Source organism: Homo sapiens, chromosome 9 (assembly GCF_000001405.40).
Source record: "Homo sapiens chromosome 9, GRCh38.p14 Primary Assembly".
NCBI classification, from domain to species: domain Eukaryota; kingdom Metazoa; phylum Chordata; class Mammalia; order Primates; family Hominidae; genus Homo; species Homo sapiens.
In genome coordinates this window covers 63013000-63157178 of record NC_000009.12, presented here as the reverse complement: position 1 = coordinate 63157178, position 144179 = coordinate 63013000, and the positions used below count along the sequence as shown (strand labels likewise).

General features: G+C 41.3%; 1 protein-coding gene, 2 long non-coding RNA genes and 3 pseudogenes across 10 annotated transcripts in view, besides 3 other annotated features; 3 read left to right on the top strand and 3 right to left on the bottom strand.

Moving 5' to 3' along the window:
- Nucleotides 1-31268, bottom strand: part of LOC105379814 (uncharacterized) — a 35297-nt gene extending 4029 nt beyond the window's left edge. The window contains exons 1-4 of one of the 6 annotated variants that reach the window (XR_007061524.1): nt 30943-31268; nt 29795-29845; nt 26288-26370; nt 5781-5988 (exon numbers count right to left, since the gene is read on the bottom strand). This is a non-coding gene — a long non-coding RNA (uncharacterized LOC105379814). Of the gene's footprint in view, nt 1-5780; nt 5989-9805; nt 9917-23605; nt 23726-26287; nt 26371-28072; nt 28773-29095; nt 29125-29794; nt 29846-30942 lie in introns of those variants that run through there. The other 5 variants (XR_001746478.3, XR_001746481.3, XR_001746483.2 and 2 more) reach the window with 5 other exon arrangements.
- Nucleotides 13723-23582, bottom strand: AQP7P4 (aquaporin 7 pseudogene 4; annotated as a pseudogene).
- On the top strand, nt 30079-44776 carry LOC286297 (methylenetetrahydrofolate dehydrogenase (NADP+ dependent) 1 like pseudogene; annotated as a pseudogene). The gene is made up of 4 exons (NR_046175.1): nt 30079-30718; nt 32887-32994; nt 35336-35488; nt 43087-44776. The product of NR_046175.1 is annotated as a methylenetetrahydrofolate dehydrogenase (NADP+ dependent) 1 like pseudogene (transcript).
- Nucleotides 71232-72056: an enhancer, noted in NCBI's record as "OCT4-NANOG hESC enhancer chr9:66990095-66990919 (GRCh37/hg19 assembly coordinates)". NCBI's record gives its function as "activates a minimal SCP1, AML or CMV promoter by ChIP-STARR-seq in primed H9 embryonic stem cells {active_cell/tissue: H9 hESC(primed)}" and the evidence as "EXISTENCE:reporter gene assay evidence [ECO:0000049][PMID:30033119]".
- Nucleotides 90595-91459: an enhancer, noted in NCBI's record as "OCT4-NANOG-H3K27ac-H3K4me1 hESC enhancer chr9:66970692-66971556 (GRCh37/hg19 assembly coordinates)". NCBI's record gives its function as "activates a minimal SCP1, AML or CMV promoter by ChIP-STARR-seq in primed H9 embryonic stem cells {active_cell/tissue: H9 hESC(primed)}" and the evidence as "EXISTENCE:reporter gene assay evidence [ECO:0000049][PMID:30033119]".
- Nucleotides 97962-101538, bottom strand: BMS1P9 (BMS1 pseudogene 9; annotated as a pseudogene).
- LOC107987003 (uncharacterized) lies at nt 103969-109185 on the top strand. Of its 2 annotated transcripts, none has more exons than XR_001746486.3 (3): nt 103969-104443; nt 106176-106346; nt 107210-109185. It is a non-coding gene; the product is annotated as an uncharacterized LOC107987003 (long non-coding RNA). The 2 variants fall into 2 exon arrangements; XR_007061525.1 differs by lacking the exon at nt 103969-104443 and adding an exon at nt 104895-105037.
- A 1909-nt stretch (nt 109186-111094) lies between these two features.
- Nucleotides 111095-112766, top strand: LOC107987004 (coiled-coil domain-containing protein 86-like). Its single transcript, XM_024447725.2, has one exon. It carries the CDS (start codon nt 112118-112120, stop codon nt 112610-112612), a length of 495 nt encoding a protein of 164 aa, XP_024303493.1. The 5' UTR covers nt 111095-112117; the 3' UTR covers nt 112613-112766.
- Nucleotides 111405-111904: an enhancer, noted in NCBI's record as "OCT4-H3K4me1 hESC enhancer chr9:66950247-66950746 (GRCh37/hg19 assembly coordinates)". NCBI's record gives its function as "activates a minimal SCP1, AML or CMV promoter by ChIP-STARR-seq in primed H9 embryonic stem cells {active_cell/tissue: H9 hESC(primed)}" and the evidence as "EXISTENCE:reporter gene assay evidence [ECO:0000049][PMID:30033119]".
- Nucleotides 112767-144179: the final 31413 nt, after the last annotated feature.

Below are 144179 nucleotides of genomic sequence, written 5' to 3'. Positions count from 1 at the left end.
TCCCTTTGAAAACTGGCACAAGACAGGGATGCCCTCTCTCACCACTCCTATTCAACATAGTTTTGGAAGTTCTGGCCAGGGCAATTAGGCAGGAGAAGGAAATAAAGGGTATTCAATTAGGAAAAGAGGAAGTCAAATTGTCTCTGTTTGCAGATGACATGATTGTATATCTAGAAAACCCCATTGTCTCAGCCCAAAATCTCCTTAAGCTGATAAGCAACTTCAGCAAAGTCTCAGGATACAAAATCAATGTACAAAAATCACAAGCATTCTTATACACCAACAACAAACAAACAGAGAGCCAAATCATGAGTGAACTCCCATTCACAATTGCTTCAAAGAGAATAAAATATCTAGGAATCTAACTTACAAGGGATGTGAAGGACCTCTTCAAGGAGAACTACAAACCACTGCTCAAAGAAATAAAAGAGGATACAAACAAATGGAAGAACATTCCATGCTCATGGGTAGGAAGAATCAATATCGTGAAAATGGCCATACTGCCCAAGGTAATTTACACATTCAATGCCATCCCCATCAAGCTACCAATGACTTTCTTCACAGAATTGGAAAAAACTACTTTAAAGTTCATATGGAACCAAAAAAGAGCCCGCATTGCCAAGTCAATCCTAAGCCAAAAGAACAAAGCTGGAGGCATCACACTACCTGACTTCAAACTATACTAGAAGGCTACAGTAACCAAAACAGCATGGTACTGGTACCAAAACAGATATATAGATCAATGGAACAGAACAGAGCCCTCAGAAATAATGCCACATATCTACAACTATCTGATCTTTGACAAACCTGAGAAAAACAAGCAATGGGGAAAGGATTCCCTATTTAATAAATGGTGCTGGGAAAACTGGCTAGCCATATGTAGAAAGCTGAAACTGGATCCCTTCCTTACACCTTATACACAAATCAATTCAAGATGGATTAAAGAGTTAAACGTTAGACCTAAAACCATAAAAACCCTAGAAGAAAACCTAGGCATTACCATTCAGGACATAGGCATGGGCAAGGACTTCATGTCAACAGTCTTAAAGAAAAGAATTTCCAGCTCAGAATTTCATGTCTGGCCAAACTAAGCTTCATGAGCAAAGAAGAAATAAAATCCTTCTCAGACAAGCAAATACTGAGGGAATTCATCACAACCAAGACTGCCTTGCAAGAGCTCCTAAAGGAAGCACTGAATATGGAAGGGAAAAACCATTACCGGCCACTACAAAAACACAGTAAAGTACACAGACCAATAATATTATGAAGCAACAACATTAACAAGTCTGCAAAATAACCAGATAGCATCATAATCACAGGACCAAATTCACACATAAGAATATTAACCTTAAATGTAAATGGACTGAATGTCCCAATTAAAAGACAAAGACTGGCAAACTGGATCGTCAAGACCCACCAGTGTGCTGTATTCAGGTGAACCATCTCATATGCAAAGACACACATAGGCTCAAAATAAAGAGATGGAGGAAAATTTACCAAGCAAACAGAAAGCAGGAAAAGGAGGGGTTGCAATTCTAGTGTTTGAGAAAACAGGCTTTAAATCAACAAAGATAAAAAAAGACAAAGAAGGGAATTACATAATGGTTAAGTATTCAGTTCATCAAGAAGAGGTAACTATCCTAAATACACATGCACCCAATTTTAGAAGACCCAGATTCATAAAACAAGTTCCTAGAGATCTACAAAGACATTTAGACTCTCACATAATAATAGTGGGAGACTTTAACACCCCACTGTCAATATTAGACAAATTATCAAGACAGAAAGTTAACAAGGATATTCAGGACTCAAACAGCTGTAGATCAAGTGGACCTGATAAGTATCTACAGAACTCTCCATTCAAAAACAACAGAATATACATTCATCTTGGAGCTACATGGCACTTACTCTAAAATCGATCACATAATTGGAAGTAAAACACTCCTCTGCAAATGCAAAATAACTAAAATCTTGATAGTCTCTCAGACCACAGTACAATCAAATTAGAACTCAAAATTAAGAAACTCACTCAAAACCACACAACTACATAGAAATGTAACATCCTGCTTCTGAATGACTACTGGGTAAAAAATGAAATTAAGGCAGAAGTCAAGAAGTTATTTAAAACTAATGAGAACAAAGAGACAATGTCCCAGAATCTCTGGGATACAGCTAAAACAGCATTGAGGGAAATGTATAGCACTAAATATCCACATGAGAAATATCTCAAGTCAACTTCCTAACATCACAGTTTAAAGAACTAGAGAACCAAGAACAAACAAACCCCAACGCTAGCAGAAGGCAAGAAATAAGTAAGATCAGAGCAAAACTAAAGGAGATTGAGACAGGAAAAACCCTTCAAAAAATCAACAAATCCAGGAACTGTTTTTTTGAAAAAAATTAACAAAATAGACTTTTAGCTACACTAATAAGAAAAGAGAGAAGATCAAATAGACACAATAAAAAATGATAAAGGGGATATGAACACTGAGTTTACAGAAATACAAACAACCATCAGAGAATACTATAAACACCTCTATGCAAATAAATTAGAAAATCTAGAAGAAATGGATAAATTCCTGGACACATAAACTCCCAAGATTGAACCAGGAAGAAGTTGAATCCCTGAATAGACCAATAACAAGTTCTGAAATTAAGGCAGTAATATATAGCCTACCAACCAATGAAAGACCAGGACCAAATGGAATTATGGTGGAATTCTACCAGATGTACAAAGAGGAGCCAGTGCTATTTCCTCTGAAACTATTCCAAATGATTGAAGAGGAGAGACTCCTCCCTAATTCATGTTATGAGGCCAGCATCATCCTGATACCAAAGCCTGGGAGAGATACAACAAAACAAGACAACTTCAGGCCAATATCCCTGATGAACATCGATGCAAAAATCCTCAATAAAATACTGGCAAGCCAAATCCAGCAGCACATCCAAAAGCTTACCCACCACAATCAAGTTGGCTTCATCCCCGGGATACAAGGCTGTTTCAACATATGCAAATCAATAAATGTAATCCATTACATAAACAGAACTAAAGATAAAAACCTCATAATTATCTCAATAGATGCAGAAAAGGCCTTTCAACAACACTTCATGTTAAAATTCAACATCCCTTCATTTTAAAAACTCTCAATAAACTAGGTATTGAAGGACCATACCTCAAAATATTAAGAGCCATTTATGACAAACTAACAACCCATATCATACTGAATGGGAAAAAGCTGCGAGCATTTTCATTGAAAAGAGGCACATGACAAGGATGCTCTTTCTTACCACTCCTATTCAACATATTATTGGAAGTTCTGGCTAGAACAATTAAGCAAGAGAAAGAAACAAATGGTTTTCAAATAGGAAGAGAGGAAGCCAAATTGTCTCTGCAGATGACATGATCCTTTATCTAGAAAACCCCATTGTCTCAACCCCATTGTCAGCAAAATCTCAGGATAAAAAATCAATGTGTGAAAATCACAAGGATTCCTACACACTAACAACAGACAAGCAGAGAGCCAAATCATGAAAGAACTCCAATTCCACAATTGTTACAGAGAATAAAATACCTAGGAATACAGCTAAGAAGGGAAGTGATAGAAAGAATCAATATGATTAAAATGGCCATACTACCCAAAGTAATTTATAGATTCAATGCTATTCCCCTTATACTAACATTGACATTTTTCACAGAATTAGAATAATCTGTTTTAAAATTCATATGGACAAAAAAGAGCCTGTAGAGCCAAGATAATATTAAGCAAAAATAGCAAAGCTGGGGGGATCATGCTACCTTACTTCAAACTACACTACAAGGCTACCAAACCAGCATGTAAACAAAACAGCATAGTGGTGGTGCAAAAACAGACTCATAGACCAATAGAACAGAATTGAGAACTCAGAAATAAGACCACACAGCTACAACCATCTGATCTTCAACAAACCTGACAAACACAAGTAATGGGGAAAGGATTTTCTATTTAATTAATGGTGCTGGAAGAACTATGGAAGAACTTTAGCCATATGCAGAAAATTGAAACTGGACCCCCTTCCTTACACGTTATACAAAAATTAGCTCAAGATAGGTTAAAGACTTAAGTGTAAAATCCAAAACTATAAAAACCCTAGAAGAAAATCTAGGCAATACCATTCAGGACATAGGCATAGGCAAAGATTTCATGACAAAAATGCCAAAAACAATAGCAACAAAAGCAGAAATTAACAAATGGGGTCTAATTAAACTAAAGAGCTTCTGCTCAGCAAAAGAAACTATCATCACAGTGAACAGACAACCTACAGAATGGGAGAAAAATTTGCTATTTATCCATCCGACAAAGGTCTAATATCCAGAATTTACAGGGAACTTAAACAAATTTACAAGAAAAAAACAGACAATCCTATTAAACAGTGGGCAAAGGACACGAACAGGCACTTCTCAAAAGAAGACATTTATGTGGCCAACAAACATGCAAAAAAAAAGTTCAACATCACTAATCATTAGAGAAATGCAAATCAAAACCACAATGAGATACCATCTCACACTAGTCAGAATGGTGATTATTAAAAAGTCAAGAAACAACTGATACTGTTGAGGCTGCAGAGAAATAGGAATGCTTTTACACTGTTGGTAGGAATGTAAATTAGTTCAACCATTGTGGAAGACTGTGGCAATTCCTCGAAGTCCTAGAACCAGAAATACCATTTGACCCAGCAATCCCATTACTAGGTATGTACCCAAAGGAATATAAATCATTTTATTATAAAGATACATGCATGTGTGTGTTCATTGCAGCACTATTCACAATAGCTAATACATGAAATCAACCCAAATGCCCATCAATGATAGACTGGGCAAATAAAATGTGGTACATATACAACATGGAATACTATGCAGCCATAAAAGGAAATGAGATCAAGTCCTTTGCAGGGACATGGATGGAGCTGAAAGCCATTATCCTCAGCAAACTAATGCAGGAACAGAAAACCTTGAAATATGAGCTATAATGAGGGGCACTAGAGGTACTTGGCTTTAAAAAGACATAGGTGCAGTGACATGATGTTAGTTACATAGCCTTTGAAGTCATGTTGTGTGAAAGAGCAGTTGGATATTGACGTTGGCTACCAAAACCAATGGGTAGGCATTTAGATTTTGGTTCACTAGAAAACCTGAACTATCTATCGATTAAGCTCTCAAAAACTAAATAGACTGCTGCCTCCTAAATAAAATATGTCTCCCACTGTGGAAATGTCATTGATTTTCAATTTGTATAGCTTTTATTATTATTATTATTGTAAGGCCAGGAATGACAACTTCTGAGCCCTTCACATGTTGGTGATAAATCCAAAAGTCCTGTAATGTATTTGTTTTCTCATTTTTTAAAACCAAATATTTGAAGCTATTTTATTAAGGGTTTCCTTTTCCTCAAAAAGTAAATGCATTAAATATAATCTAGATAGTCTACACTCATGAGAAAGATATTTCATTGTATATAACCAGAGCTATAGGCCTACAAACATTTGGACTTTATCAGAGGTAAATAATAAGAGATAATACTATTCGTTAAAATTAAAGTATAAATTTAGATCATTATTTTTAATTGGTTATTTTTTAAAGCTGACATAACTTTAATTTACAATGTAAACTCAGGAGTGAAAGAGCATTAAGTAACTCATGATCTGTAAAGAAAATTTCAAAATTTAAGGTAAGTAATGAGATTTCCCCATATTTCTGTGTTTAATTCATCAATGTTTTTAAAATACTTAAACCAGCTAAGAAGTGTGTTCAGGTTTCTATTTATTTTAAAAGTGACTTACGTATTTTTCTCACAAGGGAGGATGATTGTAGAGGAGATTAGAGCCTGCATCGTGGTTCCAAGTTAGCATCACCGTTCCTGGTCCTTCCATCTTTCTGCTTAGTCATATTTAACTTGTGTTTATTTCTTCATGATCAGAATATGTGTCTTTCTCAACTATCATATGTATGTTCTAGGTAGAAAGGAGAAAAACAAGAATTTATGTTGTTCTGTCAAATTATAGAAAGTTTATTTGATAATAAATCAACTGTTAAAAAGTACCCCTTAAAAGTATAGTAAGTATACAATATTAAAAGAAAGCATGGGACTTTGCACAATTGTGAAATCTATTGAGAATTTTGTAAGTTTTTAAATTTTGATCTGTGCTGTCATTTATTAATTCAGTCAAAATTTGCTTCAAAAACACATAGTTGTCAGAATATGTAAGTTCCTTAGAAGAGTGCAATCTATAAGTAAAATAATTCTGAATATTCATCTGAAATAGTTTGAAAAGGTTTTGAAAATCTACTGTCTCTCTTATTTCTTGTAATCAACATATTTCTCAATAGGAAAATTCACCATTTGCCATCAAAATGTATTGTCTGAAACTTCCACTGGAACCTTCATATGGCAAAATATTTAGGCATTCTGAGGAGATGCAAAGTTTGTTAAGCAGAATAAATGTGTTTTAATATTTAATAATTATAAATGATATTTGGAAAATTATAAAGATGTTCTTAGTTCAATTAATAGAGTAAGATTTATATATCTATTAAGAGTGCTGGGCCAGACAGGGTGGCTCACGCCTATAACCCCAGCACTTTGGAAGCCCGAGGCGGGAGGATCACCTGAGGTCAGGAGTTTGAGACCAGCCTGGCCAACATGGTGAAACCCCATCTCTACTAAAAATACAAAAATTAGCAGAGCATGGTGGTGCTTGCCTGTAATCCCAGCTACTGAGGAGGCTAAGGCAGGAGAATTGCTTAAACTCGGACATTTCAATGAGCTGAGATCTAGCCACTGCATTCCAGCCTGGGCAACACAGTGAAACTCCGTCTCAAAACAAAACAAAAAAAAACAAAAGTGCAGACAACACATTATAATCAATATTAAAAGTTTTTATGTTGAAAGATGGATAAGAATTAAAACTTTGATTTTTCAACTGAGATATTTAGTTGAGATATTTGAAATTACTGGAAAGCAAAAGGAAATTTTAATGTACTGCGGAGTAGCCTAGGGTAGTATGTGTATGTATTTCTACTAAATGCAAAAGAAAGTACCAGATAAAAATGCAATAGGCTTCTACTTCTAGTTCAGGATGGGAAAAGATGGGGAAGACCAAAAAAGATCTGCATAATGCACAAATCCATGTGATTTCTGAAGGGAGTGGACACGATCAGTCTTGATAAACTGATAACTAGTTAGTGGATCTGCAGGTTTCATCTGTGGTATTTTCTTTTAGATGATTTGTGTAGTGACTAAAAAACAGTCAATACATTTAAATAAACTGCACATTGTGCACATGTACTCTAAAACTTAAAGTATAATAAAAAAATAATACAATAAATAAATAAACTTATTTTCTGGTTTAGTAATTGAGGTTGGCCAATGTCTATTATTAATTGTTAACTATTTCCTAATCAATAATCTGTCTTATATTAAACTGTACATACACATTACAAGAAATTTGAGTTACACTCACACATAACTGAATAACATATTTAATGCTTATATAGGCATGCATATAATGTTAAAATCTAGATATAAAAATAAGAAAATGAAACCATAATTTTTAAGTAATGGAACTTGTTCCAAAAAATCAAATGTGGTTATGCATTGGTATGACAATTCTGAATCCTGCCCTCAGGCAGCATCTGAACACTGTTTTATTAGCTATCAATAAATTGTCTGCACTGCAGGCCGATGATGGTTTAAGGACAGCAGTGTTAATAATAATGTTCAAAGTGTCAGTCTGGAGGGGAGGCAATAATTGACTGTATGAGACTATTAAGCTATAAAAACAATGTTTTATTTTGAGCATCAAAATATGATAGACAGAGCTTCAAATGCTCTTGGTGAAGTCATTATTAACACATACAAAACTGATTTTCATTCAACATTTACTGTAGAGAAAATTATATTCCATCAGGCTTTAAAATTGAGAAGAAAACAGAAAGAGTAAGTCTTAAATGCCTTTCTTCCTCACCTTCCTCCTTCACCTAGTTTGCCTGCGGACCTACACTGTTACATTCCCACATACCTCCTGTGTGTATTTCTTTGCAGATCATTTACCTTACATTTCTACATTTCCCCTTAATTTTTTCCTCATCAATAGATGAGAAAAAAAATTTGTTAAATCATGGTAGATGAATATGGACCAGATCATCCCATGAACTACGTTCAATCATTGGTTTTACCTTTCAAAAAATTCTGAATGAAATATGTAATAATTTAATATTCTAAAACTTTATTTTTTCAGGAATATTTACATATATTCACCCTTCCTTCTAAAACAGTGGCCAGAGCAGTTAGAAAACAAAAGCATGAGAAACAGTAACTCTTACAGTTGTATTATGCCTGTATGCCTCCCCAGTTCTGCAAAGATTATGAGGATTTTTTTAGGTCTGTACATAGTTTTAAAATATCCTAAAACAATCCACATAAATAAACTCATTACCATAATAATCTGCAAGATAGACATTGTCATCCTCAAGTAATATCAAATAAATCTTATTTGCCTGCAAGATCTGAATCTGAAAATCCCAAAGCTCAAGTTTACCTAGCTAATAGGTAGTAAGACTGGGGCCTCAATCTGGTTTATCTAATTCTGAAAAGTGTTTTGCTATAAAAGCACTATAGGAAATAAAACATTAGACTTTATACCTTTAGATAATAAGAATATTTATGTCATTGAACCTGAAAAGATACTGTTTAACTTTCATGTTCTACTTGTCATTTTTCTTTTCTGCTTTTATATGTAATTTAGGTAATAGATACCCAGGAATCAACTTAAATTCCCATCAGTGGTAGACTGGAAAAAGAAAGTACGGTACATATACACCATGAATTACTATGCAGCCATAAAAAAGAATGAGATCTGTCCTTTGCGGCAACATGGATGGAGCTTGGAGGCCATTATCCTTAGCAAAGTAACACAGGATCAGAAAACCCAATACTCCCTATTTTCACTTATCACTGGGAGCTAAATAATGAGAACACATTGACAGAAAGAGCAGCACAATAGACACTAGGGTGTGCTTGAGGGAGGAGGATGAGAGATGGGTGAGGTTCAGGGAAAAAAAAATTGTTGGGTACTATGCTTACTACTCAGGTGACAAAATAATCTGTACATCAAACCCCTGAGTCACGAATTTACCTAAAGAACAAACCTCCACACGTTCCCATGAACCTAAAATAAAAGTTAAAATATTTAAAATAATAATAATAATTTAAAAATGTGAAATGTTGTGATAATTACTAAAATGTCAAATAGAGACACAAGGTGAGCACGTTGTTGGAAAAATAGAATGAATAGACTTGCTTGATGCAAGATTGCCACAAACCTTCAATTTGTGAAAAATGTGTTATTTGTGAAGAGCTATAAAGTGAAGCACACGCAAAAAAAGTGAGTTTGATTAATGCAATTCATTGTTGCTGAAAGATACCTTGAAATATGAGCTATAATGAGGGGCACTAGAGGTACTTGGCTTTAAAAAGACATAGGTGCAGTGGCATGATGTTAGTTACATAGCCTTTGAAGCCATGTTGTGTGAAAGAGCAGTTGGATATTGACGTTGGCTACGAAAACCAATGGGTAGGCATTTAGATTTTGGTTCAGTAGAAAATCTGAACTATCTATCGATTAAGCTCTCAAAAACTAAATAGACTGCTGCCTCCTAAATAAAATATGTCTCCCACCATGGAAATGTCAAGCTAGGGTCACAATTCAAGTAATGTATATATGGATCTAATGACTTCCAAGATGCTTCTCCAACTTAAAGTTTTAGACAAGTACCTTTTAAAACAGTATACCATTTGAATTACCTGCAACCATTTTAATATTTCTGAGAGGGTTTTTTTTGTGTGTGCTCCTTCTGTCATCACATGGAGAGTTATTTTGCCTTTTAGGGTAAAATATAAAAACAAATGCACGTCACAATATGATGTGGCAAACGTTACCCAGAAGCCTTAGTGATGTTGTTGCGATGGTATTAGCATGCACAGAGTATGCAACTCGCAGCTCTGCTGTGTGCACTTGTTCTTTTGCTTTCTCTCATGTGTTCTGCTCCATATATTTTAAGAGAGTTTAATGTGGGTGTTCCAATTCAATCCCATTAGAGTACTATGTATATTATTGTTACTAAACCTTGCCTTCATAATCATTCCTATGTATGTGGTCTATTGAAAAGCAATCATTTATATCTTTAGGAGGATGAATGGGAAGTCACAGATCTAGAACAATAATCAACTTGAACTCATGCTGCTAGCACAGGTATGGATTTTTAATATAATCTCAGGCAGGGAAGTGCTTGTAGGCATGTTTTCTCAGTCAGGAGCTGAGAGCATATGCACGATGGCAGACACAAGGTAACTACCCTTTGGCTGGTTGAAAGATGAAGTCGTTATAAAGCTGGATTTTAAACCAAATGCAGTGCTGGCTGCTGTCTGGACTTACCTAAAACATACACTATATTTTAAAAAGAAGGCTGAGAGTCACAGAAGTAAAACAAATAAATTCCAAAGTTGGTGTTTTATATTATCATTTATCTGCAATAAGTGATAATTGATATTCCAAAAATATACTTTGCTTTGAATTCAAATTGTTTATTTTGAACAATTAGTGAGTTCATCTCTGCACATGCCTAAAGAAGATAAATCAATAAATAAAAGAATAAAAATTAAAACTCTATATAATAAACACTTGATTTCTTAGTCCTGATTTCTCTTTTATTATGAAGACCAGAAGCAGAATGTTATTCTATTTTACCTAAAAATATATATATGATCTTTAGAAACTCCTTGTCAGCAATCATCTATCTGTGTGTGGGTGTATATATATATATATATATATATATATATATATATATATATATACACATATATATATATCTCATACAAACAATATGTATCACATTTATATGTTATCAAGCACAATCATATAATAAACCCACAAATGTCCAACTCCAAAACTAGAAAATTATTAATAGCTTGTACTACTCCTGTGTTCTTCCCCATCTGCCTGTAGGAATTATTTCTTTTTCTAAAATAGTTTTCTTACATACATATATATATCAAATAATGTGTTTTTGCTTATTTTTCAGCTACAAGATTGTGTCACACTGTATATAGTCTACCGTATTACTTTTTTTTTTTTTTTTTGAGAGGCAGTCTCACTCTGTCACCCAGGCTGGAGTGCAGTGGCACAATCTCCATTCACTGCAACCTCCGCCTCCCGGGTTCAAGGGATTCTCTCCTGCCTCAGCCTTTTGAGCAGCTGGGATTACAGGTGCCCAACTACACCAGGCTTTTTTTTTTTTTGAGACCGAGTCTCGCTCTGTCGCCAGGCTGGAATGCAGTGATGTGATCTTGGCTCACTGCAACCTCCGCCTCCCAGGTTTAAGCAGTTCTCCCACCTCAACCTCCCGAGTAGCTGGGACTACAGGTGTGTGCCATAACACCCGGCTAATTTTTGTATTTTTAGTAGAGACAGGGTTTCACCATGTTGGCCAGGATGGTCTTGATCTCTTGACCTCGTGATCCACCCACCTTGGCCTCCCAAAGTGCTGGGATTACAGGTGTGAACCACCACACCCAGCTACTGTATTACTTTTTATGCTTCCAGAATTTTTCTGTGTTGTTGCAGGTGTCTGTTGTGCCTTAATTTTTGCTATTGTAGAGGATTCTATTATGTGCAATTGCGCAGCAGTGTATGTATCTGTTCCCCTGTGGATGGACATTTGGGTTGTGTCCAGTGTCTCTTGACCACCTACCTTGTGCCATGCCCCCGACCCTCCTGCCATTACTCCACAATCTAGCTACATCCACAAAGCCATGACTTCACAAAACCCTGTCTTCCACTTCTGAGCTCCAGACCATATAAAAGGCGTAATGGTGTTTATTGAGCACTTACTCTGAGCTAGAAACGATTCTCAACATTTTACATGTGGTAGCGCATTTAATATTCACAGCAACACAAATGGGAAGTAATATTCTTATCACCGTTTTACAAATGAGAAGACCAAGGCCCAGAAGAGTTGAATATCTTGCTCAAGATCACACACCTTTTGCCACCCCCCATTCCAAGTCCCATAGGCAACTCAGACTCAGCACATCCATGATGTAACTTATCATCTTCCTCTCCAAACCATTTCCTCATTTGTGCCCTACTCTCAGTGGGGACATCTCCAATCCCCGGGCCCAAGCTGGAAACCGGAAGCCATTTCTGACTCCTCCCTCACCCACTCCATCCAAATGGAGCCCAAGTCCTGTACATTGTACTTCTCGGGTATTGATCAATCCCGGCCCTTGTCTCCACGCCCACGGTGCTGACCCATTGTTAGGTGCCCGGCTGCTGCTCCTGGGTCATCACTTCCCAGCACTCTCTTCGCAGGCCCATCTCCACCATTTCCAGCATCCTACACACTGCGGCTCAGGTGTGCTTTCTAAACCTCACCTCACCATGTCCCCACCTCCAGAATGAAGCCCAGCCTCCTCTGCCCATCCCCTCAAACTGTAAAGTGCAGATCCCAGCCCCAAAAAGGACACCCCCCACCACAATACCCTGCTCTGTCTCCTCCTCTGGGAAACCTCCTGGCCTTGGCCCAGAGGCTGGATGTGAGCTCCCCCACCCCAAGCCCCACAGCCTCCAAGCCTCCCACTCTGCACTCACCTTCTTCCTTATAATTACCTGTCACCCATTAAACTGCAACCCTCAAAGGCAGAGCCCAGTGCATCCACTGCGCATCCCCAGTGTCCAGGCAGGGCCTGCACACAGTAGGTGCACAATAATTGTTGAAAGGCAAAATACATGAGCAATGACAGGAACCATGGGTGATACTGCCTTCTGAGCCCCAGGCAACAGAGTGATTCCTGCCTGGCCCCAGGGTCAGTGGATCCTGGCCCCTCACCCCACCCAACCTCTGCAGCTGCTTCCCTGGAGCCCTTGGAGCCCTAAGAGGCCTCTTCCTGTGTCTTCATGTGTTCGAAGGATTTCCCTCTTTGCATCTTCCTTTCCTATTCCTTCATGTGGGAGCACTCTGGCACCAGGAAGAAGAAAGAGGAGCCCAACCCCTTACCAGCCTTCAATCTATAACAAGCATTCTCAAGGGAATTAAAACTGATTCTTAAAAGGGGAGGTGAAAAAAAATCTTACTCTTTTTTACGTATAAAGCACAGAACATATACAGAACATAAACAGATGTATAGTATATCTGTGGTATTAAAATTTCATGTGATTAAGAAAAAAAATCTGGAAGAATACTAGGGAAGGCACTAATGAAAAAAAGGCTAAAAAATTCTGATCTACCTTCTTGGGCCATGCCTTGTCTGGTCCAAGAACCGGCCAGAACTCGGGGAAGGGAACAACCAGGGGAGAGTCTAGAGTCCAGTCTCAGGATCCCCTCAAAGTATTTCCAAAGCCAGCCCCCCACCAGTCAGCTACAGTCCTTTCACCAAAACTGCCCTTCCTTCCCCCTTGCCTGAAAATCCCTCATTCTGTTTCTGTCATTCTTTCATCTTACCTTGTTCCTACTGAGGGCGCAGGTCAGCTCTTCCCCATTCTCCCCCTGGGGCACCCCAGTTCCCAGGGCATGAAAGACTTGAGGTGCCTCACCTCTACACCTTGGGCTAAGACATAGCCCTAGAGCTCCTGGAAGAACCCAGGAGGGAAGCCCAACCACAGGAGGCCCCCAGGAAGTGGGGGTACTGCTGTGGGACAAGCTTCTCTTTATTGGGGAAGGGATGGGATCACAACTAATCTCTGCTTAGAAGTGCTCTAGGGCCATGGATTCATGTAAGGGTGGGGCAGGGTGGACTGAAGATCTGTTGGCAGGGCTCACGGAGATGAGGGTAAGGGGAGAGATCATGGGTTCATGAGATCCCATCTTGGGCAATACGGTTATCCCGTGGTCTTCATATGCCACAGAGTCCTCCAATTTCAGGGGCTCCCGTGGGATGGTGGAGCCAATGAAGACCAGGTAGATGATGCCACCTAGAGAGGCACCCAGAAGTGGTGCCACCACTGGCACCCACCACAAGTTCTCCCCATCGCTGCAGGCAAGAGGCAGAGGCCGGCTGAGGGGGCTGATGCCCAGGACAGCACCCTCATCCACCTCGGGCCAAGACTGGTTGAGCAGAGGAGTCATCCTCAGGCTAACCCAGGAAACACCCCCAACCCGGGGCCCTGGTCAGCCTCAGCCCGATTCAGGGACAGGGTTGACACTCAGTGCAGGTGCAGGATCTGTATCTGTACTGGCCTGGGGAAATGTTGGGACTCACTCCTGCTCCCCAGGCCACCTGGGGGCTCTGCAGGACCCTCCTGTGCTGCCCCTCACATCACCCCCCACACCTCAACACACAGGGGCCCCACAGAAAATCTCAAAGGAATGGGCCTGGGCAGGGGCAGTACCTGAAGACCAGTTTGCCCCAACCAGCAATGAAGGTGAAGATGCGGGGGGGCAGGTCCCGGGACGGATTGATGGCATATCCTGTGTTCATGCCATGGTACACCCTGATGATGACCACGAGGATGCCTATCACCAGTGCGTGTGTTCCTGGCAGTGCTGGGTTGTTCTCCTGGTCCACGATGGCGAAGAGACACAGCTGGAGCATCCCGGTCAGCCACTCCTGAGGAGCAGATGCTGTGGAAGCTCACCTGGGCCCCTCCCCAAGCCACAGGACCTCGGCAGTGCCCCAGACCCAAGCCCACCAGCAGAGACACATCTTGGTACAGTCTCCATCCAGAGTTCTTGTCCTGTCTATCCGGAGGGACTCCCTGCTGGCTCCGTCCTGAGGGGTGGAGGGCAGGGGGAGGGGTACTCATCCTGGACCACTGACCTCATTCAGGAAGCCCCGCCACAATGTCATGTGATCAGGAAGGTAGGTGGCAAAAATGCCAGCTGTAGCAACGGGACCGGTCACCATCAGCTCTCCACCCGAAAAGTGGAGAATGGCCGCTGTGGAGACACAGACTATCATGCGAACCTGTCCCCAACTAAGCCCCACCAGGGTCCCGGAAATTAGGTTATAGGTTAGAGGGTGGGAGACCTCCAAGGCTTTTTTCTCCCAGCTATTTTTTACAAATCAGGACACTGAGGTCCAATCTGCCCATATTTCATAGGAGGCAGCTGAGGCCAGAGGCGGACACCCGGGCAGGACGCTCACTGTAGAAGAGACTGTAGATGGTGGCAGCTGCCAGGAAGGAGCCCAGGAACTGCCCCAGCACATATACTGGAAACTTCCTCCAGGGCACACGGCCCAGTGCACAGTTAGTGAGGCTCACAGCTGCGTTCATGTGGGCTCCTGCGGGCAGCAGGCAAGTGTGTCAGGGAGTGAGAGCAGAACAAACAACAGTGACAAACAGTATGAGAACAACGATGGCTAGTGTGTATGACAGCATGCTCCGTGACAGAGTTCTCTCCTTGAGCCCTCACAACCACCCCGTGAGGCAGGGGCCACCGTCTTCCTTTCACTCTTAAGGAAACTGAGGAACACAGAGGCGATGGCTTGCCTAAGATCACCCAGCCAGTGAAAATGGTAGGTCGGGGGGGCCAGGAAGAATCTGGGGCAGACACGTCATAGGCACGGGCTTCAGAGGAGACTTCCTCCCACCCGGTGGCCAGGCTGAGGCACTGGCTGTGCTGGCAAAGGAGCTGGCTGAGGCGGGCAGGAAAGAGCCTGTTGGGGACACCTGGTCTTGCCCGGTCCGGCAGGGCCTGGGCTCACTCACCAGAGGTGCGGCCTGCCATGTGCACTCCCATGGTGACTCCGAAGCCAAAACCCAAGTTGACACCAAGGTAGCTCCCAAATGTTTTATTTAGAAGCATATGGGCCACGGAACCAAGGCCGAATACCTACAAGGGAGGGCCTCTAAGGGGGCTGCCTTCCCAGAAGCCCCAACCTCAGAGGAGGGCTCAGAGCTCAGTTCTAGCTCCTCACCCCCATGCCCTGGGCCTCCCTGGCGTTGCCTCGAAGACCCTCTGCCATGCCCTCTTCCTCCAGAGCCTTCCCTCCTCACTGCCTCCTCTCCTTGCCCCTGCTGAGGCCTCTCAGACCTGAGCCACTGAGAGCCGGGTGGAGCAGCAGAGTTAGAAGCTCTTACTACAAACATCCAAGCACCTCAGCCCCAGGCCCACCTGAAGTTTTGGGGTGAGGCAGGGCTGCAAGGAGGGGATGGCTGGCATGCATTGCACCCCCTCAGAGTCCCTCACACTTCAGGCTGACCTGAAGGAAGTTTCTTCAAGGGACCTCCAAATCCATCCATGCCTGACTCTGCCAGGAACCCCTCCCTACACACACACACTCCACCGCAATTCCCACAATGCTGGAACAGTGGGGCCCTAACTGTCTTGCCCTCAGCTTCATTTCCACTGACCTCAGGCGGCATTCCCAAGCTGCTGCTTCTTGCCCATCCCTCACGGCTCCTCAGATAATGCTGCCTTCACAGGGGAAGGGGCCTACCTTCAGGCCCATTACCCTCAGTCTAGAGCCACTGTTCCCTTCAGCCCTGGCTCCTGTGCTATCCTCTCCCTCTGCAGAGGCCTCCGTCTCCCCCATACCTTCCATCCTCCCATTGATCGGTTCCCACACACTGGAGTCTCATCCTTCCCAGCAAACTGTCCCACCCCTGCCCAGTGTCCTTCTCCAGCTGTGGGTTCCTGGTTGCCCCCTCCCTGTTTCAGTCAGGCTGCAGGAGAGAACACACTGGCCAGCTGCTTCACCCCTTCCCTCGCACCCCCTCCTCAATCTGGCTTCCATTTCCACATGTCACAGACACCAAAGCTCTCTCCAAGGGCTCCAGCAACCTCCTGATTTTCCAAAGGTCTTTTCAGGCATGGTTTTACCACGTAGACAGTCTCAGCTATGCCTGATGCGCTGAAATTCCCGTCATCTCCGTGGGGGAGCCAGATGCCTATTTGCAAATCCCCACTGCAACTCTCCTGGTGTTCCACGGACGTCTCAGGCTCTGTTGAAGGTTCGCCATCTCACAGCACACCTGCTCCTCACTCTATGTTCCCCATCCCCGTTGGCCGAGCCAGAAACTCAGATGTTGCAAATGATAGTTAAGCACTATTATTCTCCCCCACTTGACAGATGGGTAATCTGAAGCTTAGAGAACTTGAATGGCTTGTCCAAGGTCACACAGCCTGTACATGGTGAGCCAGGATTAAATCCAGGCAGTTACCTGTGCCAGATGGCCTCAAACCAAACAACTGCGCTGCTCCATGCATGCCTTGCTTTCTTGTGCCTCTGTTTTATTTGTTTGTTTGTTTGATGCTTGAGATAGGGTTTTGCTCTATCACCCAGGCTGGAGTGCAGTGCCATGATCAGGGCTCATTGCAGCCTCCATCTCCTGGGCTCAAGTGATACTCCCACCTCAGCCTCTCAAGTAGTTGGGACTATGGGCATGTGCCTCGACACGCAGCCAATTTTTTTTTTTTTTTTTTTTGAGACAGTCTTGCTCTGTCGCCCAAGCCGGAGTGCAATGGCGCAATCTCGGCTCACTGCAACCTCCAACTCCCGGGTTCAAGTGATTCTCCTGCCTTAGCCTCCCGAGTAGTTGAGATTATAGGTGCATGCCACCATGCCCAACTATTTTTTTGTATTTTTAGTAGAGACAGGGTTTCACGATGTTGGCCAGACTGGTCTCAAACACCTGACCTCAGATGATCAGCCTGCCTTGGCCTCCCAAAGTGCTGGGATTACAGGCATGAGCCATTGAGCCCTATCCCAGCTAAGTTTTTCAATTTATTTTGTGTAGAGATGAGGTTTCACTATGTTGACCGGGCTGGTCTCGAGCTCCTGGCCTTAAGCAATCCTCTCACCTCAGCCTCCCAGAGTGCTGGGATTACAGGTGTGAGCCACCATGCCTGGCCAGAATATCCTAATAATTTTACATTGATTGCATCTTGAAATAGGATTTTGGCTATATGGGTTAATTATTAAAATTAATTTCACCTGTTGCTTTTTACCTTTTTAATGTGGATACTAGAAAAAATTAAATTATACAGATGGCTTGTATTGTATTTCCCCTGGAGAACTCTGTTCTAGAGTTGATAAAGGAGAAAACCTGAAGAATTGTAGACATAAGGGCCAAAGTCAAAGCCGACAGAGGAGAAGGCCCCAGGAGAGGGTACAAGGTAAGAAGGCAGACCAGGCTGGGTGCGGTGGCTCATGCCTGTAATCCCAGCACTTTGGAAGGCCGAGGTGGATGGATCACTTTAGGTCAGGAGTTCAAGACCAGCATGACAAAACCCCGTCTCTACTAATAATACAAAAATTAGCCAGGCGTGGTGGTGCTTGCCTGTAATCCCGGCTACTCAGGAGGCTGAGACAGGAGAATTGCTTGAACCCAGGAGGTGGAGCTTGCAGTGATCTGAGATCACACCACTGCACTCCAGACTGGGCGACAGAGCAAGACTCCATCTCAAAAAAAGAAAAAAAAAAGAGTTGAAAGGCACCAGTGTAGACTCCTCTTCGAGAATTCGCCTGAGGAGCGGGGAAGAGAGAACATGATCCCGTGAAGGGGCTGACAGGGTGAAGGGAGGGATGTTTCATTTTGTGTTGTTTTCAGTGGAGAAACTTCAGTATGTTTATAGGCTGAGAGAGGGATGGGCTGAAGATAAAGGACAGAGAAAAAGGACAGAGTAAAGTACCTGAATAGGCTGGACAGCTGGATTGGTGCAGAAGTGGAGGTGTCCTCCAGGAAAGAGAGGACCCCACCCCAGCCAAGGGGTGATATGTGGATAGACGGGTGGTTAATGGGTCTGGTGGTAAGAGGGACAAGAGGGTGAGCTGAACATAGGAAGTGTTGATTATTTTACCTATCAAGCAGCAGATCAAGCCATTTGCTGATTTAAAAAAAAAAAAGAGTACAGAGCAGCTTTGGGGAAGTCTGAGAAAATGTGAAATAGCCCAGATATGGTGGGGGAGAGGCAGCTGAGCAGGGCCCACTGGGTCCCTCAGAAGCCCCAGGACAGGAGCAGGGGAGCCCAGAGCTAGGCTGGCTTCAGATCCAGGATAAGATACAACAGGAGAGGACAGGAACAGATGGGGGTGCAGGGGGGAGTGAGGTCAGGACAGGTTGACAGGCTGGCAGGGTCAAGAGGTAGAGGGACTGGAGGAGGCATGGAGGGTCTGAAAACAGAGGGGCCCCCATGGCCTTTCCCGCATTCCAATACCATGTGCTAAAAATACTGGATGAGCATAGGCCAGGTGTGGTGGCTCACGCCTGTAATCCCAGCACTTTGGGAGACCGAGGCAGGCCGATCATGAGGTCAGGAGTTTGAGACCTGCTTAGCCAACATGGTGAAACCCCGTCTCTACTAAAGATACAAAAAATTAGCCAGGTGTGGTGGCACATGCCTGTAATCCCAGCTACTCGGCAGGCTGAGGCAGGAGAATCACTTGAACCCGGGAGGCAGAGCAGTGAGCTGAGATCACACCACTGCACTCCAGCCTGGGCAACAGGGTGAGACTCTGTCTCAAAAAAATAAAATAAATAAAATAAAATACTGGGTGAGTGAATGAACCCCACATGATTCCTTGTGTCAGGGTTGCCAACTGGCAACTCATGCACCTAATTCATCCAGCGCACAGATTTTGTTTAGATAACTTGGTTTTGAAGAACAGAAGTTTCCGTCTCTCTTGAAAAATGAGCAGCTCAAGCAACACTGGCCTGCATTCCACCCTCCATGGCAACAGTCAGCTGGAGTGGCAGCAGCTCTACAGCCTTGCACAGATTGGCACTCTGCAGCCAGCCAAAGTCCCCACCGCCCTGAGTTGCCGCTCTCTTGGCCCCCGTAGCATGTGATCTACAACCCTTGCCCCGTGTCTCATGTGTATGGCTGGTTTTCCAGGGCCCGGATGGCTCCAGCCCCTCCTCTCCCTGATCAGTGAATGTGGCCCAGCCCATCCAACTCTCCCCCACAGCCAGGAGGCCAGCTCCAAGGGCAACACACCTGGAAGCTGCAACACGGATCAGTCCACTTCCCTTGTCCTGGCTGCAATAAATGGGGCCAAGGTCACACTAGCTTTTTTGGCAAAACTTCACCCTGGTGACTCACTGAGATTCCTATATATATATTTACAAAAAAAAAAAAAAAGCCCTCACTTCTTGGCACAGCCTGGCAACTAAAAATAACAACACCACAATATCCGATATAGGCTTACGCCTCACAAAGTTCTTTTACAAGTGCTACTGTCTTCAATCCTCACAACAAATCTGCACAGCAAGAATTTTTCTCCCACTCTATAAATGGGGAAACTGAGGCCGAGAGAGGCATCTTGAACTACCTGAAAGTGAGGACTTTACCCTGGCTGGGGGAGCATTAACAAGCCAGTCTTTAAAAGCTGGCAATATTTAAGCTAAGGTACAGAGCATAGAGGTTAAGGGTCAAGACTGTGATATTGAGCTGGGCACGGTGACTCATGCCTGTAATCCCAGCACTTTGGGAGGCCGAGGTGGGAGGATCACTTGAAGTCAGGAGTTCAAGACCAGCCTTGACAACATGGTGAAACCTTGTCTTTCCTAAAAATACAAAAATTGGCTGGGCATGGTGGCATGCACCTGTAATTCCAGCTACTCCAGAGGCTGAGATGCAAGAATCGCTTGAACCCAGGAGGTAGAGGTTGCAGTGAGCCGAGATTGCACCACTGTGACAAAGCAAGACTGTATCTCAAAAAAACAAAAACAAAAACAAAAAAGACTGTGATATTAGACTGCACTGGATTTAATCTTGACTTAAAGTGTGACCTTGGGCAAAAGGCTTAGTCTCAAGGAGCCTCAGTTTTCCCATCTGTGAAACTGGGATAATAATAGTACCTACTTCACAGGGCTATTGCGAGGATTTGGGAAGATGCTGCACGTAAGGGGCTTAGCATCACAGAGCCCAGGATGCATTAGGTGCTCAATGAAAATCTCAACAAAAGGAAGAGGAACACAGATGTGGGCAGGTATCAAGCATGTGGGCGGTGCCTATTTCCCTAACAGCTCTCAGAGGATGCACCCTCCTGCCTCCGAGGCTCCAAGGGTTAACAGCCCTCATGGGGCTGGAATGTCTTGTGGTAAGTGAATTACTTTGCCCTGGATTAAGGAGGGACAGGATCCAACTGCTGTCCTCACAGCTCAGGAGCCAAAGCAGGTGGGGAGGTAAGAGAGGAGTAGGGGAGGGCCAGAGACAGAGAGGAGACAGCAGCTAGAGCACCCGTCCTAATAACAAGGGACCAATACATGGGTACCACACTGGGTGCTGAGACTTGGCCTTCTTCACACAAGTCCTCCTGTTAACCAATAAGGAAGCTAAAGTTGTGGGCCGGGAGAGGTGACTCACGCCAGCAATCCCAGCACTTTGGGAGGCCGAGGCAGGAAGGTCACCTGAATTCGGGAGTTCGAGACCAGTCTGGCCAACATGGTGAAACCCCATCTCTACTAAAAATAGAAAAATTAGCTGAGCACAGTGGCACATGCCTGTAGTCCCAGCTACTCAAGAGGCTGAGGAAAGAGAGTCACTTGAGTATGGGAGGTGGGGGCTGCAGTGAGCTGAGATCGTACCACTGCACTCCATCCTAGGAGACAGAGTGAGACCCTGTCTCAAAAACAAGAAAGCTAAATTTGTGAACAGTTAAGATACTTGTGGATAGTCGCACAGCTAGAAGATAACAGAGCTAGGATTCAAACACAGCTCCAAAGCCCACGAAGGCCTAATTCTACACGATATAAGTGAGAAGTCAGGCTTTAAGCCAGGGAGAGACCTGCCCAAGGCAACTGGTCACTCAGTGGCAGGGTCAGGCTAAGAAACCTGGTGTTCCAATTCCCTCTCTCCCTTGAGCTCCATGGGCTCCACCACACACACGAACAGCCTCTCTCACCCCACCTTCCTCTAGCATGCACCTGGCTGCCTTTGCCTCCCTTCCCAGAGGCTGCCCCTTCTTTCTCTAGACCCTGGACCCTGCATAAGATGCAATAAACATGGCTACAGTCATGTTAAGGGCAGAGGCTCACTGGGGTAAGTGGCAGGGCTGAAGCAGGTGGAGAGGGAGCAACCTCACATCCCACCTGCAGTCTGGATTCTGTCCCAATCACACACTAAAGAAGAGCCCTTGTCAAGGTTACCAGCAACCTCCACATTGGCAAACCCTAAGGCCCCTTGCCAGTGCTCACTTTGCGTGGCCCATCTGCCGCTGCCCATGCCGCTGACGGCTTCTTCCTGGTGGAACCACTGCCCCCCTCTGTCATGCAGTCGGCTCTGGTTCTCCTCCCACCTCTCTGACCATTCCTTCTCAGGCTCCTTTGCGTGCCCCTCTTCATTCCTCAGGGCTCTGTCCTCAAACCATCCTTTTCTCTTTCTGTACACTCCTTCTAGACAGTGTTGACAACCACCACCTGTGTTGTGATGAACTTCAACTTTTTCCTTCCAGACCAAGCCTCTCCTGAGCTCCAGCCCCTCGCCTGTGTTTAACTATCTCCTGGATTTCCCTACAGGCATCTTGCCTCTCACCCTGTGCTGGGCCCCGTGCTCCAGAACAGCTCATCGGCGCTTTGCCCACATGTTCTGCTGGCAGAGTCTCCCCGATTCCATCTTCCACAGCCCTCTCAAACATGTGCTTTCTTCTCCAACCCCAGATCAGTCATCACCCTCTCTCTGTCCCAGATCAAAAACAGCCTCTTAACTGGTTCCTTCTTGCCAGCCTTGCCTGTCCTGCTTATGCTCCACACTGCACCCAAAATTACCTTTAAAATCCAAATCTGATCATGTCACTCCCCTGCTTGCCAGCCTTCAACATCGCCCATTGCCCTCTGGATTCATTATCAGAGCCTGATCATCAAGTTTCTCTTCAATCTCTCTCTCTTTTTTCTTTTCTTTTTTTTTTTTTTTTTTGAGACAGAGTTTTGCTCCTGTCACCCAGGCTGAGTGCAATGGTGTGATCTCAGCTCACTGCAACCTCCACCTCCTGGGCTCAAGCGATTCTCCTGCCTCAGCCTCCTGAATAACTGAGATTACAGGTGTCCGCCACCATGCCCAGCTAATTTTTGTATTTTTAGTAGAGACGGGGTTTCACCATGTTGGCCAGGCTGGTTTCGAACTCCTGACCTCAGGTGATCCACTTGCCTAAGCCTCCCAAAGTGCTGGAATTACAGGCATGAGCCACTGCACCTGGGCCTCTTCAATCTCTTTACTCTGGGTTTCCCTTCTCCCCATTTCCAGCCTTGCCCCGGATACCCCAGTGCATGGTTTCATTTGACCCCCACATATTATGAGCCCTTTCTGTCCAAAAAGACTTGATGAGAAAGCCCCCCCGCCTTACTTTCCTCGCTGCTTCCCCAGGCTCCCAGCTCAGAGGCAAGGAATGGACAATGTGACCCATGGGGTCAGAATGGGGAGGGGGTCATGGAAGGCCCTGGCAGAGCCCACCCACTTCGTGCTGCCCGCCCACTCACCATCATGACATATGTGCTCATGAACTTGGCCAGGAACTCTCGCGCCATCTTCCTCTCATCTTCCTCGCATCATATTTCCTGGATCTTTGCTATCACGGACCAGGAGACCATTTTGGAGCCACGGGTGGACCTGATACAGTGGCCCGAGCTCATGGACAGAAAGGAGACTCAAGTCTGCCTGCTGCCCATCGGCTCTTCAACTCACAGCTGAGTTAATAGGTAACCCAGCAGACTTGCCACACACACCTCCTCTTGCCCGGGGCAGCTGGGACAGCTGGAATTGGAGACACTTGCGAGCCATGGGGACATGGAGAGGAACTGGGGTAGATGGCCAAGCCATGCCCCTTGTAGTTGGGACTGGACCAGTAAAAATGGCACACCAATGAGGCCACTTTGCAGACGGGCAGGTGGGGAGCTGAAAGTGCAATCCACGGTGCCAACAAGCCTCTGGGAAAAAGTAGGGTGGGAGAGAGCAGGCTGGAAAGTAGAGCTCAGTAGTCTATGTCTGTCCATCTGTCTGTCTGCCTATCTGCTAGAGCCAGAACTTTGGGGTCACAGGCCAGGGCCTGGCAACAGTGAGGCACTCTACAAACAGCATGAAGTGTGACAAAGTCTGCTGCCGAGCTCTGTAAACAGCACTGAGCACTGAAACATGCGCCAGGTTCTGTCAAAAATGAAGGGGTCAGCAAAATGCACCAGGCTGTGCAACCAGGTCATTGCAAACAGAGGTTTGTGAGAGAGTGAGTGAATGAATGAATGAATGACCAAGAGAGCGGGAGGGAGAAAAGGAAGGACTGGATCTACTTCCTGGTGTATCTTCAGTGCCCAGCACCATGCCAGGCACATAGTAGATGTGCAATAAGTATTTGTTGAATGGGTGAAAACTGGGGAATCTGTCTTACTCCCAACTAGATCCTCAGAGCTTGCCAAAGGGCCTGGCACTTGATTTATATTTAGTTAATTGCACGGTTAGATGGAAAGGTAGATGAAACAGGTGAGTAACAGGTTCCAAATCTGCGTATAGGGAGAGGTATAGGACTGGAGTTTGGGGAAGGTGGCGGGGTGGGACTGGAGGATAAAGAGGAAGAAGAGGGGCTGGACCCGGTAGCTCACGCCTATAATCCCAGCACTTTGGGAGGCCAAGGTGGGCAGATCACCTGAGGTCGGGAGTTCGAGACCAGCCTGACCAACATAGAGAAACCCTATCTCTACTAAAAAATACAAAATTAGCCAGGCATGGTGGCGCATGCCTGTAATCCCAGCTACTTCGGAGGCTGAGGCAGGAGAATCACTTGAACATGGGAGATGGAGGTTGTGGTGAGCCGAGATCTTGCCACTGCACTCCAGCCTGGGCAACAAGTGTGAGACTCCATCTCAAAAAAAAAAAAAAAAAAAAAAAAAAGAGGAAGAAGAGGGATACAGATACCTCTAAGTGTGGCCTTAGTCACTCTGCTATCTCACTGTCTGCATGCCCGGAAGCTGACACCAGCCCCTCAACTCCTCTGGCCAGCCCATCCTTGCACATCATGTACTGCCTTAGCTGCAGGCCTTTGCACATGCCAGTCCTACACCGAGAATGGTCCCCTGCCTCCCCAGAGGCTCCTTTACCCGCCAGCCTTCTTTTCTTGACCTAAATTTCCCTTTCTCTGGGAGAGCCTCCTACCCTCTCCTCTAGGCCATTCACTTCTTCCACATGCCCCACGGTGCCCACTCTTTCAGCTGGGGCAATGCTCATCACACTGCATAGTAATTGCTCAGTTAGGCCAGGCACAGTGTCTCACGCCTGTAATCCCAGCACTTGCTGAGGCGAGCTGATCGCTTGAGCCCAGGAGTTCAAGACCAGCCTGGGCAGTATGACAAAACCTCATCTCTACAAAAAAAAAAAAATACAAAAATTAGTCAGGTGTTGTGGTGTACGCCTGTGGTCCCAGCTAATGGGGAGGCTGATGTGAGAGGATTGCCTGAGCCCAGAAGGCAGAGGTTGCAGTGAGCTGAGATAACACCACTGCACTCCAGCGTGGGTGACAGAGCGACACCCTGTCTCAAAAAAGAAAAAAAAAAAAAGCTTAATTAATTAACGGTTTTTCTTCCTAAGGGCTGGGATCATACCAGTTTGCTTCACTGCAGTGCCTGAACATAGTAGGCATAGTAGATTCAATAAATCTTTGGTTCCTTGGCTGGTTGTTGCCTGCTCTGTGCTGATGAGAAAGGAGCCAGGCTTCCAGGATTCCCTTGGTGTTCTTGGCTCCCTGCTCTGTCTAACTCTCCCCTGCCTCTATGGTACCTTCCCAGGACTGTCTTTGGGCTGCTGCTTGCATTGGTAGGGTCTCTTCTTCAGGGCTGAGGAGGCTGGTCATGGGATAATGAGACCCCTATACGATGCTGCATGGGAGCTGGAGTTGGATGGGGGCCAGTGGAATATCCGCGCAACTCTGCATCCCCCTCCATCTACTCATCCCTGGTTTTGTTTCTCTGGAGTAAGGAATAGAGCAAGGACTGGGATGGGTGAGCTATGAACAGAGGGTCTCAGCTGAAAAGTGGAAGATGTTTTATTCCATGCCTGGACGTCTCTCATTCCCTCTGCTTACTTTTTGCTGCTGTGAGGTCAGGGGAATTTAGGAGCCCTGAGGAATGCTGCTGCTCTCCCTAGCAGGGCGAGGTGACCCTCCACTGGCTCCCATCCAACCCCACCTCCCATGCTGGAGGTAACCACAGAAGAGGAGAGAGAAGTGGACAGAGCGGAAAGACAAGAACACCAAGAGAATCCTGGAAGCCTGGCTCCTTCCTCATCACCACACAGCAGGCAAGACACAGTAAGCAACAGATAACCACCAACCAGCCAATGAACTCAAGATTTCTTGAATCTACTGTGCCTAGAATGTTCAGTCACTGCAGTAAAGGACACTGGTACAATCCAGCCTGTGGGAAGAAAAGCAATCAATTGAGCAATTACTATGCAGTGTGATGAGCATTGCCCCAGCTGAAAGAGTGGGCACTGTGGGGCATGTGGAGGAAGTGAATGGCCTAGAGGAGGGGGTAGAAGGCTCCCAGAGAAAGGGAAATTCAGGTCAAGAAAAGAAGGCTGGAGGGTAAAGGAGCCTCCAGGGAGGCAGGGATCACTCTGGGCGTAGGACTGGCATGTGCAAAGGCCTGCAGCTAAGGCAGTATCCAATGTGCAGGAATGGGCTGGCCACGGAGGAGTGGAGGTGGCATGAGATGGGCAGAGAGGGGCCAGGGCCAGGTGGCAGAAGGCCTCATGGCCCACATTAGGGAGTCTGAACTCTACCAGAGGGCCATGGGCCAAGTGGAGGGTTTCAGCAGGAGAGCTGCCTCCCCTGTGGAGGCCAGGATGGAGGAAGTGGAGTGGAGGCAGGGTGAGCATCAGCTTCTCCACAGATGGGTGGAGAAGTGGTGGCAGCCTGAGCCACAAGGATGGCAGTGCCAATGGCCACAAGAGCACAGTCAAGCTGACAGGCTTGGTGTTCAGTTAGAGAGGGAAGGGAGCGGGGCAGCTCAGCGATGCCCTCAGGTCCTGGCTAGGGCAGCAGAATGACTAGCGTGGGGCACAGCAGAGAAGCTGTGGAAGAATGGACAAGGAGGCCCTTTCTGGACATGTTGAGTGTGAGGAGCCCGCTAGACACTTGGGTGGGATGGCCAGTGAGGAGGCAGCTGGTCATGTGGTCTCACTTACAGACACATTTGGAGGACAGCAAATCACAGATGGTCATCTGAGCCATGGGCATAGATGAGAGAGCTCAAGGAGAGGGTACAGACTAAGAGGGGCCCAAGAAAGCCAGCCTACAAAGCAAGAAACTGACAGCCAACCAGATCCCCTAAGTAATCTGTTAACCAAGGAACTAAATAGCTAACAACTCACTAACGCCTGTTTCTTTTCTTTTTCTTTTTCTTTTTTTTTTTGAGACAGGGTCTCACTCTGTCACCCAGGCTGAAGTGCAGTGGCACAGTCACAGCTCACTGAAGCCTAGACTTCCCAGGGTTCAAGTGATCCTCCCACCTCAGCCTCCCAAGTAGTTGGGACTACAGGAGCATGCCACCATGACCGGCTATTTTTTCCTATTTTTTGTAGAGATGGGGTTTTGCCATGTTACCAAAGCTGGTCCCAAACTCCTGGACTCAAGCAATCCTCCAGCCTCAGCCTCCCAAGGTGCAGGGATTTCAGGCATGAGCCAACATGCCCGGTGGCTTATTAACCCTTTGACTAACCTATCAAAAACCAACTAACTGATTCTCCTGTTAACCAGCTATTAACTCATTGAATTATCTAATCAACCAGTCAACCATAAACTATCCAACTAACCACGAGCCAACAATTCAACCTGCTAACCAACATTTCTTCATTCAACAAACATTTGTTGGCCAGGCATGGTGACTCATGCCTGTAATCCCAACACTTCAGGAGGCCGAGGCAGGTGGATCACTTGAGGTCAGGAGTTCAAGACCAGCCTGGCCAACATGGCAGAACCCCATTTCCACTAAAAATAAAAAAAAAATTAGCTGGGCGTGGTGGCAGGCACCTGTAATCCCAGCTGGGGTGGGGGCTGAGATGTGAGAATCGCTTGAGCCCAAGAAGCAGAAGTTGCAGTGAGCCGAGATCATGCCACTGCACTCCAGCATGGGCAACAGAACAAGACTCCATCTCAAAAAAAGAAAAAATTTTTGTTGAGCACCTACTTATGAGTCAAGCACCAGGGATACAAAGTCAAAACCCACTCTCCACTCTTGGGTCACTCTGTTTAATAGAAGAGATGGGTAATGGCAACACCACCAGAGAGAAGCAGCCTGGGACTGGGGGAACTCAGGGGAGGCATGGGAGGTGAGGCCTGAAGGGAGTTTTGAAGAATGGGCGGGTGGTGGCCTGACATGGCCATGGGGGAGTAGGGTGGTGGTAGAAAGAATGGTGGAAGCTGTGCACATTCTAGATATTTTAGGAGATTGGTGACTGGATGTGAGGCATGGGGAAGAGGGAAGTATCAAGGACATGACCTTGACTTCTGGCTTGAGCAACTGAAGAGAAGGGGACCCCTGACTGAGCCAAGAGCACAGGAGGAGTGGACTTGTGGGGGGCGGAGGAGGCTGTTTCCATCTAGGAGCTGAGTTGCCTGTGAGACACCAGTGGGTCTCTAGAAACAGGATCTAAAGCCCTGGAAAGAGACGTAGGCTAGAGGCAATGATGTCAACAGAGGGGCACTATTCATTCTCTCCGTGCAAGTGTACAACAGGCAAATATCCCTGCTTGCGTGGAGCTGACAGCAATGAAATGTAATAAGTAAGTACATTTGTATAAGCGAAGGTACCAGCTCCTATGGGAAAAAACAGAGCAAGGAGAGGGGAATTGGGAGTGCAGGGGCTGGAGATGGGGTGTGATTTCAAATAGGGCAGTCAGAGTAATCCTTGTTGAGAAGGTGGCCTTGGAGCAAAGCCATGAAGGAGATGAGAGTGGGCTGTATGTTAACTGCAGAAAGCCTCTCAGATGGAGGGAATAGTCACCAGAGGACTCTCAGCATGTTTGAAGAAAGCAAAGAAAGTCAGTGTGAGGCCAGGTGCAGTGGCTCACACCTGTAATCCCAACCTTTTGGGAGGCCGAGGCGGGTGGATCACCTGAGGTCAGGAGTTCAAGAACAGCCTGGCGAACATGGCGAAACCCCATTTCTACTAAAAATACAAAAAAAAAAAAAAAAAAAAAAAAACAAAAAAAAAACAACTAATTAGCTGGGCATGGTAGTGTGTGCCTGTAATCCTGTAATCCCAGCTACTCAGGAGGCTGAGGCAAGAGAATCGCTTGAACCCGGGAGAAGGAGGTTGCAGTGAACCAAGATCTTGCCATTGCACTCCAGCCTGGGCAACAGAACTGGATTCCATCTCAAAAAAAAAAAAAAAAAAAAAAGAAAAAGAAAACCAGAAAAGAAACTCAGTGTGGCTGGAGGAGGGAGAGCAGGGGGCTGGAGTGGGGAGGCCAGAAAGCTAACAAGGACTACATAGGCAGGGCCTTGGCCATTGCAAGGACTGGCTCTTTTTCACCCCAAAGACAGCTGAGCCTGAGAGGGTGAGAGGTGCTGAGTGCAGTTGAGTTGAAGGCCACCTGCATGCCTTGACCCTCATCCAAGTATTTCTGAGCCTCCCCTCACCCCAGGACCCAGCCCAGGCAACAGGTGGAAGATGCTTTTCTTCTGGGACCTCAGAGGCGAGTGGGTGGGTGGGGAGGAGGAGGTCGAGGGGGGACAGCTGCCCCAAGGGAGAGGCTGAGGATGGAGCAGGGAGGGCACTGAAGTGGGCTGGGTGGAGGACAGGGGGCTGGAGGGTGAGAAGAGGGTGGGGTACTTACCGCCTGTGCCCAGATGCTTGAACCATGTTTTGTCCTTCAGATTTGTAGATGCTGAAGAGCCAAAGAGAGGTCACTAGGGCTGGAGGACACAGAACTTGGCCCCACACTTCCATCAGACCTTTGTCCCCAGGGGAGAAGCCCTGGGGCAGCTCCTGCTAGTGCCACTCCCTTAACCCAGCCAAGGAACAGGGAGGGAGGAGCGGTGCTCAGCCAATGAGGCGACGCCCTGGAGCCCCACCCCACCCATGCTGGCCCCAGGACCCCAACCCCAGGCCAGACCCTCCAGTGCTCCTGCTGACCTTCCCTGTCTGCAGCCCAGCTTTGGACTGTGGAGATGCCCTCAGCCTCTACTCAGTGGCTCCAGCCTCATATTTGCGTGCTATACCTTTAACCTCAAGTTCTCTTGCTGCTAACTTAAGCTGTGACTGTCCAGGACCTGCACACACACATATATGCACGCATGCACACACACACACACACACACACACGCAGAAGGTGAACACACAGGATGAGGCCCTGAAAACTCATTTCACCCGTGTACCTCACCCAAAAATTCCCCTTTGTACTCCTATCTTTATCTCTAACAGACAGCATGAAGGTAGCCCGAAGTCCCCTCACCCTGTCTGTCCTCCTGATTCTCTAGCCCAGTTCCCTCTAGCTCCAGCACAGACTCTTATCTCCAGCCCTGACTGCTGAAACCCTCCAGCCCCAGCTCCAGCCCCTCAGGAGGGGACTGCGTGGGAGGAATGACTCCAGCAAGCCGGCAGCTGACCCGTGTCTGGCCTGCATGCCTCCCCCTGTGGTCCACTGCCGGTGGTCTTCAGCTCTCTCCTCGTCCCACCCCCATGGTCTGCTGACAGCCCAGCCCAGTGCATCCCTGCCATCTCTGCTCTACCGCTGGTCCTCCCAACAACCAACTTACAGGTAAGGAAACTGAGGCCCAGAGAGAAGGTGTATGTGCCTGTGTCACACAGCAACACAGGACTGCACCATAACAAGAAAGCCGGGACTTCCACTCCCAGCCGGGGCTCCTTCCCCAAACAATCCCTCAGTCACCTCCTCGCTGTATGGTACCCAGGGAATGACCCTTCCAGATCTGGGCACTGAGGAGGCTGCCCCATCCCCACCCTGCCTGGAGCCCCACTCACTCTGCTGAAATGTCTTCTGATTCTCAGCCTCTGCCTTGGGGGCTTCTCAGTTAAAGCGCATCTTGATCTTGTTCCTCTGTGACTGTCTCTGGCTCAGCTTCCACCCCCAGCTGGGGCTCAGCTATCCCTGTGTCCCCAGTCCAGAGCCTGCCTCTCAGCCCTCCCAAGGCGGCCTTGAGCGCTGCTCCTGCTCCTCCAGGGGAGAGGTCAGTAAGGCAGGGATTTGGCTGGTGCCACTTGAACCAAGTCCAGATGCACTGCCCAAAATAACATCCCTCGTCTGGCCAGCAGTGCAGTGGAGACTGAGTTCTGAAGCAGGCCTTTGTGAGGTCAGAGGTGGAGTTCTGGGTGGGCACTCTGGGCCTCACAGTCCCAGAGGAAAGGCCTGTCCTCCAAGCCAATGTGCAGCCTGACTCTGGGGCCAGCGCCTGAGGAAGCCCTCCCTGAGCCCCAGCCCTGGGGAAGGCTGAAGAGGCCTCTGAGCTCCCAGCGCTGGGGAGCGCTGTGCAGAATAGGACTGGAGGTGGAAGTGTTGGAGATTAACAGCCAGATGGAGGGGACGGGGGGAGGCCCTGGGTCAGTCCTCAGGGAACCCCCATTCTGAAGGGGGAGAGGGAAACTCAGGCCCAGTCCTCAGGGGCCCCCAGTCTGAGAGGAAGGAGGACACACGAGCCATATTTGCAGAGAAACACCAGCCTGCGAGAGGAGGTAGAAGCCCAGGCCTGGCCCTCCGAGGGCCCCTAGTCTGAGGAGCAGTCCACCTGCCCTCGGGAAAACACCTCCCTTAGGAAAGGCCAGCAAGGCCCCCGTAAAGGAGCCACAGCTGGATCGGGGCATGGGGCTCGGGGCCCAGCGGTGTGGGAGCTCCGGGACCGAGGTGCAGTCAGGAGAGACCCTGGGGGCCAGTGGCAGTCCAAGAGGACTTTTGGAGCCAAGGCCTGACTGGGTCTCAAACAATGGGGCAGGCAGTTTGGGGTTTCAGCAGGTGGCCCAGTGCTGAGACACAAGGGAGTTGTTTCTGGTCTGCAGACACTGAGGACACTTGCTATGTGGCGTGGTGGATGGTGGGTAAGTCCTGGGAATTTCTGGCACCAGGTTCCCTGGGTGGGAAGGGGCATAGGATTCAGTTGTCCAAAGCTCAGGTGTGGGAATGGAACTGTCCTGTAGAGGGTGCCAAAGACCAGGTCTGGAAACTGCATAGCCCCAGTCCCCACCCCCACACACACCATCCCACCCCTTCCAGCTTTTTCTGCAGATCTTTCTGCAGGGGTGAGGCAGGGAGAGGAAGGGGTCGGCCGCAGTTCTGGGGCTTCCTAGTCAGAAGCCCTCTGTAAGGCACTAACTTCCCTCTTCCCTCTGCAGATTTTTTTTTTTTTTTTTTTTTTGAGACGGAGTCCTACTCCACCCAGGCTGGAGTGCAGTGGCACAATCTTGTCTCACCACAGTCTCTGCCTCCCAGTTCAAGTGATTCTCCTGCCTCAGCCTCCCAAGTAGCTCGGATTACAGGCATGCACCACCAAGCCCAGCTAGTTTTTTTGGATTTTTAGTAAAGACGGGGTGTCACCATATTGATCAGGCTGGTTTCGAACTCCTGACCTCAGGTAATCCACCCGCCTCGGCCTCCCAAAGTACTGGGATTATAGGTGTGAGCCACTGTGCCCGGCCTCCCTCTGCAGATTCTACATGGGCTCTAGGCAGCCTCTAAATTGCCTGAACACCTAAGGCTTATTTGCTAGTTGACATCCGATCTATTCTGACACTGAAAATTTCAGTGCTTTAGGGTGCTAAAAGGAAAAAAGAGGGTTTGCAAGGAATCCTGCAGTTGCTGAGGGGGTACCCTGATAAGGGAATTTTAAGCAATTACAGTAAGTGTCACTAAACTTTTAAAAAAATCTTTAACCAGATTAAACTTACACAATTTTGTTATAATTTGTGTTTCTGCAGCTTCCAATTGTGGACAAGATAAGGACCATTGCCCAGGCTGTCTATGGAGCCAAAGATATCGAACTCTGTCCTGAGGCACAAGTCAAAATAGATCGTTACACTCAGCAGGTAAAAGTTGTACTTTTAGGGGAAAAGAAAAAATTCACCTTAGGCTCTCAGAATACTCAGCTTGACTTGAGGATTTGTACATGTCTCACCAGCTAACCTTTGCTTAATCTATTTTCTGGTTAACAAAGATGAAAGCAATATCCTCGGGTAGAGTGTAAACTATATTTAGAACTTTATGGTGAGGCATGTATCCTCTGATCCATGCATCATTTACTTCTGTGACTATAAATGTGTCTGATATGGGTGGTATCCCTGTTTGTAGGTGATGTGTGATCTTTCATCCCTCCCACTCAGCCCAGAACGTTGAAACTATCCTTTGGAGTAGAGCTGCGGAGTCAGATTTGCATGAATTGCAATGCTTCCTCTTCCTTACAGGCCTCTTACTACCTTAAAAATGCTAGCAAGGTGCCAGGGTAGGCAGATAGGAGTGCAGCCTATAAAGATGGGAATGTTTGCTGTTCTTATGCAAGCGGTTCATTGGCTTTTTACTGAGCTGGTCCACTGAGGTTGAAGGCTCCATCATCTTCTACCTCTAGCCACTGAGAAAGGCAAGTAGGCAAACAGCTGGGAAGGTGGCTACGATCTGACAGCATGTGTCATCACCTAGTCCAGTGACAGTCATGATGAATCAACTCCATTATAGGAGGCTCAGCCACCTTTTACCAAAAGGATCATGTGCCTCCAGTGTCCCTCCTACTTTGGTGTAATCAGATAGATAGAAGTCAGAACATTTTAAGAGCCTGTTGGCTAAAGAGCTTCATGATTGGTAGTGTTGACCTTATCTTTAAAAACAATCTCCAACTCCTTATTCTTTTTTGTAAACCCATTTGAAATTTTGTTAAATGTTACCATTGCCAGCCAGGGTATTTGTTCTCCTAGGTTTGGTAAAATAGGAACTCAGAAAGTTCTAAATTCTTAGAATTTTCCCTGATGTTCTTGGCTTACCCTTTACAAAAAGGATTCCCAAGCACTGCTCTGTGCCTAGGCATTGTGGTGAAGTTTTCATTCATGTGCAATGAACCAAGTAAAATAAGGTCATTCTCATGAGGTTGCTTTGTTTTTTATTCCCCGAGTTTTTAATAATGATATTTAAGACTATCATTTATTGTAATATTAAGTCTTTTCTCCTTTCAGTGTTAAAATGTTATTTCTTTTATGAAGTAATCTGGTGACAGTATATAGCATACTGGTTGGTTTCTGTTTCTTTTTAATATGCCTACTAACAAAATTTTTACATTAGCAAACCTATAGAAATTACTTTAATATTTAACCATGTCTGAAATTCAAAATTCTGGCACCATTCTGAAAGGCAGTTGTGATTCTCACTCAGCAAAATTCTTATCAGTATAGAAGAGTGGAGATTTCAAAAAGAAAATGGCCCCAAGCCCAAGTCCTCCCTAAGTTGATAAGACTCTAAGATCTTCCAAATAGTTTTAGGCTAAGTCTTATGAAAATTTGACTAAAGATTTCATTCCCTTTATCTCTATCAAGGAAATACTCCTTAAAAGTCGTGTCAACCAGGCACGGTGCTCACACCTGTAATCCCAGCACTTTGTGGGGGCAAGGCAGAGGATCAGTTGAAGCCAGGAGTTGAGACCACTCTGAGCAACATAGCAAAACCTCCATCTCTATTTTTATTTTTTTTAAAGTTAGTGCCAAGTATGTGGTTGCAATGAATTAGCAAAGCCTCTGAAGGAACACTGTGTGCCATTTAATCAGAAACAGGCTTATAGGACACTGTGCTTTTTGTGAGACACCACATGTGACTTCCTGCTCTTTCACCTTTGGAACTCTGGGTCAGACATAGACTTTTGTCCTTAAAAACAAGAAGCTTAAATAGTGACCTCATCTTAGCTCTTGTAATGTAGTTGCAGATCAAATAACCATGATTCATAAACCAACACAAAGGAACCCTTTGCTTCTTGACTGACTCCAGAATGAGTGAACAACATGACTAAGAGCCTAGTCGCAGAGCCTTTCTCCAGACTACCTTGCTGGGTCCCGGATATTAATAGTCTTGGAAAGCGGTTTCTACAGCTGCTGCTTTGCCTGCAAATAGCAATGCTTTTCCCAAACATGCACATAACACTGCCTTCTCTTAACGAGAACCTCCAAAATAAACAATAGTCACCCCTGACCTACTAAACAGTCATCACATGGAGATGAGTTTTTATCCTCACCTTCTTGCTTCTTCAGTGAACAAGTAGTAACAAGCAGCTCCTGCGTGTGCCTCGATCTGAGCTGGCATACCATTGCTGCCGAGACTGTATAAAGTGCAAATTGAAAAACACAGGAGACTCACGTCTATATCAGTGAACACATTTTCTTTCCTTTCTTACAGGGTTTTGGAAATTTGCCCATCTGCATGGCAAAGACCGATCTTTCTCTGTCTCACCAACCTGACAAAAAAGGTGTGCCAAGGGACTTCATCTTACCTATCAGTGATGTCCGGGCCAGCATAGGTGCTGGGTTCATTTACCCTTTGGTCGGAACGGTGAGTGAGTCACATTTTCCAAAATCCCTCCCCATTCTGCATTGTCGCAGTGCCTCAAATCGTTATGCTCCACCCGCTCTTTAAAAATCATGGATTAGGGAGAATTGGGAGTAATTAATAGTACAGTATTCGCTATTTTTCTAAACACTCTGTCTCACCTACCTTTGCCATTGTGCTTTGGGTTTTTCTTTTTTTAGATCATGTGTTCAGGATCCTTAGAGTCATAATACTAATTTCCTTCCTAAGGCAAGTAAGAACATAACTTGGGAGAATTCAGTCTATTTAAATGGTAGAATGGCTTAGGACAGTGGTTGTCAACCTTTATCACACATAGCACCCAAAATGATGTAATCAGTAGGGTTGAATGCTCACACCAGACAGGATCTGCCCAGTCACCCTAAGGGCTGGGGAAAGCAGTCCTCACCCTCTCACTTCCCCAGCACATCAGGTGGGAAGTTCTGGCTTAGGAAATTACTGAATCATATGAATTCTCATTTTTGATGTTGTTGTGATGGGATTATGTTGCTATTGGTTGATTATTCTGTTATTTTGTGTTATCTATGGAGGTAAACGAGATGAGCAGAGATATAAAAGCTTATCAAAGTGCTTAAAATCCATGAAGATTGGCTTCATTTGGTATAGCTACACAGTGATAGCCTTCCGTTGGTACCATCAGTGGCCTAAATTTGATTTCTTGTCTTTGGGAGTGCTCCTGAATTTGGTTTAGAATAAAAAAGAATTCTTAAAACCTGGCAGATCCCATGGCAAGAAAAGAAAAAAAATTCTAACCCATCATTATCATCATCATTAGTGCAAAGTGATCTGAGCTTAAACAGCATACATTATAATAATTTTTTATAATAAACCATGTGGCTCTATTGTGCAAACAAGCAATAGACAGACAAAAAGTGCAGATTCTTGCCTTGATATTTACAAGCTTCATCTAATATTGGACACAATGTTTTTTCAATCAGCATCATTTGAATTCTTCCTGCATGTGAGGCACAGAGATTTTAAGATGAGCAGGTGTGAGATGCATGGATTTGAATAGCATAGAGGTATCTGGAGAGCATTGTGTTGGTATTCTGAATGCCCTCAGATCCCAGGGGGATAACAGCTCATTATGCCTGGGGTAGAACTTACCTGGGCTGTGGAAGAAGAGGGGATTCTTCAAAAAGGGCTCAACCTCTGAACTGGCAAAACAGTGAGTTTTGACTCAAAGGCACCAGAGTACTAATACATGACATCCTCTCCTGGGGTGATCCAATGTGGCTGGAGTTGGATGAGGTGGGGAGGCTGGGGATGGGAATGGGAATGGGATTGGGATAGCAGGACGGGGTCACATGGCCAAGGATCTTGAAGACCATCTCACGGAACTTGAATCTGATCTCTACACACTGAGGAGCCACGGTAGGGTGGGTTTTTTGTTTGTTTCTTGGTTTTTTATTTTTTTGATTTTTTGTTTTTAAAGAAGGAGGAGAAGAATGTGGTCTGATGTGTATTTTAGAAAAATAGCTCTGGCAGCAATGTGGAGAATGTTTAGTGAAAAGAGAACCAGGCCCAGAGAGGTGGGTTAATTCAGCTGGGGCCAGAGGAAATCAAGGTCCGCACTTTGGCCACAGAAGTAGATACAGAGAGTGGGGGTGAATTGCAGACATACTCTAAAAGTATCCTCCTACAGTAGGGGCCGGGTGAAGGGACTGTTCTAGCTTGGTGACTGGCTGGTGATGCCATCACCGTGTCATGGAAAGGACACGGGAGGAGGCAGATTGGCCAAGCCAGAAATGAGCCTGGCTTGAAGAGAGAGAGCTCAGAGGGTTAATAGGATCTAAGGAACAGTCTGTGTCTCCACTGGAAATACAGATACAGCTCTCCAAAGAAAGGGGCAGGAAGGTCGCCCTGGTGGGTTTAAGGATATGGGTGAAGGCACTCATTAAACAAGAGACACAGGGATAGCTGGAAATCAGTGAGAAGAGAGTAAAGGAAGACACCCCTGAAACACCCACTTTAATGCAGCCGACTCCTGGCAGGGGTGCCTTCCAGAAGGCAGGAAGGAAGGAGCAGGGGCATGGCAGAGAACGTCCAGAAAAATCCCACAGACACCGCTCACAGCAATGTTGACACAGAGAGAAGGGTCCAGATGAAATGGGTTCTGAATGACATTTTCAGGTCTACAGTTCAGATCAGCAGTTGCCAGGAGTTGGGGGAGGGAAGTGTTTGACTGCAGAGGGGCAGGAGGGAACTTTTTGGGATAATGGAAATATCCTATGTTTTGACATGGTAGTGATTCCATGGCTATATACATTCTTCCAGACTCATAGACCTATACACGTGTGTTGCCCAGGCTGGACTCAAACTCCTGATCTCAAGCAATCCTCCCACCTCAGCTTCCCAAGTTGCTGTGACTATAGGTTCGTGCCACTGTGCTGGGCCTGTGTATCATTTAGTTATACCTCAGTTAACAAAAATGGGTACTGAAGAGCTTGCTGTATATTCCTTAGAATGGCCTCAGTCAGCCGGGTGCAGTGGCTCATGCCTGTAATCCCAGCACTTTGGGAGGCCAAGGTGGGGGGATCACAAGGTCAGGAGTTTGAGACCTGCCTGGCCAAAAGGGTGAAACCCCATCTCTACTAAAAATACAAAAATTTGCTGGGCATGGTGGCGGACACCTATAATCCCAGCTACTTGGGAGGCTGAGGCAGGAGAATTGCTTGAACCTGGGAGGCAGAGGTTGCAGTAAGCCAAGACTGCACCATTGTGCTTCAGCCCGGGTGACAGAGCAAGACTCCATCTCTAAATACATACATACATACATACATAGAATGGCCTCAGTGATGGCCACTTTACTCCTGAGCTTTAGTTGGCAAAGGCCTTGGCTTAGGGATAAGAGGGTGGCTGGACAGTGCAGGCCCAGAGAGACTGGACCATCAGGGGAAGTGAGGGGTGATGGAGGTGCCCAAACAGAGCATGAAATGGTAGAGTAGATGAGAAGGTTAGCCTCTATCACGATCTGTCCTGTCCTACCCTCTGCGGACTCTAAACCCCGCAGCAGTTCACCCAACAAATTCATTCACTCGGCCAATGCTGCATAAGACACTCAGCTCGGGGCTACAGGAAGCCCCAACCTAAAGAAACTTTCTCTGCTTCAGGTAGTTTACAGCTGGTAGACGCAGATAGAAGTGAATTAGCAAAGAAAATAGTTTGATATAAAAATTGTGCATTTAACTGCAACCTTAATTCACTTCTGAGCATTTAATAGCCATTAAACAAAAACCAGGGCCCACACAGTGGTTCACACTTACAATCCAAGCACTTTTGGAAGCCAAGGTAGAAGGATTGCTTCAGGCCAGGAGTTCAAGACCAGCCTGGGCAACATAGCCAGACTGTATCTCTACTTAAACCAAAATTAGCCAGGAGTCATGGTACACACCTGGAGTCCCAGCTACTCAGGAGGCTGAAATGGGAGGATTACTTGAGCCCAGGAGTTTGAGGCTACACTGACCTATGATCATATCATTGCACTCCAGCCTGGGAGATAGAGTGAGACCTCTGTCTCTAAAAAAATGGAATAAAATAATAAAAAACACAATATAATTTAAAATCTTTGGAGTCACTAAACAAATATACAATGTGAATCTCCTCCCACTCCAGCTAACACTACCATATCCAACACCAGGTAAAGACCAAAGCCGTTCTGGGAAATCAGAATCTGTTGCCATGGCTCATGCCTGGACACCAGGCTGTCCGCTCCTGATGTCACTCTTTGACTTATGACTTGTTAGAAAATGAATGCGTGGAATGGCCCTGGAGGAGCCGCTGCAGCTCTCTGGGTTTCCTGAAGTGAGCCCTCTGTGTCATTATCTGGTCTTCTCAGCCCTCAGCCGAGTTCCTCCTGTGGCCACATGTGGGGTCGCAGTGAGCATCAGTGCACAGTGATAAAATCTGGAACAACAGGGTGTTGGGTGTGAGGGAAGGGAGTGGTGCCTGACTACAGAAGTTCCTGGAGGTCAGGAAACTCTCACTGGAGGCAGTGGCCCTAGAGGGCTGCTTTCTATGACAGAGCAGGAAGCTGCATGTGTACTGGGACACATGCAGCAGAGGGGCCAGGATCTCCTAATAAGGACTGGTATTTACTTTTACTTGAACCCATTCTGGGCCTTACCACAGTGTGCTGAAATGCCTTGAACATTCATCACCCATGTGGGAGAAAGGATAGTAATTTCCTGCTGAGATGACTGAGGGGACAGGGAATGGGGACACCAGGGGGACTGGCTCCTGCAGGTTGGAAAATTCTAGCAAAACGAATCACTCTTCTGCTTAGTCACCCAATGTGCGCTTATTAGAGTGCTGCTGAAAAACATATTCGTCTATCCATTCCAGAAAGATAGTCCAAACTGAGACCTCAAGATCAGAAAGGCTCCCAATCTCCTGCAGGGTTCATTCACTTACTCAGTGAATTATTAAATGCCTACAGCACGCAGGGCCATCAGCCCAACGGCTATGAGAAAGAGATTCAGTCCTTTCCTCACAGGCCTTATGATAGACTCCAGTAAATAAAACAATACAGGCACAGAATGTGGCAGGCTTTATAAGAAAGCCTCTCTTTTTGTGTCCTCAAGGGAAGCAGAGAATCTCCCCTCTGGCTCTAGTTGGAGAATCCCAACCCAAGCAAGTCCATCTTTGAACAATAAACATCTCCAGTACTGCTGGCTTTGGAAGACCCCATGGTGAGATGCTGGAGCTTTTTTCCACTCCTGATTTCACTTTCTAAATATTTACTTTTACTTTCCATGTTCACTTGTAGGCCAGATTTTTTTTTCCTACCATTGAATTATTTCATCATGTTCTATTTAATTATTGTTTTAATTGGCATTGGTGACCACAAATAATAATAAATACTATTAACTGATGTAACAGCTTCACTAGTCTATTTAACTTCCCCATGCTGTTGTAACTGAAGCACCCAGCACAAGCATTCCCAGCTCGTGGACGTCTAAGACCTTTGAGGTCATTCTTACATGCATTGCTAGTGTTTTCCATATTCCTTGATGGTAACCAATTTTTCCTTCCTAAAATAACTTTCTTCATTCCTAGTAAGCTTCATATGTATTTTGTGTATTCTTCCCTCTTTTTTATGACATTATACATATTATTGAAAGCTAGAAAATAATACAAGATGCTTGACTGACATAATACCACTTAGTACATCTTTTTGTAAGAAATAGATTTTCTAATACAAATCTTTGATATAGGAAGAAATGAGCAAGTGTTTTTTAAGGTTTTCCAACCCTATATTCTACTACAAATTACCCTGTTATCGTATGCTTCCAAAATTCTTTCAAGGATTACAGTTTATAGTGTTCAATAAACCTAATAGTTTATAAAACTTCTCAAAAAATAATCTCATGCCAAAAATAATTTAGTAGTAGGTGGTCTTTGTCTTGTGGTCACATTGTTTTGATATTGTCTTTAAGTTTCTGTAATTTACAAGGGCTGTTTAATCAGTTGGCATAAATTTCATGACAAAAATGCTAATATGTAAGCAAAGAATATGAAATGATATTTTTGAGAAGTAAATTACATTCCATATAGAAAAAGACTAGAAAGACTACACCAAAACCTTAAATTAGACAGTGATATTATGAGTAGCTTTTTTTCTTCTCTTTTTTGTATAGATCAAATTACTACGTTGGGTGTATATCACTTTTATAACATGAAAATACAGTAAATAGGGCGATGATAAACTGCAAGTGCTTGGGGAGAAGGCTTAACTCAGGCCAGTTGCAAGAGAGTGAGAACACACACGCAGCCTGTGGGAGCGGGCTCCGTGCCATCACCTGGCCGGTCCTGGCTGTGTTGCTGTGTTTTCGCACCTCAAAAGTTGGGACAGCAAGGAAAGGCCATAAGAGCTAGAATGTTTCTATAAGAAGTGTATTCAGTATGATTTGTCTAGCTCTGACTAATGTGTGCAAACCCCAGATTCCACTAAGCAAATGCAAGATTGTTTTTCCCTGTTAATTTTTTCCTGGGCCCTTCTTGCTTACTGTGTTGGGCATTGGAGAGGGGGTGATTGACTTCTTTCTTCTCACAGTGTTTTCTCTCGCTCTCTTTTTTTTTTTTTTTTTTTGAGACAGAGTATTGCTCTGTCACCCAGGCTGGAGTGCAGTAGCATGATCTCGGCTCACTGCAACCTCCACCTTCCAGGTTCAAGTGATACTCCTACCTCAGCCTCCCAAGTAGCGTGGACTACAAGTGCATGCCACCACATCTGGCTCAATTTTTATATTTTTCATAGAGACTGGGGTCTCACCATATTGGCCGGGCTGTTCTCAAACTCCTGACCTCAAGTAAGCCACCACGCCCAGCCATCTCTCACAGTGTTTTTTAAAACAACAATGCATTTTCACAACAGTTGGCCTGGAGAGGTGTCCAACCAAGTTGGAATTCATAGCAGATATCCATTTGAAGTTAATTTTTGGTGTATTTGACTGTTTTCCATTGACTTCACATTGAGGCAGTGAGAGAGACTTGAAGAACTTAGAATATGAACCCTTTTCTCACTGGCAAACATGGGACATAGAGGCATGTCTTGACAGCAATTTATGGCAACACTCTGGGCTGGAATCTAGGGGTTAGGCAGCCTGGCCGGTTTTGTAAATTAGGCCACCCTCAGAGTCAGTTTGAGGGTTTAGTGGGAAGCCTGAATAAAAAGAGAAGTTAAACTTTTAAGAAAAGGGTCAAGCTTTAAAACTGGAATTGGCTTTTCAAATTTAATGAGTAAAAAGAAACCCCAAAACTGGAATTGTAATTGTGGAGAAGTACAAATTATAATATTTGGAATATCATCTACAAGGAATGAAACTATCCAGAAGCATTTAGATGGTAGTCATTGATTGTAGGGCATCTCTGGGGGCAGGGTGGCTCCTGGCACTGTAGAGAAAGACCATCGGTGCTTCCGTCTCCCAGTTGGAGGAAAGGGATACACTGTGGAGGTCCCAGCAGCTTAGGGCCTGCCCCCATGTGGTTATGTCTGCATGGTTTCCTTCCCTCTGTCTTCCTGTAACTCTTTCACCCTGGCCCCTGTGCCCTTTCTGGGCAGAGGGTGACAGGAGGCACTGCATGGGTGCATTCTTTTTTTTTTTTTTTTTTTTTTTGAGACAGAGTCTTACTCTGTTGCCTGGGCTGGAGTGCAGTGGTGTGATCTCGGCTCACTGCAACCTCCATCTCCCAGGTTCAAGCGATTCTCCTGCCTCAGCTTCCCGAGTAGCTGGGATTACAGGTGGCCACCACTACGCCCAGCTAATTTTTTCCAATTTTAGTAGAGACGGGGTTTCACCACATTGTTCAGGCTGGTCTCAAACTCCTGACCTCGTGATTCACCCGCCTCAACCTCCCAACGTGCTGGGATTACAGGTGTGAGCCACCGCCCCCGGCCAAGTACATGCTTTTTTTCCTCTTGTTGGGATTGGCCTGGGCTATACCTATCTCATGGTGGAAGCCTGCCTAGGGACCAGGCCCTAGAAGACCAGCAGTTTATTTAACTGGGTTGGCCTTTGTCCCCACTCCCTGTGACCCGGCCCTGCCATATCTTTACCCAGGTGCACCACTGACATCATGGCTCGGCTGGACTCTGGAAAGCAGGAAATTGCTGGAGCATGTTTGGGCATCAATGATGTCATCCGCTACGAATGCCGGGTGGGGTTACTGGACTGAGGGCCATGAAAAAAGAAAGCTGCGGCCCTGCCCCGTGGACTCACTGCCATTCTGTTCTTTCTCACGTTTCAGTTCAGCTCACTTTGTTTTCCGTCCCCCTCCCTCTACTGTAAAAGTATGTACTCAGTGTTTCATTTCCTGCTGGATCTGATTCAGGTCAGTGATGAAGTTCTTTGCGAGCTCAGTGGGGAGGCGTTTCCTCCCTTTCATACCGGCCCTGCTTAGGGATGCATGGTTGGTTATATACTTGCTTCACTCGGTTAGGCATGGAGGAGAATTCATTCAGACCTCATAGGTTTAAATCAAATGCATGACCCTTCACATTTTCCAGAGATTTAGACAGTTACAGTGAGACAATTAAACATTCACCCCCCAAGCTGCACTTGGAGATGTGTAAGCAGTAATGTAGTCATGCGCTCCCCATGATATGAGAGTGTGCAGAATGCCACTCCCCACAGCAGGTCCACCAGGACCTCCTCAGGGAGCATCTTGCCTACAAAATCACCCATCCCTTTTCCCCCACTTTCTTCACTTTCCCTACGTTTCCACTCCCACACCCACAAATAAACAAAGAAACTTTGAGCTTATTTTACAAAAGTCTTTGAAATGGCCCTCCTCTCTCCGATGCTCCTGGGCCCTGGTTTGGCCCCATCTGTGCAGTCTCTCTGATGAGTGTGAAATAAGCCAGGTTTGGCTCATGCTCTCCCTGTGAGCTTGCTCTCCCCGTGAGCCTGCCCTCTCCATCTGGCCTCACTTTGTTTGTGTCCCTGGGTCCTTTGTCTCTGATCCTGGGATCCTGGTGGTTTCCTCCTCCCCGCCCAGCTTGGGTCCTTTTCCCCAGGGTTCTTCCCTATCTCTACATCAGAATTTCCTGCTTTCTCCCAAATATGCATTTCCCTGGCCCAGGCATCCATTGCTTCCTCTCATCGTGAGGTCCCTGCAGCAGACTGCCAATGGTGTTGTGGCCATGCCTTCCTCCACAACCCAGGGAAAGCTACATGTGTGTCTGTCCCATAGGGAAGGAGTCATCCCTGTCTCTTCAGTGTGGCATGTTCAGGAGGAAGGAAAGTAACCAGCGTCATTCTCAATTTACGGAAACTGTTTATCATATTGACAAGAAGAAGAAAGCTTTGCGACTCATGAGAATGATGTTTTCTTCTCTGGTACATAAGGTTATGTAGGTCCAATCCATTGTGTAGAAGATCTTTTCTCCCTTAATGGGATGTACACTTATTTTTAGCACAAGTATAAAACTACTTTAAATGAAGTCAGCCTCAGCCAGGGAAATATGCTGAGTAATAATGTTGCCAGGTACTATACCACTGAGTTGAGTTTGCAATTCACTGCTATTAATCCCTGCATGTTAGTTCTGAATTTTTACTCTTTGCATACGTAGAAAAAATGGTGTTTCTCTTCAGAGTCAAGGAGGGAAAAAAGAAAAGTTAAAAGACACTTATAACACTTTTGTGTCCACCCCTAAAATCAGCATATTGATCTACTATTTTTCTAGGTATTGATGGAATATTGACTCATATACTTTCATACAACTGCTAATATATATATATATATAGACTCATTTTTCTTCTTCCACTTTCATCTACAGCCTATTTGTTTTTCTCCCCCCATTTTTCGTTTGGATTCATAGCATAAATTGACAACAAAGATACATCTCAATTTAGAGCTTCCAAAAGGCACCCATAAAAGTATCTGGTGCTCATGGAATTTCTCTTTCTTCTGTGTCTCTTAGTTACACTTTTCTCTTATTACACTTTTCTATCCAGCCGCGGCTAAGAGGCATATAATCAGAAGCAGCTAAGCAATGTATGCAAGGGAAATAAAATGAACACAAACCAAGATAACCGGTTTTGTAAATTAGATAGCAAGGCCACCCTCAGAGTCAGTTTGAGGGTTTCGTGGGAAGCCTAAGAAATATAACTGATATAACTGATATATTATCAGTTATAAAAAAAGTTATAAGAAAAGGGTCAAGCTTTAAAACTGGAATTGGCTTTTCAAATTTAATGAGCAAAAAGAAACCCCAAAACTGGAATTGTAATTGTGGAGAAATAGAACTGATAATATCTGGAACTTGCAGCAGTTTACAGGCTTAACTATGTATGTGTTCCTTAAATTATCCACCCGCAGATATCAGATTACAATAAGTCCTCACTTAATGTCATTGATAGGTTCTTGGAAACTACCACTTTAAGCAAAAGGACATAATGCATACGAAACCAGTTTTCCCATAGTCTAATTGATAGGAAAAAGAGTTGAGTTATGAAGCCACACAGTACCTCGTTTGGCTTAAAGTCACTGTTTCCAAGAACATATCCACAATGTTAAGTAAGGACTTACTGTAAATGAAAATATTTGCAGTAAATCGCTTTTGAGAGAATTGGTTATCACACTCTTCTCTGGGTATCACTGAAAATTCAGAATGTTTAGTTACATCAGGCTATACTCACTGGTATGAAATCAGGGAGCAAGTATAAAGTAGGTGTAGGGAAATAATTTATGTTGGATTAAATGATCCAATGAAGGAATTTTATTAAGCCCCTAGAAATCCCAGAATGAAAATGTATAACTGCATGACTAACCCCTGTAAGAATTTGCTGGGGTTTCTGCATTATGTACGCTTCCCAGGCCATTTGTAATGAAGCTACCGTGATCTGTTAAGGAAGAGACCTACACCTGGGAACATAAACAGCCAATTCCATCCTGGACATCAGTCTCCTGTTTGACTCATTCCAACCCCAAGAATATGTTGTAGAGTGTAGGACCCATGAAAGTTACCTACAGTGCTTCCCTGTACCTTCCATCATCCAGTTCCCAAACATACCTGTGTTTCTTCTCTGAATGCATAGTTACTTGGGATCCCATGTTGTATTAGTCTGTTCTCACACTGCTGTAAAGAACTACTTGAGAGTGGATAGTTTATAAAGAAACAAGGTTTAATTGACTCAGTTTTGCAGGCTATACAAGAGGCATGGCTGGGGAGGCCTCAGGAAACTTACAATCATGGGGAAGGCAAAGGGGAAGCAAGTACATATTCACATGGCGGCAGGAGAGAGAGTGAAGGGGCAGTGCCACACACTTTTAAACAACCAGATCTCAGAACTCACTAGCACGAGAACAACAAGGGGGAAATTCACCCCCATGATCCAGTCACCTCCCACCAGGCCCCTCCTCCAACACTGAAGCTCATAATTCATCATGAGATTTGGCTGGGGACACAGCGCCAAACCATATCATATGCCTTTCCCAGGACTGGTGTTGGAGGAACAGTGCCTTTGTCACACCTACCAGAATATACTCACCCACTTCCAGACACTCCATTTCTCTTTCAAGCACACCTCCTCACTTGTGCTGCCAGCTAAGGTTTACTGCAGTTACTTCCTTTGTGTGTCCTCTTACCTTACCAAGTCGCCTCACCCACCACCTACTGTTAATTAAATTACCACCTCCCCCACTTCCCCACCTCCAGAGTAGAGACTGTCTCTTCAGTTCTCTTGGCCTTCCCACAATGGGAAGTCTGGTGTGGAACATACCCTAGGAGCCAACTAAATGTGGTAGTGGCCTGCCAACCCTGCAGAGGGCTAGCAAATCTTCAGGGAGTCTGCTGCCGGTGGAAACTCACCAGTACTAGAATCCCAGGCTCCAAAGAAGTCTAGAAAAGTACGTCTTTTAAGGAGCTAATAAGAGGTTCAAGTTTCCACAAATCCTATCTGCTCTTGGCCTAGTTCTTTTGGGATCAGTGTGCTAGTCTCTCTTGTCAAACTAGTTACTGACCAGCAAGACTAAAAAACCAGGCCCAAACACATTCTATTCATGTGCTTAGATATAGACCTATGGATCAAATATCCCACTGTAAAGCAAAAAAGCAAACTGTTTTTCCCTTGTACTCTCACACTCAACAATAGCACACTTCTGTGGCTGGCTGTGTGGGGGCTTTTCCTTACACACCAAACATTTCTCACAGAGACCAACTGGGTGTCCTCTTATTCAATTCAATCCTGACACTGTCTACCTGCAGATAGTGTCCAATCCCACAGATTGACGGCTCGATCCCATGAGACCAGCCCCACTTCAGGCACTAATTCCAAGTCCAGGCGACGCATACTTCTGACTGCCTGGCTAAAAACTACATCCACGGCCGGTCATGGTGGTTCACGCCTGTAATCCCAGCACTTTGGGAGACCAAGGCGGGTGGATCACTTGAGATCAGGGGTTTGAGACCAGCCTGGCCAACATGGTGAAACCCCGTCTCTATTAAAAATACAAAAATTAAACTGGGCACGGTGGCTCACACCAGTAATCCCAGCACTTTGGGAGGCCGGGGCAGGCGGATCACGAGGTCAGATCAAGACCATCCTGGCTAACACGGTGAAACCCCATCTCTACTAAAAATACAAATAAAAATTAGCCAGGCATGGTGGCGGACGCCTGTAGTCCCAGCTACTTGGAAGGCTGAGGCAGGAGAACGGCCTGAACCCATGAGGTGGAGCTTGCAGTGAGCAGAGATCATGTCACTGCACTCCAGCCTGGGTGAGAGAGCGATGCTCCATCTCAAAAAAATAAATAAATGAAATAAAATACAAAAATTAGCTGGGTGTGGTGGCGGGCTCCTATAAGCCCAGCTATCAGGGAGGCTAAGGCAGGAGAATCGCTTGAACCCGGGAGGCAGAGGTTGCAGTGAGTTGAGATCCTGCAACTGCACTCCAGCCTGGGAGACAGAATGAGACCCCATCTCAAAAAAAAAAAAAAAAAAAAAAAGGGTTCGCATGAGCCCCCTCCCTGGGTTCAATTAAGTTCCTAGGATGGCTCACAGAACTCAGAGAAACATTTACAGAGCTGTTATGATATATATTGATTTTCATTGATGAACATTGATGCAAAAATCCTCAATAAAATACTGGCAAAACGAATCCAGCAGCACATCAAAAAGCTTATCCACCATGATCAAGTGGGCTTCATCCCTGGGATGCAAGGCTGGTTCAATATATGCAAATCAATAAATGTAATCCAGCATATAAACAGAACCAAAGACAAAAACCACATGATTATCTCAATGGATGCAGAAAAGGCCTTTGACAAAATTCAACAACCCTTCATGCTAAAAACTCTCAATAAGTTAGGTATTGATGGGACATATTTCAAAATAATAAGAGCTATCTATGACAAACCCACAGCCAATATCATACTGAATGGGCAAAAACTGGAAGCATTCCCTTTGAAAACTGGCACAAGACAGGGATGTCCTCTCTTACCACTCTTATTCAACATAGTAATGGAAGTTCTGGCCAGGGCAATCAGGCAGGAGAAGGAAATAAAGGGTATTCAATTAGGAAAAGAGGAAGTCAAATTGTCCCTGTTTGCAGAAGACATTATTGTATATCTAGAAAATCCCATTGTCTCAGCCCAAAATCTCCTTAAGCTGATGAGCAACTTCAGCAAAGTCTCAGGATACAAAATCAATGTACAAAAATCACAAGCATTCTTATACACCAACAACAAACAAACAGAGAGCCAAATCATGAGTGAATTCCCATTCACAATTGCTTCAAAGAGAATAAAATACCTAGGAATCCAACTTACAAGGGATGTGAAGGACCTCTTCAAGCAGAACTGCAAACCACTGCTCAAGGAAATAAAAGAGGATACAAACAAATGGAAGAACATTCCATGCTCATGGGTAGGAAGAATCAATCTCGTGAAAAAGGCCATACTGCCCAAGGTAATTTACACATTCAATGCCATACCCATCAAGCTACCAATGACTTTCTTCACAGAATTGGAAAAAACTACTTTAAAGTTCATATGGAACCAAAAAAGAGCCCACATCACCAAGTCAATCCTAAGCCAAAACAACAACGCTGGAGGCATCACACTACCTGACTTCAAACTATACTACAAGGCTACAGTAACCAAAACAGCATGGTACAGGTACCAAAACAGAGATATAGATCAATGGAACAGAACAGAGCCCTCAGAAATAACGCCACATATCTACAACTATCTGATCTTTGACAAACCTGAGAAAAACAAGCAATGGGGAAAGGATTCCCTATTTAATAAATGGTGCTGGGAAAACTGGCTAGCCATATGTAGAAAGCTGAAACTGGATCCCTTCCTTACACCTTATACAAAAATCAATTCAAGATGGATTAAAGACTTAAAAGTTCAACCTAAAACCATAAAAACCCTAGAAGAAAACCTAGGCATTACCATTCAGGACATAGGCATGGGCAAGGACTTCATGTCTAAAACACCAAAAGCAATGGCAACAAAAGCCAAAATTGACAAATGGGATCTAATTAAACTAAAGAGCTTCTGCACAGCAAAAGAAACTACCATCAGAGTGAACAGGCAACCTACAAAATGGGAGAAAATTTTCACAACCTACTCATCTGACAAAGGACTAATATCTAGAATCTACAATGAACTCAAACAAATTGACAAGAAAAAAACAAACAACCCCATCAAAAAGTGGGCGAAGGACATGAACAGACACTTCTCAAAAGAAGACATTTATGCAGCCAAAAAACACATGAAAAAATGCTCACCATCACTGGCCATCAGATAAATGCAAATCAAAACCACAATGAGATACCATCTCACACCAGTTAGAATGGCAATCATTAAAAAGTCAGGAAACAACAGGTACTGGAGAGGATGTGGAGAAATAGGAACACTTTTACACTGTTGGTGGGACTGTAAACTAGTTCAACCACTGTGGAAGTCAGTGTGGCAATTCCTCAGGGATCTAGAACTAGAAATACCATTTGACCCAGCCATCCCATTACTGGCTATATGCCCAAAGGACTATAAATCATGCCGCTATAAAGACACATGCATACGTATGTTTATTGTGGCATTATTCACAATAGCAAAGACTTGGAACCAACCCAAATGTCCAACAATGATAGACTGGATTCAGAAAATGTGGCACATATACACCATGGAATACTATGCAGCCATAAAAAATGATGAGTTCATGTCCTTTGTAGGGACATGGATGAAATTGGAAATCATCATTCTCAGCAAACTATCGCAAGAACAAAAAACCAAACACCGCATATTCTCACTCATAGGTGGGAATTGAACAATGAGAACACATGGACACAGGAAGGGGAACATCACACTCTGGGGACTGTTGTGGGGTGGGGGGAGGGGGGAGGGATAGCATTGGGAGATATTCCTAATGCTAGATGACGAGTTAGTGGGTGCAGTGCACCAGCATGGCACATGTATACATATGTAACTAACCTGCACATTGTGCACATGTACCCTAAAACTTAAAGTATAATAATAATAATAAAAAAATACATCACCAAAAAAATAAAGAGGGCATTATAAAATGCCTCATGGAAAAAATATTATTTTAACAATTAGTAAAGTAAAATAAAAATTTGTGACTCATAAAGACACACTTCATTTTAATCCTCTATTTTTTTTTTACAAATGGGACTTGAATATTTTAAGATAAAATTTAAAAAATCAAGTAATTTTAATCAGAAATTTCAAAAAAATAAAACCCTGAATCCAATTCAAATTTCACTTACTTGGAAATTGTCACTGATATAAATTTATTTATATAAATGTGATATAACCAATAAAGATATGCAATAGAGTCATTGTTAATTTGGGTAAAATAATTTTAAAAACAATGCAAACTTGTATTACCTCCATATGTATGTATGTACACATGTACACATATATGAATATTTATATATTTGCGTACACACACCATATATGTACCTGTGTATAAATGAATAACAATGGAATATCAGTTGGCCTCTACTACAACATTTGAAGGCCCATTGCACAATGGCCAGAACAGAGACGACATCAGAATGCAACTTAAAATTTCCAAGATGACTTGAATTATATCTGAATTTCTAACAGGGCATAGAGAAATTAAAATCTTGTTTGATTATGCTTCTTTGTTTATTACTGGGAGAGCCTCACATGCAAAGCAGATCAGGATATTCTCTTACCAAATGTGTTAATTAACAGTCAGTTCATAATGTAAGGGTGACTCAAATAGCAGATTCAATATCAAACAGGAAGGGCTTTTGTAGCCCGTTCTATTTTCGGTCAACCACAAACCACCCACTCCTGCTGAAATAAAAACTTAAAAGGCAGGTGGAGGAAAATATGTTCTAGACCAAGGGGTAGGTTCCGGGTCTGCAAAAGACATAGTGTGCCACCCACAAACACACAACTTCAAGGAGCGTGGCTCAATCCTTCAGAAAATTGGTTCTAACTTTCAAATCATTAGGGATCTTCTTTATGAAAGATATAGCAAACAAAAACACAAAATATACCCCTCTAAGATTATTAGGAAGTTAAAAAAAAGTGACTTGTAACTTTTAATAAATAACTAAGGAGGTAAGCTTGTTCATTTCTGAGATTCACAACTTTTATAAAGGTGCTGTATTAATACTTGAATTGTGCTATGTTCAATAGAAGCAGAGACATAAGCCATACTGAGAGAAGAAAAAAATTTTACAACAAGAAAATCTAATGCTGTTTAATTTCTTTAAATATTTATTAATTTCTGAATGCTATGTGATTGCTTTTATATTAATTTTTCAGTAGGGAAAATGAATACAATTGAATACAATTTCTCAGTTGAGAAATTAAATACAATGGATTTTAGTGTGATGACATACTTGATGGGATAATTTTAAAATCATGATTTTAATTAGATATAATACTTTTAGGTAGAATAATAAAAATAAAGGAAAACCGATTTTCTTTAAATTCCGTCAATTATTTCTTTCTCACAATAATTAATATGTAATTTACCAATGATGTAGTAGATTAATATCAAATTCTCTTTCTTTTGGTTTCATCAAAAAATGATGAGCATTTTTCTCTGATTGATGTTCAGTTACTTTCAGATGGCTTGTAATCTTGTACTTTCAACATTAAAGATTTTTTTTCACATATTGATACCAATCATTTTATGATATATCTGATTTTATAATTATGTATTCATTGTTTTCAAATGAGAGTTATGGTTGTATACAGTAAGAATTATAATAGAGGAAGTTATCTGGTGCTCCAGGAATTTAAATAAGAGAAGATATAAAGATCTCAGCCTTTGTATCAATATTTTAATTGGATCCTGAAAAATGAATGGAGATAGACAGAAAACAAGTAAAAAATGGTCTAAGCAGATGGAATAGAAGGAGTAAAAGGAGAGTGATAGAAAAGTGTGTGTGTCTTTGAAGGAACATAACCTGTTCTGGGTGTGGCTACAGCACAGGTTTGTGAAGGAAAATGTTAAATGATTGAGGAGAATGTCTCTCAATATCAGTGATTTTGTATTTTACCCTTCAATGATGGGACATAAGTAAACAATTTTTAAAAGCATAGTGGGTGTGTGTGTATATAAATATATAGTATATATAGTATATAGCATGTCTATACTTATACTATATACATACATATAGTGTATATGTATATATGTATATATAGTATATATATATATACTTATTTTCATTCTAGATAGAAGTTTTTGAGATGCAGTTAGAAGAAAAAGTCAGAAAGAATAGTCAAGATTATTCCAGCAGTACAGGCATGATGTGATGAATAACTAAATTAAAACATTAGCAGCAACACAGAAGAGAAATGGCAGAATAGAAAGGTAATTCAAGGTAGAAACAGCTGAACTTAATAATTCATTTAGAAGGAAGAGTCAAGGTATAAATACTCTAAATTTTCTTGGCGACTGGCTTGATATTATCATCATTAGCTGAGATGGGCAATGCTTTAAAAGAAATAGATTTATTTGCCAAAATATAAAATGTGTTTATGGCTATGTCAAATTTGAGATGCAGGTGGTGAAGACAGAGGGAGAGAATCAGTTGATATTTTAAAATACAGGTTTGAAACCTACAGGAAAATATTGGAGTAAAAAAAAATAAAGAAAATCAAACGTCAAAGGAAATGCTGGAAGTGTGGGAATGGATAAAAGGAGCACAGGAAAAGTGTGCAGAGCATTGTTACCCAAAGTGCTGTGGGAATTTTATACACATATGAATACAACTCGCAAAACACACAAATATTTTTGCTTCCCTGGATCATTTACTGGAGTCTTTTACATACACATTCTGAAGTATAAGGTATGCAGAATTTTCTAAGCGTATCATACAATTCCATTCCAAGAATACATTTCAGGAAAACTGTTGTCAATCAGGGAAACATTGGTGCAGAATAGTAAGAAAAGAAATACCCATTAAGACTAGTAGTTACACAGTGGACATGAAAAAACTAGGCAGCAAGGAGTTATTAAAAAGAAAGCATGGGCTGGGCATTGTGGCTCATGCCTATAATCCCGGCACTTTGGGAGGCCGAGGCGGGCGGATCACCTGAGGTTGGGAGTTTGAGACCAGCCTGACCAACATGAAGAAACCCCATCTCTAGTAAAAATACAAAATTAGCTGGGCATGGTGGCACATGCTTGTAATCGCAGCTACTCGGGAGGCTGAGGCAGGAGAGTCTCTTGAAACTGGGAGGCGGAGGTTGCAGTGAGCTGAGATCACACTGTTGCACTCCAGCCTGGGTGAAAAGAGGGAAACTTCATCTCAAAAAAAAAAAAAAAGAAAAAAGAAAAAAATGAAAGCATGGGGCCAACATTGAGTGGTCTTAAGGAAGTCAAGGTAGAAGGAAATTTAAAGAAGGAAATGAGAAGCAATGCAGAATGTTTAGAAAGTCAATTAGGAAGCTCCCATAAATATTCTCACTATGTATTATAGGGAATTCATTTATAACTTCAAAAATACCACTCAAAAAAGATGGTAATTGTTGAAATGAGATTTCAATGGGTGAAAGAGGCTGGGCACAGTGGCTCATGCCTGTAATCCCAGCACTTTGGGAGGCCGAGGTGGATGGATCACGACGTCAGCAGTTCAAGACCAGCCTGGCCAAGATGTGAAACCCCATCTCTACTAAAAATACAAAAATTAAACGGGCATGGTGTTGGGCACCTGTAATCCTAGCTACTTGGGAGGCTGAGACAGGAGAATCGCTTGAACCCAGGAGGTGGAGGTCGCAGTGAGCCGAGATGATGCCACTGCACTCCAGCCTGGGTGACAGAGCAAGAGAAAGAAAAGAGAAAAGAAAAGAGAAGAGAAGAAAGAAAAGAACGACGGAAGGGATTTTAAAAAGAGATGAGAAGTCAGTATACTGTTTTGGAGGAAGTGTAATTTATGATTTTGGCTATAACTTGCTATGAATGGAAACAGCAACACACCACTGGATTTCAACTTTTGAGTGCTTAAGAAGGTGGAGATGGTGATTAAAATAATAATAATAATAATAATAATAATAATAATAATAATGCTAAGTGTGTAATAGTTGCTAAGTGTGTGGTGTCTGAACCCAGGATATCAGGATGTCTGGAACTGGGATTGAATCCCAGCTCTTCCACTTTCTGGTTATGTGAGTGACTGTAGGCAAATTACTTAATCTTTTCATGCTCCAGTTTCCCATATGTAAAATGAGAATTATAATAGTAAACTACTTCATGGCTTGTGAGGATGAAGTGCATGTAGAGTACTTAGTGAGTTCTCTTTGTGTATTATGTATTAGTTTCAAAATGCAGATTCTAGAGCCCTTAGATTCTCATTCAATAGGTATGAGGCAAGCACGGGCCAGGATTCTGCATTCTTTAAGGAGGTGTAATTTCCTATATCTGCTGTGACAAAGTGGTTCACATTAGGTCGCTTAAAATGAGATAAAGTTATTCTTTTACGGTTCAGAAAGCTAGAAATCTTAAATGAAGGAGTTAGCAGTGCTGCATTTTTCTCTGAATGACCTGGAAAAAAATCCTTTCTTGCTTCTTCTAGCACCGGGTGATCACTGAGCTTCATTGTCATTGCTTGGCTGGAGGATACCTCACTTTATTCTCTACCTCCATCCTCACATTGCCATCTCCTCCCTGCGTCTCTGTTTCCTCTTCCCTTCTTATGAGGATATCAACCATATTGAATTATGGCCCACTCTAATGCATTATGAGCTCATCTAGCATATCATAATTATACAGCATCTGCAAATAATTTGATTTCAAATTAAGTCATACTCACAGACATCAGGGGCTAGAACTCTAATATATATATTTTCTTTTTGAAGACACAATCTAACCCACAAAAGGGGGGGAGCCGCTTAAGATCATAAATAACTCAAGTAACAAGACTGTGTGTTTAAAATAGCATTTAAATTTCTCCAAATGGCAGACAGCTTAATTCAGATCAATACCAATCAGGAGATAAACAAGTGTTTGTCTCCTAATTGGCATTTACCTGAGATTAAAACATTATGGTAAAATACATTATCTTCAGTGATCTTTGGTTTAGGTGAGCATTCACAAGGCACAGAGTTATTATCACTTGAGCCATCTCTCTCTAATAACTCTTTTCTAATCTGCTGGCCAACAATATCAGGTTCTTTCAAATCTCTGATTATCGGACCAAACCATAAGGTCCTCCACGTGAATTGGTAGAAATATTTTTTACAAAGGTAAATGAAATTTTATTTACTTGATGGATTTCTCTTCTCCTTTGTACAAAGGGGTGACCCTTTGACAGCACAGGGAAAGAACATGATAGAAATAGACTTTCAGAAGGAAGGGCCTTCCATAACAAGGAATGCCATCTGTAATCCAGACTTTTTTCTCCTCAGGAATCCAGTCATAGGCAAATCTCTATGAATCACAGATAAATAGAAAGAAGGGTGGGAGTGTGTCAGGAGTAGGATGCTGAAAATGTGAGTAGCCTGTTCATTAATTGGTCCCTTGGAAACTGAGAAGGCAACGTGGCATACATGCAATTTCCATGGAATGATGGAAGACTGGTTGTAGTTACTATGATCCTATAATGCTCAGATCACAACGGGGTCACCCTTATTCATGACTGAGCATTCCTTCTTATTAGTATCCCAATGTGAAATTGTTTCTCAAAAAAGGAGGGGGCGGGTAATTTTTGTACAAAAGGCTTTTACTCCAAAATAAAGTGGCTTGTACTGTATTTCTCCTCTGGAGTCTTGCCGCTGGCTCCATAGGAAAATTCTGCCTCTCATAGATACCTGAGGCATTGGATTCCCTAAACAAAATTGTAGATCCACTTGTACTGCAGGCCTCTGTAGTCCAAAACGTTTCTCTTTCTCTGAGTCCCACTCACAGCTGACATCCTTCTTGACATTTGCATTTTATTTAGAATACACATCCAAATATGTTTTATGTTGCCTCTAACATTCAAAAGAGCCTCTAACAGTCTTCCTTTCCCTATCCCTTCCTTCCATTTGAAAGATGTTTGCTCCACATCACTTTCTACTGCATTCTTAGACTCCCTGAAGGTAGGAAACCTACATTTTTGTCATTTGCTCGATGTGTCTTTCCTGAAGTCTATGGTAGCTGCTATTTTTCTCTAGAGCATATCAACCGGATGCTGTCCATGTATTCCATAAGTTATGTCCATTTGGCTAGTGACATGGCCAGGGTTCCTGAGTACAAAATTGTGACACAGACAAAAATAGTTATACTTCTACAGCTACATAGTGAAGACACTGTGCCTGGAAAAAGTAAGAAATTTCAGGTATTTACCATTTATTTAAGATACAGAAAAATAATTTGCCTAAATGTATAGCAGGAAAAGGAGATAAGTGTATTCACTAAAGCAAGGAGACTACACCTGGATTTTAAATGTGTGCCCTCAGATAGGATTCCAGTACACAGTGGCTGGATTCTGAGTGTTTGTCCCTCACACAGGATTACAGAACACTGCTACGAGGTTCTGAATGGAAAAGGAAATATCTTCACATAAAGACAAGAAAGAAGCATTCTGAGAAACTTCTTTGTGATGTGTGCATTCACCTCACAGAGTTGAACTTTTCTTTTGATTTAGCACTTTTGAAATACTCTTTTTGTAGTGTCTGCAAGTGGATATTTGGAGCGCTTTACATTCTATGGTGGAAAAGTAAATATCTTCACATCAAAACCAGACAGAAGCATTCTGAGAAACTCCTCTGTGATCTATGCATTCATCTCACAGAGTTGAATGTTTCTCTTGATTGAGCAGTTCTGAAACACTGTTTTTGTAGAATCTGCAAGTGGATATTTTGAGTGCTTTGGGGCCTATGGTGGAAAAGGAAATATCTTCACATAAAAACTAGACAGAAACATTCTGAGAAACTTCTTTGTGATGTGTGCATTCAACTCACAGAGTTGAAATATTCTTTTGATTGAGCAGTTTTGAAACACTCTTTTTGTAGTATCTGCAAAGTTGGAGGACTTTGGGACCTCTAGAGGAAAGGGAAATATCTTCTCTTAAAAACTAGACAGAAGCATTCTGAGAAACTTCTTTGTGATGTGTGCATTCATCTCACAGAGCTGAACATTTCTTTTGATTGAGCAGCTTTGAAACACTCTTTTTGTAGAATCTGCAAGTGGACATTGGGAGCGATTTGAGGCCTATGGAGGAAAAGGAAACATCTTCACATAAAAACTACACAAATGCCTTCTGAGAAACTTCTTTGTGATGTGTGCATTCATCTCACAGAATTGAACCTTTCTTTTGATCGAACAGTTTTGAAACACTTCTTTTGAAGGATCTGCATGTGGATATTTGGATCAGTTTGGGGCCTGTGGTGGAAAAGGAAATATCTTCAAATAAAAACTACACAGAAGCGTTCTGAGAAAGTTCTTTGTGATGTGTGCATTCAACTCACATAGTTGAAGATTTCTTTTGATTGAGCAGTTTTGAAACAATCTTTTTGTAGTATTTGCAAGTGGATATTTGGAGTGGTTTGAGACCTATTGTAGAAGAGGAAATATCTTCACATAAATACTAGACAGAAGCATTCTGAGAAACTTCTCTGTGATGTGTGCATTCATCTCACAGAGTTGAAACTTTGTTTTGATTGAGCAGTTTTGAAACACTCTTTTTGTAGAATCTGCAAGTGGATACTTGGAGTGCTTTGAGCTCAATGGTGGAAAAGGAAGTATCTTCAATTAAAAACTAGACAGAAGCATTCTGAGAAACTTCTTTGTGATGTGTGCATTCAACTCACAGAGTTTAAACTTTCTTTTGATTGAGGAGTTCGGAAAATCTCTTTTTGTAGAATCTGCAAGTGGATATTTGGAGCGCTTTGCGGCCTATAGTGGAAACGGAAATATCTTCACATAAAAACTAGACAGAAGCCTTCTGAGAAACTCCTTTGTGATGTGTGCATTCATGTCTCAGAGATGAACCTTTCTTTTGATTGAGCAGTTTTGAAACACTTTTTGTAGAATCTGCAAGTGGATATTTGGAGCGCTTTGTGGCCAATGGTGGTAAAAGGAAACATCTTCACATAAAAACTGGATGGAAGCATTCTGAGAACTTCTTTGTGATTTATGCATTCAGCTCACAGAGTTGAACCTTTCTTTTGATTGAGCCATTTGAAACACTCTTTTTGTACGATCTGCAAGTGGATAATTGGAGTGCTTTAAGGTCTACGGTGGAGAAGGAAATATCTTCACATAAAAACTACACAGAAGCATTCTGAGAAACTTCTTTGTGATTTGTGCATTCAACACACAGAGTTGAACCTTTCTTTTGATTGAGCAGTTTGAAACACTCTTTGTGTAAAATCTGCAAGTGGATATTTGGAACGCCTTAAGGTCTATGGTGGAGAAGGAAATATCTTCACATAAAAACTGGACAGAAGCATTCTGAGAAACTACTTTGTGATGTGTGCATTCATCTCACAGAATTGAAACTTTCTTTTGATTGAGCAGATTTGAAGCACACTTTTTGTGGAATGAGCAAGTGGATATTTGGAGGGCTTCAAGACCTATGGTGGAAACTGAAATATCTTCACCTAAAAACAACACAGAAGCAGTCTGTGTAACTTCTTTCTGATGTGTGCATTCATCTCACAAAGTTGAACATTTCTTTGGATTCAGCAGTTTTGAAAAACACTTTTTGTAGTATCTGCAAGTGGATATTTGGAGCGCTTTGGGGCCTATGGTGGAAAGGGAAATATCTTCACCTAAAAACTACACAGAAGCATTCTGAGAAACTTCTTTGGGATGTGTGCATTCATCTCACAGAGTTGAACCTTTCTTTTCATTGAGCAGTTTTGAAACACTCTTTTTGTAGAATCTGTAAGGGGACATGCGGAGCTCTTTGAGGCCTGAGGTGGAAAAGGATATATCTTCACAAAAAAACTAGGTGGAAGCATTCTGACAAACCTATTTGCGATATGTGCATTCATCTCACAGAGTTGAACCTTACTTTTGATTAAGCAGTTCTGAAAAACCCTTTTGGTACTATCTGCAAATGGACATTTTGTGTGGCTTGAGACCTACAGTGGAAAAGGAAATATGTTCACATAAAAATTAGACAGAAGCATTCTGACAAATTACTTTGTAATGTATGCATTCATCTCACAGAGTTGATCATTTCTTTTGAGTGAATAGTTTGGAAGCTCTCCTTTTGTAGCATCTGCAAGTGGACATTTTGAGCGCTTTGAGGCCTATGGTGGAAAAGGAAATATCTTCCCATAAATATTAGACAGAAGCATTCTGACAAATTCTTTGTGATGTGTGCATTCATCTCAGAGAGTTGAACCTTTCCTTCGATTGTGTAGTTTTCAAACACTCTTTCTGTAACATCTGCAAGTGGACATTTGGAGTGATTTGAGGCCTAAGGTGAAAAATGAAATATCTTCACATAATAACTAGACAGAAGCATTCTGAGAAAGTTGTTTGTGATGTATGCATTAATCTCACAGAGTTGAACATTTCTTTTGATTGAGCAGCTTTGAAACACTCTTTTTGTAGAATCTGCAAGTGGACATTTGGAACACTTTGAGGCCTATGGTGGAAAAGGAAATATCTTCATAGAGAAGCTAGACAGAAATATTCTGAGAAATTTCTTTGTGATGTGGGCATTCATCTCACAGAGTTGAACTTTCTTTTGATTGAGCAGTTTTGAAACACTCTTTTTGTAGAATCTGCAAGTGGATACTTGGAGCGCTTTGCGGCATATGGTGGAAAAGGAAGTATCTTCACTTAAATACTAGACAGAAGAATTCTGACAAACTTCTTTGTGATGTGTGCATTCATCTCAGGGAATTGAACCTTACTTTTGATTGAGAAGTTTTGAAGCCCACTTTTTGTAGAATCTGCAAGTTGATATTTGGAGCACTTTTAGGCCTACGGTGGAAAAGGAAATATCCTCACATAAGAACTAGACAGAAGCATCCTGAGAAACTTCTTTGTGATGTTTTCATTCAACCCACAGAGTTGAATCTTACTTTTGGTTGAGCAGTTTGGAAACACTCTTTTTGTAGAATCTGCAAGCGGACATTTTGTTCGCTTTGAGGCCTATGGTGGAAAAGGAAATATCTTCACTTAAGATCTAGACAGAAGCATTCTGAGAAACTTCTTCGTGATGGGTGCAGTCATCTCACAGAGTTGAACATTTCTTTTGATTGAGCACCTTTGAAACATTATTTTTGTAGGATCTGCATGTGGACCTTTGGAGCGCCTTGAGGCCTATGGTAGAAAAGGAAATATTTTCACATAAAAACTATACAGAAGCATGCTGACAAACTTCTTTGTGTTGTTTGCATTCATCTCACAGAATTGAACGTTTCTTTCCATTGAGCAGTTTTGAAACACTGTTTTTGTACAATCTGCAAGTGGACATTTGGAGCGCTTTGAGGCCTATGGTGGAAAAGGAAATATCTTCACTTAAGAACTAGACAGAACATTCTGAGAAACTTCTTTGTGATGTGTGCATTCATCTCACAGAGTTGAACCTTTCTTTTGATTGAGCAGTTTTGAAACACTCTTTTTGTAGAATCTGCAAGTGGACATTTGGAGCGCTTTGCAGCCAATTATGGAAAAGGAAATATCTTCACATAACAACAAGACAGCAGCATTCTCAGAAACTTCTTTGTGATGTGTGTATTCATCTCACGGAGTTGAAACTTTCTTTTGATTGAGCAGCTTTGAAACACTCTTTTGTAGAATCTGCAAGTGGACATTAGGAGCACTTTGAGGCCTATGGCAGAAAAGGAAATATCTTCACATAAAAACTAGACAGAAGCATTGTCACAAACTTCTTTGGAATGCGTGCTTTCAAGTCACAGAGTTGAACATTTCTTTTCATTAATCTATTTTGAAACACTCTTTTGGTAGAATCTGCAAGTGGACATTTGGAATTCTTTGGGGCCTACGGTGGAAAAGGAAATATCTTCACAGAAAAACTACACAGAATTATTCTGGGAAATTTTTTTGGGATGTGTGCATGCATCTCACAGAGTTGAACTTTCTTTTGATTGAGCAGTTTGAAACACTCTTTTTGTAGAATCTGCAAAGGGACATTTGAGCACTTTGTGGCATATGGTGGTAAAGGAAATATCTTCACATAAAAACTAGACAGAAGCATGCTGACAAACTTCTTTGTGTTGTTTGCATTCATCTCACAGAATTGAACCTTTCTTTCCATTAAGCAGTTTTGAAACACTGTTTTTGTACAATCTGCAAGTGGACATTTGGAGCACTTTGAGGCTTATGGTGTAAAAGGAAATATCTTCACTTAAGAACTAGACAGAACATTCTGAGAAACTTCTTTGTGGTGTGTGCATTCATCTCACATAGTTGAACATTTCTTTTCAATGAGCAGTTTTGAAACACTCTTTTTGTAGAATCTATAAGTGGACACTTGGTGTGCTTTGAGGTCTATGGTGGAAAAGGAAATATCTGCTTATAAAACATGGACAGAAACATTCTGAGAAACTTCTTCATGATGTGTATATTCATCTCAAAGATTTGAACCTTTCTTTTGATTGAACAGTTTGGAAACACTCTTTTTGCAGTATCTGCAAGTGGACATTTGGAGGGCTCTGAGGCCTCTGGTGGAAAAGGAAATATCTTCACTTAAGAAGTGCAAAGAATCATTCTGAGAAAATACTTTGTGATGTGTGCATTCATCTGACAGAGTTGAACCTTACTGTTGATTGAGCAGGTTTGAAACATCCTTTTTGTACTAGGTACAAGTGGACATTTGGAGTGCGTTGATGCCTATGGTGTAAAAGTATATATCTTTACATAAAAACTAGACAGAAGGATTCTTAGAAATGTCTTTGTTATATGTGCATTCATCTCACAGAGTTGAAACTTTCTTTTGATTGACTAGTTTGGAAATCTTTTTGAAGGATCTGCAAGTGGACATTTGGATCACTTTGAGGCCTATGGTGGAAAAGGAAATATCTTCACATAAGAAGTAGACAGAAACATTCTGAGAAACTTCTTTGTGATGTGTGCATTCTTTTCACAGAGTTGAACCTTTCTTTTGATTGAGCAGCTTTGAAATGCTTTTTTTGTAGAATCTGCAAGTGGACATTTGGAGCGCTTTGAGGAGTGTAATGGAAAACAAAATATCTTCATGTAACAACTATGCAGAAGTATTGTGAGAAACTTCTTTGTGATGAGTGCATTCATCTCACAGAGTTGAAACTTTCTTTTGATTTTCTAGTTTGGAAACTCTCTTTTTGTAGAATCTGCAAGTGGACATTTGGAGCGCATTGAGGCCAATGGCAGAGAAGGAAATATCTTCACATAAAAACTAGACAGAAGCATTCTGATAAACTTCTTTGTGATATGTGCATTCACCTCACAGTGTTGAACCTTACTTTTAATTGAGCCGTTTTGAAACTCCCTTTTTGTACTATCTGCAAGTGGACATTTGGAGTGCTTTGAGGCCTATGGTGGAAATGGAGATATCTTCACATAAAAACTAGACAGAAGCAATCTGAGAAACTTCTTTTTGATGTGTGCATACATCTCACAGAGTTAAACATTTCCTGTGATGGAGCACTTTTGAAACTCTCTTTTTGTAGAATCAGCAACTGGACATCTTGAGCTCTTTGAGGCCTATGGTGGAAAAGGAAACATCTTCACATAAAAACTAGACGGAAGAATTCTCAGAAATTTCTTTGTGGTGTGTGAGTTCATCTCACAGAGTAGAACCTTTCTTTTGATTGAGCAGTTTGGAAACACTCTTTTTGTAGAATCTGCAAGTGGACATTTGGAGAACTTTGTGGCCTATAGTGGAAAAGGAAATATCTTCACATAAAAACTAGACAGAAGAATTCTGAGAAACTTCTTTGTGATGTATGCATTCATCTCATAGCGTTGAGCATTTCTTCTGATTGAGCAGCTTTGAAACACTCTTTTTGTAGAATCTGCATGTGGACATTTGGAGCGCTTTGAGGCCTATAGTGGAAAAGGAAATATCTTCATATAAAAACTATACAGAAACATTCTTACAAACTTCTTAGTGATGTGTGCATTCATCTCATAGAGTTGAACCTTTCTGTTCATTGAGCAGTTTTGAAAAACTCTTTTTGTGGAATGTGCAATTGTACATTTGAAGCGATTTGAGGCCTATGGTTGAAAAGGAAATATGTTCACATAAAAACTAGACAGAAGCATTCTGACCAATTACTTTGTGATGTGTGCATTCATCTAACAGAGTTGAACCTTTCTTTTGGTTGAGTAGTTTGGAAATTCTCTTTTTGTAGGATCTGCAAGAGCACATTAGGAGTGCTTTGGGGCCTAAGGTGGAAAAGGTAATATCTTCACTTAAGAAGTAGACAGAAGCATTCTGAGTAACTTCTTTGTGATGTGTGCATTCATCTCACAGAGTTGAACCTTTCTTTTGATTGAGTAGCTTAGAAACTCTCTTTTTGTAGAATCTGCAAGTGGACATTTGGAGCGCATTTGGGCCTATGGTGGAAAAGGAAATATCTTCATTTAAGAAGTAGACGGAAGCATTCTGTGAAACTGCTTTGTGATGTGTGCATTCCTCTCACAGAGCTGAAACTTTATTTTAATTGAGCAGTTTTGAAAAACTCTTTTTCTAGAAATTGCAAGTGGACATTTGGAGTGCTTTGCAGCCGACGGTGGAAAAGGAAATATCTTCACATACAAACTAGACAAAAGCATTCTGACAAGCTTATTTGTGATGGGTGCATTCATCTCAAAGAGTTGAACCTTACTTTCGATTGAGCAGTTTTGAAACACTCTTTTTATAGAATCTGCAAGTGGACATTTGGAGAGCTTTGAGGCCTGTGGTGGAAAAGGAAATATCTTCACACAAAACTAGACAGAAGCATTCTGAGAAACTTATATGTAATATATGCAATCATCTCACAGAATTTCAACTTTCTTTTGATTGAGCAACTTTGAAACACTCTTTTTGTAGTATCTGCAAGTGGACATTTTTGGCGCTTTGAGGCAATGGTGGAAAAGGAAATAGCTTCACATAAAAACTATACAGAAACATTCTGAAAAACTTCACTGAGATGTGTGGATTCATCTCACAGAGTTGAACCTTTCTTTTGATTGAACAGTTTTGAAAGACTCTTTTTGTAGAATGTGAATTTGGACATTTGGTGCGCTTTGCAGCCTATGGTAGAAAAGGAAATATCTTCACATAAAAACTAGACAGAAGCATTCTGACAAACTTCTTTGTGATTTGTGCATTCATCTCACAGAGTTGAACCTTTCTTTTGATTGAGCGGCTTTGAAACACTCTTTTTGTAGAATCTGCATGTGGACATTTGGAGCTCTTTGAGGCCTATGGTGGAAAACGAAATACCTTCACATAAAAACTATACAGAAACATTCTGATAAACTTCTTTGTTATGTGTGCATTCTTCTCACAGATTTCAACCTTTCTTTCCATTGAGCAGTTTTGAAAAACTCTTTTTGTGGAATCTGCAATTGTACATTTGAAGCGCTTTGAAGCCTATGGCTTAAAAGGAAATATGTTCACATAAAAACTAGACAGAATCATTCATAGAAAATCCTTTGTGTTGTGTGCATTCATCTCACCGGGTTGAACATTTCTTTTGATTGAGCAGGTTTAAACACTCTTTTTGTAGAATCTGCAAGTGGACATTAGGAGCCCTTTGAGTCCTGTGGTGGAATAGGAAATATCTTCATTTAAGAACTAGACAGAAGCATTCAGAGAAACTTCTTTGTGATGTGTGCGTTCATCTCACAGAGTTGAAACTTTCTTTTCATTGAGCAGTTTTGAAACAATCTTTTTGTAGAATCTGCAAGTAGACATTTGGAGCGCTTTGCAGCCTATGGTGGAAAAGGAAACATCTATACATGAAAACTAGACAGAAGCATTCTGACAAACTTCTTTGTGATGTGTGCTTTCATATCACAGAGTTGAACATTTCTTTTGCTTGAGCAGTTTGTAAACACTCTTTTTATAGAACCCGCATGTGGACATTTGGAGTGCTTTGAGGCCTACGGTGGAAAAGGAAACATCTTCATATGAAAACTAGACAGAAGCATTCTGACAGACTTTTTTTGATGTGAGAATTCACCTCACAGAGTTGAACCCTACCTTCGATTGAGCAGTTTTGAAACACTCTTTTTGTAGGATTTGCAATTGGACATTTGGAGTGCTTTGAGGACTATGGTGGAAAAGGAAATATCTGCACATAAACACTAGACAGAATTATTCTGAGAATATTATTTGTGATGTGTGCATTCATCTCACAGAGGTGAACCTTTCTTTTGATTGAGCAGTTTTGAAACACTATTTTTGTGGGATCTGTAAGTGGACATTTGGAGCGTTTTGACGCCTATGCTGGAAAAGGAAATATCTTCACATAAAAACTGGACAGAAGCATTCTGAGAAATTTCTTTGTGATGTGAGCATTCATCTCACAGAGTTGAAGCTTTCTTTTGATTGAACAGCTTTGAAACACTCTTTTTGTAGAATCTGCATGTGGAAATTTGGAGCATTTTGAGGCCTATTGTTGAAAAGGTAATATCTTCACATAATAACTAGACCCAAGCATTCTGAGAATCTTCTTTGTGATATGTGCATTTATCTCACAGCGTTGAAATTTTCTTTTGATAGAGTGGTTTGGAAACTCTTTTTGTAGAATCTGCAAGGGGACATTTGGAGAGCTTTGAGTCCTGTGGTGGAAAAGGAAATATCTACACTTAAGAACCTGACAGAAGAATTCTGAGAAACTTCTTTGTGAAATGTGCATTCATCTCACAGAGTTGAACCTTTCTTTTGATTGAGCAGTTTTGAAACACTCTTTCTGCAGGATCTGCAAGTGGACATTTGCAGCCCTTTGGGGCCTATGGTGGAAAAGGAAATATCTTCATATAAAGACTAGACAGAAGAATTCTGGCAAATTTCTTTGTGATGTGTGCATTCATCTCACTGAGGTGAACCTTTCTTTGATTGAGTAGTTTGGAAACTCTCTTTTTGTGGAATCCGGAAGTGGACATTTGGAGTGCTTTGGGACCAATGGTGGAAAAGGAAATATCTTCACTTAAGAACTAGACAGAAGCATTCTCAGAAACTTCTTTGTGATGTGTGCATTCATCTCACAGAGTTGAACCTTTCTTTTGATTGAGCAGTTTTGAAACACTCTTTTCGTAGAATCTGCAAGCGGACATTTGGAGCGCTTTGAGGCCTATGGTGGAAAAGGAAATATCTTCACATAAAAACTAGACAGAAACATTCTGAAAAACCTCTTTGTGATGTGTGCATTCATCTCACAGGGTTGAAACTTACTTTCGATTGAGCAATTTTTAAACACTCTTTTTGTAGTGTCTAGAATTGGACATTTGGAGTACTTAGAGTCCTATGGAGGAAAAGGAAATATCTTCATATAAAAACTAGAGAGAAGTGTTTTGAGAAACTCTTTGTGATGTGTGCATGCATTCATCTCACAGATTTGAACCTTTCTTTTGATTCAGCAGCTTTGAAACACTCTTTTTGTAGCATCTAGAATTGGACATTTGGAGCGCTTAGAGTCCTATGGTGGAAAAGGAAATATATTCACGTAAAAACTAGACAGAATCATTCAGAGAAAATTCTTTGTGATGTGTGCATTCATCTCACAGAGTTAAACCGTTATTTTGATGGAGCAGTTTGGAAAAACTTTTTTTGTACGATCTGGATGTTTACATTTGGAGCGTTTTGAGGCCTATGGTGTAAAAGGAAATATCTTCAAATAAAAACTAGACAGAAGCATTCTGAGAAACTTCTTTGTGATGGGTGCATTCATCTCACAGAGTTGAACATTTCTTTTGATTCAGCAGCTTTGAAACACTCTTTTTGTAGAATATGCAAGAGGACATTTGGAGTGCTTTGAGGCCAATGGTGGAAAAGGAAATATCTTCACATAAAAACTAGACAGAAGCATTCTGAGAAACTTCTTTGTGACGTGTGCATTCATCTCAGAGTGTTGAACCTTTCTTTTGATTGAGCAGCTTTGAAACACTCTTTTTTTAGAATCTGCATGTGCAGATTTGGAGCGCTTTGAGGCCAATGGTGGAAAAGGAAATATCTTCACATAAAAATGATTCAGAAATATTCTGAGAAACTTCTTCCTGATGTGTGCATTCATGTCACAGAGTTGAACCTTTATTTCATTGAGCAGTTTTTATTTATTTATTTATTATTATTATACTTTAAGTTTTAGGGTACATGAGCACAATGTGCAGGTTAGTTACATATGTATACATGTGCCATGCTGGTGCACTGCACCCACTAACTCGTCATCTAGCATTAGGAATATCTCCCAATGCTATCCCTCCCCCCTCCCCCCACCCCACAACAGTCCCCAGAGTGTGATGTTCCCCTTCCTGTGTCCATGTGTTCTCATTGTTCAATTCCCACCTATGAGTGAGAATATGCGGTGTTTGGTTTTTTGTTCTTGCGATAGTTTGCTGAGAATGATGATTTCCAATTTCATCCATGTCCCTACAAAGGACATGAACTCATCATTTTTTATGGCTGCATAGTATTCCATGGTGTATATGTGCCACATTTTCTTAATCCAGTCTATCATTGTTGGACATTTGGGTTGGTTCCAAGTCTTTGCTATTGTGAATAATGCCGCAATAAACATACGTGTGCATGTGTCTTTATAGCGGCATGATTTATAGTCCTTTGGGTATATACCCAGTAATGGGATGGCTGGGTCAAATGGTATTTCTAGTTCTAGATCCCTGAGGAATTGCCACACTGACTTCCACAGTGGTTGAACTAGTTTACAGTCCCACCAACAGTGTAAAAGTGTTCCTATTTCTCCACATCCTCTCCAGCACGTGTTGTTTCCTGACTTTTTAATGATTGCCATTCTAACTGGTGTGAGATGGTATCTCATTGTGGTTTTGATTTGCATTTATCTGATGGCCAGTGATGGTGAGCATTTTTTCATGTGTTTTTTGGCTGCATAAATGTCTTCTTTTGAGAAATGTCTGTTCATGTCCTTAAAAATCAATGTACAAACATCACAAGCATTCTTATACACCAACAACAGACAAACAGAGAGCCAAATCATGAGTGAACTCCCATTCACAATTGCTTCAAAGAGAATAAAATACCTAGGAATCCAACTTACAAGGGATGTGAAGGACCTCTTCAAGGAGAACTACAAACCACTGCTCAAGGAAATAAAAGAGGATACAAACAAATGGAAGAACATTCCATGCTCTTGGGTAGGAAGAATCAATATCGTGAAAATGGCCATACTGCCCAAGGTAATTTACACATTCAATGCCATCCCCATCAAGCTACCAATGACTTTCTTCACACAATTGGAAAAAACTATTTTAAAGTTCATATGGAACCAAAAAAGAGCCCGCATCGCCAAGTCAATCCTAAGCCAAAAGAACAACGCTGGAGGCATCACACTACCTGACTTCAAACTATACTACAAGGCTACAGTAACCAAAACAGCATGGTACTGGTACCAAAACAGATATATAGATCAATGGAACAGAACAGAGCCCTCAGAAATAACGCCACATATCTACAACTATCTGATCTTTGACAAACCTGAGAAAAACAAGAAATGGGGAAAGGATTCCCTATTTAATAAATGGTTCTGGGAAAACTGGCTAGCCATATGTACAAAGCTGAAACTGGATCCCTTCCTTACACCTTACACAAAAATCAATTCAAGATGGATTAAAGACTTAAACTTTTGACTTAAAAGCATAAAAACCCTAGAAGAAAACCGAGTCATTACCATTCAGAACATAGGCATGGGCAAGGACTTCATGTCTAAAACACCAAAAGCAATGGCAACAAAAGCCAACATTGACAAATAGGATCTAATTAAACTAAAGGGCTTCTGCACAGCAAAAGAAACTATCATCAGAGTGAACAGGCAACCAACAAAATGGGAGAAAAGTTTCACAAGCTACTCATCTGACAAAGGGCTAATATCCAGAATCTACAATGAACTCAAACAAATTTACAAGAAAAGAACAAACAACCCCATCAAAAAGTGGGTGAAGGACATGAACAGACATTGAGCAGTTTTGAAAAGCTCTTTTTGTAATATCTGCAAGTGGACATTTGGAGCGCTTTTTGGCCTATGGTGGAAAAGGAAATATCTTCATTTAAGAACTAGATGGAAGCATTCTGTGAAACTGCTTTGTGATGTGTGCATTCCTCTCACAGAGCTGAAACTTTATTTTAATTTAGCAGTTTTGAGAACTCTCATTTTGTAGAATCTGCAAGTGGACATTTGGAGCACTTTGCGGCCTATGGTGGAGAAGGAAATATCTTCACATTAAAACTAGGCAGAAGCATTCTGACAAGCTTATTTGTCATTTATCTCATGGAGTTGCCATTTATCTCATGGAGTTGAACTTAACTTTCGATAGAGCAGTTTTGAAACACTCCTTTTGTAGAATCTGCAAGTGGACATTTGGAGAGCTTTGAGGCCTGTGGTGGAAAAGGAAATATCTTCACACAAAACTAGCCAGAAGCAATCTGACAAAGTTTTTGTGATGTGTGCATTCATCTCGCAGAGTGGAACCTTAATTTCGATTGAGCAGTTTTGAAACACTCCTTTTGTAGAATATGTAAGTGGACATTTGGAGCGCTTTGATGCCTATGGTGGAAAACGAAATATCTTCACATAATAACTAGACAGAAGCATTCTGAGAAACTTCTATGTGATGTGTGCATTCATCTCATAGAGTTGAAACTTTCTTTTGATTGAGCCACTTTGAAACACTCTTTCTGTAGTATCTGCAAGTGGACATTTTTGGCGCTTTGAGGCAATGGTGGAAAATGTAATATCTTCACATAAAAACTAGACAGAAGAATTCTGAGAAACTTCTTTGAGATGTGTGTCTTCATGTTACAGAGTTGAACCTTTCTTTTGATTGAGCAGTTTGGAAACACACTTTTTGAAGAATCTTCAGGTGGACAATTGGAGCACTTAGTGGCCTATGGTAGAAAAGGAACTATGTTCACATACAATCTAGACAGAAGCAATCGGACAAGAGCAACTCTGAAACACTCTTTCTGTAGTATCTACAAGTGGACATTTTTGGCGCTTTGAGGCAATGGTGGAAAAAGAAATATCTTCACACAAGAACTATACAGAAACATTCTGAAAAACTTCACTGAGATGTGTGGATTCATCTCACAGAGTAGAACCTTTCTTTTGATTGAGTAGTTTTGAAAGACTCTATTTGTAGAATCTGAATTTGGACATTTGGTGCGCTTTGTGGCCCATGGTGGAAAAGGAAATATCTTCACATAAAAACTAGACAGAAGCATTCTGACAAACTTCTTCATGATTGCGCATTCATGTCACAGAGTTGAACCTTTCTTTTGAATGAGCAGCTTTGAAACACTCTTTTTGTAGAATCTGCATGTGGACATTTGGAGCTCTTTGAGGCCTATGGTGGAAAAGTAAATACCTTAATATAAAAACTATACAGAAATATTCTGACAAACTTCTTTGTTATGTGTACATTCTTCACACAGATTAGAACCTTTCTTTTCATTGAGCAGTTTTGAAAAACTCTTTTTGTGGAATCTGCAAGTGTACATTTGAAGCGCTTTGAGGCCTATGGTTTAAAAGGAAATATGTGCACATAAAAACTAGACAGAATCATTCATAGAAAATCCTTTGTGTTGTGGGCATTCATCTCACCGGACTGAACATTTCTTCTGATTGAGCAGGTTTAAACACTCTTTTTGTAGAATCTGCAAGTGGACATTGGGAGCCCTTTGAGTCCTATGGTGGAATAGGAAACATCTTCATTTAAGAACTAGACAGAAGCATTCTGAGAAACATCTTTGTGATGTGTGCATTCATCTCACAGAGTTAAACATTTCTTTTGATTGAGCTGTCTTGAAACTCTATTTTGTAGAATCTGCAAGTGGACATTTGGAGCGCTTTGAGGCTTATGGTAGAAAAGGAAATATCTTCACATAAAATCTAGACAAAAGCAATCTGAGAAACTTCTTTGTGATGTGTGCATTCATCTCACAGAGTTAAAATTTCTTATGATTGAGCAGTTTTGAAACTCTCTTTTTGTAGAATCTGGAAGTGGACATTTGGAGCCCTTTTAGGCCTATGGTGGAAAAAGAAATATCTTCCCATAAAAACTAGACAGAAGAATTCTGAGAAACTTCTTGGTGATGTGTGCGTTCATCTCACAGAGTTGAAACTTTCTTTTGATTGAGCAGTTTGGAAACTCTCTTTTTGTAGAATCTGCAAGTGGACATTTGGAGCGCTATGCGGCCTATGGTAGAAAAGGAAATATCTTCACATAAAACCTACACAGAAGCAATCTGAGAAACTTCTTTGTGATGTGTGCTTTCATCTCACAGAGTTAAACCTTTCTTTTGATTGAGGGGTTTTGAAACTCTCTTTTTGTAGAATCTGCAAGTGGACAATTGGAGCACTTCGAGGCCTTCGGTGGAAAAGAAAATATCTCCACATAAAAATAGACAGAAGATTTCTGAGAAACTTCTTTGTGATGTGTGCATTCATTTCACAGATTTGAACATTTCTGTTGATTGAGTAGTTTGGAAACTCTCTTTTTTAGAATCTGCAAGTGGACATTTGGAGCGCTTTGCGGCCTATGGTAGAAAAGGAATTATCTTCACATAATATCTAGACAGAAGCAATCTGAGAAACTTCTTTGTGATATGTGCATTCATCTCACAGAGTTAAGCCATTCTTTTGATTGAGCAGTTTTGAACCTCTCTTTTTGTAGACTCTGCAAGTGGACATTTCGAGCACTTTGAGGCTTATGGTGAAAAAGGAAATATCTTCCCATAAAAAGTAGACAGAAGAATTCTGAAAAACTTTGTGATGGGCACGTTCATCTCACAGAGTTGAAACTTTCTTTTGATTGAGCAGTTTGGAAACCCTCTTTTTATAGACTCTGCAAGTGGACATTTGGAGCACGTTGCGGCCTATGGTAGACTAGGAAATATGTTCTCATAAAATCTAGACAGAAGTAATCTGAGAAACAACTTTGTGATGTGTGCATTCATCTCACAGAGATAAACATTTCTTTAGATTGAGCAGTTTTGAAACTGTCTTTTTGTAGAATCTGCAAGTGGACATTTGGAGCGCTTTGAGGCCTATGGTGGAAAAGGAAATATCTTCACATAAAAACTACATAGAAGCATTCTGAGAAGATTTTGTGATGTGCGCATTAATCACCCAGAGTTGAATCTTTCTTTTGAAGGACCAGTTTTGAAATACTCTGTTTGTAGAATCTTCAAGTGGACATTTCGAGTGCCTTGAGGCCTATGGTTTAAAAGGAAATATCTTCACATAAAAACAAGACAGAAGAATTCTGAGAAAGTTCTTTGTGATATGTGCGTTCATCTCGCAGAATTGAGCCTTTCTTTTGATTGAGCAGTGTTGAAACCCTCTTTTTGTAGAATCTGCAAATGGTCATTTGCAGCACTTTGAAGCCTACGGTGGAAAAGGAATTTATCTTCACATAAAAACTAGAGAGAAGAATTCTGACAAACTTCTTTCTGATGTGTGCGTTCATCTCACAGAGTTGAAACTTTCTTTTGATTGAGCTGTTTGGAAACACTCTTTTTGTAGAGTCTGCAAGTGGACATTTGGAGCACTTTGTGGCCTATGATAGAAAAATAAATATCTTCACATAAAATTCAGAGAGAGCCAATCTGAGAAACTACTTTGTGATGTGTGCATTCATTTCACAAGTGAAAACTTTAGTTGGGTTGAGCAGTTTTGAAACTCTCTTTTTGTAGAATCTGCAAGTGGACATTTGGAGCGCTGTTAGGCCTCTGGTGGAAAAGGTAATATCTTCACATAAATACTAGACAGAAGAATTCTGAGAAACTTCTTTGTGATGTGTGCATTAATCTCACTGAGTTGAACCTTCATTTTGATTGAGCATTTTGGAAGCACTCCTTTTGCAGAATCTGCAAGTGCAGATTTGGAGCGCTTTGTGGCCAGTGGTAGAAAAGGAAATACCTGCAAATAAAATCTAGACAGAAGCAATATGAGAAAATAATTTGTGATGTGTGCATTCTTCTCAGAGACTTAAACATTTCTTTTGATGGAGCATTTTTTAAACTCTGTTTTTGTAGAATCTGGAAGTGTACATTTGGAGCGGTTTGAGGACAATGTGGAAAAGAAAATATCTTCACATCAAAACCAGATTGAAGAATACTGGGAAACTTCTTTGTGATGTGTGCGTTCATCTCACAGAGTGGAACCTTTCTTTTGATTGAGCTGTTTGGAAACACTCTTTTTGTAGAATCTGCAAGTGGACATTTGGAGCACTTTGTGGCCTATGGTAGAAAAGGAAATATCTTCACATAGAATTCAGACAGAAGCAATCTGAGAAACTGCTTTGTGATGTGCACATTCATTTCACAGAGTTAAACTTTTCTTTTGATTGAGCTGTCTTGAAACTCTATTTTGTAGAATCTGCAAGTGGACATTTGGAGCACTTTGTGGCCTATGGTAGAAAAGGAAATATCTTCACATAGAATTCAGACAGAAGCAATCTGAGAAACTACTTTGTGATGTGCACATTCATTTCACAGAGTTAAACTTTTCTTTTGATTGAGCTGTCTTGAAACTCTATTTTGTAGAATCTGCAAGTGGACATTTGGAGCACTTTGTGGCCTATGGTAGAAAAGGAAATATCTTCACATAGAATTCAGACAGAAGCAATCTGAGAAACTATTTTGTGATGTGCACATTCATTTCACAGAGTTAAACTTTTCTTTTGATTGAGCTGTCTTGAAACTCTATTTTGTAGAACCTGCAAGTGGACATTTGGAGCGCTTTGAGGCCTATGGTAGTAAAAGAAACATCTTCACATAAAATCTAGACAAAAGCAATCTGAGAAACTTCTTTGTGATGTGTGCTTTCACCTCACAGAGTTAAAACTTTTTTTTGATTGAGCAGTTTTGAAACTCTCTTTTTGTAGAATCTGCAAGTGAAAATTTGGAGCGCTTTTAGGCCTATGGTGGAAAAGGAAATATCTTCCCATAAAAACTAGACAGAAGAATTCTGAGAAACTTCTTTGTGATGTGTGCGTTCATCTCACAGAGTTGAAACTTCCTTTTGATTGAGCAGTTTGGAAACACTCTTTTTGTAGAATCTGCAAGGGACCATTTGGAGTACTGTGAAGCCTATGGTAGACAAGGAAATATCTTCACATAAATTCTAGACAGAAGCAATCTGAGAAACTTCTTTGTGTTGTCTGCATTCATCTCATAGAGTTAAACATTTCTTTTGATTGAGCAGTTTTGAAACTTTTTGTAGAATCTGCAAGTAGACATTCGGAGCACTTTGAGGCCTATGCTGGAAAAGGAAATATCTTCACATAAAAACTAGACAGAAGAATTCTGAGAAACTTCTTTGTGATGTGTGCACTCATATCACAGAGTTGGACCTTTCTTTTTATTGAGCAGTTTGGAAACACTGTTTTTGTAGAATCTGCAACTGGACATTTGGAGAGCTTTAAGGCCTATCTTTGAAAAGGAAATATCTTCACATAAAAACTAGACAGAAGAATTCTGAGAAATATCTTTGTGAGGTGTGCATTCATCTCACAGAGTAAAACATTTTATTGATTGAGCAGTTTTGGAACTCTCTTTTCATTGAATCTGCAAGTGGACATTTGGAGCGCTTTGCGGCCTCTGGTGGAAAAAGAAATACCTTCACATAAAAACTAGACAGAAGAATTCTGAGAAACTTCTTCGTGATGTGTGCTTTCATGTTACAGAGTTGAAGCTTTCTTTTGATTGAGCAGTTTGGAAACATTCTTTTGTAGAATGTGTAAGTGGATATTTGGAGCACTTTGCGGCCTATGATAGAAAAGGAAATATCTTCACATAAAATCTAGACAGAAGAAATCTGAGAAACTTGTTTGTGATGTGTGCATTCATCTAACAGAGTTAAAACTTTCTCTTTATTGAGCAGTTTTGAAACTCTCTTTTTTTAGAATCTGCATGTGGACATTTGGAGCGCTTTGAGGCCTATGGTGGTAAAGGAAATATCTTCACATAAAAACTAGATAGAAGCATTCTGAGAAACCTCTTTGTGATGTGTGGGTTCATATCACAGAGTTGAAACTTTCTTTTGATTGACCAGTTCAGAAACACTCCTTTTGTATAATCTGCACGTGGATATTTGGAGTGCTTTGCGTCCTATGGTAGAAAAGGAAATTTCTTCACATAAAATGTAGACAGAAGCAATCTGAGAAACGTCTTTGTGATGAGCGCATTCGTCTCACAGATTTAAACCTTTCTTTTGATTGAGCAGTTTTTAAACTACCTTTTTGTAGAATCTGCAAGTGGACATTTGGAGTGCTTTGAGGCCAATGTTGGAAAAGGATATATCTTCACATAAAAGCTACACAGAAGAATTCTGAGAAACATCTTTGTGATGGGTGCATTCACCTCAGAGTTGAACCTTCCTTTTGATTGAGCAGTTTGGAAACCCTCTTTTTGTGGAAACTGCAAGTGGATATTTGGAGGAATTTGTGGCCTATGCTAGAAAAGGAAATATCTTCATATAAAATCTAGACAGAAGCAATCTGAGAAACTTCTTTGTGATGTGTGCATGCATCTCACTGAGTTAAACCATTCTTTCAATTGAGCAGTTTTGAAACTCTCTTTTTTTAGAATCTGCAAGTAGATATTTGGAGCTGTTTCAGGACGATGGTGGAAAAGGAAGTATCGTCATATAAAAACTAGCCAGAAGATTTCTGAGAAACTTCTTTGTGATGTGTGCATTCATCCCACAGAGTTGAACTTTTTTTTTGATTAAGCAGTTTGGAAACACTCTTTTTGTAGAATCTGCATGTGGACACTTGGAGCACTTTGAAGCCTATGGTGGAAAAGGAAATATCTTCACATAAAACCTAGACAGAAGCAATCTGAGAAACTTCTTTGTGATGTGTGCATTCATCTCACAGAGTTGAACCTTCCTTTTGATTGAGCAGTTTGGAATCCCTCTTTTTGTAGAATGTGCAAGTGGACATTTGGAGCGCTTTGCGGACTATGGTAGAAAAGGAAATATCTTCACATTAAATCTAGACAGAAGCAATCTGAGAAATTTCTTTGGGATGTGTGCATTCGTCTCACAGAGTTAAACCTTCCTTTTGATAGAGCAGTATTGAAACTCTCTTTTTGTAGAATCTGCAAGTGGACATTTGGAGTGCTTTCAGGCCTATGGTGGAAAAGGAAATATCTTCACATAAAAACTAGACAGAAGAATTTGGACAAACTTCTTTGTGATGTGTGCATTCATCTCACAGAATTGAGCCTTTCTTTTGATTGAGCAGTGTTGAAACCCTCTTCTTGTAGAATCTGCAAATTGTCCTTTGGAGTGCTTTGAGGCCTATGGTGGAAAAGGAATTTATCTTCACATAAAAACTAGAGAGAATTCTGACAAACTTCTTTATGATGTATGCGTTCATCTCACAGAGTTCAAACTTTCTTTTGATTGAGCAGCTTGGAAAGAGTCTTTTTGTAGAATCTGCAAGTGGACATTTGGAGTGCTTTTTGGCCTATGGACGAAAACGAAATATCTTCATATAAAATCTAGACAGTAGCAATCTGAGAAACTTCTTTGTAATGTGTGCATTCAACTCAGAGAGTTAAAACTTCAGTTTGATTGAGCAGTTTTGAAACTCTCTTTTTGTAGAATCTGCAAGTGGACATTTGGAGCGCTTTGAGGTCTATGGTAGAAAAGGAAATATCTTCACATAAAAACTAGACAGAAGAATTCTGACAAACTTCCTTGTGATGTGTGTGTTCATCTCACTGAGTTGAATCTTTATTTTGATTGAGTAGTTTGGAAACACTCTTTTTGTAGAATCTGCAAGTGGACATTTGGAGCACTTTTCGGCCTATGGTAGAAAAGGAAATACCTTCACATAAAATCTAGACAGAAGCAATCTGAGAAACTTCTTTCTGATGTATGCATTTATCTCACAGAGTTAAACCTTTCTTTTGATTGAGCAGTTTTGAGACTCTCTTTTTGTAGAATCTGCCAGTGGACATTTGGAGTGCTTTGAGGTGTACGGTGGAAAAGGAAATATCTTCACATAAAAACTAGACAGAAGAATTCTGACAGACTTCTTTGTGATGTTTGTGTTCATCTCACAGAGTAGAACCTTTCTTTTGATAGAGCAGTTTTGAAACTCTCTTTTTATAGAATGTGCAAGTGGACATTTGGAGCACTTTCAGGCCTATGGTGGAAAAGGAAATATCTTCACATAAAAAAATGACAGAAAAATTCTGAGAAACTTCTTTTTGATGAATGCGTTCATCTGAGAGAGTTGAACCTTTCCTTTGATTGAGCAGTTTGGAAACACTCTTTTTGTAGAATCTGCAAGTGGACATTTGGAGTGCTTTGAGGCCTATGGTGGAAAAGGAAATATCTTCACATAAAATCTAACAGAAGCAATCAGAGAAACTTCATTGTGATATGTGCATTAATTTCAGAGAGTTGAACTTTTCTTTTCATGGAGTAGTTTTGAAACTCTCTTTTTGTAAAATCTGCAAGTGGACTTTTGGAGCGCTTTGAAGCCTATGGTGGAAATGGAAATATCTTCATATAAAATCTAGACTGAAGAATTCTGAGAAACTTCTTTTTGAAGTGTGTTTTCATCTCATTTGAACTTTCCTTACGATTGAGCAGTCTGGAAACACTCTTTTTGCAGAATCTGCAAGTGAACATTTGGTGTGTTTTGCAGCCTATGGTTGAAAAGGAAATATCTCCATATAAAATCTAGACAGAAGTAATCTGAGAAACTCCTTTCTGATGCGTGCATTGATCTCATAGAGTTTAACCTTTCTTTTGATTCAGCAGTTTTGAAACTCTCTTTTTGTAATATCTGCAAGTGGACATGTGGTGCGCTTTGAGGCCTATGGTGGAATAGGAAATATCTTCACATAAAAAATAGATAGAAGCATTCTGTGAAACTTCTTTGTGATGTGTGCATTCATCTCCCAAGTCTGAACCTTTCTTTTGATGGACTAGTTTTGAAATACTCTTTTCGTGGAATCTGCAAGTGGACATTTCGAGCGCATTAAGGTCTATGGTGGAAAATGAAATATCTTCACATAAAAACTAGACAGAAGAATTTTGAGAAACTTCTTTGTTTTTTGTGCTTTATTCTCACAGAGTTGAATCTTTCTTTTATTTGAGCAGTTTGGAAACACTCTTTTTGAAGGGTCTGCAAGTGGACATTTGGAGTGCTTTGCGGCCTATGGTAGGAAAGGAAATATCTTCACATAAAATATAGACAGAAGCAATCTGTGAAGCTTCTTTGTGAAGTGTGCATTCGTCTCAGAGTTAAACCTTTCTTTTGATTGAGCAGTTTTGAAACTCACTTTTTGAGGAATTTGCAAGGGGACATATGGAGCATTTTGTGGCCTATGGTGGAAAAGGAAATACCTTCGCAAAAAACTAGACAGAAGAATTCTGAGAAACTATTTTGTGATGTGTGCGTTCATCTCACAGAGTTAAACTTTTTTTGATCGAGCAGTTTGGAACCACACTTTTTGAACAATCTGCAAGTGGACATTTGAAGCTCTTTGAGAACTGTGGTGGAAAAGGAAATATCTTCACATAAAAACTAGACAGAAGAATACTGTGAAATCACTTTGTGATGCGTGCGTTCATCACACAGAGTTGAAAGTTTCCTTTCATTGGGCTGTTTGGAAACACTCTTTTTGTAGAATCTACAAGTGGACAATTTTAGCGCTTTGCGGCCTATGGTAGAAAAGGAAATATCTTCACATAAAATCTAGACAGAAGCAATCTGACAAACTTCTTTGTGATGTGTGCATTCATCTCACAGAGTTAAACCTTTCTTTTTATTGAGCAGTTTTGAAACTCTCTTTTTGTAGTATCTGCAAGTGGACATTTGGAGCCCTTTTAGGCCTGTGGTAGAAAAGGAAATCTCTTCACATAAAAACTAGACAGAAGAATTTTGAAAAACTTCTTTGTGATGCGAGCTTTCATCTCCCATAGTTGAAACTTTCTTTTGATACAGCAGGTTGGAAACACTCTTTTGTAGAATCTGCAAGTGCACATTTGGAGTGCTTTGCGGCCTGTAGTAGAAAAGGAAATATCTTCACATAAAGTCTAGACAGAAGAAATCTGAGAAACTTCTTTGTGATGTGTGCATTCATCTCATGGAGTTAAACTTTTCTTTTGATTGAGCAGTCTTGAAGCTCTCTTTTTGTAGAATCCGCAAATGGATATTTGGAACTCTTTGAGGCCAACAGTGGAAAAGGAAATATCTGCACATAAAAACTAGACAGAAGAATTCTGAGAAACTTCTTTGGGACGTGTGCATTCATCTCACAGATTTGAACCTATCTTTTGATTGAACAGTTCGGAGACACTCTTTCTGTAGAATATGCAAGTGGACATTTGGAGAACTTTGTGGCGTATGGTAGAAAAGGAAATATCTTCACATAAAATCTAGACAGAAGCCATCTGAGAAACTTCTTTGTGATGTGTGCATTCATCTCATAGAGTTAAACCTTTCTTTTGATTGAGCAGTTTGGAAACACTCTTTTTGTAGAATCTCAAAGTGGACATTTGGAGCACTTAGAGGCCTATGGTGGAAAAGGAAATATCTTCACATAAAAACTAGATGGAAGAATTCTGATAATCTTCTTTGTGATGTGTGTGTTCATCTCACAAAGCTGAAATTTTCTTTTGATTGAGCAGTTTGGAAACACTCTTTTTGTAGAATCTGCAAGTGGACATTTGCAACGCTTTGCGGCCTGTGGTTGAAACAGAAATATCTTCACATAAAATCTAGAAAGAAACAATCTGAGAAACTTCTTTGTGATGTGTGCATTCATCTCACAGAGTTAAACCTTTCTTTGGATTGAGCGGTTTTGAAACTCTCTTTTTGTAGAATCTGCAAGTGGACATTTGGAGAGCTTTGAGGCCTATGGTGGAAAAGGTAATATCTTCACATAAAAACTAGACAGAAGAATTGTGACAAACTTCTTGGGAATGTGTGCGTTCATCTCACAGACTTGAACCTTTGTTTTGATTGAGCAGTTTGGAAACACTCTTTTTTGTAGAATCTGCAAATGGACATTTGAAGCACTTTGCGACCTATGGTAGAAAAAGTAATACCTTCACATAAAATCTAGAGAGAAGAAATCGGAGAAACTTCTTAGTGATGGGTGCATTCATCTCACAGAGTTTAAACTTTCTTTTGATTCAGCAGTTTTGAAACTCTCTTTTTGTAGAATCTGCAAGTGGACATTTGGAACGCTTGAGGCCTATGGTGGAAAAGGAAATATCTTCACATAAAAACTAGAAAGAAGAATTCTGACAAACTTCTTTGTGATGTGTGCGTTCTTCTCACAGAGTGTAACCGTTCTTTCGATTGAGCAGTTTGGTACCACTCTTTCTTGTAGAGTCTGCAAGTGGACATTTGGAGCGCTTTGCAGTCTATGGTAGAAAAGTAAATATCTTCACATATAATCTAGACAGAAGCAATATGAGAAACTTGTTTGTGATATATGCATTCATCTCACAGAGATAACCCTTTCTTTTGATTGAGCAGTTTTGAAACTCTCTTTTTGTAGAATCTGCAAGTGAACATTTAGAGCGTCTTGAGGCCTATGGTGGAACAGGAAATATCTTCACGTAAAAATTAGACAGAAGAATTCTGAGAAACTTCTTTGTGATGAGTGTGTTCATCTCACAGAGTTGAACGTTTCTTTTGATTGAGTAGTTTGGAAACACTCTTTTTGTAGAATCTGCAAGTGGACATTTGGAACTCTTTGCGGCCAATGGTAGAAAAGGAAATATCTTCACATAAAATCTAGACAGAAGCAATCTGAGAAACTTTTGTGATGCGTGCATTAATCTCACAGAGTTAAACCTTTCTTTTGATTGAGCAGATTGGAAACTCTCTTTTTGTAGAATCTGCAAGTGGACATTTGGCAGCGCTTCGAGGCCTGTGGTGGAGAAGGAAATATCTTCACATAAAAAGTAGATAGAAGCATTCTGAGAAAGTTCTCTGTGATGTCTGCACTCATCTCCTGGAGTTCCAACTTTCTTTAGGAGAACCAGTTTTCAAATACTCTTTTTGGAGAATCTGCAAGGGGACATTTCAAGCACCTTGAGGCTTAAGTTGGAAAAGGAAATATCTTCACACAAAAAAAGAAGAATTCTGAGAATCTTTTTTATGATGTGTACGTTCATCTAACAGAGTTGAACCTTTCTTTTGATTGTGTAGTTTGGAAACACCCTTTTTGTAGAATCAGCAAGTGGACATTTGGAGCGCTTTGTGGCCTATGATAGAAAAGGAAATATCTTCACATAAAATCTAGAAGGAAGCAATCTGAGAAACTCCTTTGTGATGTGTTCATTCATCTCACAGAGTTGAAACTTTCTTTTGATTGAGCAGTTTTGAAACACTCTCTTCGTGGAATCTGCAAGTGGATATTTGGAGCCCTTTGAGGCCTATTGTGGAAAAGGAAATTTCTTCACATAAAAACTACTCAGAAGCATTCTGAGAAACACCATTGTCATGTTTGCATTCAACTCACAGAGTTGAAACTACATTTTGATTGAGCAGTTTTGAATCTCTCTTTTTGCAGAAACTACAAGTGTATGTTTGGAAAGCTTTGAGGCCTATTGTGGAAAAGGAAATATCTTCACATAAAAACTACACAGAAGCATTCTGAGAAACTACTTTATGAGGTGTGCATTCAACTCACAGAGTTGAAATTATCTTTTCTTTGAGGAGTTTTCAATCTCACTTTTTGTAGAATCTGCAAGTGGATATTTGACGACCTTTGTGCCCTATGGTGGAAAAGGAAATATCTTGAAATAAAAACTACACAGAAGCATTCAGAGAAACTTCTTCGTGATATGTGCATTCAACTCACAGAGTTGAACCTATCTTTTGATTGAGCAGTTTTGAATCTCTCTGTTTGCACAATCTGAAGGTGGATATTTTGAGCCCTTTGAGGCCTACAGTGGAAAAGCAAATATCTTCACATAAAAACTATGCAGAAGCATTGTGAGAAACTACTTTGTGAGGTGTGCATTCAACTCACAGAGTTGAACTTATCTTCTCATTGAGCAGTTTTGAATTTATCTTTTGGTAGAATCTCCAAGTGGATATTTGGAGCCCTTTGCGCCCTATGGTGGAAAAGGAAATATCTTCAAATAAAAACTACACAGAATCACTCAGAGAAACTGCTTTGTGATGTGTGCATTCATCTCACAGGGTTGAACCTAGCTTATGATTGAGCAGTTTTGAAACACTCTTTTTGTAGGATCTTCAAGTGGATATTTGGAGCGCTTTGAGGCCTACAGTGGAAAACCAAATATCTTCAAATAAGAACTACACAGAAGCATTCTGAGAAACTTCTTTGTGATGTGTGCATTCATCTCACAGAGTTGAAACTTTCTTTTGATTGAGCAGTTTTGAAACACTCTTTCTGTTGAATCTGCAAGTGGATATTTGGAGCCCTCTGCAGCCTATGGTGGAAAAGGAAATATCTTCAAATAAAAACTACAAAGAAGCATTCCCAGAAACTTCTTAATGATGTATGCGTTCAACTCACAGAGTTGAACCTATCTTTTGATTGAACAGTTTTGAATCTCTCTTTTTGTAGAATCTGCAAGTGGATATTTGGAGCGCTGTGAGGCCTATTGTGGAAAATCAAATATGTTCACATAAAAACTACAGAGAAGCATTCTGAGAAACTTCTTTGTGCTGTGTGCATTCAACTCACAGAGTTCAACCTGTCTTTCAATTAGCACTTTTGAATCTCTCTTTTTGCAGAATCTGCAAGTGGATGTTGGGAGAGCTTTGAGGCCTATGGTGGAAAAGGAAATAGCTTCACATAAAAACTACACAGAAGCATTCTGAGAAACTTCTTTGTGATGTGTGCATTCATCTCACAGAGTTGAACCTTTCTTTTGATTGAGCAGTTTTGAAACACTCTTTTTGTAGAATCTGCAAGTGGATATTTGGAGAACTTTGAGGCCTATTGTGGAAAAGGAAATATCTTCACATAAAATCTACTCAGAAGCACTCTGAGAAACTTCTTTCTGATATGGGCATTCAACTCACAGAGTTGAACCTTTCTTTTGATTGAGCAGTTTTGAAACACTCTTTTTGTAGAATCTGCAAGTGGATATTTGGAGCCCTTTGCACCCTATGGTTGAAAAGGAAATATCTTCAATAAAAACTACACAGAAGAATTCTAAGAAACTTCTTCGTGATGTGTGCATTCAACTGACTGAGTTGAACTTATCTTCTCATTGAGTAGTTTTCAATCTCTGTTTTGTAGAATCTGGAAGTGGATGTTTGGAGCCCTTTCACCCTATTGTGGAAAAGGAAATATCTGCAAATAAAACTACACAGAATCATTCAGAGAAACTTCTTTGTGATGTACACATTCAACTCACAGAGTTGATCCTATCTTTTGATTGAGCAGTTTTGAATCCCTCTTTTTGCAGAATCTGCAGGTGGATATCTGGAGCCTTTTGAGGCTTACTGTGGAAAATCAAATATGTTCACATAAAAACTACACAGAAAGATTCTGAGAAGCTTCTTTGCGATGTGTGCATTCAAGTCACAGAGTTGAACCTATCTTTTGATTGAGCAGTTTTGAATCTCTCTTTTTGCAGAACCTGTATGTGGATGTTTGGAGAGCTTGGAGGCCTATTGTGGAAAAGGAAATATCTTCACATAAAAACTACAGAGAAGCATTCTGAGAAACTTCTTTGTGAGGTATGCATTCAACTCACAGAGTTGATCTTATCTTCTCATTGAGCAGTTTTGAATCTCTCCTTTTGTAGAATCTGCAAGTGGATATTTGGAGCCCTTTGAGCCCTGTGGTGCAAAAGGAAATATCTTGAAATAAAAACTACAAAGAAGCATTCAGACAAACTTCTTTGTGATGTATGCATTCAACTCACAGAGTTGAACGTATCTTTTGATTGAGCAGTTTTGAATCTCTCTTTTTGCAAAATCTGCAGGTGGATATTTGGAGCCCTTTGAGGCCTACTGTGGAAAAGCAAATATCTTCACATAAAAATTACACAGAAGTATTCTGAGAAACTACTTCGTGACGTGTGCATTCATCTCACAGGGTTGAATCTATCTCATGATTGAGCAGTTTTGAAACACTCTTTTTGTAGAATATGGAAGTGGATATTTGGAGCCCATTGAGGCCTATAGTGGAAAGGAAATATCTTCACATAAAAACAACACAGAAGGATTCTGAGAAACTTCTTTGTGATGTGTGCATTCATCTCACTGAGTTGAATCTTTCTTTTCATTGCGCAGTTTTGAAACACCATTTTTGTACAATCTGCAAGTGGATATTTGGAGAACTTTGCCGCCTATTGTGGAAAAGGAAACATCTTCACATAAAAACTACTCAGAAGCATTCTGAGAAACTTCTTTGTGATGTGGGCATTCAACTCACAGAGTTGAACCTATCTTTTGATTGAGCAGTTTAGAGTCTCTCTTTTTCTATAATCTGCAAGTGGATATTTGGAGCCCTTTGCACCCTATGGTGGAAAAGAAAATATCTTCAATAAAAACTACACAGAAGCATTCTAAGAAACTTCTTCATGATGTGTACAGTCAACTCATTGAGTTGAACTTATCTTCTCAATGAGCAGTTTTGAATCTCTGGTTTTGTAGATTCTGCAAGTAGATATTTAGAGCCCTTTGTGCCCTATCGTGGAAAAGGAATTATCTTCAAATAGAACTACACAGAACCATTCAGAGAAACTTCTTTCTGATGTATGCATTCCACTCACAAAGTTGAACCTATCTTTTGATTGAGCAGTTTTGAATACCTCTTTTTGCTGAATCTGCAAGTGGATATTTGGAGCATTTTGAGGCCTGCTGTGGAAAATCAAATATGTTCACATAAAAACTACACAGAATCACTCAGAGAAACTGCTTTGTGATGTGTGCATTCAACTCACAGAGTTGAACCTATCTTTTGATTGAGCAGTTTTGAATCTCTCTTTTTGTAGAATCTGCAAGTGGATATTAGGAGCCCTTTGCGTCCTATGGTGGAAAAGGAAATATCTTCAAATAAAAACTACATAGAAGCATTCAGAGAAACTGCTTTGTGATGCGTGCATTCAACTCACAGAGGTGAACTTATGTTTTGTTTGAGCAGTTTTGAAACTCTCTTTATGCAGAATCTGCAGGTGGATATTTGGAGACCTTCGAGGCCTACTGTGGAAAAGGAAATAACTTCAAATAAAAACTATACAGAAGCATTCTCAGAAACTTCTTCATGATGTATGCATTCAACTCACAGAGTTGAACCTATCTTTTGATTGAACAGTTTTGAATCTCTCTTTTTGCACAATCTGCAAGTGGATATTTGGAGCGTTGTGAGGCCTACTGTGGAAAATCAAATATGTTCACATAAAAACTAAACAGAAGCATTCTGAGAAACTTCTTTGTGATGTGTGCATTCAACTCACAGAGTTGAACCTATCTTTTGATTGAGCAGTTTTGAATCTCTCTTTTTGCAGAATCTGTTAGTGGATGTTTGGAGAGCTTTGAGGACTATTGTGGAAAAGGAAATATCTTCACATAAAAACTACAGAGAAGTATTCTGAGAAACTTCTTTGTGAGGTGTGCATTCAACTCACAGAGTTGATCTTATCTTCTCATTGAGCAGTTTTGAATCTCTTTTTTTGTAGAATCTGCAAGTGGATATTTGGAGCCCTTTGAGCCCTATGGTGCAAAAGGAAATATCTTGAAATAAAAACTACAAAGAAGCATTCAGACAAACTTATTTGCGATGTGTGCATTCAACTCACAGAGTTGAAAATATCTTTTGATTCAGCAGTTTTGAATCTCTCTTTTTGCAGAATCTGCAGGTGGATATTTGGAGCCCTTTGAGGACTACTGTGGAAAAGCAAATATCCTCACATAAAAATTACACAGAAGCATTCTGTGAAACTACTTCATGACGTGTGAATTCATCTCACAGGGATGAATTTATCTCATGATTGAGCAGTTTTGAAACACTCTTTTTGTAGAATATGGAAGTGGATATTTGGAGCCCACTGAGGCCCACAGTGGTAAGGAAATATCTTCACATAAAAACAACACAGAAGGATTCTGAGAAACTTCTTTGTGATGTGTGCATTCATCTCACAGGGTTGAAACTTTCTTTTCATTGAGCAGTTTTGAAACACCGTTTTTGTAGAATCTTCAAGTGGATATTTGGAGAACTTTGCTGCTTATTGTGGAAAAGGAAACATCTTCACATAAAAACTACTCAGAAGCATTCTGAGAAACTTCTTTGTGATGTGGGCATTCAACTCACAGAGTTGAACCTATCTGTTGATTGAGCAGTTTAGAGTTTCTCTTTTTCTAGCATCTGCAAGAGGATATTTGGAGCCCAATGCGCCCTATGGTGGAAAAGGAAATATCTTCAATAAAAACTGCACAGAAGCATTCTAAGAAACTTCTTCGTGATGTGTACATTCAAATCACTGAGTCGAACTTATCTTCTCAATGAGCAGTTTTGAATCTCTGGTTTTGTAGAATCTACAAGTGGATATTTGGAGCCATTTGTGCCCTATGGTGGAAAAGGAATTATCTTTAAATAAAACTACACAGAACCATTCAGAGAAACTTCTTTGTGATGTATGCATTCAACTCACAAAGATGAACCTATCTTTTGATTGGGCAGTTTAGAATCTCTCTTTTGAAGAAACTGCAAGTGGATATTTGGAGCCCTTTGCGCTCTGTGTTGGAAAAGGAAATATCTTTAAATAAAAACAACACAGAAGTAGTCAGATAAACTTCTTTGTGCTGTCTGCATTAAACTCAGAGAGTTGAAACTTCCTTTTGGTAGAGCAGTTTTGAAACACTCTTTTTGTAGAATCTGCAGGTGGATATTTGGAGTGCTTTGAGACCTATGGTAGAAAAGGAAATATGTTCATACAGAAACTAGATAGAAGCATTCACAGAAACTACTTTGTGATGTGTGCATTCAACTCAAAGAGTTGAACATTCCTTTAGTCAGAGCAGTTTTGCAGCACTCTTTTTGTAGAATCTGCAAGTGGATACTTGGACTGCTCTGAGGCCTATGTTGGAAAAGGAAATATCATCACACAAAAACTAGACAGAAGCATTCTCAGAAACTTCTTTGTGATTTGTGCATTCAACTCATGGAGTTCACCATTGCTCTTGACAGAACAGTTTTGAAACACACTTTTTGTAGAATCTGCAAGTGGATATTTGGAGTGCTTTGAGGTCTTCGGTGGAAACAGGAATACCTTCACATAAACACTAGACAGAAGCATTCTCAGAAACTTCTTTGTGATGTGTGCATTCAATTCACAGAGTTGAACCTTCTTTTCGATAGAGCAGTTTTGAGACACTGTTTTTGTATAATCTGCAAGTGGACATTTGGATCGCTCTTAGGCCTACGGTGGAAATGGAAATATTTTTAGATAAAAACCAGAAAGAAGAATTCTCAGAAACTTCTTTGTGATGTGTGCATTCAACTCAGAGAGTTGAACCTTTCTTTTGATAGAGCAGGTTTGAAATACTTTTTTGTAGAATCTGCAAGTGGACATTTGCAGCACTTTGAGGCCAATGGTGGAAAAGGAAATAACTTCAAATAAAAACTAGACAGAAGCATTCTCAGAAACTTCTTTGTGATGTTTGCATTCAACCCACAGATTTGAACATACCTTATCATAGAGCAGTTTTGAAACACTCTTTTAGTAGACTTCGTAAGGGGATATTTGGACCGCTCTGAGGCCTTCGCTGGAAACGGGAATACCTTCACATAAAGACTAGACAGAAGCATTCTCTGAAACCTCTTAGTGATGTGTGCATTCAACTCACAGAGTTGAATTTTTCTTTTGATAGAGCAGGTTTGAAACACTCTTTTTGTAGAATCTGCAAGTGGATATTTGGATAGCTTTGAGGATTTCGTTGGAAACGGGAATATCTTCAATTAAAAACTATACAGAAGCATTCTCAGAAACTTCTTTGTGATGTGTGCATTCAAGTCACAGAGTTGAATCTTTCTTTTGATAGAGCAGATTGGAACCACTTTTGTTGTAGTATTTGCAAGTGGATGTTTGGACAGCTTTGAGGCCTTCGTTGGAAACGGGTATCCCTTCACATAAAAACTACACAGAAGCATTCTCAGAAACTTCCTTGTGGTGCTTGCAATCAACTCACTGAGTGGAACATTCCTTTTCATAGAGTAGTTTTGAAACACTTTTTTTGTAGAATCTGTAAGTGGAAACTTGAAGCGCTTTGAGGCCTATGGTGAAAAACAAAATATCTTCCCATAAAAACTAGACAGAAGAACTCTCAGAAACTTCTTTGTGATGTGTGTACTCAATTAACAGAGTTGAACTTTTCTTTTGATAGAGCTGTTTTGAAACACACTTTTTGTAAAATCTGCAAGTGCATATTTGGATATCTTTGAGGATTTCATTCGAAACGGGATTATCTTCACATAAAAACCAGACAGAAGCATTCTCAGAAACCACTTTGTGATGTTTGCATTCAACTCTCAGAGTTGAACATTCCTTTTCATACAGAAGTTCTGAAACACTCTTTTTTTTGTATCTGGTAGTGGACATTTGGAGCGCTTTGAGGCCTATGGTAAAAAACGAAATATCCTCACATAAAAACGAGACAGAAGCATTCTCAGAAACTTCTTTGTCATGTGTGTACTCAACTCACAGAGTTTAACCTTTCTTTTGATACAGCACGTTTGAAACACTCCTTTTTAGAATCTGCAAGTGGATATTTAGATAGCTTTGAGGCTTTCGTTGTAAAGGGGGAATATCTTCATGTAAAAACTAGACAGAAGCATTCTCAGAAACTTCTTTGTTATCTTTGCATTCCACTCACAGAGTTGAACATTCCCTTTCATAGAGCAGTTTTGAAACTCTCTTTTTGTGAAATCTGCAAGTGGACATTTGGAGCGATTTGAGACCTATGGTGAAAAACGAAATATCTTCACCTAAAAAGTGGACGGAAGGATTCTCAGAAACTACTTTGTGACGTGTTTACTCAACTTACAGAGTTAAACCTTTCCTTTGATAAGGCAGTTTTGAAAAACTGTTTTTGTAGACTTTACAAGTGGATATTAGGACAGCTTTGAGTATTTCATTGGAAACGGGAATAACTTCACATAGAAACTAGAGAGAAGCATTCTCAGAAACTTCTTTGTGATGCTTGCATTCAACTCACTGAGTTGAACATTCCTTTTCATAGAGCAGTTTGGAAACACAATTTTTGTAGTATATGGAAGTGGAAACTTGGAGCGCTTTGAGGCCTATGGTGAGAAAGGAAATATCTTCCATAAAAACTAGACAGAAGAATTCTCAGAAACTTCTTTGTGATGTGTGTACTCAACTCACAGAGTTGAACTTTTCTTTTGATAGAGCAGTTTTGAAACACACTTTTTGTAGAATCTGCAAGTGGATATATGGATAGCTTTGAGGATTTTGTTGGAAACAGGAATATCTTCACATAAAAACAAGACAGAAGCATTCTCAGAAACCTCTTTGTGATGTGTGTACTCAACTCACAGAGTTTAACATTTCTTTTGATACACCAGTTTGAAACAGTCTTTTTGTAGTATCTACAAGTGGATATTTGGATAGCTTGGCAGCTTTCATTGGAAACGGGAATATCTTCACATAAAAACTAGACAGAAGCATTCTCAGAAACTTCTTTTTGGTGCTTGCAATCAACTCAGTGAGTTGAATATTCCTTTTCACAGAGCAGTTTTAAGACACTCTTTTTGTCGAATCTGCAAATGGAAACTCGGAGGGCGTTGAGGACTATTGTGAAAAAGGAAATATCTTCCCATAAAAACTAGACAGAAGAATTCTCAGAATCTTCCTTGTGATGTGTGTACTGAACTCACAGAGTTGAACCTTTCCTTTGATACAGCAGTTTTGAAACACTCTTTTTGTAGAATCTGCAAGTGGATATTTGGATAGCTTTGAGGTTTTCGTTAGAAACGGGAATATCTTCAGATAAAATCTAGACAGAAGCATTATCAGAAACATCTTTGTGATGTTTGCATTCAAGTCACAAAGTTGAACATTCGCTTTCATAGAGCAGGTTTGAAACACTCTTTTTGTAGTATCTGCAACTGGACATTTGGAGCGCTTTGTGGCCTATGGTGAAAAAGGAAATATCTTCCCATAAAAACTAGACAGAAGCATTCTCAGAAACTTGTTTGTGATGTGTGTACTCAACTGACAGAGTTGAACCTTTCTTTTGATAGAGCAGTTTTGAAACACTCTTTTTGTAGAATCTGCAAGTGGATATTTGGATAGCTTTGAGGATTTCGTTGGAAACGGGAATATCTTCATATAAAATCTAGACAGAAGCATTCTCAGAAACATCTCTGTGATGTTTGCATTCAAGTCACAGAGTTGAACATTCCCTTTCATAGAGCAGGTTTGAAACACTCTTTTTGTAGTATCTGGAAGTGCACATTTGGAGCGCATTGAGGCCTAAGGTGAAAAAGGAAATATCTTCCCATAAAAACTAGACAGAAGCATTCTCAGAAACTTGTTTAGGATGTGTGTACTCAACTAACAGAGTTGAAACTTTCTTTTGATAGAGCAAAACAGTAAATTGAAGTTTAAAATAATTGTAACAATTGCATCTCATATATCAGGTGAGATTTCATAGTTTGGTTCAAGTAGTTTTCAAGTGACAAATTTTCAAGTTTTTAAGTTTTCAAGAGTTGTGCAAGTTCATCAGCCAGAAATCAAGCAAAAGGCTAGATAAGTAGCAGCAGGTGCAGGATTCTTGATATTGAAACTTTTAGGACTTTTCTCCTTCAGGATTCCAATGTTGTACATTTTATTTCCAGTATAACCCCTATGCATGGGATAAAGTAGTTTCACATGTTTGATTTTTCTAATTAGTTATTTGGGTTTCAAAATGTCCAGTTTATCAAAAAATCTTGTGCTGTGTACTGGGGACCATCTACTATAGCCTGATCATTGAATTTTTCAAGAACCTAAGGGGTTCCCTAAGTCCAAGGAAGACAATCAGTGTCTACAAGTCAGGAGGAGAAGGGGAAAGGGCATTCTAATCATTGCTTTGTTTTCATTGATTCTGTTGCTGCTTTCTTGCCATTGAAACTACTCTTGCAGTCTGGTAATGATTAACCTTTGCCACCAGGATGCCCTTTCTGTTTGAGATCCCTCAATCTTCATGTTGATCCATAAAAAGGCTTCAAAGTTACAACTATTTTTTTTAGTTCCCAGACTAACAAAAATAATCTAGCTTTTTGTCTTGACTACCAACCACTCTGGATTTTTTTTTTTTTTTTTTTTTTTTTGAGATGGAGTCTCGCCCTGTCGCCCAGGCTAGAGTGCAGTGGCGTGATCTTGGCTCACATAACCTCCACCTCCCAGGTTCAAGCAATTCTCTTATCTCAGCCTCCGAAGTATCTGGGACTATAGGCACACACCACCATGCCCGGCTAATTTTTGTATTTTCAGTAGAGATGGGGTTTCACCATGTTGGTCATGCTGCTCTTGAACTCCTGACCTCAGGTGATCCATCTGCCTTGGCCTCCCAAAGTGCTAGGATTACAGGCATGAGCCACCATGCCCGGCCCACTCTGGATTTAAGGACAGTTCTTCCTTCAATCAGCAGCCAAAGAGTCCTGATTCCTGATTCTAATTAAGAAGTTTAACTTGGTATTCTATTTCTGATGGAAGGATGGCTGAAAGAAGGGAGACTCAAACAACAGATGAAGGCAAAATACTCTGTACTGAATTTTCAATGTAATCTTAAATTCTATGTTTAATTGAGATGACCCAAATTCTTTTTTTTTTTTTTTTTGATACGCAGTCTCGCTCTGTTGCCCAGGCTAAAGTGCAGTGGCATGATCTCGGCTCACTGCAACCTCCACCTCCCGGGTTCACACCATTCTCCTGCCTCAGCCTCCCAAGTAGCAGGGACTACAGGCACCCGCCACCACACCTGGCTAACTTTTTGTATTTTTAGTGGAGACAGAGATGACCCAAATTCTTAACTGCCTCATAAATACTGTTAATATATTGAAAGTTTTGCCCTAGGCTTTTATTAAAGTCAACTATATAGAAAAAGTTTCTCCTATCTTGAGATGTATTATTAAAGACATCATCCCCAATAATATTCCATATTCTCTGTTTAGGAACCCCAATTGTTTTCAAATTCAAGAATTCAGAGAAATCTACTCGTTACAAAAGAGTAGAATGGATAATGGGCACCACATCCTGAAGTGTATTTTAATAAAAATTCATGTAAGATGGTTCAAAATTTCATTAACTACTTTATATAAAAAGAAATGCCTGGGAGAATTCTGTTTCTAGCAGAGTGGCAGACTGATGCCTTGAACAACCCTCCTATTACAAAACTGAATACTCCACATGAAAACAAATCTTTTCAAATGCATTGTTAAGCTGTGAAGAGAATAACGAAAGTTCTAAGAAACCAAAATCTAAATGAAAACACAAGTCCAGGCAGGCACTGAAAACCTAAAAAAAAAAAAAAAAACTGAAGAGGCCAATTGTTGGCAAGCATGTGGAACAGCAGGAACTCTTCAAGCTGCTGCTGGTGGCGGAGGCCAAGCCACTGTGCTCCCAGAACACAACACAGAAGCCTCCACACTGAAGCAGAGCACAGGTGCCCTGGAGTCTCCACCCCACCCAGGGATCCTCCAGCAGAAGTGGGTGTGCCCCTGCATACCTGCAAGTCCCATATGCAGACCTACTGTTCAGGGCTGTGGGATAACAGCCAAAAATAGGAAATCATTTTACTCATCAATGGAAAAATGGTGACACAGTCATATAATGGAACTCAACAATGACGATAAATCAATGTCTGCCATAGACAAGAACATGGATGTGTTCTGTAATACTGAACCAAAGAAGCCAGGCTAAATAGAATGTGCTGTATTTTATAGAAGTCAAAACCAGGCAGAACAAATCTACATCAGGAACTGGGAAAGTAGCTATTTTGTGGGTTGGGGCAGCAGTGCCTGGGAGAGGCCACAGGTCAAGGCTACTGCTTGGTCCAGGGCGTGGCAGCCTGGTGTGCTACAGTTCATCTAGATGCACACTTATGATTCGGGCACTCTTCTGTATGTACATTAACATTTCAATAAAAAGCTTATTAAAACATTAAAGCTTTCAGAAAAATCCACATTGCTTCAGTAGAAATTAGCACATTAACGTTTAAAAAATACATGTATATGGTGGGGGAAAAAAACAGTTCAAAAGAGTATCCAGTGAAAAGTTTAAGAGGGAGTGATGCCAGCTAAGGGCTGATCAATAGCCCCTTGCACTCATCCCCTGACAAAGACAGCCAAAGCAGCAAACAGCTATATTTTGATGAAAGTCACTAAAGGAGAGCCCCAGAGTGCATCAAGGAGTAGCAGAAATCCAGTAGAGCCCGGAAAACAGGACGGTCACATAAAGGAGGGAAGGAAACATCTGGCCCCCACCACCCATTCCCCCAGAGGGATCAGCCTGAAGCAGAGGGGATGTCTCCCTGCAGGAATAAGGAAGCAAGAGGGGCCCAGTAGCCCCAGCACTCCCCTCAGAGAAGGAACTGACATTGTGCCCCACCCCCATGGACCAGCTGCTGCTGCAACGTGCCCTCCTGGACCTGGACCACTTCGGGAGCATGTCCCACCCAGGGTGAGCAGCCACCGCACCCTTCTTCCATCCTCAGGCTTTGTTGCTCTATATCACACCCACCTAGTGGCCCACCACCCCTGAGCCGCTGTTACACTGTCTTAGGCCATTTAGTGTGGCTGTAACAGAATACTTGAGACTCGGGGTAACTTATTTTATAAAAAAGGTTTATTTGGCTCACCCTGCTTGTGTCTGAAAAGTCCGAGATCGGGCAGCACAACTGGTGAGGGTCTTGTGCTGCTTCATCTCATGGGGAAAGTGGAAGGCGAAACAGGTGTATGCAAGGGGCTCACATGGCAAGAGAGGAAACACAAGAGTCTAGGAAGCTGAACTCACTCTGATAACAATCCACTCCTGGTAACTAATCCAGTCCCATGAAAAGGCATTAATCTATTCATAAAGGATCTGCCCTGTGACTCAAATAACTCCCACTAGGCCCCACCTCCCACACCACCACATTTGAAATCAAATTTCAAATGGATGAAATTTCAAATGGCTGGTGGGAACAAATGATGTCCACATCACAGCACACACCCCACCTGCGGGGCCACGCTGCTGTGCCCCTCCCCTCCCAGCTGCCATTGCGCCCTGCCCCTTGGAGCCTGAGCTGACTTGGTGCCCTGCTTTCCAGGGAATCAGTGTCTTGGCCAGTCTAAGCAGTCACACCCCCCACTGCATGAGAGCTGAAGCACTGCCCTGCTTCACAGGGAATCAGTGTCTTGGCTGAGCTGAGCAGCCACACCTGCCAGGGATGAGCCAACATGGCACCCCCATATCCCAGGAAAACGGCATTGGCTGAACTGGGGTACCTTGCCCTTCAGGACAAACAACTGTAGAACCCTGCTTCCTTGGAACTGGACTAGCCCTGGAGAATCTGAGTTGCCCAGGCACCTGCCTCCCCAGGGAGAGAAGTAGTTGCTGTACTGGTCCCTGCCCCCGAGGGCTCAGTAGTGCTCCACCATTCTGGGGTCCTTGCTGATGCTGTGCCTGGCCTTTCAGAGACTGAGATGCTGCTGTGTCCCACCACTGCAGGGTCCAGAGTCACTATCATGTCACTCCCATGTCCAGAGTCACTCCCATCCCCTGGGAGTTTACTTCTTAAACTCTTCGCAAAAACAGAGTGAGAGGAAATAATTCCAAACACATTTTACCAGGCCAGTATCACCTTAATACCTAAGCCAAACCAAAACACACACACACACACACACACACACACACACACACACACGCACACACCGAACAAAAACTACAGGTCAACTTCTCCAATAAATTAAATACTGATGCAAACATCCTAAAAAAATTTTAGCAAATAGAATTCAACAACACATCAAAAACATTATACATCGTGTTTAAGTGGGATTTATCCCTGGCATGCAAGGCTGGTTTAAAATATGTAAATCAATCAATGTGATACATCACATTAACAAAATGAAAGATAAAATGACATGGTCAACTCAATTGATGCAGTAAAAGCATTTAACAAAGTTTAGCAACATTTCTTGATAAAACCTCTTAATAGTTTATGTATAGAAGGAAAGTTCCTCAACATAATAAACACCATTTATGAAAAACCCACAGTCTAATCATAGTTAGTGGGGAACAACTAAAGCTTTTCCACTAAGATTGAGTACAAGATAGGGATGGCCAGCCTCATCACTTTTATTCAACAGAGTACTTGCAAGAGCAATCAGATGAGAAAAAAAAGGCAACTAAATTAAAGAAGTAAAATTATCTCTATTTGCAGATGACAAGATCCTTTACGTAAAAAACTCCAAAGAGTCCACAAAAAACTGTGAGAGCTACTAAATCAATTCAGTTAAGCTGCAAGGTATAAACTCAACATATAAAAATCAGTTGCATTTCTGTATACAAATAACCTAGCTGATGAAGCAATCAAGAAAATAATCTCATTTACGATAGCATCAAAGAAAAACAAAAACTTAGGAATAAATTTAACCAAGAAGGTGAGAGATGTGTACACTTAAAAACCATAAAACATTGATGAAAGAAATTTAGACATGAACAAATGAAAAGACATCCTATGTTTATGGATCAGAAGAATTAATATTGTTAAAATGTTCACACTACCCAAAGCAAATATACAGATTTAACACAATCCTCATCAAAGTTCTGATGACATTCTTCACAGAACAGAATAAAACAATCCTGGCCAGGCACAGTGGCTCACGCCTGTAATTCCAGCACTTTGGGAGACTGCAGCGGGTGGATCATGAGGTCAGGAGTTGGAGACCAGCCCGGCCAACATAGTGAAACCCTGTCTCTACTAAAACTACAAAAATTGGCCGGGCATAGTGGCATGTGCCTGTAGTCCCAGCTACCTGGGAGGCTGAGGCAGAAGAATTGCTTGAATCCAGGAGGCAGAGGTTTTAGTGAGCCGAGATTATGCCACTGCACTCCAGCTTGGGTGACAGAGTGAGACTTCCCCTCAAAAAAAAAAAAAAAAAAAAAAAAAAAGAAAAGAAAAGAAAAAACAATCCTGAAACTCATATGGAACCACAAAAAACCCCAAACAGCCAACAGAAAACTGTGAAAGAAAAATTTGGAGGCATCACACCTCTTGATTTAAAATTGTATTACAAAGCTATAGTAATCAAAACAGTATGGTGCTGGCATAAAAACAAAAAAATAGACCAATGGAACATAACAGAGACCTTTGAAATAAATCCAAACATATACTGTCAACTAATTTTTGACAAGGGCAAACAAGACAACACAATGGTAAAAAAGATAGTATCTTCAATAATAGGATTTTCACATGCAAAAGAATAAAATTGGACCCTGATCATACACCATACACAAAAATCAACTCAAAACAGATACAAGACCAAAGACCCAAATAAGACCTGAAACCATAAAACTCCTAGAAGAAAACATAGGGGGAAAGCCTCTTGACATTGGCCTTAGCAATAATTTTTTGGATATCGCACCACAAGCCAGGCTACAAATGTAAACATAAACAAGGAGGACTGCATCAAACTAAAAAGCTTCTGCACAGCAAAGGAACAACCAACAAAATGAAAGGGGAACCTACAGACTGGAAGAAATATTTGCAAACCACATATCTGATAAAGTGTTAATATCCAAAAATCAGTAAAGAACTCTTACAACTTAAGAGCAGAAAAACAACCCAGTTGAAAAATGGGCCAAATAGGAAATGACCAATAGGAAATGGGGAGATGTACATTAAAATAATACAAAGTAGCAGACATGTAGGATGAACAAGTTAGAGATCTAGTGTACATCATGAGGGCAATAGTTAATAAAAATATATTGTCTTTGGGATTTTTGTTAAATAAGTAGATTTTAGCTGTTCCTGTCACACAAACAAAAATCTAACTATGTGAGATGGTAGCTATGTTAATTTGCTTCACTATAGTAACCAGTTTACTATCTATATGTATCCTTTAAGATCATGTTGTCAACCTCAAATATATAAAATAAAATTTATTTTAAAAAAGAAAAGTTTTCCTTCAATCCAGAAAGAACCACTATTACCATTTTTTGGTGTTCCATTCCAAAATATCCCACAAATATACAATTGTTCAATCAAATTTAACATTAGACTTTATACTTGAACATTCAAAGTATGTAAGAAATTATAGAAAAGTGTCTGTGTGACTCCCTGTCTGTAGAGCACAGGCTTCATCTCCACTAACACACACACGACCAGTACCTTATACAGAGAGTCCTTGTTTGTCTTTAGTCTGACACCATGGGTGAGCCTGAGTTGGCCCGTGGTCCACATTCCTGACCAGGTGTCTTTCTCACCCACTGGTTTCAACAAAGATGTTACTGGGTTATAGAAGGCTGGGATGGAAACAGGATACCAAGTTCACATGAAGACAATATCTGAAAAGAGGTAATTTACTTTAACGTTTTCAAAAGAAGATTCATATCCATATTGTGAAGAAACAAAGAACAAAATCTTCACTCCAAACTTCTCTACCTGGCTGCAAAGTATTTGAAGGGAAAGCTCGCTAAGGAAACTATTCTCATAGATCACAGAACTGTTACTGGGTGTGGCCAGGGGACTGCAGACACAAGGCAAATGGGCACACTGCATAAGACTGGGAGATCTAAGGCTGGAGCTGCTCAACTCTCTGGAGACCTGACTCCAGCCTCTCGTCACACTGGCTAGAAGTCAAGCATGAATGGTAACACCCTGCCCTGAACACTACTTAAGACACTCACCGCTCATCCGCAGCTTATCCTCAAAGCTATCCTGGAAAGCTCCTTCTGGAGCTCAGAGTGCTCTCTTGATCTGCCCCCTTATCCCACTGACAGTTCGAATCACAGCATCTTCAAATCTGGCCACTTCCAAGGCAGAATTAAACATTCCCTACAGGTATAGCAAGATAAAAACACACACACACACAAAATCATATACTTTATGCTTTACTTCTTACTTCAAACATACATCCGTGATTAAAGAACAAAAACAACTCAGTGAAGGGTGATAAAATAATCAAAATGTATTTGCCCCTGAAAGTGGAATTACTACCTCAAAAAGAATACAACTCTTTCATTTTCCCCAAAATAATCATGTGAGTTCATGGGCATGCTCATCACTGCTGTCTGTGTGGAAGAGAAGATCGAAGAGGGATTTACTGGACTGAATTGGCCTAGGAAGCCTTTGCTGGCATCTCTCAGACTGGACTGCAGCCCAGATCCTTTTACTCAGATGCATGCACTTAGAACATGAAAACAGTAAGATAAACGCCAGTGGTATTATTACCTTATATTGCAAGAACATTTTATGACTTCCTAACTCTGTTTTCAAAAGAAACATCCCCACTAATGAAATTGTCAATAAATGCTGCTCAAACCACCCTCCCAAAATACCGAAAAACAGTATATCCGTTTCTCTGTACCCTTGCCAAGTTGTCTGCAAATGCTTTGTCGATTTTTCTACTGAGTTAGACAAACTTGTGATTTTTTTCCCTTTCTTAACACCAATTTAAAAAGTAGGAAACAAAACCTAGTGGATAAAATGACATATTTTCAATATGAGTTCTGTGGCAGTCTCACATGGAAGTCAGGAGTAACAGCCTCAATTCCTAAATAGCTGTTTACCACTGCTTTTTTGAGCATATTTAAGTAATACAGAATATAAAGGAGCAAACAAAATATGAAGTTTATAAAAGATTTCAAACACTTTTCTAAAAATAAGAGGCCCACATTTTAGAGGTATTTCATTCCTTTTCTCAAACAATATGGACATTTATAAATATGAGAATATATAGATATACAGACCTTAATAAATGAAGTGTTCTTGAAAATTTTATATGGAAAACCAGTTAGCTTTAATTTCTTCACAATTTTTATGGATTTATCCAGATCAAGGACAACTCCTGTGGCAGCTATCCGAAAATCAGGCTAACAGGAGCCCCAAAATTTGAAAATAGGAATAATATTAGCAAGAGAAAAACTTCAATTCTATGTGACACAATAAATTACCAAAGTGAATTTTACTTACAATTAGTTAAGAAAAACAAGAGAGACCATCTGAACTTGCAACCCATTGGTTTGACAAAAGCAATCCAAAACTTTAAAGTTGGTAAGCCAAACTAACAAGGGTGACTTGAGGCCAGGCACAGTGGCTCATACCTGTAATCCCAGCACTTTGGGAGGCCAAGGCAGGTGGATCACCTGAGGTCAGAAGTTTGAAACCAGTCTGGCCAACATGGCGAAATTCCGTCTCTACTAAAAATACAAAAATTAGCTCGGCATGATGGTGCATACCTGTAATCCCAGCTACTCGGGAGGCCGAGGCAGGAGAACCGCTTAAACCCAGGAGGCAGAGGTTGCAGCGAGCCAAGATCGTGCCACTGCACTCCAGCCTGGAAGACAGAGTGTGACTCGGTCTCAAAAAAAAAAAAAAAAAAAAAGAAAGAAAAAAAAAGGCTACTTGAGTACTTTCCTGAGAGTGATTTCAGAGGAATGTAATTTTACTATAATGATTTATTTGGAACGAAATGGAAAAGAAAAATACAGTTGCAATGTTTAGGAAATTAAAATTTGGACCTCCAGGGAAGATTCCATCTGCTCATTATTCTGCTTTCTTCTCTGTTAAATGGGACCAGTAAACCCTGCCCTGCCTGACTGGTCAAATGAAAATGGAGTGAACAGACTGCTACCCCAGCACAGCTGCAGGGAGTCTTGTGTCTGGGTGGTCTCTGATGGCTCCTCATAACCTCATATAGTGCTTAGCACATGGTGAGCACTGCTTAAATACTTGCTTGGATAAATAAATGCAAAAGATGCATAAAAATAGGAAATGTACCATTATAATTCTTCCACCTCCCCTCCTCTAATCCCACACCCTACTGAAAAGGATGTACGAAGATTAAAAGCAAAGGGAAATTTACTTTATATTAATAAAAATGAGTAATTTTCAACTTAAAGTCTCATGTACATAATAACCCACATTCAGGATATATTTCTCAAACCAATCTGTAAAAGAAATCGTCCAAGATAGTTACCATTATGCCACTGACAGACTGTATTGCCAAGAAACCAGTTCCCTGTGGAGTGATAGGGTCTTAAAGGAAAAGGAAAAAAAGAAATATAGCAAACCAGAAATTTTAGATTCTAGTTTAACATACTGGATATGGACACTTAGATTTGGATATAGATGTACATATATACTCCAAACCACCTCCCCGCTCCCAGAAAAGAGAAACATCTTAGGAGTGGAATTTTATGAAAGGAAAAGCACAAAGCTAAAATAACACAGCCTGTAAAGTTTAATCTCGGCAATAGGCAAGTTATTGTAATCATATTTTACCCCAAAAGGCTGCTCCACAATGGATGTGCTGTGGCGTATACTTTAGAAGCCTTTGTCTTCCATTGTGGTCTTCGATATAATAGAGCAGGATGGTCTGAAACCTCCTCCACCCTACAGAAAATATGATTGGATCTTGGGACTTGAGGATTTTCTTATACCAGCAATGTTTCTTCAGACGCATCTGAAGGGGATGAGAGGGTAAGATGATTGATGGAGGGGAAATCCACAGAGCCTCAGGCACCAAATACGCAGCAAAGGGACCCACCTGCACGTGTCCAACATTTCCCTCACTGTTGCCCAAGCCACCCAGGATAATGGGGTAATGGGGGTCAAAGTTCTGCACAAATTCACAGGGAACATTTTCAATCTCAACGCGGACATACATCCCAGGTCGAAAACCCTCATACTGAACTCTGGCTTCATCATCTTGATCTTCAAATTCTACGTGATTCAGCTGTACATGATGGGGTGGGGGGGGGGTGGAAACCTGTATGCTGTTATTTGTAATAAACATAGGATTAACATGAACAAATGAGCAATTTCTAAGTAAAGGAACTGTGGACAGAATTATGTAGGCTTTATCCTATTAAAAATACTACACATTTGGCCGGGTACAGTGGCTCATGCCTGTAATCCAGCACTTTGGGAGGCCGAGGCGGGCAGATCACATGAGGTCAGGAGTTTGAAACCAGCCTCGCCAACATGGTGAAACCCTGTCTCTACTAAAAATACCAAAATCAGCTGGGCATGGTGGTGCGTGCCTGTAGTCCCAACTACTCAGGAGGCAGAGGTGAGAGAATCGCTTGAACCTGGGAGACGGAGGTTGCAGTGAGTCAAGATCGTGCCACTGCACTCCAGCCTGGGCAATAGAGCGAGATTCCATCTCAAAAAACAAAAAAACAAAAAAAAACCCTACACATTTTACCTCTACAGTCTGTTCAGAATATGTCCCAACCATTTTCTTCTCTCCTGCTCCAAGGGACAGCAAATGTAGATAACTGTGGAGCCCTGCGTGCTCAAACATTAGAAACATCCCCAGTCCACACTTTCTTTCCTTCCTCTCCAAATAATTCTTTCACACTTTTCCCTTGTCTTCAAACACCCACCACCACCCTCACCTTCACTCAGCTGATGGCTGTTTCCTGATTCACTCCAAAACCAAAAGAACCTCTACGGTCAACCCTATACCAGGGTTTCCTCCCATATCCAGCCTTATCAGAGCTCTGACCTGCCCCATAGAGGAGCTATGTGTGGCTATTTAAATTAAAATTAATTACAATTACATAATATTTAAAATGCAGTTCCTCAATCACACTAGTCACACTGGAAGTGGTCCGTATCAACCTGTGGCCAGTGTTACAATATTGGGAAGCACAGATGTGCATCTCCATGATCACAGAAAGTTCTACGGGCAGCTCAGGCACAGATGATTTGTCCATGCCTCTACTCAGGGCCACACATCACTTGCTCACTAGACACCATCCACTCTTCCTGGACTTTATTCCAACAGCTCTTCCCTCTGTTCTCTCTCTCATCTCAAAACCTTTTGATTCCACTTCTTCCACCAAAAACTGCTTCATTTCTCTGCTTCTCTCTGCAGCAAAACCCCACAAAAGTTTTCCACAGTTGCAGCCTCCAGTTCCTCTGCTCCCATTCTCCTACATCCATGAAAATTGGTGCTTGCCAAGATCGCTGAAGGCCTCCACGCTGAAGGACTCCTCCGGTGGTCAACTCTGCCTTTACCATAGTTAACACTGCAGCGGGATCTGAACAGTGTTTCGCCTCCGTGTACAACTGGACTCCTGCGTGCCTGCAGGCTCACACTGCTTCTCCCTCTCCCTCCTAGGCACTGCTCAGGCCTCACGGCCGCAATCGCCCCATCTCGCCCATGCCAGTCTTGCTCCTCCCAGTCACTCTGCACTCACTCCCCGGCCACCTCACAGAGTTAAGTGGCATCTACATGCTGAGGGCTATACATCTAAGTCCCTGGCCAGACCTGTCTCTCCAGACTTGACACTCCGCTTGTCTGCATGATACCCAGCCGAAACAAACATCATCTTCCCAAAACTGCATCTGCAGACAGTTTCCTATCTAACCTGCAACAACCCATCCTTCCAGGAACTTCCAGTCGCCATCCTCATTTCCTCACACACCCCACATTCAGTCCACCAGGAGATCCTACTGACCCAGCTTCCAAATAAACTCTATCCGGGTTTGACTCTTTGTTTCATCTCCACTGCCAGCCCTCTGGTTTGTGCCACCGGACTGATCTCTACCGGACTGATGTCTTGGCAGAGTGATCTGATTACCTGAATGTCTCTCCTCTGCTCAAAACCCTCCAAGGACTCCCATTTCAGAGTGAAACATTCAGTCTCTTCCAATGGCCCACAAGGCTCTAGGTAATTTTAAATTGTAAATGGTGTGAAGCAGAAACTTCAGAGTTAGCCTAGTCATGCCTTTCAAAGGTCAACACAGACTAGCAACCACTAAGCTAATGCCTAATCAGGAAACAGTCCTTTGACTAGATGAAGATCTAGGATGAAACTCCGTTTCACAAATCATATACCTAATCTGTTCCAGCTTACACAGGCACTCCTGGCCTCACTAACAAGACGCAACTCAGATGCTCACCATCAACTGTACACACATTTCTGTGTCTGTCTCCTTCAGAGTGAGATCACCGCCTCCAGCAACCTGCTCAGCACCCCCAGGCAGGAGGGCCACACCATCTCCCTTTATCTCCGCATCTGACCTTATACTCCACATGTCCTTCTGAACTCTGACCAGGATGAGTTTTCAGAGCTGGGGAGTGGAGCCTGGGCCTGCGCCTCTCCGCGCCTGCGCCGCCGCTGTGCGCCTGCGCCGCCGCTGTGCGCCCGCGCCGCCGCTCTCCGCCGCGCCGCCGCTCTCCGCCGCGCCGCCGCTCTCCGCCGCGCCGCCGCCGCCCGCCTCGCCGCCGCCGCCCGCCTCTCCGCCGCGCCGCCGCCGACCGCCTCTCCGCCGCGCCGCCGCCGCCCGCCTCGCCTCCGCCGCGCCGCCGCCGACCGCCTCTCCGCCGCGCCGCCGCCGACCGCCTCTCCGCCGCGCCGCCGCCGACCGCCTCTCCGCCGCTGTCCGCTTCTCCGCCACGCCGGCACCGGCGCTGTGTGCCTTTGCAAGGGCGGAGCTGCGTTCTCCTCGGCACAGACCCGGAGAGCATTGCGAGGGCGGAGCTGCGTTCTGCTCTGCATAGACCTTGGGGCACTGCCTCGCTTTGGGACAACTCAGGGCCGCATCGACGGTGAATAAAATCCTTCCTGTTTGCAGCCATGTTTGTGGTTGGTGGCAGCGATGGAGACTGCAGCCAGCCAGTGTAGAAAGGCATTGGGGTAAGTGCGCCATCCAGGCTGCACTGCTGGTGGCCTGGGACGGGTTGGGAGCCCTATCTCAGGCGTCACTGCCCGTCTTGGGTGGCTGGTTGGGTGTGCTATCTGGGGCTGTGCTGCCTGCCCGGGGGCGGGGGGGGGGGCGGTTTGGGGGCTCAAACCGGGGCTGCACTGCTTTGGCGGGGAGCCGGTTGGGGGCACTATCCCAGACTGTATTGCTGGCAACAGTGAGGTGGGTTAAGTGTGCTATCTGGGGCTGCACTGTGTGGCTGTGGGGGGGGGGTGGCGGTTTTGGGTTGAGGGCGCTATGGGCTGCTGTAATGCCCATGGTGCGGGGAGGCGGGGCGGTTAGGGTATGTTGGGTGTGCTATTGGGGGGGGGCGACACTGCTGGTGGTAGGGGGCAGGGTGGGTTGGGGGCCATATCAGGGGCTGCACTGATTGCTTTAGCTAGGATTTCTGGTACTATGTTAAACAACAGTGGTGACAGGGGGCATCCTTATCATGTTCCAGATCTTAGAGGAAAAGCTTTCCATTTTTCCCCATTCCATATGATTCTAGCTGTGGGTGTCTTTCCTGTAGTTTTTATTATGTTGCGGTATGTTTCTTCTGTGCCTGTTTCTTTGAGGATTTATAGCATGAAGGGATGTTGAATTTCATCACATGCTTTTTTGGTTTCAGTTGACATGATCATACGGTTTTTGTCGTTTATTTGGTTGATATGATGTATCACATTGTATGTTGAGTGACTCTTGCATTCCAGGGATACATCCCAGTTGATCATGATGAATTATCTTTTTAATGTATTACTGAATTTGATTCACTGGTATTCTGTTGAGGATTTTTGCATCAATATTAGAGATCCTGTCCTGTAGTTTTCTTCTTTGATGCTTTTATCTGATTTTCGTATCACAGTAATAATGGTCTCATAGAATAAGTTTGGAAGTATTCCCTCCTGTTTTTCAAAATAATTTGAGCAGGATTTGTACTAGGTCTTTAAATTGTTTGGTGTGAAGCCATCAGCAGTGAAGACATCATCAGTTCCTGGGCTTTTCTTTACTGGGAGACTTTTTCTGATGGCTTCAATCTCATTACTTGTTACCAATCTGTTCTGGTCTTGGATGTTTTCATTGTTTAACCTAAGTAGGTTGTATGCATCTAGGAATTTGCCAATTTCTACTAGGCTTTCCAATTTATTGGCATATAATAGCCAGTTATGATCCTTTGAATTTCTGAAGTATTAGTTGTAATGTCTCCTTTTTTTAATCTGTTGATTTTATTTATTTGAATCTTGTCTCTTTTCTTAGGCTGGTTAAAAGTTTGTCAATTTTGTTTAGCTTTCCAGAAAACCAACTTTTCGTTTAATCTTGTGTGTTTTTTATTTCAATTTTGTTTCTGCTACGATCTTATTTATTTTCTTATTTTCGGTTTAGTTTGTTCTTACTTTACTAGTTCTTTAAGATGTATTGTTTATTTGAAGTTTTTCTTTTGTTTGGATGGTAGGCACTTATAGCTGTAAATCTCTGCCTTTGTACTGCTTTCTGCGTAACAAGTTTTGGTATACTGTGTTTTCATTACCCTTTGTTTCATGAAATTTTTGAATTTCTGTCTTAGTATCTTCATTGACCTTTATTTATTCAGGTCATTTATTCAGGAGGGTAGTGTTTAACTTCCATGTGATTGTATTGTTTCCAAAATTACTTTTCTTATTGATACCTAGTTTTATTTCTTTGTAGTGAAAGAAGATTGCCACGGAGACAGAGAGCAGCATGGTCAGTGTGGTAGGAGCCGGCCATCAGCGAGAGCTGCTCCATGCCTGGCTGCTGGGAGCTAGAGCCTGCGGCCCACTGGCTTGCCTCACTGTAGTTGGTGGTGGCAGTGACAGAGACTGCAGCATGACCAGAGTGGTAGGACAGGGGCTATCCAGGGCTGCACCTTTCGCAGTGTGGGGTGGGTTGGGGGCGCTATCCAGGGTGTCATTGCCTGCATTAGGGGTACTGGTTGGTAGCACTGCACAGGGCTGCACTGCCCACAGCAGGGAGGGTGGGTTATGGGTGCTTTCTGGGGCTGCAATGCCCATGGAGGAGGACAGGTTAGGGCATATCGGGTATATGCTACTGGCGGCATTGGGGGACGGAGGTGGGGGGCGCTATTGAGGGCAGGACTAGCCGTGGAGCGGGGGCGAGTTCGGTGCTATCAGGGGCTGCACTGCTGGCGGCAGTCAACAGAGTTGGCATCCAAGGAAGGAGTGGTTCTCCTCTCCCTGACTCCACACTCCAGAGGGCGAACCACTCTTGGTCATACTGGAGTGCGGCAGGGCACGCAGCGTTTGCATGGGAATCCTGAGCATGGCAGAGCCCCCACACCCACCGTGGTTCCTAAGCCTGTGCACTCTGGGTCTGTGCCTCAGAGGCTGCCAGGCACCCCTGGGGACACCACGGGGAACAGGGCCCTGTGTGTGGAGGCATCCGGAACAGGAATTGGCACCTGGGTGCGGAGGGCTGGCTGGGTCTGAATTTTTCTGCTTCTCCTGTTCCCCGAGGAGTGCAGCCCCGGTGGGCCCAGTGGTTCCTGTGGAGTGGGGAGCTGGGTGCTGTGGTGTCTCCAGCACCCACCCCAGACCCCAGTTCCCAGCCAGCTTGGGCCAAAAGGAGAGGCTGGACTTTGGAGGGTGGGTGTGAGTGCCTTTGCTGAAACTGGCCCCTGCCACCCAGTGGCCGGCACGACAACTTGAGGCTCTAACGCTTCCACTCCTCACAACTTCCTCTAGGCTTTTCTGGCTTTGCCCGCCCAGCTGCTCCATGCCAGGAGGAGGAGGAGACACCTAGAGCCTGCAACACCACGGCTCACCTCGCTGCGGGTGGGTGGCAGTGACGGAGACTGCAGTGCGCCAGAGCGGTAGGAGAGTGGCCACGCTAGGAGGGCGGGCGGCTGCAGGCAGGGTTGGGAGTCAGGCTTACAGCGATGGACGGGCTGCAGCAGTGGCCAGGTGGTAGGAGCCTTGTAGGGAGGGCTGGTGCATTGGCAATGGGCCTGGCTTTGCCCTGTGCCTGCCGTGGATCTGGCCCTGTACTGCCCTGCCTTGCCCTGTACCTGCCCTACTGTTACCTGGACTCTCAGCCCTGTCCTGCTCTGGTCCCATCCTGACCCTGTCTTGGCCCCGTGCTACCCTGTCCCTGCCCTGGTCTTGCCCTGGCACTGGCCCTGCCCTGAACCTGCACTGGCCTGACCTTGGCTCTGGCCCTGGCTCTGGCCCTGCCCCTTGTCCTGACCCTGGTCCTGTCATGGCACTGGCCCTGCCAGTGGTCATGGTCCTGCTCCTGTTCTGGCCCTGACCTGGCCTTGGAAATGTCCTGGCTCTGCTTTGGCCCATCCCTGCCCTGGCCCCACCATGGGCCTTCCTGTTCTGCCCTCTCCTGGCACTGACCTGGCCCTGTCATGGCCCAGTGGTGCCATTGCCCTGCCTTACCCTGCGCTGGTTGTGCCTTGGCCCCGCTTGGTGCTGGCCGCTTCCTGGACCTGCCCTGGACCTGCCCTGACCCTGCCTTGGCTTTTGCCCTGCCCTCACTATGGCCTGGCCCTGGCCCTGGCCCTAGCCCTGGTCCTGCCATATCCCTGACCCTGCCCTTATCCAGGCCCTGCCCCTGCTGCTGCCCTGGCCCTGGCCTGGAACCTGGTCCTGTCAAGGACCTGCCCTGACTCTGCCATGGCCCTGGCCCTGCTCTGCCTTGTTCCTGGCCCTGACCCAGACCCAGACCCTTTCCTGGCTCTGCACTGGTCTTTCCCTGGCCCTGAGCTGGCAGTGGTCTGCCCCTGGTCTTGCCATCACCCTGCCCTGCTGTGCTCTGGATGTGTCATCACCCTGCCCTGGCTCTACTCTGCCTTTGACCCTGCCCTGGCCTTGCCTTGGCCCTCACCCTAGTCTTCGCTAGGCCCAGCACAGACCTGGCTCTGACCCTGGCCCTGGTCTTTGTCCTGCCATAGCTTTGGCCCTGAAGTGGACTTGGAGGTGTCCTGGCCCCGGTGTAACATGGCTCTGCATTGGCCTGTCTCTGCCCTGCCCCTACCATCGCCTTGCCCTGCTCTGCCCTGTCCCAGTACTGACCCGGCCACGCTATTTCCCCGCCCTACCCTGCCTTGGCTGTGCCCTGGCTCGGTTCTGGCCCTGGCCCCGGCCCTGCCCTGGACATGCTCTGACACTGCCTCAGCCTTGGCACTAGCCTGGCTCATTCTTGGCATCAGCCCTGCTCTCTCTGTGGACCGGCTCTTGTCCTGTCCTGCACTGGCCATACCATGCCTTGCCCTGCCCTGCCCTGACTCAGCCCTGACTCAGCCTTGGCCTTGGCATTGCCCCTGGTCCTGCCATATTTCTTGCCCTGTCCCTACCCTAGCCTTGGCCCTGACCCTTACCTTGCTCTGGCCCTGCCCTTGCCCTAATGCAGCCCCTGGCCCTGTCATGACCCTGCCCTGGACCTGTCCTGGCCCTGGCCCTTCCCTGCTTGAGACCTTGCCCTGGTTCTCCCATGGCCCTGACCCTGAAATGCCTGGCCCTACCCTGGCCTTGCCCTGCTCTGGCCCTTGCCCTGACTCTGGTCCTGTCACTGACCTAGCCCCAGCCCTGTTGCTGGTCTTACCATGGCCCAGACCCTGCCTTGGCCCTGCCCTGACACTGTCCTGGACCCTGGCTGTGCCAAGAACCTGCACTGTCCTTGCCCTTGTTTTGCTCCTGCCCCAAACCTGGTCCTGCCCAGGCCGTTTCTATGGCCCTGGCCCTGGCCCTGCCCGGGTCTTGGCACTGGCCTGGCCCTGCCCTGCCCTGGCCCTATGCTTTCCTGGCCCTGCCTTGGCCCTAGCCTGGCTTTGACCCTGCCCTGGCCCTACCTTGGCCTTCACCCTAGCCTTACCAGGGCACTGTGTTGGACCTGGCCATAGCACAGACCTGGTTGTGGCCCTGGCCCAGACCCTAGCCCTGCAGGTACCGGTCCTGGCCCAGCTCTGGGCCTGGCTTTGTCCCTAATTCTTAGATGACCCTGGCCCTGCCCCTGCCCTTGCCCTTGCCCTGGCACTGGCCTTGGACATGTCCGTGGTCCTAACCCTGGCCCTGCCCTGGAGCTGCCACTGTCTTGGCCCTGCCCTGGCTCTGGCCCTGCCCCGGCCCTGGCCCTGCCCCGGCCCCAGCCATAGACCTGCCCTGGTTGGTCGTGCCCTACCTTAACCCTGTGCTACCCTGGGCCTGCTCCACCCTGCCCTGGCCCTGCCCTCCCTTTGGCCCTGCCCTGACCCCGTCTTGGCCCTCACACTGGCCCTAGCACAGACCTGGTCCTATCTGTGGCCTTGGCCTGGCATTGACCCCTGCTCCTGACCCTGGTCCTGCCATGGCCCTGGCCCTGCCAATGACCCTGGCAGCCCTTACCCTGGCCCTGAACTGGCCCTGCCCTGGCCCTGAAGTGGATTTGCAGGTGTCTTGTCCATGGTTTAACCTGGTCTTACCATGGCCCTGTCCCTCCCCTGGCTCTGTCCTGGTCTTATGCTGACCCTGACCCAGACCTTGGCCCTGCCACAGCCTTGTCCTAGACCTGGCCATGGCCCTGCGTCTGCCCTGGACCGGCGCTGGCACTGGCATGGACCCTGGCCCTGGCCCTTCACTACTTAAGGCCATACCCTGGCCCAGCCCTGGCCCTAATTTGGCCTGGCTCTACCCTGGCATGCTATTCTGGCCCTAGCCCTGACCCTGTCCCTGTCCCTGTACTGGTCCTAGCCCCGTTGCTGGTCCTGCCATGGCCCTTGTCCTGACATTGCCCTTTCCTGGTTCTGGCCCTGGCCCTGTCCCAGCCCTGCTCTGGCCCTGGTCTGAACCCTGGCCCTGCAATAGACCTGCCTTGGTCCTGCCCAGACCCTGGCTCTGGCCCTACCTCTGCCCTGGCCATACCCTTGCCCTGGCCTGGACCCCGGTCCTGGTCCTTGTCCTGCCCCAGCCGTGGCCCTGGCCCTGCCCTGCCTGTGCCCTGTTCTATCCTGGGCTGGCCCTGCCATGGCCTGGTCTTGCCATTGCCCTGCCCTAGCTTGCCCTGCTTGTGCCCTAGATCTGCCCCGCTTGTGCCCTAGATCTGCCCCGGCCTTTGCCCCATCTTGGTTCTAGCCTTGACTCAGCCCTGGACCTTCCCTGACCTTGCCTCAGCCCTGGCACTACCCTGGCATTGCCTTGGCATTTGCCCTACTCTCTCTATGGCCTGGCTGTGGTCCTGCCCTGCTCTGCTCTTGTTCTGTCCTGGCACAGCCCTGGCCCTGGCCCTGGCCCTGGCCCTGCCGTATCACTGGCTCTGGTCCTGCCCTTATGCAGACCTGACCCTGCCACTGCCTTGGCTTTGGCCTGGACCTTGGCCATACAGTGACCCTGCCATGACATTTTCCTGGTCCTGGCCTGGAACCTGGCCCTGCCAAGGACTCGCCCTGGCTCTGTCATGGCCCTGGCCCGTTCCTGGATTTGGATGTGTCCTGTCCCTTATTTGCCCCGGCCCTTCCCTGGCTCTGCCATACCCCTTCTCTGGGGTAGGGCCAGGGTCAGGACCAGACCAGGGCAGGGTCAGGACCAGGGTAGGGCCATGTTAAGGCCTGAAGATGGGAAGGGCCAGGGCAGCGGCTGGATCAGGGAAGGGTCAGGGCCAGGGATGTAGTAGGACTAGGGGCAGAGCCGGCACTAGGGCTGAGCCAGGGCAGAGCAGGAGAGATTACTTTAGGCTATTACTAAAATTTTTATTTTAGATTTTTAAGATAACTATAGTAGTAGTAATGTCTATACTATGTTGTTTGTAATAGTAATAATACTTGCAGTAATCACTAAATTTTAACTAATACTATCTTTGCTTCCAGTAGTGTTCTATGAGTATAATTTTATCAACATGTAAATATGTGAGGCATTGATTCTCATAATAATTCTATATGCTAGGTACTTAAAGCATCCCCATTTTCCAAATGTAGGAAACAGGCAAAAAGAAGGTAAATACTTGGCCAGATTACTCCTGTAATCCCAGCACTTTGGGAGGCCAAGGCAGGCAGATGGCTTGAGCTCAGGAGTTTGGAACCAGCCTGGGCAACATTGTGAAACCCCATCTCTACTAAAAATGCACAAAAAGAACTAATTTAAGTTTCTTGTAGGATTCTGGTTATAAAACACTGGTCAAACACACAGGGCATGGATAGGGCAGGGCCAGGGACAAGGTCAGGCCAGGAAGGGGCCAGGGCCAAGGCAGGGCCAGAGCTGGACTTGGAGGTGTCCTGGTCTGATTTGCCCTGCCCCAACGTTGGCCCAGCCCTGCTCTGGCACGTCCTGTCATGCCCTGTCCCTGGCCTGAGCATTGGCCCTGGCCCTGTCCTGCTTCTGGCCCTGCCCCGGAGTTGACCAGGCACTGCCATGGCCCAGTCCTGCATTGCCCTGCCCTCCTCTGCCCTGGTGCTACCATGGCCCTGCTTGGGCCCTAGCTCTGCCTCGACTCTGGACCTGCCCTGACTCTGCTCAGCCCTGGATCTACCCTGACTCTGCCTTGGTGTTGCCCTCCCATCTCTATGGCCTGGCTCTGGCCATGCCTTGCACAGACCATGCTCTGCCCTGCGTGCCCCAGCCTGGGCCCAGCCCTCATCCTACCATATTCCTGACCCCAGCCATACCCTTGTTCTCGCCATGACCCTGCCGTGGCCCTCTCCTGGCCCTTCCTTGATCCTGCCCTGCCCTTCCATGCCCTGGCCTTGCCCTCACCCTGCATTGGCCCTGCACTGGTCCTGCCCTGCCCTGGCACTGCCTTGGCCCCGGCCCTGCCTTCTTCCTGGCCTTGCCTTTGCCCTGCCCTGGCCTGACCCCAGGCCTACTGAGTCCATGAGATGGCCCTGGACCTGCCTTGCCATCCTCTGTCCTGGCCCTATATTGTCCCCACCATGCTCTGGTCCAGCGCTTGCCCTAGCCCTGTTGCTAGTCCTGCCACTGCTATGGCCCTGCTCTGTTTTTGGCCGTGCCCTGTGCTACCCTAGCCCTGCCCTGCCTTGGCCTTGGCCCTACCATGGCCTTCTCTTACCCTGGCCTGGCCCTACCCTGGCCTTTTCTACCCTGGCCTTGCCCTTCCCTGGTCTTGCCCTGCCCTGGCCTTGGCTTTGCCTTATCCTGGTCCTGGTTCTGCCCTGACCCTGGCCTTGCTCTGGATCCTCTCTGGTTCTGCTTTCTCCCTGGCCCTGCCCTTGCTCTGGCCCTGTCCCTGGACCAGCCTTGACCCTGACCCTGACAATCCCCAGGTCTGACACTGGCCATGCTTGGCCCTGGCCCCTCCTTTTGGCCCTGCCTTAGCCTTGTGCTATCTTAGTCCTGCCCTGGCCCTGAACTCGCCCTGGTCCTACCCTCACCCTACACTGGCCCTGCCCTATCCTGGCCTTGCCCTGCCCTGGCCCTGCCTTTGGCCTGCTCTGGCTCTGGTTCTGCCCTGGACTTGCCCTTGCCCTGGACCCTCCCTGGCCATGTTTTTCCCATGGTCCTTCTCTGGCCTTGCCCTTGCCCTGTCCCCTTTCTGGTCCTGCCATGTTTCTGGCCCTGCCCTGTCCATGTCCTGGACCTGACTCTGGCCCTGGACCTCCCTGTCCCTGCCCTGCCATACCCTGGCCCGTTCCTTGCTCTACACTGACCCTGCCCTGCCTTGGCCCTGTGCCACCCTAGCCCTGCCCTGGCCTTCTGCTGACCCTGATCCTGCCATGGCCCTGGCCCTGCCATGTCCCTGCCCTGGCCCTGGTTCTTCCCTGCATCTGGACCTGGCCTTGGTCCTCTCATGTCCCTGGCTGTGACCCTGCCCCTGGTTTTTCTCTGGCCATGACCCTGCCCCAGTTCTGTCCTATCCCTGGCCCTGTCTCAGTTCTGTCCTAGCCCTGGCCTTTCACAGTACTTTATGCTTAGTAAGGGCTCCATGGTGTCTGTGAGTTGAATGTTGTGTTCATAGTATCTGCCAAAACAGAAAGAAAAAAGTAAAATATTTTGATAAGAAGTTAAAGCTTTGTATATAATATGCCTTGAATTGTAAGTGCCTGTTATTAGTTGTATTACATATGGGTCATGGCTTTGTACACGTAACTCCAAACCATTGATACTGTTAAAAGGATATATGAATATATGAAAGAATGTATAAACGTAAGAATGTATCAGTATCTAATGACCTTTCCAAATTAATTTTTATTTTTAGCTCTATTAGATTTTTCTCAGTGTAACAAATGTTTATTCCTATGTAATTAAGGGTGTGTTTCCTGTACAGAATATTCATAATACCTAATTGAAAATTATATGATACAAAAATATAATACTATTTTTAGGCCAAGCATGGTGGCTCATACCTGTAATCCCAACATTTTGAGAGGCCAAGTTTGGAGAATCATTTGAGTCCAGGAGTTGACCAGCCTGGGCAACATAGTGAGACCTTGTCTTTATTAAATAAATAAATAAATAAATAAATAAATAAATAGGTTGGGCACTGTGGCTCATATCTGTCCTCCCAGCATTTTGGGTTGCCAATGCAGGAGGATTGCTTGAGCCCAGGAGTTTGAGACCAGCCTGGGCAGAATAGCAAGACTCCATCTCTGCAAATAATAAAATATTAACCAGGTGTGGTGGTGCGCACCTGGGGTCCCAGCTACCTGGGAGGCTAAGGTGGGAGGTTTGCTTGAGGCTTCAGTGAACTGTGAATGCACCATGCACCACTGCATTCCAGCCTAGGCCACAGAACAGGACCTTGTTTATAAATAAAGAAATAAGTAAAAATATAAATAAAAAGTAAAAATAACTATAAGTAAATATAAATATAAAAATGCATACATGAAAAGAAACAATTTTTAAATTTAACATCACTGAGGGCATCCTATCCATTTCATTTCATGATTCCATTACATCATTTCACTTAGATGAAATGATGACTTGAGATGAAATGATGAGATGAAATGACGAAATGATGAGATGAGATGATGAGATGAAATTTTGAGATGAAATGGTGAGTAGAAATGATGAGATGAAATGATGAGACGAAATGACAAAATTGAAAAGAAATTGAAAGGAGAGGAGATGAGATAAAATGAGATGAAATGAGATGATGGATGAAATGAGATGAAACGAGATGAAATGAAATAATGAAATGATATGAAATAATGAAATTGAAATGAGATGATATGAGATGAAATAATGAGATAAAATGATGAGATGAGATGAACGATGAGATGAAATGATGAAATGAAATGAGATGAAAAATGATGAGATGAAAAATGAGATGAAATGAAATAATGAAATGAGATGAAATGAAATGAAATAATGAAAGGAAATTATGAAATGTAATGATGAAATTGAAATGAGATGAGTTGAAATGATGAGATGTAATGGTGAAATGAAATGAGGAAATGAGATGAGATGAAATGAGATGAAATAATGAGATGAAATGAGATAATGAGATGAGATGAAATCATGAGATGAAATGATGAAATGAAATGATGGATGAAATTATGAGATGAAAGATGAAATGTAATGAGATGAAATGAAATGACATAATGAAATGAAATAATGAAATGAGATGAAATAAAATAATGAAATGATGAAATAATGAAATGAAAATGAAATGGAAATGATGAGATGAGAAGAAATGATGAGATGAAATGATGAAATGATGAGATGAGATAAAATGAGATGAAATGATGAGATGAGATGAAATATGATGAGATGAAATGACATAATGAATGAAATGATGAAATGGAATAATGAAATGGAAATGATGAGCTGAGATGCAATGAGTTGAAATGAGATGAAATGATGAAATGAGATGAAATGATGAGATGAGATGTGATGAAATGATGACATGAAATGATGACATAAAATGAGATGAAATGAGATGTAATGATGGAATGAGATGAGATGAAATGAGATGAAATAGATGAGATAAAATGATGATATGAAATGATGAGATGAATGATGAGATGAGATGAATGATGAAATGAAATGATGAGATGAGATGATGAAATGAAATGGTGAGATGAAATGATGAGATGAAATGAAATAGTGAAATGAAATTGAAATAAAATCGAAATGAGATGAAATGATGAGATGATGAAATAAAATGATGAAATGATGAGATGTGATGAGATGAAATGATGAGATGAAATGATGAGATGAGATGACATGAAATAATGAAATGAAATTGAAATGAGATAAGATACGAGATGAGATGAAATGATGAGATGAAATGATGAAATGATGAGATAAGATGAAAAGGGTTGAGATGATGAGATGAAATGAGATGAAAAGATGAAATGATGAGATGAAATGAAATGATGAGATGAAATGAGGTGAAATGAAATTAGATGAAATGTAATGAGATGAAATGAAATGACATAATGAAATGAAATAATGAAATGAGATGAAATAAAATAATGAAATGATGAAATAATGAAATGAAAATGAAATGGAAATGAGATGAGAAGAAATGATGAGATGAAATGATGAGATAAAATGAGATGAAATGATGAGATGAGATGAAATATGATGAGATGAAATGACATAATGAATGAAATGATGAAATGGAATAATGAAATGGAAATGATGAGCTGAGATGCAATGAGTTGAAATGAGATGAAATGATGAAATGATGAGATGAGATGTGATGAAATGACATGAAATGATGACATAAAATGAGATGAAATGAGATGTAATGATGGAATGAGATGAGATGAGATGAAATGATAGATGAGATAAAATGATGATATGAAATGATGAGATGAATGATGAGATGATGAGATGAATGATGAAATGAAATGATGAGATGATGAAATGGTGAGATGAAATGATGAGATGAAATAGTGAAATTGAAATAAAATCGAAATGAGATGAAATGATGAGATGATGAAATAAAATGATGAAATGATGAGATGTGATGAGATGAAATGATGACATGAAATGATGAGATGAGATGAGATGACATGAAATAATGAAATGAAATTGAAATGAAATAAGATACGAGATGAGATGAAATGATGAGATGAAATGATGAAATGATGAGATAAGATGAAAAGGGTTGAGATGATGAGATGAAATGAGATGAAAAGATGAAATGAGATGAAATGAAATGATGAGATGAAATGAGGTGAAATGAAATTAGAGGAAATGTAATGAGATGAAATGAAATGACATGAAATGAAATAATGAAATGAGATGAAATAAAATAATGAAATGATGAAATAATGAAATGAAAATGAAATGGAAATGATGAGATGAGAAGAAATGATGAGATGAAATGATGAAATGATGAGATGAGATAAAATGAGATGAAATGATGAGATGAGATGAAATATGAGATGAAATGACATAATGAATGAAATGATGAAATGGAATAATGAAATGGAAATGATGAGCTGAGATGCAATGAGTTGAAATGAGATGAAATGATGAAATGATGAGATGAAATGATGAGATGAGATGTGATGAAATGACATGAAATGATGACATAAAATGAGATGAAATGAGATGTAATGATGGAATGAGATGAGATGGAATGAGATGAGATGAAATGAGATGAAATGATAGATGAGATAAAATGATATGAAATGATGAGATGAATGATGAGATGATGAGATGAATGATGAAATGAAATGATGAGATGAGATGATGAAATGAAATGGTGAGATGAAATGATGAGATGAAATGAAATAGTGAAATGAAATTGAAATCGAAATGAGAGATGAAATGATGAGATGATGAAATAAAATGATGAAATGATGAGATGTGATGAGATGAAATGATGAGATGAAATGATGAGATGAGATGAGATGACATGAAATAATGAAATGAAATTGAAATGAGATAAGATACGAGATGAGATGAAATGATGAGATGAAATGATGAAATGATGAGATAAGATGAAAAGAGTTGATGAGATGATGAGATGAAATGAGATGAAAAGATGAAATGATGAGATGAAATGAAATGATGAGATGAAATGAGGTGAAATGAAATTAGATGAAATGTAATGAGATGAAATGAAATGACATAATGAAATGAAATAATGAAATGAGATGAAATAAAATAATGAAATGATGAAATAATGAAAATGAAATGGAAATGATGAGATAAGAAATGATGAGATGAAATGATGAAATGAGATGAGATAAAATGAGATGAAATGATGAGATGAGATGAAATATGAGATGAAATGACATAATGAATGAAATGATGAAACGGAATAATGAAATGGAAATGATGAGCTGAGATGCAATGAGTTGAAATGAGATGAAATGATGAAATGATGAGATGAAATGATGAGATGAGATGTGATGAAATGATGACATGAAATGATGACATAAAATGAGATGAAATGAGATGTAATGATGGAATGAGATGAGATGAAATGAGATGAAATGATAGATGAGATAAAATGATGATATGAAATGAGATGAATGATGAGATGATGAGATGAATGATGAAATGAAATGATGAGATGAGATGATGAAATGAAATGGTGAGATGAAATGATGAGATGAAATGAAATAGTGAAATGAAATTGAAATAAAATCGAGATGAGATGAAATGATGAGATGATGAAATAAAATGATGAAATGATGAGGTGATGAGATGAAATGATGAGATGAAATGATGAGATGAGATGAGATGACATGAAATAATGAAACGAAATTGAAATGAGATAAGATACGAGATGAGATGAAATGATGAGATGAAATGAAATGATGAGATAAGATGAAAAGAGTTGATGAGATGATGAGATGAAATGAGATGAAAAGATGAAATGATGAGATGAAATGAAATGATGAGATGAAATGAGGTGAAATGAAATTAGATGAAATGTAATGAGATGAAATGAAATGACAATGAAATGAAAAAATGAAATAATGAAATGAGGTGAAATTAAATGAGATGATGAAATTAAATGATGAAATGAAATAATGAAATGGAAATGAGATGAAATGAGATGAATGATGAGATGAAATGATGAGATGCAATGATGAGATGAAATGATAAGATGAGATGAGATGTAATGATGAGAGGAAATGAGATGTAATGAAATGAGATGAAATGAATGAGATGAAATGAAATAATGAAAGGAAATTGAATTGAGATATGAGATGAAATGAGATAAAATGAGATGAAATAAATGATGAGATGAAATGATGAAATGCTGAGGTGAGATGAAACGATGAGATGAAATGAAAGGATGAGATGAAATGATGAGGTGAGATGAGATGAAATGAGATGAAACGAGATGAAATGATGAAATGAGATGAGATGAGAAGAAATGATTTGATGCAATGAGATGAGATAAAGTGATGAGATGAAATGAAATGAAGTGAAATGAAATAATGAAATGAAATTGAAATGAGATGAGATGAAATGAGATAAAATGAGATGAAATGAGAAGAAATGAGATGAAATGATGAAATGAGATGATGAGATGAAAAATGATGAGATGAATTGAAATGAAATGAAATAATGAAATAATGAAGTGAAATGAAATGATGAATTGATATTGAAATGAAATTGAAAGATGAGATGAAATGATGAGATGAAATGAAATGTTGAAATGATGAAGAGATGTGACATGAAATGAGCTGAAATGAGATGAAATGAAATGAGATTAAATGATGAGATGAAAAATGATGAGATGAAAAATGATGAGATGAAATGATGAGATGAGATGAGATGAATTGAGATGAGATGAGATGAAATAATGAAATTAGGTGAAATAATGAAATGAGATGAAATAACGAAATAAAATTGAAATGAGATGAGAGGAAATGAGATGAAATGTTGAAAAGAAAGGAGGAAATGATGAGGTGAGATGAAATGATGAGATGAAATTGAGATGAAATGTGATGAAAAATGATACGAAAAATGATATAAAAATATGACATGAAATGAAATGAGATGATATGAAATGACATAATGAAATAAATGAAATTACATGAAATGAAATAGTGAAATGAAATGATGAAATAATGAAAATGAAATGGAAATGAGATGAGATGAGATTTGATGAAATGATGAGATGAAATGATGAGATGATATGAAATGATGAGATGAGATGGGATAAGATGAAATGAGATGAAATGATGAGGTGAAGTGATGCACTGTCACGTGTGTATCTTTTTCCCAACCAACAAAAATTATAATTCATTAATTTTATTATTTAAGAATATTCTTAAGAGTTGAAGGAAAAATAATATCTGTACATTATGGGTTACAATTAAGTATAAATAATACATAAATATATTAAAACTTACAAAGAATATGTTTCGGAATCGAATATACCATGCTTCTGTGATGACAGTTATTTCATGCTGGTTGTCACAATTTTACATGAAAAACTAATGAAACAATGTTTTTAACTGTTTCTAAAAATAACAGTTTCCAAAACAGTTTTACATTCAAAATATGAAAAAGATGTCTTTGTGTTCCTTAATCTGATGAGATTTTCACACTCTGCACATGATAATTGTTAGATTTTTATTGTGTTGATAAATTGTATATCAAATAAAAAATGTTATTACCTCTTAAATTAGGATTTTTAGGTGATACAGGCAGAAAGGAAGGCAAGTTTTTATAACTTTGTCTAAATGAACTTTCTAAATGCCTGAGTATTAAAAGATAGCATGTCTATAAATGACAATGTATATATTACTGTATGACCTAGGACCAATCAAAACCGTTACCTCTGATAACATTATATTGTGCCCAGTATAAAATAGATATAATAATACCTCAAACTTAAATCCAGGCATTGTCATTGAATATGTTAAGAATATGCAGCAAAGGTGCTTTTAAAAATACAAGCTAGTGATTGTACTAAATTTGTAAATCACATAGGATAGTGGGTCATTTTAAGAATATTATTTCAATCTATAAACGTGGATGTCTTTGCTTTTTTATGTTTTCTTTAATTTCTTTCATTAATATTTGTCATTTTTGTTGTCGAAATCTTTTACTTGGTTAAATTTATTTCTAAGTACATTTTTGTAGCTATTGTAAAAGGAATTGCTTTCTTAATTTCTTGTTTCAGCTAGTTTACTATCAATATATAGAAATGCTACTGATTTTTGTATGTTGATTTATATCCTGCAACTTTATTAATTTCATGTATCACCCTGAGAAGCTTTTGGTAGAGTCTTATTTTTTTCCATGTATAAGATCACGTTGTCTTTAAACAAGGACAATTTGACTGTCTCCTTTCCAATTCAGATGTCCTTTATTTCTTTCTCTCACCTAATTGTCCTGGCTAAGACTTTCACTATGTGAAATATGATTGGTGAGAATAGGCATCCTTTTCTTGTTCCAGTAAAATCTTTTTCTTGTTCACAGTAAAATCTTTCACCTTTTCCACACTCAGTATGATCTTAGCTGTAGATTTGTCCTTTATGTCCTTTGTGTTAAGGCATATATTTTCTATACTAAATTGTTGAGAAGTTTTTTGTCATGTAAGAATATTTAATTTTGCCAAACGCTTTTATTGTGTTTATTAATTTAATCATATGGTTTTCAGTATATATCCAAAGGAAAGAAAATCAGTATATCAAAGAGTTACCTGCACCCCCATGTTTATTACAGCACTATTCACAATAGCCAAGATATGGAATCAACAAAAGTGTCCATCAACAGATGAATGGATAAAGAAATGTGACATACATATATAATGGAATATTATTTAGTCATAATAAAGAACAAAATCCTGTTGTTTGTGGCAACAAGAATGCAAGTGGAGGGCATTATGTTAGGTGAAATAAGCCTGGCATAGAAATATAAACACCACATAACTACGTGTTCTCACTTATGTATGGAAGCTAAAATTTTTAATCTCGTAGAAGTAGATAGTAGAGTTTTGGTTACCATATCCTGGAAAGAGTAGGAGAAAGAAGAGTATAAGAAAAATGTGCTTAATACATACAAAATTACAGCTGGAGAGAAGGAAGAAGTTCTAGTTCTCTACAGCACTGTTGGGTGACTGTAGTTAATGGGAATTTATTGTGTGTTTTCAAATAACTAAAAGAAAAGATTTTGAATATTCTCACTGCAAAGAAATAATACATGATTTAGGTAATGGATATGATAATGACTCTGACTTGATCTTTACGCATTGCATAAATATATCAAAATATCACTCTGTACCCCATAACATGTACATTTATTGTATGTCAATTAAAGTAAATTTAAAAGAGAAAAAATGAGGTAAAGGTAAATGTACAGAATTTAATTACTTTTTCTTCTATAAAACCCGAGTCAGTACCAAGAAGAGTCAATTTATTAGTTTTCTAAAATAAAAAAAATCAAAATCACCAAAAAAGAGCAATATCCAAGAAAACATTGAAAAGGAAACACAACATTTAGTAAGAATAGAAAACTTGGGCACTGTATCACCCTGTTCCTAGATACCGATTTACTGATGGCCATTTAAATAGAATTTTATTCTATCTAATTCATTTATACTCCCAGAGTTTGAAATTACATTTTACCTACAATAAATGAGATAACACTTGTAAATTATATGGTACTCTGCCTAACACACGTTAATAACTCAATAGATGTTAGCAATAAACTTTTAGTATAGTAGTCAAAGTATTAATTTCTCACATTGCAATTTCCTTCAAAGACATAAATACAACCTTTCTAATGACTCCTTGTTCATCAAGATACCTCTTCAAATTATTCTATTTGTTTCATTCAGTATATTATCTGTGTATACCGATATTACACTCTTTTCTTTTCTTGAGATGGAATCTCATTCTGTTACTGATGCTGGAGTGAGGTGGCATGATCTCGGTTCACTGCAACCTCCACCTCCCAGGTTCAAGCGATTCTCCTGTCTCAGCCCCCCAAGTAGCTAGGACTACAGGTGCACACCACCATGCCTGGCTAATTTTTGTATTTTTAGTACAGTCAGAGTTTCACCCTGTTGTCCAGGCCGGACTCGAACTCCTGACCTCAGGTGATCCACCCACCATGGCCTCCCAAAGTGCTGGGATTACAGGCATAAGCCACCGCACCCAGCCTGATATTGCACTCTTGGATTTTGAACACTGAATATCTTTTTGAAAGATTACACCTCTTTACCTCTTCGTGCTTCAGAAATTATTTTCCTTCAAGTGTTCTAAGAGGCTAATGAAGAATGAAGTCATGTTTTATCACTTTTGTCCTTAAAGATTTCAGACATGCTGAAACTGATTGAAGTATCATTTGCTACCAGATAGATTAGTTATCTCTAGTTGTAGGAGTGGATACATCTTTAATGGTATATTTTGGTTTATTGTCTTATTTTTGATGTAGTATTCTATCAATAATTTATTAAACCTGGCATCCTTGAGTGAGCATGGATTTTTCAACTTTGGTGTTATATTGTGTTTGCTTTTAAAAACTGCTTTTGAGGCCAGGTATGGTGGCTCTTGCCCATACCCAGCACTCTGGGAGGCCAAGGTGGGCGGATTACCTCAGGTCAGGAGTTCAAGACCAGCCTGGTCAACATGGCAAAACCATGTCTCTACTAAAAACACAAAATTAGCCAGGCATGGTGGTGCATGCTTGTAGTCCTAACCACTCGAGAGGCTGAGGCAAGAGAATCACCTGAACCTGGGAGGCAAAATTTGCTAGGTTGCTGTGAGCCAAATTCGCATCATTGCCCTCCAGCCTGGGTGAAAAGAGCAAAACTCTGTCTCAAAATAAAAAAAAAAAAAACGACCAAAAACTGCTTTTGAATGGAGTTGTACATACAATTTTGATGAAAAAAATTATCAAGTGCATAAGTTCATAATAGAAAAACCAATAATACTCCAGGCACAAGTTAGTACTAAAAAAATTATGTTGAATATGCTCTAATACAACATGCTTTTTCCCTTCATGAACAATTTGTGTTTTACTGAGAAGAGTCATTGTTTATGGTAGACATTAGACTACAGATGAATATGCACTTTAAACACTCTTAGTTGCTTTCTTAATTTTATATCTGCTGCTTTATGCTTCTGTTTATTTTCATTCTTTCCAATGTCCACATTCTAGTAAATTTGAATATTTTAATCCAAGTTTATATACTATTTAATATTGCTTGTATAGTTTAGTATTGTTAAGACTCAAAAAGGTTTACAGAAAGAAGAAAAAGATCAACATGTTATTAATCATTTAAAGATCATTTTGAAATCTTTGACCTTTATATTTTAATGAATAAAATATTAGTAGTTATTAGTATAAAATAATTTATGTCTTTTGGACTTAGCATCCAGTATTTCTTTTTTAATAAAGAAAATAATTATTCTCTTGCAATATACTATGTTTACCTGGGTTTTGAAAAGTGATGTTTCCTAATATGAGAAAGCCATTTACATTTTTAAATCTACAAAGGCAAATGGAATGGTACTAAATTATTTATATAATAATGTTTAGATGGTGGCCCTTATAACATTCTTTCTATACTTCCTACAGAGTTGGGGATATGCAATCCTGGAATATTTCTGGGAGCTAATCCTTTAGCTTGATGAACGAAACAAGACTTTTAAATAAAATTAAACTTTCAAATTATCCAGGTAATGGGCCTGTCTTTTAATTCAATGGATATGGAGCATAATGAATTATCCCCTGTTCATTGGGTAATAAGTTCTCATTCTTAATTTATAATACTCAAAATATCCTTTAATTTTTAATTTTTGATAGTCATATCATTATCCCTAGGTATTTTAGCTTCTATCTTAAATTCTAAAATAATTTTGAGACAGGAGAAAGTATTCTTTATTACTATATGTATTAAACATCATGGTTTTCAAATTTAACTGCAAATGTATCTTTTCATTGCTTCTTGGTGACGCCCTTCACCCTATCCATATTGTCACTACCAAGTGGTGATTACTTTTCAGGTTCACATACTTATTCTTTAGAAAAATCTTCTCTGTGCCTTATAAAGAATATGATTGTTGGCATTGAAAAGCCAGTGAAATATACATTATTAGCCTGTTGCCTAACTCATTTATTTAAGAAACTACACTAATTACCCACATACTTATGTTTTTATTTACTCATTATTTCTGGAGAAAACAAATACTGCTAACATGATATTTGTAAGAGAGAAAAAAGTCTTTTCTTGAAAAGTGCTGTCATTGTAGTACTAACTTATAGTATCAACTTCTTTATCAACTCCTTATACACTTTTTATTCTGAGAGAAATAAAAAAGCTAAAAGTGAAATGACTTTGTAACTCTCCATATTATAAGCACCCATCTTGGTAATTTAGGGTCTTTATAGTTAGGGTAAGTTGTGTCATACCGAGGTTACAAAATAAAAAGTATTTTGTCTCTTTGGGCCTTTCCTTATTCAGTAATACTGTCAGTTTGGCTTTTTTTGTAGGTCAACTTATTGAACTCAGTATTCTGAAATAATGTGTTTACTATCTTTTGATAAGCATTTAAAATATTAGATTTATTGTTACTCGTCTGCCTTCATTGGGCTGGAAGAATAATTGTTTCACTCCACAAAAGCCAAGTTGCAGAGAAAAACACATAGACATTCAACTGCAAAGCAGAGAAACTTGACTATTTTCTGCAATTTTAAAGTGTATATTGAATAAAACCATCTTTTTATTTTCTTTTTTGCTCACTGGCAACTATTAACAACATCAAGTGCGTTATTATAATGTTATCTAGTTAAAAATCTCAAAAAGTTTTCATAATTACCATTTAAAAATATATAAATAAGTGACCTAATGTTAATTTTTATTGTCTGAGACCATGTCTGTTATTTCACTCTTTAAATTCAGTTAGTAATGCAGAACCTAGCACTTAGTAGATACTCAAAAATTATTTGCTGAATAAAAAAAGGTTAAACATGTAATATACACAAAATGTACTGGAAAAAATGCACCAAACAATTTTGTTATACCAGTTTAATGTAAATATTGTCTTTAAAAGATAATATAGTTTTCAGGTGTCTACAGTGATTTTGTAATATTTGTGCACATATAAAGTAATATTTCCAAAAATGTAATCCAGTGGGGAAATATACTTTCTAAATTCTAGATTTATAATTTAGGGTTTAAATTATAAAATCATTAAATAAGACACAAGTGAAATATAGTCAAATATCCCCTTGGAAAAAAATTAAGTGGCCTCTAAAGTGAGGTATTCATATATGTAATTTTACAATCCTCTAGTGATAGAATTAATTAAATATGCCACCAAATTGATTAATTCCTACAGTGTTAAAAGAGAAGCACTAACAATGCCAGTGACCATGTAACATGGATTTAAGCTACAAGTCATAGAAATGTGATGAGAAGCCTCAGCACTGTAAAACCGAGGGTGGAGGAAAGCTTTTCCTCTCTCAAATGAGCTTTGCGAGGTATACTTCTTGAAGGATAGGAAGTTGAAGTGTTCAGGACTTTTATGTCTATTCTACTTTGGCTTAGTTTACATGATTCTTAGTTTATTAGCCTAGAAATGGCCAAGAAAACTTAAGGCTCAATATTTAGTTATAAATATGAAATATCCCCAATTTTTAAGATAAAAACAACTTATAAATGTATTTGTCTGTAAAAATTGTGTATATTTTTACAGAACATCTATTTCTTTCTTTATTTTTTTATTTTTTTTATACTTTAAATTCTAGGGTACACATGAACAATGTGCAGGTTTGTTGCATATGTATACGTGTGCCATGTTGGTGTGCTGCACCCATTAACTCATCATTTATGTTAGGCATATCTCCTAATGCTATCTCTCCCCCCTCCCCCCACCCCACAACAGGCCCTGGTGTGTGATGTTCCCCTTCCTGTGTCCAAGTGTTCTCATTGTTCAATTCCCACCTATGAGTGAGAACATGCGGTGTTTGGTTTTTTGTCCTTGCGATAGTTTGCTGAGAATGATGGTTTCCAGCTTCATCCATGTCCCTAGTAAGGACATGAACTCATCATTTTTTATGGCTGCATAGTATTCCATGGTGTATAATGAACCTGAAACGGGAAAGGGCGAGATTAACTAAGCCTGTTTGCCATGGACAGCAATGGGGTTGCTAGAAGATTAGCTGTGTGGAAAAATTATGCATTTACCTTTGGGCATAATAAAATGCAATTGACTCTCCATATTCATGGGTTCTGCATCCACTGATTCAAACAACTGTGGAACAAAATTGTCAGAAAAAACAATACAACGATAAAAAATGATACAAATAAAAAACAACATGGTATACCAACTATTTACGTAGCATTTACATCGTATTAATTGTTATTAAGTAATCTAGAGATTATTTAAAGTATATAGGAGGATGTGTGTAGGTTATATGCAAATACTACACTATTTTATACCAGTAACTTGAGCATCCATGGATTTTGGTATACAAGGGGGATCCTGGAACCAATTCCCCATGAATATCAAAGGATGACTGTATGAGTTATCTGTAAAATGGTTTGGTTGAAATGTTTAGAAAACAGCTAGAAATACAAGACTGGCTGTTGGATGAAAAAAACATAGGACTAGGAAATTCAGGTATGCTAGTCTTTTTGAGTATTGCTTAAAGCCATGGGAAAAGAGCTCTCTGTGAGTTCCAAGACAGATGCAAGGACTGGCATTCATGCACAGCTTCTAACAGATAAATCTGAAGAGTTCTTAGTATGCATGTTGACTGAAATTACTTTAGAAGTAATTTTTCTCCTGGTGATAAAAGGCATGTAAGGCTATTTTAGGAAATTGAAAAATGCAAAAAGGTATAAAGAAAAAGAAAAGATAATCATTAATAGTACGTTAGTAAACAAGACTTGACTAAAGATACGACTTTCCTCCCGCTTGTTTTCTTATGCATATAAAGGGATAGGAAATATGTATGTATGTATGTGTGTGTATAGGATCATGCACTGTATATAGCTTGCTTCTTTTTCCATTATGATAATTTTCCCATGTCATGAATTACGGCTTGCAAGTGCTTATTCTTAAAGGGCTGCATTATTTTTCATTATTTGGATTTATTGTTATTTAATTGGAGCTCTATTATTGAACATTTAGATTGCTTCCAAAATTTTTTGCTCTTGTTAATATATTGTAATAAACTTCTGTGAAACACATACTCTTCACCTGCTACTTACATATGACTTCTGTAAGCAGAGACCTCTGTATCCCCAGGACCTAGAAGGTTACCCAGACATAGTAGTTGCTTAATTAAAAAAAATTATTGATTGAATGAAAGAAGACTATTAAATGTTCAGTTCTTCTTTTTTTATTCTGATTCCCTGTGTATCCAGGGGCCTCTTATTTGGCTGCATATATGAGTTTGGCTGTAATGAAAGTATTGGCCGTATATGACCATAAACAGGCATTCCTATTTCTGTCACAGTTATATTTGTCATTCTGTATTAATACATCTATATCCTGATTTCTATTGAAGCATGGTTAATTTTGTTTGCTTCTAAGCAATGTAGCTACCCTGTTGATGCTGATAAAAATAAATTTCTGAACCTATAAGACTGAGGATTGGGCCTAGGTTGTAGTAAATTGGCAAGATAATGGATGCTACCCTGTCAAGAGTCCTCTGAAGAGAAAAGTCTGCCACCCTTCACCAGGTAGAAACTCCAGGCAGTGCCACATTTTCCAGTTTGACGCCCTGTGATACCCTGAAAAGACAGATGTTTGACTCTTTTCAAATAATATTTTAACATATTTTAAGACGCAAAGGCATTGTGTCGGACTTTTTTCTTAAGAATATATTTCATTACCACTCAGAAGTTAGCTTCCAAAAGAAATAAGTGTGTGCAAAGGTTTATGATAGTGGTGTAGAGAAGTTTTTAAAATAAATGTGCATCTTTTATGGTAATAAAAGTACATTACGAAGAATTTTTTAGGTCCAGTTCACAGATTCCTTGTGCCTGGGGAAAACTTTATTAGAAAATTAGATAATTTCTAATTTGATTAGGGGAAGTCTAATGGGAAAACTTTTTAACTGAGTGGTCCAATTTGAAACATGAATATCTGTGCTGGAAGCTTCTATTGAACTTTACTTAAGTCACATCTGAGCCCCTCTGCCTGTCAGTCCACCATTACCCTAACAGTGGTAGAAATTCTTTATATGACACCTAGATCTTTTTTTGTTGCACTTTTAAGCTGTGTAGGAAACACACTGCCCACATGTTCATACAACACAGAGTGATTATCCACTTAGTTCCTAAAAAGTTGTGTTTGGTTATGGGATTTGATCCCACTTGTCCAGGGTTTAGGTCAGCTACTGAAGATTAGGATATCTGGGTACCTCTTACTGGAGAATCCATTCCTGTTTTCATTTCATTCCTGGGGGCAATATTCAATCTGGTGTGGCCCTCTGTATTATAAAATGTTTCCCAGATTGTGTTTATCTGAAATACAAATCCAAGAAGAAGCATGGTGTTAATTGCCATGTAAAAAAGATTCCAGAGTCAAGAGCTTGAGAAGTTCTATTCCTTCCTTCATAGGTTCAGTTGTTTAACCCAGCATTTTTCAAACATATTTTACTCCTAGAACCTGTTTTTCCTCAGACATATTTAAGAAAAAAGCGTTTTGTAGAACACATTTGGACAAATGATACTTTATATCATTGCTTTGTTTTTTAAATTTTAGTTTGACTCAATTTTACAGTTTCAGGATTTTGTTTCTGTTTCAGGTTTTAAGCTTTTCTTTTATAAATAGTTACTTTCCTAGTCTGAAATCTATACATTGTTTCAGTAATGAATTCATTATGTAAATTTGCCCATCATTCATCTAAAGGGAATAAACATTAAATTGTTTTTTTAAATTTTGACTTGTGTCACATATGAGAATATAAAGTATATCTGTACAATAAAGCAAAATGAAACATCAAAGTATCTACCTCAGGTTAAGAAGCAGAACTTGGCTGGGCATGGTGGCTCACACCTGTAGTCCCAGCACTTTGGGAGGCAGAAGTGGGAAGATCACTTGAAGCCAGGAGTTGGAGACCAGCTTGTTCAGTAAAGGAAGACCTCATCTCTAACAACAACCACAACAGCAAAAAATTAGCCAGGCACGGTGACACATGCTTATAGTCCCAGCTACTGGTGCAGCCTCGAACTCCTGGTCTCAAGCCATCTTCCCACCTCAGCCTCATGTTGTAGTGAACTTTGTTATGCAGTGTCTCCTATTCTACTTGTGCAGGAGTATTTTTCCAGTATGTACCTGGAGTGGAATTGCTTGGTCATTGGGCATGTGTGTGTTCAGCTCTATTGAGTGGCATCATACTGTTCTCCAAGGCAGTTGTACCAATCTACACCCTCACCAGCAGTGAATAGTCTTCCCATTGTTCTTCCTCAATGAAACTAGATATTCACAGCCTTTTAGGTTTTTCCTAGAGTATGAAGTGGTATCTCTTTGGGGTTTTAATATTTATTTCCCTGATTAGAATTGTAGTTGAGTATCTTTTATTATGTTTATGGGCCATTTATGTTTTCTCTTCTGTGAAATTCCTATTCGGGTTTTTTGCTTATTTTAAATGTTGTTGTTTGTGTTTTTCTTATATAGGAATTCTTCACGCATTCAAGATGCACGTATGTTGTTCAGCATAGTACCTGAGACATAGAAACAACTTTGTAAGAATAGCTATCATTACATTACCATTGTATTTAATCCTTTGTTTTTATGTGTTACAATTATCTTCTGCTAATTTGTGGCTTATTTTTCATTTTGTAATGCTCATTTTTTAACCTAGTATTCTATTATTTTAAAAATACACAATCTTGAGTAGTCTACATGTTCATAACCATGACATATTCATGTTGCATTTGTTCTGTGTCATAACCCAGAACTTTCTTTTTTTTTTTTTTTTTGAGATGGAGTTTTGCTTTTGTCACCCAGGCTGCAGTGCAATGGCGTGATCTTGGCTCACTGCAACCTCTGCCTCCTGGGTTCAAGAGATTCTCCTGCCTCAGCCTCCCGAGTAGCTGGGATTACAGGCACCTGCCACCATGCCCAGCTAATTTTTGTATTTTTAGTAATGGTGTTGTTTCGCCGTGTTGGCCAGGCTGGTCTCGAAATCCTGACCTCAGGTTATCTGCCCACCTTGGCCTCCCAAAGTGTTGAGATTACAGGCATGAGTAGCTGCACCCGGCCAACTTTCAATCTTAAGTACCATTTTTTGCTGCTGTTTCTTTTTTTGAACCCCAGGAAAAAATTAACTCATTTAATCCCCTATTCAAACTGCTACAATTTTATTTTCAGTGTTGTCGCCTGGTTGTAGATGCATTTGTCTCTCCAAATGCACTGTGATTATTTCGAAGACAAAACATTTTTGGCATTGTGATATATATATATATATGTATGTATATATGTATATAATATATATTGTATAAATATTTATGTTTTATATATCATATAAAATTTATATATAAAAATTATATATATATATATATATATATATATATATATATAAAAATGCCACTTATCCCTAATATAGGGACTCGATTAGTTTCTGCTAGTGTGGAGACAAGTCATATCATGGCTAGGGGCCATGATGGTAGGAGCAGTCAGAGGATTTCTTGCATTGTGATGAGTGCCTATAAGTTAAATGAGCCACTTATCAGTAGATTTGATAGCAGGATAATAGTTATATCACTGATACCTAGGCAGTACATGACACTCGGTAAAGAATAGATTAATCCTCGTGCTCTTCATCTTCCTCCTAATCTCTTTACCTGTGCTGCCCTCCAGCTTTCAAAGTGCTCTGAGTCATCACTTACACAGTGTTCCTTAGCTGCCCCTTCAGTGAGCCAGTGTTTCTGTGCCCCAGTGTTCCTGAGAGTTAGAACACAGAAAACAGAGCAGGCTCTTGCCCACATCACAGAACATCTTTGTCTCCCTGTGGATCCCGCACATTTGTTCATTAGAGCTCAGGAATTGCCAGAGACTGGCTTTTGTGGCAATGGACACTAGATTCTTCAGAAGAATATTGGTTGAAATCTTCCTGCTGTGACAATTCCCTGCATGCAGGGCAGGAGTGTGTGCTTCTTCCCAGCAAAGGCAGAGGCAGGGCCTACAGAAACTGTGCCCGCAGCCTATAGTGATGGGGTCTATGAGGTAATTCAGGCAGATGAGGCAGGTGAGTTCTTTCTGGAAGGCTTGTGGGAAGTCTAAGTCCATTTTTCTGAGGGAAGAAAACCAGAAGAATTTATTCTTATGCCACAGAGAGGCAAAGATCTACACAAAGTTTGAATCAGGTTTTGAGTAGGATTCGCTCACAGGTTTAAATCTATAGCAGGATACGATTTTATTTTGCACATAACAAAAATGAAAAACTGAGGCATAGAATTCAAGCTTTGCAGAAAAATGTGTTGGCTCCCTAACCAACACACACACACACACACACACACACACACACACACACACACACACCTACTTTCCAAATTCTTTCCTCCTGTATGAAAAAAACTTAAGGCTGGGCACAGTGGCTCATGCTTGTAATCCAGCACTTTGGGAGGCTGAGGCAGCAGGATTGCTTGATCCAAGGAGTCCAAGACCAGCCTGGGCAACATGATGAGACCCTGTCTCTACAAAAAGAAAAGGAGAAAAAAATTAGCTGAGCATGCCAATAGTCCCAGCTACTAGGGAGGCTGAGGTGAGAGGATTGCTTGAGCCTAGGAGGTCAAGGCGGCAGTGAGCCATAATCCAGCCACTACACTCTAGCCTGAATGACAGAGCAAGACTCTGTCTCAGAAATGAACAAAGAAAGAAAAAGAGAGAGAGAGAGGGAGGGAAGGAGGAAGGAAGGAAGGAAGAAAAGGAAGGAAGGAAGTTTACAGAGTTTTTTGAGGTGTTAGTGTTCCCTAAATTGTATGGTCTTCAGAGGTTTACCCTCCTATAGCTTCAAGGGGTGAGTCCTGACTGGTAGGAAAATCAATCACACTCTTACTTGCCAGTGATTCATTTAGGGAAGACAGCTAACTAAGCTCTTCCACTTTGATTATTTCATTTAATTGTAACAACCGTCTTATTATGACTTCTTCAAAATTACCCTGCCAGTAAGTGTTGGAGGACTCCCCAGAAGCAGAAACCACCATGCTTCCTGTATAGCCTACGGAACCATGAGCCAACTAAAGGTGTTTCTCAGGTATTTCTTTATATCTTTGGCCAAAATTAAAGAGTTAGGCTTTACTCTCCAAGATACTGCAATGGACAAAAACAAGCCACCACTGTTTTCTAATGTTGTTGTCTTGTTAATTCAATCAACAAGTATTTTCTGGTAAGTTTAGTGTTCCAGAGACTGGTAACCTGGTGATGCACCAGTTAATAAAACATCCTTAAGAGAAATAAAAGTTGAAAAATGAACCAGATGATAAAATGCAGTAGTGTACACAATGCCACTTATCCACAGGTCTTCTGTGTGTCACCCATGATCCAGAAAATGTCTTTAGTGTAAGCCATTGATAAAGATGCCTGAAAAATTTACGTATAGAAGACATAGTCACAAAATTATTTTTTTCCTTTGATATCCCTTGTTACTTCAAACAGAATTTACCACTCCAATTCGATTTCTGAATACATGGGAGTTAATAGAATACTTCTAATCCATTTATAGGATCTACACTAAGTAAAAAAATTAAAGACATCTGAAAACTATTTTGTGAGTCCTTATAATCCATATCAACAATCATGGAATATATTAAGTAATAGACCAAAAATTAATCATCATATTAACCAAAAACACATAGCAAGACAAGATAACTAAATATTTTCATTTGGAAATTGGGAAATTTAGTCAATTTTAAAACTCAGCAAATGAGATCATTTCACAGAAGCAACCTAGGTTTGCTGGTAAATTAAAATTATGACGTTTTGGTTTGGGAGGGTAGTTCCTCTTCTGTAAATTGTGTACTCACATAAGAAATATATCTATGTTCTCATGGACACTTGCTGTAGAGGTAATAATATGAAGTTAGCTCAGGGATCAGGGCCTCACAGTGCAGTGCTGGTAGTTTTTTTTGTTTTTGTTTTTTTTTTTTTTTTTTGCCCTGCACCTTGAGTAAAAGTTTCCTGAGGCCTCTCCGGAAGCAGAAACCACCATGCTTCCTGTATAGCCTATGGAACTGTGAGCCAACTAAAGGTATTTCTCATGTATTTCTTTATAGGAATGCAAGAGCGTACTAATACAGCTAAGCAGAGGCCATCAGGACCAGCAAAAGTCTGAGCTGGATGAGAGACAAAGCTAAACTTTGAGCAGCAGCAGGAGCTGCCAGGGATTACAGAAAGGAAGGACTGACTCCTAAATTCCAGGATGTCTCCTTTAAGTCTGTAAGAAGCTCAGCCACTGTCTCCTTACCTGACTCCTCTGGGAAACCAGAGTTTCCCTAGGTTAAACCATACAGGGATAGGGTAGGAGATGCCATTTGGATCTAGGAGCAGAGGGCAGAGACTCAGCAGGAAGAGTGTCTCTTTGAGAAGGATACACAGTGGAGCAGGTGTGTAGGTTCACAGGGCCAGCTATGGGTAGAGTCGGGTGTACATTTTTAGAAGCCACAATTCCCAAAAATCTCCTGACTATAAGATCAGTGCACAGAGCCAGTCAAATGGAGGAGGAGTGGGTCCAGGCAATTCAGGAAGAAGGAAAGTAACAAATGAGTGGTTGCAGGAGGACACTTTTTCTGTCGAGGTCACTAAACAAAACATTGTCTCCTCCCCTTAACTTCGGAAACAATGGAGGGTAAAAGTGTTGCCTGGGCCCTGGGGGCAAAGGCAGTAGATAACTTCTCTGTCGTGTTCTCCAGAAGGGCCCATTCCAGCCTCACAGGCCGAGAAGTCTGTTCGGTTCCCAAGTACTAGAGATGCTGCTATAAGGGACTCCTGAATTTCCTTCCTGAACCAGAGGCTGCCCAGCCTTTTCTTCCTGTTTTATTTTTTCCCAGGAAGAAACTTGCCTGTACAATTACAAGGTTCTACGGTTCTAAATTCCAATCTAGTCTTCCACATCATTTTGAAGGTATAATATTACTTGTCAAAGTGGGATGATAGAAGATATGTGTGGACATAAATTGTTGACAAGGAAAAAAACTAAAATCAGAAAATAAGAAAAAATATATGTATGTACAGTGGTTAGCTAGAAATGTGCCTTTTAAATATTTGGCATGTGGTATGTGGGCCTCAATGTGTACTATTGCACTAGCTTCCCAAATATTAAAGGATGTCTTTTAAAAGAAAAACCTCTTGCTAAAAGGTTAACAGTTAAAATAACCAGAGTGGCACAGGTACCAGTCATTAAGTGAAACCTTTCATCTTCCCAGAATAGTACCTGTTCCCAAGCCAGCTTCTTTGAAAATCACTTTTCTCTCCTTTACTATTTAGTTTACAGATTGTATAGTAACAATACAGAAACCACAATAGTAGCAAAAAAAATAAAGAATATTTTTAAATGAAAACTCACATCCTAACTCTACCAAAACATGAAAATTAAACCTGAATGCCTCCCATTCCTGATATATTTTCACCTAAATATTCAGCTCTGGGATTGCATTGTTTTTGGATTGAGTGGAAATTATTGCCTGGTCTTGAAATCTTCCATAATGTGTGTGTGTGTGTGTGTGTGTGTGTGTGCGTGTGCGTGTGCGTGTGTGCATGTGTGTGTGTGTATATGTATGTGTGGTGAATATATTTCTTTTTGTTCGGAGCAAAGATTTTTTCAATATGTATATTTATTTTAGGCAGATTATGCTAGTAATTTTCTACAAATGTGCTTTTTAAAAAATAACCTTTAATTTAAAAAAAATTATTCTTACTCAGTGGCCCACAATTGTTAAAAACGCTACTAATGGAGCTGGGTATGGTGACACACACCTGTCATCCCAGCTACTTGGGAGACTGAGGCAGGGGTATTGCTTAAACTTGGGAATGTGAAACCAGCCTGGGCAACATAGTGAGATCCCAATCTCAAAAATCAATCATTAAAAAATAAAATAAAACACTACTAATAGCTTTTTAAAAAATAGTTCTTAACCAATTTTCCTAGCACCTTCCTTTCCTCAGTGAAGTATAGAAATATGTGGTCAGTCACTGTGGCTCACACCTATAATCCCAATAATTTGGGAAGCCAAGGCATGAGGATCAGTTGATTCCAGGAGTTCAAGACTAGCCAGGGTGACATAATGAGACTTGGTCTCTAACGAAATTTTTTTTTCTTTAATTACCAGGGCATGAGGGTGCATGCCTGTAGCCCAGCTACTTGGAAGGCTGAGGTAGGAGAATCACTTGAGCCCAGGAGGTGAAGGCTGCAGTGAGCCATGGTTGCACCACTGCACTCCATACCTGGGTGACAGAGTGAGACACAGTAACAAAAACAAACAACAACAAAAAGTATTTGTTTTAGAAAAAACATTTGGTGAGATTTGGGCTTAAAAATATATTATTCTAAAATATTCATAAATATTCTCTAGTAATGATAAGATTAAAGTGACAAAGACAAACTTTTTTCCTGTGCAGTTCCATCTCTCACCTTCCTGTAATTTGTCTGTCCCATCCAGCTTCCAAAGGAAATTATTTACAAAATAATGTCTGCATCCTGGGTCTATATATCTATTGCCTATGAGGAGAGCGTTTAAGATCTGAGCCGTCTTCAAGTCTTATACTTTGTGTATAGCTCTCATGTTTTTGCAGGTTATGTAAGTTTGTATACCCTTTCTTTTATTAATCTGTGTATGGTCAGTTCATTTCCGGTAATCTTCAGAGGGTGAAAGGGGAAGCTTTTCACTTCACTCCTACTGTGACAACTAACTACCTTCTTACTTATTCAATTTTTTAGTCTATATCAACATTTTTATATACATTTACTTTTAAACAAAATTTTGCATCATTACACTTAAAATTTTATTTAACTTTTAAAAAGGAAATTAAAAATAAAATTAAAAATTATAAAATTTTACATAATAAAAATAAAATAAATGATTTATATAAAAATTAATCTGACCTGTGAAAAACACTGTCCAGAGGCCAGGTGCGGTGGCTAACGCTTGTAATCCCAGCACTTTGGGAGGCCGAGGTGGGTGGATCACGAGGTCAGGCGATCTAGACCACGATGAAACCCCTCTCTACCAAAAATACAAAAAATTAGCGGGGCGTAGTGGCGGGCGCCTGTAGTCCCAGCCACTCGTAGAGGCTGAGGCAGGAGAATGGCGTGAACCCGGGAGGCGGAGCTTGCAGTGAGCCGAGATCGTGCCACCGAAATCCAGCCTGGGTGACAGAGCCAGACTCTGTCAAAAAAAAAAAAAAAGAAAAAAGAAAAACACTATCGAGAGAATAAAAAGACAAATCACAGACTGGGAGTAAAAATTTACAAAAGCTATATCTGGTGAAGATACATTTGTTATCCAAAATATGCAAAGAACTCTCAGGACTCAATAATAGGAAAACAAATAGTCTAACACAAATGTAGAGATCTGAACAGACATTTCACCATAGAATACAGATGGACGATACATAAGCACATCATTCATCATTAGGGAAATGTAAATTAAAACCACAATGAGATACTGTTACTTGCCTATTAGAATAGCTAAAATTTAAAAGACTGACCATACTAAACATTGGTGAGAACACAAAGGAACAGGAATGCTCATATACTGCTGCTGGAAATACAGCCACTTTGTCAGTTTCTTTAAAAGTTAAACTGGCTGGGAGCGGTGGCTCACGCCTGTAATCCCAGCACTTTGGGAGGCCAAGGCGGGCGGATCACGAGGTCAGGAAATCGAGACCATCCTAGCTAACACGGCGAAACCCCATATCTACTAAACATACAAAAAATTAGCCGGGCGTGGTGGCGAGCACCTGTAATCCCAGCTACTCCAGAAGCTGAGGCAGGAGAATGGCGTGAACCCGGGAGGTGGAGCTTGCAGTGAGCCGCGATGCACCACTGCACTCCAGCCTGGGCGACAGAGCGAGACTCCGTCTCAAAAAAAAAAAAAAAAAAAAAAAAAAGTTAAACATATCACACCACCTAGTCATTCAAATCCTGCTTATTTGCCCAAGACAAATGAAAGTGTATGTCCAAACGATTGGACAAACATTCGTAGCAACTTTATTTGAAATAGCAAAAACAACTGGAAGCAAACCAAATGTCCATCAAGAGGTGAATAGATACACTAACTGTAGAATATCCACACAATAAAACTATTTTTTTAAAAACTACGGGGCAAAAAACAAAAAACCAAAGATAGAATCTAATTTCTTGGTAAATACATTCACTATTAGGGTTTTTATAACAGAGAAGTCATTCTTTATTAACACTCTTTTGACTATGAAAATATTTTGACATCAAAAATCTGCAAAATATGAAGAAACAAAGGACACACAGCTTTTTCTATTTTTTATTTTTATTTTATTTTTATTTTTTTGAGAAGGAGTCTCTTTCTGTCACCCAGGCTGGAGTGCAGTGGCGCGATCTTAGTTCACTGCAAGCTGCGCCTCCCGGTTCACGCCATTCTCCTGCCTCAGTCTCCCGAATAGCTGGGACTACAGGCGCCCGCTACCAAGCCCGGCTAATTTTTTGTATTTTTAGTAGAGACGGGGTTTCACCGTTAGCCAGGATGGTCTCAATGTCCTGACCTCGTGATCTGCCCGCCTCGGCCTCTCAAAGTGCTGGGATTACAGGCGTGAGCCACCACCCCCGGCCCCAGGACACACAGCTTTAAAATTTCTCCTTGGTCTCACCCAGTGCCAACCACCTAAAACCTCTCATTTTCCCCCAGACATTTCTTCTGCCTCCAGGATGGAGGTAGAGAATCTTGGCCTTGGACCACGCACTGGGGACCATGCTGGGCTGCCGTGGACAGTGACGGACTCAGGTTCTCACCAGGATCCCCAAAATAGGCCCCTGAAAAAAATGTTACCATCAGGGTGCGCTCCCTGATTCTTGTGTCTGCTGGAAGGAGGAAATCAAGCCAGGAACATTGTCAGGATAGAGATGAAAATGGGGCTCACTTTTCTGTCTTTTGTGATGTCAGACAAGCCTTTCAGCTCTGTCTCTTCAGCCCTCATGGAATTGTTTGGTGTGGACGCACCGAGATTCTGAACTGGGTCCCCTTTCCCTCTGCCCTTCTCTGGGGCCAGATTCTGAGCTCTCCATTCCAATTTTTCCCCCAATTTGCCCTTGCATTTATTTATCTGGATTACTGTCTGCCTGTCCCAAAGAATAAAAGCTTTATCACAGTGGGGATTTTGTTTAAAAAAATAATAATAACAGCTATATTTTTAGGATCCATGACACTGTCCAGCATATCGGTGGTATCTGATAAAAAATGTTTGTTGACTGGATGAACAAATATATTATTCACAATTCACATTATCCTGAACTGGCTAGAAAATTAAATATCTGATATCAGTATTGGCAATATTATGAAGTAAATATAAGTCTGATACAGTGCTCGTGAAAGTCTAATATGCAATGCTCATTTTAGAAAACATTTTCTTGTAGATTTGAAAATGTTTCATCTCCATGAACTAGTTGTATATCTGCAAGTTGTGTATCTTTGGGTTAGGCAGAATAATTGCCCCCCACCAAAGACAGCCACATCCCAGTCTTCAGATAAGGTGAACATGCTAACGTAAGTTAGCATGTTCAAAGAGACTTGGCAGATGTGATTACCATTAAGGGCATTGAAATGGGGAAATTACCTTGAATTACCTTGGTGAGCCAGTCTAATCTCATAATTCCTTGAGAGCAGAGAATATTTTCTGGATGCTGAGATTCAGACAGATGGCAGTATGAGAAAGATGTGGCCTGCTATTACTGGCTTTTAAAACAGTGGTAGGGGGCCACAAGCCAAGAAAAGCCAGTGACCTTTAGAAGCTGGGAATGACCCAAAGTTTACAACCAGGAAGAAACTGAGGATCTACAACCACAAGGAACTGAATTCTGCCAACAACCCAGATGCTCTTTTAGAGCCTTCAGAAAGAAATGCAGCCTGCCAACATCTTGATGTTAGTTCAGTGAGAGCCATGCCAGATTTCCAACCAAAACAATTCTAAGACAATAAGTCTGTGTGTGTTTTTTAAAACTGACTCAAATCTTACAAAAATGTGTTCTTTTAAGCCACTGAATTTGTGGTAAATTGTTACAGCAGGAATAGAAAACTGATACAACCCTAGAGAAAGTCTTGTACATGTGCCCTATAAACACACAGCAGAATTTTTTTAACTTTTTATTGAGTTAAAAAATATATATATATAATTTACCATCTGTACATTTTTAGAGGACAGTTTAGTGGTGATAAATACATTTATATTTTCTTCTCTTAATCTCCTCTTCCCACTCCCCTTGCTGGCCTCTAGCAACCACCAATTTACTTTCTATCTTCATGAGATCCACTTTTTTACTGCCCACATATGAGTGACAACATGTGGTATTTGCCTTTCTGTGCTTGGCTCATTCCACTTAACATAATGGCCTATGTTCATTACGTTAAACCAAATGGCCAGTGCCACCTATGTTGCTGTGAATGACAGAATTTCATTCTTCTTTGTTTCTGAGTAGTATTGCATTATGTATATATATGACTTTTAAAATCTATTCATTTGTTGATGAGCACTTACGTTGATTCCATATTTTGTCTATTGTGAATAGTGCTGCAGTACACATCGGCATGTAGATATGTCTTTGATACATTAATTTCCTTTATTTTGGATATACATCCAGTAAAGAAATTGCTGGACCACATGGTAGTTCTATTTTTACTTTTTTGAGGAACCTCCATACTATTCTCCATAGTGGCTTTATTAATGTGGATTCCCACCAACAGTGTACTAGTATTTCCCTTTCTCCATATCCTTGCCAGCATCTGTTATTGCCTGTCTTTTTGAAACAAGTCATTTCAACCAAGGTGAGATGATATTGCATTGTGATTTTGATTTGCATTTCTTTGACGATTAGTGATACTGAATATTTTTTGTCTTCCTATTGGCCATTTGTTTGTCTTCTTTTGAGAAAATATCTGTTCAGATCTTTAGCCCATTTTTAAATTGTATTTATTTATATATTTTTAACTATTTTTTTTGAGAAGTAAGGTCTTGCTTTGTCACCCAAGCTAAAGGGCAGTAGCATAATCATAGCTCACTGTAACCTCAAACTCCTGGGATTAAGAAATCCTCCTGACCGGGCGCGGTGGCTCACGCCTGTATTCCCAGCAATTTGGGAGGCAGAGGTGGGCGGATCACGAGGTCAGGAGATCGAGACCATCCTGGCTAACATGGTGAAACCCCATCTCTACTAAAAATACAAAAAATCAGCCGGGATTGGTGCCGGGCGCCTGTAGTCCCAGCTACTCAGGAGGCTGAGGCAGGAGAATGGCGTGAACCCCGGGGGAGCAGAGCCTGCAGTGAGCCGAGATCACGCCACTGCACTCCAACCTGGGCGACAGCGAGACTCCATCTCATTAAAAAAAAAAAAAAAAAAAAAAAAAAAAAAAAAAAAAAGAAATCCTCCTACCTCAGCCTCTTCAGTAGCCCATTTTTCAATCAGATTTTTTGTTTGTTTATTATTGAGTTGTTTGAGCTCCTTATATATTCTACTTGTTAATCCTTTGTCAGATAGATAGTTTGAAAATATTTTGTCCCATTCTGTGCTTGGCTCTTCACTTTGTTGATTGTTTCCTTTGCTTGAGGCTTTTTAGTTTGATATAATCCCATTGTCTATTTTTGCTTTTGCTGCCTGTGCTTCCGAGGTCTTACGCAAAAAAATCTTTGCCCAGACTAATGTCCTGGAGCATTTCTCCTATGCTTTCTTTCTTTCTTTTTTTTTTTTTTCACGCCATTCTCCTGCCTCAGCCTCCCGAGTAGCTGGGACTACAGGCGCCCACCATCATGCCCCGCTAATTTTTTTTTTGTTTTTTGTATTTTTAGTAGAGACGGAGATTCACCGTGTTAGCCAGGGTGGTCTCGATCTCCTGACCTTGTGATCCGCCCGCCTTGGCCACCCAAAGTGCTCAGATTACAGACAAGAGCCACCGCGCCCGACCTTTCCTATTTTTTTTTTTTTTTTTACTAGCTTCATAGTTTCAGGTCTCAGATTCAAGTCTTTAATCCATTTTTATTTGATTTGATTTTTTTGTATGGTGAGATGGGTTTAATTTTATCCTTCTGCATATGGTTATTCAGTTTTCCCAGGATCATTTATTGAAAAGACTGTTGTTTTCCCAGTGTATGTTCTTGATGCCTTTGTCAGAGATGAATTGTTTGTAAATGTGTAGATTTGTCTGCGATCTCTATTCTGTTCCACTGTCCTATGTGTCTGTTTTTATGCCAGTAGAAATATATTGGCAATAATTAGTACAGAAGAGCTGAAACAATGAAATGACAAAAGTGAATTATACTGATATAATTCATTATGCTCACTAAATGCAATAGCATACAGCTAGGAAAACAAAGTAGTGCACACGGTATTAAAATACAACACAATTCAATATACACAGTGCTCACAGTGGCCATCGTTAGAGTGTTGAAGAAGGGGATGTAGTCAGCAAAAGTTGTACAGGTGACTTCAAAAGTAATCATAAGCACTTATGATTACTTTTGGCTTAATTTCTTAAACCAAGACTGGAGACACAGGTGTTCATTATGTGCTTATTATATATATAAAATAAATATTTTATAAATATATTGTTTCTATTCAGTATTTAATAAAGTAAATCAGTAGAAAAGGTTAAAAAGCAATGCACACATATTTCAAATATTTTTTGCTCCAAATTATATAAACATTGCATAGTTATTGCCCTGGGCCTGGCAAGGTGACTCACACCTCTCATCCTAGCACTTTAGGAGACTGAGGCAGGAGGATAGCTTCAGCCCCAGAGGTCAAGGCTGCAGTGAGCCTTAATTGCACTACTGCACTCCAGCCTAGGTGACAGAGCAAGATGCTGTCTGAAGATAAAAATAAAAATAAGTTAATAAATATATGTTTATATATTAACTGATTTTATTAACTATATATATATATATAGTTGTTGTCTTGGTCTATAGGCAATCTTACAGTGCTTAAGACTTTGATACTGAGAACAGATCTCCTAGGTATATGCTATGTTTCTGGGGTGATATGATGCTCTCATCTGGCCTCCGTGAGCCTAATTCTATCTTACATTTACCCCACTCTTCAACAACAACTTGGGGAGGTGTCCCTAAACATTCCTAGGTGAACCCAAACCTGTGGCCCTCAACACATTTCTAGGTAAAGCAAGCTCCTGACATATCTGTGGATATCCTCTCACTGGAAGAAGGGGGAAGAGACCATCTCAAAATAATTCATTTAATATAGCTTTTCAGCATTAATTTTATTTTGATAAAGAGACACACAGTAAATAAAATTTCTAAAAAACTATAAACTTTCAAGCATTCTCACGCTAAATCTAGCCCTGCTTACATGCCAGGGAAATATAAAGGTAATCTGTTTCTCAACCTGACCAGGATGCTACAGTAATTAAAAATAAACTCAATCCCTGGATCCCTACCAAAGGGACATTTCATATGGATCAAAGTTCTGGAAAAATTATTTGTCTGGAAATAGACTAATTCTCCAAAATATAATTGAAATAACAGCCTCTGGAAAGGGCCAAATACGACTCTTAATGAAACAACAGCTAAATATAGGTCTGATGCTCATTCCGTGTGGACAACAATAGCAGCCATTCCCACAAATGGCTGATTTGTGGGAAGTAAACACTACTTTTGCAGAATCTTTCATGATTTCAGTAGAAGGTCAAGGACATTTCAGTTGGGAACAGATTGCTCCATGGTAATACGATCACTATGTACCCAACAATGGCTCTTTCTTCCTAGCCTCAATGCAGATGTTATTTTCACCTTAACTATTATCATTGCTGTTTCTAACCACATAAAAGTGTATCCTTTATATATCTGAAGTAAATTCATACTAGTGGTGTAACATCTCCAGCCATTTAAGTGTAAAAACAGAAAACATATGATGTGTTTACTTACTGTTTTATACTCCTAATGCATGAAGAGAAGATCCTTTTATTCATTGCCTATACTTTTATTTCTAAACTTTCTGTAACACTTTATCTTATATCCAGCATAGAATTGAGATTTGCTTTTTGATTTAATCTGACAATATTTTTTCCTCTAATAAGAGTCAAGCCCACTTACTTTTAATGATAAATTGTGTTTGGTTATATTTTGATTACAGTATATTATGCTATGATTTATATGCACATATCTGTCTTTTGCTGTCTTGTTTTATTGCTTTTGTTTTGATGTTGTGATATTTGGAAGAGTTAAACTTTTATTCTGATGGCTACCTTATGTAATTTCATAAAATCATCTCTTTCTTTAGACAGTAGCTAATGTCTCTAAACTAAGAACAATGGTATTAGCTGTATTCTCTTTCTTGTCCTCCCTATGTGATTTTTCATCCCACAATTTGATTTAATCATATTAACTTTGTTTCCCCTGGTGCCATTAAGTATGCTTACATTTCTATAAACAATATCCTTTGACTCCCAGGCATTACAGATGAGCAGTCAGTAAAATCATTCTGAGGAATACTTTCTCTTTCCTTTTCTTCCATTTTTCTTAGTTGTATCATTTCTATATTGCCAGAGCACCTACAGTTGCATTTCTTTCTGTCAGCTTTATCCAGCATTTGTTCTTGTCTTTTATTTGAAGTTAAATATATTCCTTGCTCACTACAACACTGGGGGAAGGAAGGTTTCTGTTGTCGTCGTGCTTGTACAATTGTTTATTTAAAAACATTG

Excerpts from the sequence above, each read along its gene's own strand:
- LOC107987004 (XM_024447725.2), top strand. The coding sequence starts at position 112,118 with ATGACCCTGCCGTGGCCCTCTCCTGGCCCTTCCTTGATCCTGCCCTGC.